Source organism: Camellia sinensis, chromosome 10, assembly GCF_055761805.1.
Source record: "Camellia sinensis isolate YWXY chromosome 10, ASM5576180v1, whole genome shotgun sequence".
Lineage (NCBI taxonomy): Eukaryota > Viridiplantae > Streptophyta > Magnoliopsida > Ericales > Theaceae > Camellia > Camellia sinensis.
In genome coordinates, this window is record NC_138970.1 from 121,110,377 (window position 1) to 121,254,555 (window position 144,179).

At 36.0% G+C, this 144,179-nt stretch overlaps 2 protein-coding genes across 4 annotated transcripts; one reads left to right on the top strand and one right to left on the bottom strand.

The window, feature by feature from the left end:
* The first annotated feature begins 22,472 nt into the window (after window positions 1-22,472).
* LOC114296830 (uncharacterized) lies at window positions 22,473-49,489 on the top strand. 2 transcript variants are annotated; one of them, XM_082892171.1, is made up of 4 exons: window positions 22,473-23,391; window positions 48,513-48,605; window positions 49,016-49,083; window positions 49,174-49,489. In XM_082892171.1, exons 1-4 carry the CDS (start codon window positions 22,633-22,635, stop codon window positions 49,301-49,303), a joined length of 1,050 nt encoding a protein of 349 aa, XP_082748297.1. In that variant the 5' UTR covers window positions 22,473-22,632; the 3' UTR covers window positions 49,304-49,489. The 2 variants fall into 2 exon arrangements, with proteins under 2 accessions (XP_082748297.1, XP_082748298.1); XM_082892172.1 differs by lacking the exons at window positions 48,513-48,605; window positions 49,016-49,083; window positions 49,174-49,489 and adding an exon at window positions 41,385-41,987.
* Window positions 49,490-61,555: 12,066 nt separating this feature from the next.
* Window positions 61,556-83,232, bottom strand: LOC114296826 (G protein alpha subunit 1). Of its 2 annotated transcripts, XM_028241167.2 has the most exons (13): window positions 82,894-83,232; window positions 82,685-82,757; window positions 80,762-80,799; window positions 80,552-80,641; window positions 80,286-80,363; window positions 79,937-80,044; window positions 79,657-79,758; window positions 68,532-68,587; window positions 63,499-63,633; window positions 63,147-63,240; window positions 62,921-62,980; window positions 62,759-62,838; window positions 61,556-62,171 (listed from the first exon to the last, which is right to left on the bottom strand). In XM_028241167.2, the coding sequence occupies exons 1-13, from the start codon at window positions 82,954-82,956 to the stop codon at window positions 61,994-61,996; spliced, it is 1,155 nt and encodes a 384-aa protein (XP_028096968.2). In that variant the 5' UTR covers window positions 82,957-83,232; the 3' UTR covers window positions 61,556-61,993. The 2 variants fall into 2 exon arrangements, with proteins under 2 accessions (XP_028096968.2, XP_082748299.1); XM_082892173.1 differs by lacking the exon at window positions 79,657-79,758 and having other exon boundaries at window positions 82,894-83,228.
* Window positions 83,233-144,179: the final 60,947 nt, after the last annotated feature.

Below are 144,179 nucleotides of genomic sequence, written 5' to 3' on the forward strand. Positions count from 1 at the left end.
CTTATTTAAACCCTTTGGGAAGTAAAATGAAAATGATTAAAAACCCATTGAAAAAGGTAATGAATTATTAAAAGAAAAGTGTATGAATGAAATGAATTATTTATCGAATGTATATGTGAAATGTTTTGTGTAGGTCGTGTGCCAGAGGCAACGCCGCAAGACCAAATGCACTGAGTGTAATAATATTGTAAAGCTATGTTCTAAATTACTTGAGCTATGAAAGATTATTTATTTTGACATTATCTTTTGATCGAAATAAATGGGTTCATGAATGTTATATGACATATGCAATGTGGACCTAAGGTCATTTTGATTAGTATGATATGTTTGGGCCCAAGGCCGTTCTGTACTAAGTGTGGACCCAAGGTCGTTCTATTAATGATATGATGTCATATGGTTGGACCTGAGGTCATTCTAATTAGTTGATAATATGTAGACACGAGGCCGTTCTGTATTAGATATGGGCCTGAGGCCGTTCCGATAAATGTTGGACCTAAGGTCGTTTTGTTAATATGTTGGGCCCAAGGCTGTTCTGTTATGTGATGGGCCTAACGTCATTCTATTTATATGATGGGCCTGAGGCAATTCTGTATCATGTTGGGCCTGAGGCCATTCCGTAATGTGACTATGAATATTGTATGAAACTTATGCTCATTCATTTACACCTCTTTACCGTATAATTACTCATTGAGCTTCACTCACTCTATATTATATACGCATATGTACGTGATCAGCAGCATGGAGCCCAACCCTAGAGTCTACTTCTGGAGTAATTTTGTGAACCTGTTGGTCAAGTCTCCATGATGGAGCTTTTGTTTTTGACTCACATTCTATTATAACTTTTGTTTTGATTTGCTAAATGGTCTTGGAATATGGAAACTATATGTCTGGAGTATATTGTACCTAAGTTTTTGCATGGACATGTAAATGTGTGTGTGATGTGCTATGATATAAGCAATGTATCTTTTCATCATATTGGCATAACTCAATGGACTTCTTTATTTATGATATTCTTCCGCTTATGGCCCCGTTATTGTCATTATTTTGTATCTTTGTAGGAGGCCGTAAGTAATCAAGTGATTGCTGACCAGTTATGATCTAAACCTCTAGGAACGGGTTTGGGTTGTGCTAGATTGACTGCTCGAGCGATCTCCTAAGATAGACAGTTACATTGATATATTGTAGACTTTTTGCCTTGTCAATGCCTCGTGCCTTGTGTGAGTAATAAGTGACAATGATGAATATGAGGAGATGGAATTATAATGTGGCGAATTATTCTTCGTGCCTTATTGTGTTGTAGCATGATTGTTACCTCTACAAATTTTGATTATAGAAATGTTGTGTATATGTTGTGGTATCATGGGAAAAGTGATGGTTATTGTTAGGTGTTGTGTTGGGATTCACCAGGTGAAATGTTGAGAATGATTTAGAAAAATAAAAAATATTTTCCGACTATTATGGCCTTGGATGGCACGGTTAAACCAAAGGTTAAAGATTTAATCTAAGTTGTGTTAATAAGTAGCTTGTTTGATTTAGTGAAAACTGTATATTAAAGAGTCATGATGGTGTGATTGGTTAAGTGTTCTGAGTAACACTTTTTGTTTCCGGAAAATGTAAATGTTTATGAAAATTGTGAGTTTGCAAGAAAAAAGAAGAAAAAAAAAGTGTTTTGGTGGTGAACGGTGTAAGTCGGAACACCTTTTGAGAAAGAAACTATATACACCAATGAATGATTTTCAAGAAAAATTGTATCTTTTTTTTTAACAAAAAGAGATTGTTCATTGTTTCACTTTTGTATAGTGGGGTTGTATAAAGATTTAGTAATGTTTGCTAATTATATATGTATACATATATTGGTATGCCTGATTTCAAAGGAAGTGCAATGCAATTGAGATTGTTGTATTGGGTTGTGTCATTGGACCATGCATTGTTATATGTCTTCTTTTTTTGCCAATGTTGGTTGGGTATTTGTTAAATGGTGGTTTCCTTTCCCTTCATAATCGGGTTTTGATCACTCGTTGGTGGTTGTGCGTGTTGTTGTCAGTTGGGGAGTTAGTGTTGTCTTTGAGGGTGCAAGTGGTTGACGGTGTCCATTGTCTCTTAGACCCCAATGAGTATGTGGGTCGAAAAGGAATTTATGATCTCTTCCTTGTGATTCTTCTTGTTCGGGAGTCTTTGGGGCCCCAAGATGTTGGACCGGGATCCAGGAATCCACTCTAAGTATGAATCTAGGTTTAAGTTAGGGGTGGTGTTTTTGTTGATGTTTGGATTGCTTTTTGTTTTACTTCTTTTCTAATTTCAGGGACGAAATTTCTTATGGTGGGAAGGTTGTAGCACTCCAGAAATTTCTTTTCTTCTCATTGCTCGAGCAACGGATTGATCACTCGAGCAGCCTTGCGAAGCTTCTAGTACTTTTGCTGGTCTGAGTCTTGGGAGTGTGAGTTTTGTGCTTGAGCGAAGGTTTCATCGCTAGTGCAGTGTCGTGTCTCTAACGCTCAAGCGCAAGATTAGTCGCTCGAGCGGTCTGTTTGAGATCAACATCTTTAAAAGCTATTGTTGTTCTACCTTTCTTCATTCTTATCAGGTATTTTCTCTCTTTTCTCTCCCCTTTCATCTATTGTTGAGTTTCAAGCTCACAAAAGCTTGGATTTGATCTCTTTAGAGTAAGATTATCACCCATGTTCCTTATATAAAAACAAAGAGCACGACGAGGGTTTCTTATCAATCTAAGTGGATCATGTTTTCATTGACGTTGGGATTTTAGGGTTTTCATCTTCCTGCTAAAGGTAGGGATTTCTTTGCTTCTCTTCAATATTTTCTTATAGATAGATGAGTGGTATGTTTGTATTGCATAAACACCTCATGTTGAGGGATGTTCTTAAAAAGCAAATAGATAAAGTAAGGGTTCTCCAAATCAAAGGAGTTACCTATATGATTTATGGGATTTAAGGAAGTTTTAGACAATTGGAACATGATTTTGCACCTTAAAGTAAAAAGCTCTAATTTTTATCAAACCCTAGTTATGGATTTTATTTTTAAAACGATGAATTATTTAAATTGGCCTTAAATTCTTGAAATTAAGGTTATGATTAGTGAGTATAAATGATGATAATTAATTGTTGTGAAAATGATTATGGTTTATAAAGGTAATGTTGGAGAAATTGATAATAGAACTTGGGTTAATGAAATTTGGAAGTGTAGGATGTTAATTGGGATTTATAAATTGAAAAAAAAGGAATTGATGTTGAGATGTATGGAATATTGTGGGGAACAAATTATATTGAATGCTAAAAGTGGAGTTTTACTCATTGTCTTGTCAGTTTAATTTATTAATTGAAGCGATGAAAGACTTGATGAATTGATAGATGATGATATTGAGATAACGGTCCGTTTCTTTCCGGCTTGTGACCGGTAAAGCGTGGCGCTTAATAGAGGTTTCACCTTCCTTCTAGAGTAGTGTCCAGAAAAGAGTGTGGTCTGTTGAGATATGTGGAGGTTCCGCATTCCTTTCAGCTTGTATAACATTATTTGCCTATGTATCACTCTTTAGTATTCATGATCGCATATATTAATCGATCTTATTGTTGAGAGTCATTGTGGATCCCTACTGGACATATTTGTTCATCCCACATTATTTTTATCATTTTTAGAAACAGACTCGAAAATACCAGTTTAAAGATTCAGGAAGTCTATTGTCCTTTGTGTCTATTTGTTATATAAAGTGTAGATGAAAGATAAGTTGTGATTTGGAATTGATGAGTGTCTTCTCATGTAATTATTTATTTTGAAATATTTCAATGTAAACCTTGGGCATGTATAATTGTTGTTTTTATTTGAGAGGGAATACTTTCTATTTACTCAAATGTAATTATTATTTCAATACATGTTATGTAACTGAACTTAAATTTAAGGTTTTGGTAATCATCCAAGTAATACAATTTGGGGCGTGACACCTATAATCATTAAGAAAATAATTTGTGAATCCTTTCACTTCATTCAAGTATATATAATTTTAAAATATTCAAATAACAATTTAAAAAGATCGATATTATGAAAGTAACAATGAAACATCAATATAATGTTCAATATTCCTATAAACATAATTATATATATATATATATATATATATATATATAATTCTAATTGTCTACTACGTATACAACAATAAGAAGAAGATGACAAGGTTACTCAATGACAATAAAGAGTGGATGGTTCCAAATTACCTAAATTTTTTGAAGATAATTAAAGAGAAATAAGGATATATGGACATGCATCAAATTCCAACTTCTCAAAATAAATAAATAAATAAATTAGTTGTTGTGGAGTACCCAGCATGTACCCATAGAGTACTCACCGTGTACCCATGGCTTACCTAACTTCCCAATTCGTATACGACATACCTGATACGCATGTAGTCATACCGGTATACGTATCCACATCCGCACCCGCATCCGATAAGTATCTGATACTTGTACAACAATATTTTTAGAATACCTATGTTTCATAGTTTAGAAGTGTGTGAAGTAAGTGTGTAACACGGATTGATGTCATAGCTAGTATTAAAATGGGAAAATGTTTAATACTCATAAAAAAAAAACTTTTTATAATTTAATCTACAATAATATGATAGGATTCATATCAATTTTTAATTAATCATATATTCAATTGCATAAAATCTACCTCCCTTATTATATCATTATAAATAAGTTTAAGAAATCAACTAACATTACTCGAGTCAAATGAAACACATTAGGGTGGTTGTTTGCGTGTGAACCAATTTACAAGTTTGTGGAGTGAGTGAGTCCACGGATTGATGTCACAGTCATAATACAAAGCGACATGTTCAGGTACTCCATTTGTCGTTCATTTACTCCTTGAAAACGTCAAAGTATGACTTTTGTGGAGTGAGTGAATCCACGGATTGATGTCACAGTCATTGTACAAAGCGACATGTGTTGTCGTTCATTTACTCCTTGAAAACGTCAAAGTATTTTTTGTTTTTTTGTTTTTTGGCCAATTGAAAACGTCAAAGTATGAAGACGTCAAAGAATGAGATTTTTTATTTTTTTAATTTTTTGGTGGCAATTGCGTATCCTCGTGGTGCCATCAGTATCAGTGTTTTCGTTCTAGTCATCTCACATTTTGCTTTATACTCTCCTTGTTTTTTAGCTCATTCAATCATTCACTCCATTTTTTTTTTTTTTTTTTTTGATAACCGAGTTTCCGAACTCCAATTGTAGACCTAACTAATCCCGAAGCCCTGAAATTACCGACCGTACCAAAAAGAGTTTCTTGTTCCACTTCACTAAAATGCCTGAATGGGAGTGAAACAATACAACAAAAAATTCAATTATATATAGGCATTACTGAAACATATTATGGCCCCATTCGAGAATCATGATTTTTAGTTAAAGAAATTATTATAATTTATCACTTTTTTTTTTGAATATCTTTTCACAAAAAATTTAAGAAATTAATTAAAATAATTAATTCTCAAATAAGACTTTTTGGTCATGTTTGATTTACAAGACTAATAGTGAAGTATTAATAATCCTATTAAATTAATGTGGTATTCACTATCCAATTAGATTAATATCCATTGGATTAATAATCCTACCCCTACCCCATTACTAATAATCCTACAAATTTGTTGGATTAATTATCCATTGGATTAATAATTCTAAACCAAAATATTAAAACAAACATAAGATAATTGGGCTCACGAATTAATAATCTCAATCTCATGCTCCAATCCTCCCAATCAAACATGCCCTTTACGTACAAATAACCCATTTAAGTTGTAGGCTTATCAGGTGAAAACTAAAAACTCATATACAAACATAATTATACATAAAAAATGACATGTATTTTATTATTAAAAAATAAAAAATCCCATATCATTATGCTAGTGTAGGTAAAAAACAGAAGACATAATATAAATTAGTGGTCCACACATGTAATGCGTATATAATTTGTAAAAAATAAATAAATTTTAAAAATAATAATAATGAGAAATAAATAAATAGTGTGTTGCTCGAGTAGCAAGAATTTTTTATTATTAAACACATGGTTATGAGTTCAAGGCCAATATAGGGCATTTTGGGAGGGGGAAAAAAAAAAAATATATATATATATATATATATATAAGACACATTTTTGAGACGTTTTGGCAACAAGTTAAAAAAGTCAATTTTTTGATTTTTTAGTTTTTTTAGTCAAAAAAGTCAATTTTTTTGGCCAAAGAAGCTATTTTTTTGCCAAAAAAACTAAAAAGTTAAAAAAATAATTTTTTACCAACTTTCCAAAACACACCAACACCACTAGCAATCTTTATATTATAATAATATAAATAAATAAATAAATGGATGATTAACAATAATAAATGCTACAATATACACATCAATTGGTGATCCCACACCACCGGTACAAAAATCAACTGGTGAGGCCCATGTCAGTGGATGTGGACGGAGTGGGAAGTAGTTTAGTTGGAGTCTCTATTATGGGTAATTTTTGTATGTGAGTAGGGTATGTATCATGTGATATTTTTTATTATTACAATTAGTTTTGAGAGTAAAATTTGTTATATTTATGTTGAGTATTTGGGAATTAATAAGAATATATACATTTATGATTGACAAAAAATAATGTCACGTGATATCTTATTAACATACAAAAACTTCTCCCCTACTACGAATTAGCTTACCATCTTCATATTTTTTTTGATAGCACCATCTTCATATTATATTATGTAATTTGGGAAAATTCTAATATACACCTCTTTAAAAAAGGTATATCATATACACCTCTAGTAATGTTATTTCATTCTTTAGTTATAACTAATTTTCTTCTTTAATTATGATATTATTTTTGTTATAGTTATATATCATGATGCGTTTAGGTATAACATTTTTTTCTTTTTTTAGTTATGACTCAGAAAATTAAAATTATGTCATTCATCTTTTTAGTTACAATGTGTATATGCTGCACACCCTTTGAAAAGTGTGCACCATAGTACTTCCCGTGTATTTGACTCACGTTATATATATATATATATATATAGAAGAGAAACCCTTCCTGTTCAAAATTTGGACTAGAATGCACTATTAGACTTGGGGCCTATCATGAGTCATGTTTCGATAATCCGAACTGTTTATTTTATTAGATACTTCGTGTAATTCATCAATTAAAAATTACGTCGATTCAATAACTGTACCTTATTCAATTTATTGTTTTTCTCATAAAAAAATATATGATTTATTTTTAAAAACATAATTATTATCTATTTTTATTAAAAATACAATAAATTAAACAAATTAAATTATCGGATCGATCTAATCACTAGCGACAGGCACATCCAAGTACATCTAATCTATATATTATATAAGAAAAATGGGGTTTCTAACTCACAAACCTTATGGGAACTCCAATATCTCAATCTTAATTTCGTAATTTTTTGATTTAAAAAAAAAAAAAAAAAAAAAAAAAAAAAAAACTCCCGCTGACCATTATGTGGGAACCCGAATATACAAATCAATTAAATAATTAAATAATAATAATTTTACAATCTCAAATATTTTGATGGTGAATCCTAAAGTGCAAATTAAATATTTGGAGGGTCTTTTAATTAATTTTAAACCTAAAATAAATTTATGGTAGAAATCTCTAATTTAGAGGCAAGATTTGCTATTAAAATAAATAATAGTAATAATGTTAAATAATAATAATAAGTGGATTGTTGGTTATGTATATATTGATAACAAAAAAAGAAAAAAAAGAAAAAAAAAAAAACCTTAACTCTCTTATTATTTTCACAACACAACAGCAGTCACTTTAGGTTTCTTAGCAGCCATGAGTCAATGTGAGAGAGAGTGAGAGATAGAAATTTCCAGCATCTTGTGGTTTTACAACTGTAACGTATTGTTCTTCTATAATATATTATATCTATGATTATTGTGTATATATGTTTCGGTGTATTGATTAAAAAAAAAAAAAAAGGCGCAATGGGTTCACTGATTAGGGGTCTGAAGGATTGATCAGGTTAATAAGTGGTGTGGAATAGTGTAATAGATATTGTGGATGTATGAAAAATAAGTATATGGCGGGTTATATTCAATGACCGTTTTTGCTTGTAATGGTGGACCTTGTGAATGAAACGTGGGTTAGATAGGAGTACTTGGCCATCACTGTTTGTGAATATCATAGTTTTTTTATGTAGTTTGAAGAATTAATCGGGTACATAAAGTTGAGAGTGCAATTTATGAGCATGAAATTCTTAACATAGCTACAAAATTTAAAAATCAAGAAACGATATCAAACGAATGAATTTTAAACTGAAATTTTTACAGTAAATTAATTACATATTGAATTGCATATCTGAATTTTCTTATAATTTTTGGGAATCGAAATCTATATTAATTGGTGTGTTCAAATCTGTCCAGAAAACTGGTTTAAAATAGTAAATTCGGAAGTGTCGTTTTCTTTGGGTATAAATCCGAAAATTATCAAATAAGTATCAGTAGAACCGGTTACGAGTCTCGTTTCTTACATTTTTGGCCTTGCGTTGATTGCTCGTGTGTGCTAAGAGAACCATTAATTTCTTTAAAGTGCTGCAGAAAACAATCTGTTTGGATATAATTAGTTGTAAATAATTATTTTGACAAGAAAATTAAGTAAAACCAATTGGGTTTGAAACTTAGGATATATTAGTTGATATCTAGAGGGTTTTGGAATTTTTCGAACAGCGTGGAGCGGGTATTGTAATTTTCAAAGTTAGCGATTAGATTGGGAAAGTTTGTTTAAAATTCTGTTTTATCTTAAAGTTACTTTTAATTAAGTTTCAATTTGAACCCATATCTTGGGTGATTTTAGAACTTAAAAAACATGAGCTTAGGTAATATTTAAGGGTAACGGTGAGTTGGGTTGAGCTGTGTTAGTGCGTTTTAGTGTGGGGTACGTAGTTTATTATTCTCTTTATTAAACTTGGGGCCTATCATGAGTCCTGTTTCGATGAGCCGAACTGTTCATTTTGTTAGGTACTTTGTGTATTTCATCAATTAAAAATTACGTCGATTTAATAACTGTACCTTTTTCAATTTATTGTTTTTGTCATAAAAAATATATGATTTATTTTTAAAAACATAATTATCATCTATTTTTATTAAAAATACGATAAATTAAACAAATTACAATTATCGGATCGATCTAATCACTAGCGACGGGCACACCCAAGTACATCTAATCTATATATTATATAAGAAAAATGGGATTTCTAACACACAAACCTTATGGGAACTCCAATATCTCAATCTTAATTTTGTAATTTTCTGATTTAAAAAAAAAAAAAAAAAACCTCCCGCTGACCGTTCATGTGAGAACCCGAATATACAAATTAAGTAAATAATTAAATAATAATAATTTTACAATCTCAAATATTTTGATGGTGAATCCTAAAGTACAAATTAAATATTTTGAGGGTCTTTTAATTAATTTTAAACCTAAACTAAATTTATGGTAGAAATCTCTAATTTAAAGGCAAGATTTGCTATTAAAATAAATAATAGTAATAATGTTAAATAATAATAATAATAATAATAATAATAATAATAATAGTAAGTGGATTGTTCGTTATGTATATATTGATAACAAAAAAAAAACAAAAAAACCCTAACTCTCTTATTATTTTCATAACATAACAGCAACCACTTTAAGTTTCTTAGCAGCCGTGAGTCATTTAGAGAGAGACAGAGAAATTTCCAGCATCTTGTGGTTTTACAACTTAAGGTATTGTTCTTCTATAATATATTATATCTATGATTATTGTGTATAGATGTTTTGGTGTATTGATTTAAAAAAAAAAAAAAAAAAAAAAAAAAAAAAAAAAAAAAAGGGATAATGGGTTCACTGATTAGGTGTTTGAAGGATTGATCAGGTTAATAGCTAGTGTGGAATAGTGTAATGAGTATTATGGATGTATGAAAAGCAAGTATATGGTGGGTTATATTCAATGACTGTTTTTGCTTGTAATTGTGGACCTTGTGAGTGAAACGTGGGTTAGGTAGGAGTACTTGGCCACCACTGTTTGTGAGTATCATGGTTTGTTTTATGTAGTTTGGGGAATTAATCGGGTACATAAAGTTGTGGGTGCAATTTATGAGCATGAAATTCTGCACATAGGTACAAACTTTAAAAATCAAGAAACCGTATCAAACGAATGAATTTTGAACTAAAATTTTTACAGTAGATTAATTACATATTGAATTGCATATGTGAATTTTCTCATAATTTTTGGGAGTCGAAATCTATATTAACTGGTGCGTTCAAATCTGTCCAGAAAACTAGTTTAAAATAGTAGTTTCGGAAGTGCCGTTCTCTTTGAGTATAAATCTGAAAATTATCAAATAAGTGTCAGTAGAACCGGTTACGAGTCTAGTTTCTTACATTTTTGGCCTTACATTGATTGCTCGTGTGTACTAAGAGAACCATTAGTTTCTTTAAAGTGTTGCAGAAAACAACCTGTTTGGATATAATTAGTTGTAAATAATTATTTTCACAAGCAAATCAAGTAAAACCAATTGGGTTTGAAACTTAGGATATATTAGTTGATATCTGGAGGGTTTTGAAATTTTTCGAACAGCGTGAAGTGGGTTTTGTAATTTTCAAAGTTAGCGATTAGATTGGAAAAATCTGTTTAAAATTCTGTTTTATCTTAAAGTTACTTTTAATTAAGTTTCGATTTGAACCCATGTCTTGGGTGATTTTAGACCTTAAAGAACATGAGCTTAGGTAATATTTACGGGTAACGGTAAGTTGGGTTGAGCTGTGTTAGTGCGCTTTAGTGTAGAGTACTTAGTTTATTATTCTATTTAGTATTTTTTAAATTAGTAGTGACGTGTAGTCTTCATACTTGGTTCAGGGCACTAGTTGGATTTTCATACTCTATTCGAGGATTATATTATTTCGTTTTCAGGTGAGTAGTTGCATTTTACCTGCCCTGAACTGTTGGAAAAATTAAATTGTTATTTCAGGACTAAACTGTTTTGATAATCTATTATATTATCAATGGAATTAAATTATTTCTGAAACATATTTAAACTTTGCATACTGTAAACTATTTGTTTTTGGTCTCATATTTATAATGGTGAACTATCATGTTTTGCGAAACTGATGTGTATTGATTATCGGGACCATTTGTGTATTTTAGTCCACGGAAATTATTCTACTGTGTGTGGTGACTCTGGCCACTAGGGAATAGATTTGGGTTGGGCCGTGATGACTCTAGTGCTCAACGATTGTAAGGAAAAGACCAAGGTTAGGCTAGGTGGCCTTCAATTGGATCGTCTTAGAGAAAAGGCATGGGTTGCCACCATGAGGATGACTCTTAGTTCGGTATTGGATCCAACGAGTTTATTGCCTTGAGAACTGTGTGGCATGTTACTTGTTATTCTTGGTACCCAGAAAATTATTGTTGTTCATGTTATAATATGTTTTAAGTGAAAAATGTCATTTATCATGTTCTTGAGAGACATGAGTATCTTAACTGTTGAACTGTGGAATCTTCTTTTTGAAACAGATTATCTATATCAAAAGTGTATGTCAATCTAGTTTCTGTGATAAATATCTTATTTTGGAATTAATCCCTATTTTCAAAATTGTATATACTATCCATGTTGCTACTCACTGAGCTATCAGCTGACTTAGTTGTTTATCATTTTCAGGTGTTAGAATGACTTAGAGTGGACTCATGGCGTAGTGGGAACTCAATTGTATGGACCTCTAGGACATTTATTTATTTTGTTTTAGATTGTTATGTCAAGTTTTTGCATATTTTTATTTTTATTGGGGTTCATTTATGGTTATTTTGATATGTAGGCTGTTTATATCCCATAAGTTTGGATGGTATTATTACGGTTGGTTTTGCCATTTATACTTGTGGCATGTCACTAGATTGAGTTTGGTTATTTACTACTGGACTTTTGTATAGTTGTTCAATATGATTATGGATTCGTGTTTAGGCTTACGTGTGCCTTGGGCTAAGGCCCTGTGGGCCACAACCGGTTATACTCGGGTTTGGGGTGTGACAATTCAATTACAGCCTTTTTGAAATTTGAAAACCCTATTGTCTCAACCTTCTTGACTTCTCTCATACCTACTGTAGCAGCCTTTTCAACTTTTGCCATACAGCAACACATCATATTACATTAAAAGATAAAATTCTTCACTTATTTTTTATATTGGAAGAACAAACTAGGGCAACGACAAACCAAGATAAAGAGAAAGTTTGGGAGAGAAAGAGAAAGACACACACACACAGAGAGAGAGAGAGAGAGAGAGAGAGAGAGTTGGACAGAATATGGGGAAAAAAGCTGACACCTTCATAGTCGTAATCGTCATTCCAACACAATTTTCAAAGTCTGTAAGTAAACTTTTCATTTATTTTTCAATGATTCTTTTTTATTATTATTATTATTATGAGCAAAACGTGATTGTGGTTTTTCACACACCGTTTTGATGATACGATGATTGTATTTTTAAACTAATTGGGTTTTTTTAACTCACTGTATTTTTTGAAAAAAAAATAATTGTGTTTTTTAAATATCAATTAAAAAACTTTGTAATTAATGTTGTGGTTTTTTGCACTCTATTTTGATGATACAGTGATTGTATCTTTAAATTGATTGGGTTTTTTTTTAACTTACTGTGTTTTGGGTTTACAATCCATTTTTTTTTTCATTTATCTTTTTTTTTTATTATGAGCAAAAACATTATTGTAGTTTTTACTCTCCGTTTTGGTGATACGGTGATTGTATTTTTAAACTGATTGAATTTTTTTAATTCACTGTATATTTTGGAAAAAAAATTAATTGTGTTTTTTAAATGTCAATTAAAAAAGTTTGTAATTAATTTGTGATTGGGTTTTACACTCTGTTTTGATGATACGGTGATTGTACTTTTAATAGATTGGATTTTTTAACTTACTGTGCTTTTTGAAGAAAAAAAAAAATTGATTGTGTTTTTTAAATATCAATTAAAAAAAATTATAATTAACTTGTGATTGAGTTTTTAACTCACTGTATTTGTGATTGTGTTTTTTAACTATTAACTGACTTATTTTTTACACTCCATTTTGATCACATGATGTGAATTTTTTTTATTTTTTTTTTTTGGATTCTTATAATCTTTGTGTTTTTTGAAAAGAAAAATAGATTGTATTCATTATGTTCACATAAAGAATCTATTGATGATGATTAGATTGTATTTTGTCTAGTAAAAAAAATATTATAATTGGGTTTTTTTATCTCACTAAAAAAAAGGATTGTGCTTTTTAAATATCATTTGACTTAATATGTGATTAGGAATGATTGTACTTTATTTTTTAACTCATTGTGTTTTTTGAAAAAAAAAAAAATAGTTATGTTTTTCAACTATCAATTAGCTTAATTTGTGATTTGATTTTTAGCTCACTTTGAATTTTTTTTTTTTTTTTTAAATTTATTTTTTAACTACCAATTGACTTCATTGCTTATTATTATTATTATTATTATTATTATTGAGAGGGGAGTTTTTGCTGTACTAAAACAGTCGAACTGAGATGGATCGAGATTGACCCACCGCTTTGTGGATAGATGGGTCAAACTGAAGATAGACTTGAGTCTGCTAATCGAGCTCCATTATCTCGGCCGGGGTATTCTTCTAGTGACTCGAGTTAAGCCCACCAAGCTGTGATGGGTCGAGCAGAGTTGGGCCATGGTAGAGGGCAAGGGCAGAGCGCTTGCATGCTGTCAACTGAGCTGGTAGCTCGGTCGAGCTTTGAATGGTAGCACGACGCATGACTTGTAGGTGAGGGTCGTGTCATTAACCGGATTAGTGCTACCTCAGTCAAGGGTGGCTCGTGTGGGTGTTTCTTGTGCCCTAACAATTAGTGGGAAACAAACAGTGACCTGTCCAAGTTAGTGCTCCTTCTAACAAGTGCAGACGTGGAAGGGAATAACGGAACAGAATGTCCTTGCCCGAAGACAATGGAGACAATGCGCACTACATGGAGAAGTGAGACGAGTTGTCTATATAAGACCTATGAGTTCATTCTAAAAGGTAAGTGATCTTGAACCAAAGAACTCTCTCATTGACTTGACTGTTGGAGGGGTATTTTGGCTAGACACCCGCCGGTTGGCTCATTCATATTGTGTTTGTAGGAGAGACAACGAAGTTTGGAGTGAGACGGATATGGAGGCAGGAGTATAGAACTGAAGAATATTTACTCTTCATACAATTATTATTATTATTATTATTATGAGCAAATATGTGATTATAGTTTTTTACACTCTATTTTGATCACACGATGATTTTATTTTTTAACTAATTGTGCTTTGTTACACTCCATTTCAATCACATGATAAGAAAGAAAAATTGTTTGGGTTGTGACAATCTCTATTTTTTTGAATAAAATTGGATTGTATTCATTAAATTTACATAAAGTACCCACTATTGATAATGATTAGATTGTATTTTGTCTTGCAAAAAAAAAATATTTGTAATTAGGTCTTTAACTCATTGTGTTTTTTGAATAAAAAATTGATTGTAATTTTAACTATCAATTGACTTAATTTGTGATTGAGTTTTTTGTACACTCTGTTTCGATCACATTGTGAGAAAAAAAAATTGTATGGATTGTGACAATCTCTGTGTTTTTTAAAAACTTATTCAGTCAAGTAATAGACTAGTCTGAAAAAAGTCTATACATTTTAGAAAGTAAAAAATATAAATATAATATGTAAGTATAACATTTTTACTTTATATCATTTTATAAATAGATAATATATGTGTTATTCATCAATAATAATATTAATTATCATGTTGACAATACATGAATAATGCTCACAACTATTTAAATTTTAGTTATAATATATTTTATTTATTCAGTGAATTTTGAACAAATGAAATAAATTTTTAATTTTATTTTTATTACTTCAATTATGAAATGTCAACATTTTCTTTCAAAATTACGTATATTTTATGGTAATAATTTAAAAATATGTTTAATATAATTATAAATAATTTTTTTAACTCTAATCATGTGCATAATATGAGTGATATGCTAATCTTGTGTTAAGGAAACTGGAGTCTAACAAAAAATAAAAATAAAAAAGTCTTCTAAAGCTTAAAATCCCCCATCTATCTATCTATCTATCTATCTATACTATATATTAAGCAAAAGAGAGTTTTTAACCCCAAGCTTTGTGGGAGTTCTAATCTCCCAATCTAAATTTCTTGATTTTTTTTTTTTAAAAAAAAAACCTTAGCATTTATTAAGTTCTCCCAACTCCTAAGTCTTACCCTCATAATAACACTTTAATGCATTAAGAACAAGCATAAAAAAAATTCTTTGAAATCCAACACATATGAATTCCTTGAAAAGTCCCAACAGATATGATTATTATCCCTCATAATAACACTTTAATGCGTTAAGAACAAGCATAAAAAAAATTTCTTAAAAAATCCAACACATATGATTATTATTAAAATATTAAATTTTAATATAATATAATAAAAAAAAGAAGACATTTAATTTCTTGAAAAACCCAACACATATGATTATTATCAAAATATAAAACTTTAATATAATATAAAAAAGGAAAAAAAAAGAAGACATTTAAAAAAAAAAAAAAGACATTTAAAAATCGTAATTCACATATATAGCTAATTGTAAATATATTAAGAAAAATGGGGTTTCTAAACCCCAAGCCTTGTAGGAGCTCCAATCTCTCAATCTTAATTTTCTAAATTTTTGATTAAAAAAAAAAACCTCAGCATTTATTGATTTGGCCAAAATCTCCTGATCAGCATTTATTAATTTTTTTTCAATTCATATGCCTGCATTTATTGATTTGGTCAAAATTCCTAATTAACATTTAAAATCCCCCCATACAAATAATTATAGATACAACCCGTGCATAGTTACTACAGTAGCCTTTTTAATTTCTCCTGTACACTATGATTAATGATAAGATTGTTAAATTATTTTTATAAAAAATCTTAAAAAACATAATTTATATATTAAAAATATTAAAATAAATATAAATATCTATAATTATCTCGTGCATAGCACGGGTGATAGGCTAGTATCTATATATTAAGTAAAAGGGGGTTTTTAACTCCTAAGGCCTGTGGGAGCTTCAATATCCCAATCTGAATTTTCTATATTTTTTATTTTTTATTTAAAAAAAAAAAACTCAGCAATTATTGATTTGGTCAAAATCTCCTTATCAGCATTTAGTAATTTTTTTCAATCCACATGTCTTTCCACATACCTGCATTTATTGATTTGGTCAAAATTTCCTAATCAACATTTAAAATCTCATCATACAAATAATTATAGATACAATCTGTGTATAGTTACTACAATACTCTTTTCAACTTCTCTCATACACTGTGATTAGTGATAAGATTATTAAATTATTTTTATAAAAAATCTTAAAAAACATAATTTATATATTTAAAAAAAATCTAAAACAAATATAAATATCTATAATTATCTCGTGCATAGAGCACGGGTGATAGGCTAATCTATACTATATATTAAGCAAAAGGGGGTTTTAAACCCCAAGCCTTCTGGGAGCTCGAATCTCCCAATCTAAATTTCTTGATTTTTTTATTTAAAAAAAAAAATTTAGCATTTATTAACTACTCCCAACTCCCAAGTCTTACCCTCATAATAATACTTTATTGCATTAAGAGCAAGCATAAAAAAAAGAGTCCGGATCCTTGGCCGCCATTCTCGGCAGCCCTTCCCCGCAGCCCCCAAAACGACGTCATTTTGGGGGCAAATTTTTTTAAAAAAAAAAAAAATGAAGAAGAAGAAGAAGAAGAAACTGAGCAGAGGCAAAGCAAAGAGGGAGGAGAAGGAACTTAAGGAAGAGATCAAACATCAAATATAGATAGAAGAAATTGATCAACCATCCATCTAAAGTAATAACAACAACATAATCATCCAACCCAGATTAGCTATTTGAAACAGGAGAGAAAGTGGTTACAAATTTCTGTTTCTATTTTAAAAATAAAATAAAATAATCTTCAAATAAAGACATCAACCATTCTACCATATCCTCTCTACCCTTGTTCAGACATTTCATCAGTAACCATCAAGATCAAAAAAAATAAACAAAAAAACCCCAGACATAAATTTAAAAAAATTAAATTAAATTAAATTTTCAAATAGAGACATCAATTATCCTATCAAATCCCTCCATACCATTGTTCATGCATATATAAAAAAGCCAACCCAGATCAGGAATTGCAAAAAAAAGCACAAGCGCACAAGCTAGATCCATAAACAGATAGATATACCTTGTTGGGTACAAAGAATCATTGGGGAATAACTGGTTATAATGCTTATACACAAATCCCTCCTTTTTTCCCATGAATTTGGACTGTCCTCTGCCTGATCTTCAAGAAGATTGAAAGTCATTACAGTTAGAGAAACACTCATTTTTTCCCCCCTCTTTATATATATCCCTCAATCTCTACATGGGTATTGATGAATATAGGAAGGAAATGATATAGGATTTCCAAGAAATCACAGGACAAAGTCAAGCAGATGTTTGGTTCGCTTTTGCTTTCTTTCTCAGAAGTTGTACAGGAAATCTGGGGATTCATCAGATTAACATAGCAGGCAAGTTTTTGATCTCTTCCTTAAGTTCCTTCTCCTCCCTCTCTGGTTCGCCTCCTCTTTTCCTCCTTCGTCCAGATTTGTCGCCTCTGTGTCTAGGGTTCAAAAAAGGAAAGGGGAAAGCTTAATCAGAAACAAAGGAAGAAAAAAAAAAAAAAAAAATACAAAACTACGTCGTTTTGTAGTGCTGCTGGAAGGGCCGCAGGAATGTGCGGCCGAAGATCCGAACTCTAAAAAAAAATTTTGAAATCCAACACGTATGAATTCCTTGAAAAGTCCCAACACATATGATTATTATCCATTATAATAACACTTTAATGCATTAAGAACAAGTATAAAAAAACAAAAATGTTAGAGGCCCTAAAAATTCTATCAAAAGTTTTACCAAATGTCTCACATGGGTGTGGACATTTAGTAAAACTTTTGGTAGAATTTTTGGGGCCTCTAGCATTACTCATAAAAAAAATTTCTTGAAAAGTCCAACACATATGATTATTATCAAAATATTAAACTTTAATATAATATAATAATAAAAAAAGACATTTAATTCTTTGAAAAATCCAACACATATAATTATTATCAAAATATTAAACTTTAATATAATATAAAAAAAGAAAAAAAGAAGACATTTAAAAAAAAAAGCATTTAAAGATCACAATTCACATATATAGATAATTGTAAACACAATCCGTGTATAGCACGGGTGATATGCTAGTATTATATAAGGAAAAAGAGAGTTCTAACCCACAAGCTTTGTGGAGCCTCCAATATCCCAATCCTAATTTTCTAATTTTTTGATTTAAAAAAAATAAATAACATCAGCATTTATTGTCTTCTCCCAACTCACAAACATTTTTTTACTTCTCTCATAGTTAGTGTAACACCCTTTTCAACTTCTCTTATACATTATGGTCAGTAATGGGATTGTTAAATTATTTTTATAAAAAACCTAAAAAAAATAATTTGTATATTAAAAAAATATATAAAACAAATATAAATATCTATATCTATATATTATATAAGAAAAGGGGGTTTTTAATCTATTTTTTAATTTATAAAATAGGTTAAAAAGATCTATTGGCTGATTTATTTATTTAATTATTTTAGAAATAATAATGGGAAGATAACAAAAATATTTCATAATCTCTCTCACCAATTTTTTTTTAAAAAAAAATTAAAAGTTGCATTCCTTTTCTCCCATCCAAAAAATCAGATAATATTTTTCATGAAAGTTGTGGGTATCTGTCTATATCTTATATATTATATTATTGCATAACAAAAAAAATTAAAAATTAGATACACAAACAGATAAAATTAATAAATTAAATTTTTATATATTCAGTTAAAATATTTGTTTTGCCTCTCTCAATATCCATTTTTAAATTTTAAAAATCTATAAAGTATATTTAAACAAATCTGATTTGAAAATATCTCCCACTATCATACTTTAAATCAATAAAATTCACATATCTATCACATATTTAACTCGCATCATAACTTACCTAAATAATAATAATTAAAAACAAATAGAAACCATAAATAAATTAAATTTTAAAAAAATTAAAAACCCATAGCTCTATCTAAAATAAATTGAAAAAAAAATAAAAACCACACAAAAATAAAGAAGATAAGAATTTAGATATGGATCTCAAAAAGATATAACAATATCTAAATTTAAATTTTGATTTAATAATATAATTATCTATTTTTTTTGATGTATATCTATCAAAATTTTAAATCACTTAATAGGACAAATTAATCAATTTTTTAAAATTATTGATTTTTCAATTTATAAAATAGATTTAAAAAAAACTATTGGCTGATTTATTTATTTAATTATTTTAGAAATAATAATTATCCTTTAATTTATGAATTTCAAATGGAAAGATAACAAAAATATTTCATAATCTCTCCATCTTAATTTCTCTCATCGATTTTCAAAAAAAATATTAAAACTTGCCTTTCTTCACTCTTCCCCAAAAAATAAGATAATATTTTTCATGAAAGTTGTGAATATCTATTTATATCTTATATATTATATTATAACATAACAAAAAAAAACTAAAAATTAAGTATACAAACCGATAAAATTAATAAATTGATTTTTATTTATTCAGTTAAAATATTTATTTTGCATCTCAATATCCAATTTTAAATTTTAAATTTTTTAAAGTCCTAAATAATAATAATTAAAAACAAATAGAAACCATAAATAAATTAAATTTAAAAAAATTAAAAACCCATAGCTCCATCTAAAATAAATTGAAAATAAAAAATAAAAACCATCCAAAAATAAAGAAGATAAAAATTTAGATATGGATCTCAAAAAGATATAACAATATCTAAATTTGAATTTTGATTTAATAATATAATTATCTATTTTTTTATGTATATCTATCAAAATTTTAAATCACAAAGTGGTGAAACACAACCCGTGTATAGCACGGGTGATATACTAGTATTATATAAGGAAAAGAGGGTTTCTAATCCACAAGCCTTGTTGGACCTCCAATATCTCAATATTAATTTTCTAATTTTTTGATTTTTTTTTTTTTAAAAAAAAACTTCAGCATTTATTGATTTCTCCAAACCCACAAACCTTTTTGACTTCTTCCATACCTACTACTACATCTTTTTCAACTTCTCTCATATACTATGGTTAATGATGTGATTGTTAAATTATTTTTATAAAAAATCTAAAAAAATATAGTACACATTAATGTGTACTATTTGGGCGTTGTTTTTTTTTATATTAAAAAAATATCTAAAACAAATATAAATTCTTATTAAATCTATCTATCTATATATATTATATAAGTAAAAGGAGTTTCTAACCACAAGTCTTAATTAAAAAATTTATCCTAAACTAAAATTTCTAATTTTTTGATTGTACATAATTAAAAAATCTTCTATAATTCTCATTCAAGCTATATATATATATATATATATATATTTAATATCTCTGAATTTATGACTTTTAAATGGAAAGTATATCAAATATATAAAATAAAAAATAGAAAGTATACTAATCCATTTCAAAATTTAAATTTGAGGGGCACTAAATATAGAAAGCATTCCGTTAATTTAAATTTAAAATTATAATGGATTATCCCATAATATATAAGTTTTAAATAATTATCTATTATATGATTTATCTATATATCTATATACTATTATAATTGCAAAATATTGTCATTTCATTAAGTTTGAAAGTTATAATTCTTTTTTCTCATTTTTTTAATATTTTGTTTAATTTTTTGTTAATACGTGGTACAATATGATTGGTCTATAAATTAATTTTATATTCTTAAAATAAAATTTCAAATTTGGATTTTTACGTAAATTATGTTACTATATATAATTGGAATGAGATCAATATTCATTCATTAAATTTTGCATCCTTTATTAAATTATAAAAATAAAATTTCAAATTTAAATTCTTCTTCAAATTATATTACTACAATTAGAATGAGATCAATATTCACATGTGTCATAATAATATTGGTCTAAATATAATTTGTTTTAAATACATGTATTCAAATTATTGATCGCTATTAATTTTTTTTGTCTTTTTTTATTTTAAATTTACAAAAAAAATTATATCCTTCTAAACTATAAGGACTTGAACAATAATATTTATTAATATAATTTGTTTTTTTTGGGGGGAGGACAAAAGAACAAAACATAACTTTTTTAATACTTACAAAATATGGTGAATTTTGTTAGATTTTTTTTTTTTTAATCTCAATTGTCAATTAAAGAAATTAAAATAAAGAATTTAGCTCAAATTGTTAAAAAGTTACTTTTGCTAAAATAAATTAGAAAGAAATGTTAATTTTTTTTTATTAAAAGTGCTATTTTGTGAAACTTTTTTATTTAAAAAAAAAGAGGGTTATAGGTGATAATTTATTGTTCATCTAAAATTGTTTTTAGATTAAATGAAAATATCATATTAAATTTTCTTCTTATCTTTTTTTATTCAAATACTTTTATTTTGTAAGAAAATTGTTTTTATTTTATTTAATATTTTATTGTAATTTTTAAATTAAAAAGAATTTCTAAAAAATCATATTTAAATTATTTATGCCGTTATAAAAACTTAAAATTTTCTAATATCCACTGTATTTTCTAAATATTTTGAAGAAAAATTCTATTAGAAATCTTAAGTATACCGCTTTTTCTTTTGTTTATTAATATTAAATTTTAATTAATTTTATTTAATATTTTAAAAAATAAATTAGCAAATAATTTATATATATAATTTTGTTTTGATTTCTCAAGTTATTTGGTGTTTTTGCCCAAATCCACTCAAATTTAATTTAAATTTTTAAATTTTTGCATAAGTTTTCACTTAATTAAAAATTATGTTATTCAATCTTTAAAAAAATTTAAGCTCAACTCAAGTTGTTTTGGTTGAGCGTACCTACGTTTGCAATTCTAGTAAGGGGGTTGAAAGTTACATGGTTAAATTTGTGAGAAATTAAAAAAATAATAAATAAATTGTGGGACCTAAATTGTAAATTTCAATCTTTTGAGATTTAATAATTTACATATAAAAATTTAATTATTTATATTATTTTGTATAAAAATATATTTTTAATGTTTTTACATGTTGTGCATAGCACGGATTTGGGAAGTTTGGTTTTTGGTTTTTTTTTTATTTTTTTCACTAAAAGACAAATTGGTTACAAAACTAAAAAAAATCAATCCAAACAAAATATCACATCAAACCCATAATCATTTTACTTTTTATCTCACAAACATCACATTCAACCATAAAAAAATCCAACTATCTTCCCAAACACAAAAAAAAAATTCTCCAATAATAACCTATAACTAAAAAAACTTACAAAAAAACTCATTTCCCAAACACTCACTATATATATATTTTTTAAATTCTTAATTTTTAAATCTCAAATCCCACTAGAGTAAACAACTTTGAGGAGGGAGCATTCCGTTGTGATGCACATATGACATCTCAATTGCCCATCCATCCATCCATGATGGACTTGTTTCAGTTTAACTGCAAAAAGTGGTTTGATGATCTCCTCTCAGTGTATCTCTCCATCAAAATTGCGACAACACAATTCATAGAGTTGGGTTTATCCCATACGAATCGATTCCCCTTCATTGTTACAATCGTTGATGCCATGATATCCCTCTACTACCGAACCTGTGGTTTGTCACCATGCACCGTCGACTTAGATGATCACACCACCATGCACTATTGGACCGCCAACCACAGGAAGTTCAACAAACCAGTCCTAGTCTTAATCCATGGCTACGGTAGCACTTCCACATGGCAGTTCATCCGCCAAGTGGGTCAACTCTCAGAAAGCTTCAATTTGTTCATACCAGACCTGTTGTTCTTCGGCAAGTCCTACTCAAAACGGTCGGACCGGGCAGTAGAGTTTCAAGCGGTTTGTGTGGGTCAAGGGTTGAAGAGATTGGGTGTGGAGAGGTTCTCGGTGTATGCTCTTAGTTACGGGGGTTGGGTCGGGTATCAGATGGCTCATATTTATCCAGAGATGGTGGAGAAACTGGTGATCGTCAGTAGTGGAATAGGGTTTACAGAGGCGCAGAAACGAGAACATCGGATTGGGAGAAAATGGACGAACATGCTTTGCCCTGAGAAACCTGACGATATGCGCTTCCTCGCGGCTATGGCAATCCACAAGTACGCTATTTCCAAGTGGGTCCCTGACTTCTTCTTAAGGGAATTTCTCATTGTGAGTCTCTCTCTCACTCTCCCATCCCATTATTACGAATCAAGATCTTCTTTTCGAGCTCTCTCCTTGACTGTCTATTTGCTAGGTTATTGGGTTCATTTTTAAACTTAATTTTAATAATTTAAACTGTTCATATTTTAAGATCTATCAACCATATTATACTTGCAAAAATCACGTTGATCGGATATCATAAAGTATGTATTCGAAAAATTGTTTATTAAGTTTTTTTAAAAAATAATTTTTAGTTTAATGATCCGAATGTATTTTTTAATATCCGATCAACTTAATTTTTTACATATATAATATATTTAATAAGTTTTAAAATATTAACGATATGAATTACGGAAATTGGACCAAAAATAGGTCCAATAACTCAGCAAGTAAAAAGTCAACGAGCAACTCAAGAGAGAGTATAGATTCCATTATTACTCCTTCCTTGCTTGCCTTGGCTGTGTCACTCACTCATCCACATGTAATTCCTTCCACCTAACATTTTCACTAAAATATACTCTGACAGTCCCATTTTATTGATCCACTTTTTTTTTTTATTTAATTTGTTTTAAAATGTTTATTCACTTTCTATTTTGAAATGTTTAAAATTGAAATCGAAGGGCTATGATGGAAAAAAATAATAATAATAATTCAAAATTAAATTAATTTTTTTTTATAGGTTGATTTCAAAAATTGAATTAAAATTTAAGGATTGCATGTCTCCTTAATAAATTAGATTTTTTACAAACAATTTAAGACGGAGAGAGTAATATTTTACATCTTTTTTTGTTATTTGATTTAACAAAAAGTTAAAACATATTTTAAAAAAATATATTTTTCACTTCTCATAATAATAACTTACTTTCACAAGTCAATTTTTAAGAAATTCACTTTGGGCTCTGTTCTTTTAGTAAATTGATCTTTTAAAAAATTAACAAAAAAAAAAAAAAAAGTAACTCTATGTTAGTTTTCTACTCAACATAAATTTTTATTTCAAATGTTAATAAATTTTATTTATCTATTATTTATTTTTATTTTTTTATTGCACAAAATCAATGTACATGAAAACTATTTTTTTGATGTAAAGTCAAAACAGTCGAAGCCTTACTCTCATATGTTTTTTCATCCTAAATTGATTTATCGACAAAAATGAAAATATGAACAAAAATAAAAAGAACAAGATAATTTCACAATAAAACATCAAATAAAGAAGAAATAGAAAAATTAATTATAAATAAATTAGTAGAAGTTTAAGTGAGAACAAATCAGAACCACACATGTTTCACTTATTCATTTGATCATTCTCTAAAATGAGGGAAGTTATTTATTTTTGTTTTATTTTGCACAAGGTAGGATCTGCCAAATTTCACTTTTCTTTTTACAAATTTATGCTATGCTTAGGTTATGGAGTTATGGAGAAAAATAAAAAATAGAGAAAACAATAACAAAAATAAAGTGAAAAAATATTTCTTATTATTTATATTTCAAGTTTATTTTTATTAATAAATCTAAAATATAATATCAAAATTCAAACATAGTGTTAATGCTTATGGTATAAAAAGTCAAAAAACTTTATTCTTTTTTGTTTTGGTAAAATTATATTAAGAATAATGTTGTATACACCAATTAATACACTAATTAGTGTATCAATTGATGATGTGACATAATTTAAGAGACTTTTGGTATTTGTAATTTGTACAATGAGTGGGGTCAATAATAATGTCATAATTAGTATTGATACATTAATTAGTACATGTAACATCACTGTTTTATTAAAGTGGGTTTGACACAAAATAATTACAGATTTATGAAAAAAAAATTATAATTATAATTTTTGATATTTATAAAATTTACTATTTATTTCAAATTATTTTTAAAAGATTGGACAGAATTGTAATTTTTTTCTTTCTTTTTTTGAAAAATTCCATTTTGCCAATCATCATGTTGGGATCGTGGTGTACTCATGTGTCTATTATAGATGTAGAACTTATCGAGAATGATTGTGTATGTGAGAAAAACAAGTATACAGTACAACCTATTAGACAAAATATTTTCTTGAGTTTTTTTTTCAGAAGGGATTTTATTGAGTTTATAATTGGGAAAATTACAATAGACTTTATTTTTTAAACAAAAAAATTACAAATACATTAAAAAAAAAATCTGTTTTTAATTATTAATATGTATAAAATTTATCACTAATTTATAATTATTTCTTTATAAATATCACTGATTTGACATTTTCCTTTTATAATTTAGGCAAAGGCGTTATTATTGGTCAAGTAACAACGAGTTGCAGCATGTAGGATGCATGATAGGAGTTTCCAAATGCAGCAGCTCCCAATCTTGAGTTCTATTTGGGATAATCAAATTGTTTTATTTATTTTTTATTTGGTGAGATATTAATTATAAATATGATAAGTATTATATTAAAGTGAACAATTAAAGTTTAACAATTAGTAGGCTCAATAACTGCCATAATAAATAATTTCAACTTGAGAAGAAAAGAATTACACATATAACTTCATAATGAGGGAGCAATAAACACAATAAAAGATATCAAACCTTTTTTTTTTTTTTATAAAAATTGAATCTGAAATCTCATATTATAAGCGATGCTATACAACCATTAGGTCAAACACCTTCATTTAATCTAGCTTATTATGTAGTAGAAATGTTTGTTGTTTCAAACACATTTATTTAGAAGTATTTAAAATTCAAATTTATGGTGTAGTTTTCAATTTGTTATGATTACAATCACATTTAATTTGATATTTCAAATTTTGAATACTTCTTAATATTTTCCTTTTTATTTTACTAATTACGTGGAAGTTTCTTAATGGGAAATTTTAATATTATTTTTAAAAATTGTATGCTCGATAAATGGTAATTTATCATTTACTTATATTATTTTTAATTTTTGGATTATAAAAATAATTAATATTTTCAGGACTAGCTAGACCTCACCATGGGTTTTTTTAATGGTCAGAAACATTCATTTTGTAGATGAATATCATCCGCAAAAATGAAAAACAAAACAGTTTGATAATCGTAACCTATTTAATGTATCTTGTTTTTTTATTTGATAACTGTAATTCAATTTATTGTGTTTTGTCACACATACACACAAAAAAAAAAAAAAAGGAAAAGAAAAGGAAGGCGGTTTATTCTTAAAAACATATTTGTCATTCATTTTTTTGGACACAAATGTCATATATGGAATATGTTACGATTATCAGATGTATATATATATATATATATTTTGGTGGAGAGTATACACAAATGATCATACAAAATAAATTATTCGGATTATCTAAACGAAATTTGTGATGGATTTTACGAGTCAGAACAACAGTCTCTAATCTAGATGATTCTTCAGAGGAAATCTAACTTTTTTATTTTAATTTTTTAATTTACATTAGGAGAAATTACAGGGGCTTTTCCCAAACTAAGCCCTTTTTGCATGGTATTTCCCAAACTAGGTCACCTTTTGACGGATTTCCCAAACTAAGCTAAAGCGCTATTACAAATCGTACTTTTACTGTTAGGAGGCCAAAATTTGATGAATAGTGAAATCGCTATTCAAAATCGCGATTTTAATTAAGAGAGCGCTGTTTCAAATCGCGCTTTTAACATAAAAAAATTTTGTGAAAAAAATGCTATTTAAAATCGCGCTTTTATTGTGTATATAATTTATTTATTTTTTTAGAAAACGCGAATTCAAATCGCGTTTCTACTGTTGAGCACTCTGACACACACACACCAATGGGGGCACCCACAACACTCAAGCATCATTGAAATAATATAATTTTTATATATAATAATAATTTATAATAATTAATTATATAATTTTTATAATTTTCGCAAATATAAATTATTTTTAGGTTATGAATGGTTTGATTTATAATACGTATGCAAGGATAAAAAATTTTATAATCAAAAATAATTTTTACAATTTTTATAATCAAAAATAATTTATAATACGTATGTATTATTTAAATCTTTACATTTTTTATTTAAAATTTTTTACAATAAACCCATCTTCACATTTTATAATACGTATGTATTATTCAAAAATAATTTATAAAAATTTATAATTAATACGTATGTAAATAATTTAATACGTATCTTCATATTTACATTTACAGTAAACTCATCTTCACATTTACATACGTATGGTTTAAGGGTAAATTTTTTGATAAATGACTTTAATGATAAATCAAGCCATCCATAACCTAAATTTTTTTACCCTTACATATGTATGGTTTAAATAATTTATAAAAATTATTGCCATACGTATGTAAAAATCGATTATAAAAATTACAAAAATTATTTATAAATTATTTAAAAATTATTATCAAAAATTATTTATCAGTACTAAAATTTTTTAATTTTTAGATAGAAATAACTAAGGTGCATCTAAAAAAGTAAAAAAAAAAATGTTTAAAATAAAAACAAAAAAAAAACGAAAATCAAAAAACTCAGTTTTCAAATAAGTAAATCCAAAAAACTCAAACCAAATATACTGAATACTTTTTAAACAATTATGTTGACATTTTGAAAAAATTTGTATTTTATAGAAAAAAATTTTAGTTAACCAAACAATTGTTTTACTTTTTTTTGATAAAAAAATTATATAATAAATATATAAAGTATAGAGTGAGTGAAAAAAAAAAATAGGAGTTGGCGTGGATTGAACCCGCGCCTATACCAAGCCATACGTATGGTTTAAAAATTGCAATTTATAAATAATTTTTGATAATAATTTTTAAATAATTTATAATCAATTTATAAATAATTTTTGCAATTTTTATAATCAATTTTTACATACGTATGACAATAATTTTTATAAATTATTTAAAACATACGTATGTAAGGGTAAAAAAATTTAGGTTATGGATGGTTTGATTTATTATTTAAGTCATTTATCAAAAAATTTACTCTTAAACCATACGTATGTAAATGTGAAGATGAGTTTACTGTAAATGTAAATGTGAAAATACGTATTAAATTATTTACATACGTATTAATTATAAATTTTTATAAATTATTTTTGAATAATACATACGTATTATAAAATGTGAAGATGGGTTTACTGTAAACAATTTTAAATAAAAAATGTAAAGATTTAAATACATACGTATTATAAATTATTACAACAAATTTTATAATACATACGTATTATAAATTATTTTTGATTATAAAAATTGTAAAAATTATTTTTGATTATAAAATTTTTTATCTTTACATACGTATTATAAATCATAACCTAAAAATGATTTATATTTACGAAAATTATAAAAATTATATAATTGATTATTATAAATTATTATTATATATAAAAATTATATTATTTCAATGATGTTTGAGTGTTGTGGGTGCCCCATTGGTGTGTGTGTTAGAGTCCTCAACAGTAGAAACGCGATTTGAATTCGCGTTTTCTAAAAAAAAAAAAAAAAAAAAATTATATACACAGTGAAAGCGCGATTTTAAATAACGTTTTTTTTACAAAATTTTTTTATGTTAAAAGCGCGATTTGAAACAGCGCTCTCTTAATTAAAATCGCGATTTTAAATAGCGATTTCACTATTCATCAAACTTTGGCCTTCTAACAGTAAAAGCACGATTTGTAATAACGCTTTAACTTAGTTTGGAAAATCCGTCAAAAGGTGACCTAGTTTGGGAAATATCATGCAAAAAGGGTTTAGTTTGGGAAAAGCCCCGAAATTACATCGCAATTGATGTCAAACAATTTATTTTGTAAAAAAAATAGTAAATATTATAAATATTAATTATTAAAATTATAAATTTTTCCATTAATGTATAATAACTTTTAAAAATTCATGCGAAGGGTAATTTCCTTTTTTTTTTTATTATTATTATCAACAATGATTCATCCCCCCTTTTCCCCTCACCCCCTTTGACCCCCTCTCTCTCTCATTGGTTACTTTTTCTTTTTCTTTTTCTTTTTTTTCCTGCTCCTCCAATCACCACCCGCCACGTGGCAAAGGGGGTGAGGGGGTGACCCCCAAAAGGGGGTCCCAAGCATTATTCTATTATTATTAGACATGAACACATGTTTGGTGATCCGGAGAAACAGAATAGTTGCTCGAAAATGATATCCATAGACTCAATTTTTATACATCTTTTTACTCGACACAAACAAACATGTGGGCTCATGTGGATTCGGTACCTTGTATTCCAAAAATGTGTATATAGCATTATTTCCAATAAATAATGTGGCCTGTTAGTTGATTGTGGGAACATAATTTTTGAATGACAACACGAGGTCGAGGTGTCACTAAAATGTCAGTCGAGGTGTCACGTGTCCTGCTCATGACGCCAAGATAATCTCGGCTAGTCCGAGGTTATCTGCGAGAAATACCGAAATCCGGGATAAGCGGATAAGGGACAAGAGTCCTAAGATGAGAGAAGATTTCAGTTTAGGTAAAGATAAGACTCTTAGAGAGTTTATCCTAATCGTATTGAAAGTCCAAGATTAGCAGTAATCCTAAGCCCATTGGAGTTAGGCTTCTATTGGGACTAGGATTGTATTGGCTATAAAAAAAAGGCACCCCCATGGGTCTAAGGTATATCTTTTATGCTCTGTCTAGTGAGTTAAGCACGATTGGTTATCTTTGAGAGATATTTTACTGACTTGATCGTCGGAGTGCCCCCGGGTGGACGAACCACCGCGGGATTCTTATCTTTCTGTGACAGGTTGTTCAGGCTTAATCTATTCTGCCGGTGTTCTACAGCTAAGTACTAGTTTGGCAGTGTGGTCAGAAATTGACCCATACAATTTGGCGCCGTCTGTGAGAAAGAAAGGAGAATAGATGGCCAACGATAGACAGAAAGAGAAGGTTGGGGACGACACCCTTACCGAGAGTGGGGAACATATTAACCTTGACGTCGAAGAAGACAACTGTAACAAAGAGACTCGTGATAAGAATCACAGAGAAAAGGACGTCAGCTAGGAGGGCGGCGTACTGAAGAAATCGGACCGGAGCGGGTATTATAACGAGGATGACCTCCAGGTATGGAAAGATAGATGCATACGGAGGGACGACGAGATAAAGGGAATGGTAGACAAATTGGCGAACTTGCAAACGGTCGTCAATTTCATGATGCAGAACAACGTCATGCAGCCAGCGTTCCCGCTACAAGATACGCCGATTCCAGCGGCCAAGAAAGGTGCCCAGAAAGGGGGGCAGAAAACGGTTCCTGCAGTTCCTCAGCATAGCGGGACCAAGGGACATTCTCACCGGCCTTCGCGGGAGATCGAGCATGGAGAATCCTAGAAAGTACGTCAAACAAAAACTTGCACCAAAGAACATCGGGATGTCCAAGGGAAGGAACTCTGTTTCGACATGACCAGTGGAGGGAGGTCCAAAAGGACTCCCGATGACACTAGAAGTAGTGCGCCAAAGAGGCTGAAATCCGGAGATAGCTGAGCCCTTGGACGAACCAAAAAGGATCTAGGAGATCACCTACAGAGAAAGCAACAAGATGCCGAGGTAACCTCCCCGGTCAAACCAAGAACGCCGTTCTCAGAAGAATTAGACAAAGTTGAGGTCCCGAAGAGATTCAGTATGTCGAGGTTTCAGATATACGATGGGAAGTCGGACCCCAACTTTCACATCGGATTATTCCTGAATGCGATAGCGTTATACACTGGGAACGAGTCGTTGCTCTATAAATTGTTCCTCTCATCATTCGGGAAAATTGCATCGGATTGGTTTCAGAAGTTGCCGAAAGGAATTGTGAAAAGCTGGGAAGGCCTGGCCGAGATGTTTGTGGCCAGGTTCGTGACAAATAAACTACAGTCATTGAGGGTAGACGCCCTAATGGCCCTGAAGATCGGCGAGGATGAAAGCCATAGGGCCTATGCCAAAAGGTATTATGAGGTCTTCAACCAAATACCAGGATGCAACCAAGAGGTGGCGGTCATGTCGTTTAAAAACGGCTTGAAAGATGACTGCCTGCTTCGAAAATCACTGGCAAAGACATTGCCGAAAAGCATGGAGGAGCTGATGGCCAGAATAGAAAAGTATGCCAGAGCCAAGGAAGACACGCCGGGGACAAAGGCGTCCAAACAAGATAAGAGAAATGGTTCGCCGAAGCAAAGCTGAGATAATACTGGACACGAGAAGACAAGAGCTAAGCCCAAGTGAGCAGATCCCAAATTCCAGATCTGGAATCCCAGATCCTAGAAGACAAGATCTCAGCTTAGATGATTAAGTCCGAGAATAGAAGAGCTTGGCCTAAGTTAAAGAATTTTTTTCCACAAAGGAGTATGTAGAAGCCATGCAGGAGGCAGATCCCTTGCTTATAGAACATTATCAAGGTCAAAGCCACGTGCCTAATGAGAACCCAAGTGGAACTTAAGTTCACATTAGGGGCACAGGACTGAAGAATGATGCTTGGGAGTTGGAATTTCACAAGCCGAGATTATGTTTAACACTTGTTGAAACTTGAGAAAAGTTTACAAGTTGAAGTTAAACCGAGATGATGTTTAACACTTGTTGAAACTTGAGAAAAGTTTACAAGTTGAAGTTAAACTGAGATCATGTGTTAACACTTGTTGAAACTTGAGAAAAGTTTACAAGTTGAAGTTAACCGAGGTTATATTAAAAGAAGAGTGGTTTAACACTTGTTGAAATTTTGAGAAAAATTTTCAAGTTAAGTCAAGGTTATGTTGAAAGAAATATCTACATACTTGCCGAGATTACCATGTTGCCAAGACTTGGAAGAAATTTGAAAACAGAAGTCTTGCTAAAAGTGAAGTATCAAGTTGTAAATAACACTTGTGAAAGTATTATAAAGTGTTAAGCCGAGGCTGAGGTAAACCGATTAGTGGGTACAACTGAGGTGTTACACCAAGAGGAGATTGCACAGTTAAGGTGTATTTTGAAGACATGCAAATTATTTTAAGTATAGAATCGTACAAGAGTAAAAGGAAGACACATGCAACCATGTTGAAAGAAGAAATTAAAGAATGCATTCAGAAAAGAAAAAAAGACACTTCAACCTAACATTGAAGAATGATTGTTTAGATTACAAAAAGGCCGGTGTGAAGTACGCCGGTGTCAAACGATGGTAGTAAGCAAAGAAGTACAACGAAAGCCTCACTGAAGGGAGAAAGCGAAATTGATTGCAGAAAGCTTCGCAAAAGCAGCAATGAAGGATTTGAGAGAGAAAATTTTGATTTTGATCAAAAAACATGAAAATGGGGGCAAAATGGCAATTATGGTGCCTTGGACGACGTGCTTGACAGACGTTGCGTGTAAAAAATGATGCGACTTGATGGCACGTATCAGATCCGGTCCAATAAGGGAAAGACACATGGTGAAAACAGTTGAAATACTGTGCGTACCAGCTCATACGCATGCTAGCACTCTTGGAGTTCTTGATTCAATGAAGCAAATACCTCGGCTAAGAGGATGATTTCGGTTGAGATATTTGAACGAACTTGGTCGACTAGTTCTAAAGCATTTATGAAAGCAGACTATAGGTCTTGGTCATATTGAGCCGACAAGTTCTGACTTCGGCAACAAATAATGAAGTGAGCTTAGCTGACGTGGTAAAATGGAAGAAATGATATAGGTTCCATCACCTCAGGATGTCGAGGTAATAGAACCTAGGGGGTAGTTATGGGGACATAATTTTTGAATGACAACACGTCGCGGAGGTGTCACCGAAGTGCCAGCCGAGGTGCCACGTGTCTTGGTCATGACGCCGAGATGATCTCGGCAAGGCCGAGGTTATCTGCGAGAAATACCGGAATTCGGGATAAGCGGATAAGGGACAAGAGTCCTAGAATAAGAGAAGACTTCAGTTTGGGTAAAGATAAGACTCTTAGAGAGTTTATCCTAATCCTACTGGGAGTCCAAGATTAGCAGTAATCCTAAGTCCATTAGAGCTTGGCTTCTATTGGGACTAGGATTATGTTGGCTATAAAAGAAAGGCACCCACATGGGTCTAAAGTATGTCTTTTATGCTCTGTCTAGTGAGTTAAGCACTATTGGTTATCTTTGAGAGATATTTTACTGACTTGATCGTCGGAGTGCCCCCAGGTGGACGAACCACCACGGGATTCTTATATTTCTGTGCCAGGTTGTTCAGGCTTAATCTATTATGCTGGTGTTCTACAGCTGAGTACTAGTTTGGCAGTGTAGTCGGAAATTGACCCACACATTGATGATTTGCTCATGTTACATCATTGTTGTACTCATGGTTTATCATCCATGAATCGCTCATGTGGAAAATAGAAAAATAGCAATACAACAATACTACGTAATTCGAATTTGAGTTTGTCCGAATGATCTGTATTTTAGTTTGTCAGTCATTCGATCAGTCGACCGACAACAAGGTGATACCCGCGGTGGACAATGGTAACAACCGCAATAGACAAGTGTTGCACCGATTGTCCGAGTAGTCGTCCAGGCGGTCGATCAGCATGCACAAATTCAGACGATTCAGGCAAACTCAAATTCGAGCTACCAAACTTTTTTGATAGAAAAATTATGTCGTGGTTTTGGAATATGTTTACATGGTGTCTCAACTTGATATTATTAGTTGAAATTATAAGATGCAGTGCCTTTTGCTAGGATTGTGAGAGATAATTTAATAAGTGTCAAATAATAAGCAGTGTGGTGTTGGGGAATTTTCAAATTAAAAGTTGTTTGGGTGTTTTCAAAACCTTTTTTTTTTTTTTTTTTTTGGAAGGTTTCAAAACAAGTTGGAAACTTGTCCTACATTGAAATGAGAGTAAAAGATGGAGCTCTTAATAAAGAGTTACATGAAATATTCCTTTGAATATGGAATTGTAGAATGAATACTAGTGTACATGCACTCACACTGAAAGGATGCACCATCCATGTGGCGTGAACTGTGTGGCATTTTGCACTTGGCCTCACCATGGAGGCCCTTTTCTATTTTCTACAGAAAGGTTGGAGCGATGACGTAGATCCGACGTGGAATAGGTAATGTGGCGTACATCGGTGATGAATCAGGTAACCGATCAGACAAAGTTGCATCGATCATGATTAAGTGTGATCAGTAGTTTGGACATGACCAGACTCGTCCTGCTAATGAAAGTGAGTATCCAGCATCATTTCCACTCTGGGCCAAGCATCTCTTCTGGTACACGACTAATTAGGGAATAAGAGAGCTCCTGGTTCCTGCTGAGAGCTTCAGTCATGCCTTTTCTAGTGGGTGCTTGTTTCAGCTTGAGGAAGAAGCACTGGCAGATGTGTCCCTGGTAGCAGAGTCTTTTGATGCAGCAGGGAGGAGATCGAGGACTTGACTCAATTACGCCCCTAGTTCATTGCTTTGACCTTTTCTTTTTTACTTTTCAGTGTAATAACTTGATTAACATGGAAGTTAGAAATCACATGTTTGCTCCTCTTTTGTTTGAAATCCTATAATTGAAGATGTAGGTATTAAAAAGCTTCCTTTTGGGTCCAAAAGAATGGTTCAGTTTGCAAAACTACTTGAGAAAATTGGTAACTTTTATTAAAAAATAAAAACACATTTTTGCAAATGGTCACTACCTAACATACTTGAAATCAACCCTCAAGATGCACTACCTTTGATCAAACACCTTAGCACAAAATTCACAGCATTCATTTTCACCACTATATCACCACGTGATCTGCCCTACAAATGAAATCGTTACAGAGAAAATAGTAGGACAAACGAACTTGGGCTAAGATAAATCAATCAAACATGGACAAAACAACCGAGTTGAATAGCTTGGGGCTAAATTCGTTGCCTACTTATCCTGTAAAAGGGAATCAAGCCTTACGTAGTTCACAAATAGGGTTCACTCGGATGTTTACTTCCTCTTTTGGTACTCACGAGTTCTCCTTATTTTATTTTCTCTTTTTACATGCTCCAGAGGGGCAGGCATTGGAGAGGCAGGAGGTGGAAGGTTATGCATGTGAACATCCTCCGCATCAACCGGGGCACCACCCTATGGTGGGATCCGGAAGAGACTATGCTGCCATTCTCGTTAGCTGAACTCCAAGATGACAGTGTCGAACTTTTCATCAGGGTCAATCTCAAGACCATTCATCTGGAAGAAGAGAGTGAGAAGGTTGGCAAATGGAAGAGGCCAACTTATATTCTACACGGGTTAAGACCGAACTGCCTCCCCGCAAGAATTTATGTATGTGCCCCCAGATGATGGGCTGAAGATCAACCTGATAGTCGTGTTGGTGGCGATATAAAACCCGCATGAACCCTTTGCGACATTCAGCTTTATGCCCAAGTATAAGGGCATTCTTGTGAAGCACCGAGTCAATAGATAGTAAGCATGCCGGGTGCCTGCTGCGGCGTAAGTAGGAGAAAGAATTATCACCATGGGCTCCTGGAAAAAAACTCTTGAATGAATCGTGGTATGGGGGTGCTATCCTCAATGTCGAGAAATGAGTAGTTGGAAGTTCAAAGCCCTTGGAATCATTGAGGGTATGATTGCAATTTCATGATCATCAATAGTGGAGTAGAGATTTAAAGATGATACCATGGGCTACTCGTACATGTTTTTATAGAAGAGCCTAACCAAACGAGGGTAGGCAGAAGCAGTGACAATGCAAAAACCCAAATGTTGCCAGTCCCATGGTTGCTGAACAGCTCAAGAGGTGAATGGGTCATCTTGAAAATACCGAATGTTGAACCATGTTAGCTTTTAAAGCGGCTGATGAGCCCACTCATCTCTGGATTGCTGACATGGTGGTGGTGGCGAGGGTGGTGGTGACGATGGCGATGGCGATGGCGATGATGGTGCCAATTAGGAACCTTTGGCTTTTTTGGAAGCCCGAGATGGTGCACATCAACTCATGTCCTGCAAACACCAACAACATATACAAAGAATACCCGTGAAACATGAGTGAGAATAAAATATAATGTCAAAGCACATGTTTCTCCATTGATTTCCATAACACACAATTAGAATTCTCCATCCTCTATTTTTTAAGTTTTTATTTAATTTTTTTATGATACAATAAACAATACATTAATAAACAACACATTAGTCTATCATTTTCTTTTGTTACAGTAAAGAAAATTAATAAAATAGTAATGTACAAAACTAAACAATTCGTAAATTATACTACTATACCACAACTCTACTTAAGTAAATTAACTATGATAAACAAGTAAAACAGCTAATTGATTGAAAGATGGGCCAAACGCAGAGAAGTCATCGATGAAGACTTCTAAAAACTTCTCCACCATATCAGAAAATATGGCCATCATGCACCCTTTAAAGGTCGCCGGTGCATTGCATAGCCCAAAAGGCATCCTTCTATAGGCAAAAGAGCTAAAGGGACAAGTAAATGTGGTCTTTTCTTGGTCAGCAAGGTACACAAGAACTTGATTATAACCAAAGTACCCATTAAGAAAGCAATAGTAACCCTGCCCCGGTAACCTCTATAGGATTTGATCAATAAATGGCAAAGGGAAGTGATCTTTCCCAGTCATGAAGTTGAGCTTTCGGTAATCAATACACACTCACCACCCGGTGGTGGTTCTTGTGGGGACAAGCTCTCCTCTCTCTTTTTTTACCACTGTGATACCTGAATTTTTGGGTACCACTTGTGTGGGACTCACCTACTTGCTATCAGATATAGGGTTTATAATAGCCGCATCTAACAACTGCATTACCTCTTTCTTAACCACCTCTTTCATGTTGGGGTTCAACTTCTTTTGCATTTCACAAAAAGGTTTAGCATCCTCCTTAAGATGGATGTGATGCATGCAAACAGAGGGATCGATACCCCTTAAATCAACCACTACCCACCCTATAACACTCTTAGAAGCTAACTCTCTTGACCAACAATCAAGTCAGACGCTATGATAAACAGGAGTGTCTCATTAGGACCCAGAAATACATACTTGAGTGTAGCCGATAATGGCTTCAGCTCAAGCCAGGGTGGTGCCTTAAGTTATGGTAAGGCGGGTTCGCTAGACAATGAAGGTAATGGCTCAAATGAAGCTTGCCAAGGTAGAAAGTCTAGAGTCGATGGAGTGTCAAGTAGAGCATTGACTTCCTTTATTGACCCCTCAATATCAAAATTGTCTATCCCAAAGTGAGGTAGACATGCTTCTAGAGGGGTCCTCAACAAGAATGGAGAGTAAAACCCCTTCCACTATCTTACATACCATATCCACGAATAGGCATTCTTCCCCTTCAAAGGGTTGTTAGGATGATTAAAATATATTAAGTTTCACTTGTATATTCCCAAATGAAAACATCCATAACCCCGATACGACAATTTATGCTAGCATTGGCAATGGTCAAGAAGGGTTGACCTAAGATCGCCGGAATTTGCTTCTTAGTGCTAGCTATCGATTCCATGTCTAAAACTAAGAAGTCAACAGGGAAATAAAACCCATCGACCTTCACTAGAACATCCTCAATTGTACTACGAGCCACCTTGAGTGACTGGCCAGCTAATTGAAATGTGACAATGGTGGTCTTCAACTCGCCAAGCCTGAATTCCTCGTACACAAAGTATAGCAATAAATTAACACTCGTCCCTAATTCTAGCAAAGCCCTATAAATGAATAGGTACCCTATGATGCATGCAATGGTTGGGGCACCTGGGTATTTAAGCTTTAGGAGTGTGTCACTTCACAAGATGGAGCTTACTTGCTTAGTGAGTAGGACCTTTTGGGACACGTGTGTCCTAGATTTACGTTTTTGCATACATAGGTCCTTCAAAGATTTTGTATAGAAGGGTACTTGTTTAATTTTCTCCAACAGATGGAGGTTGATTTTCATTTGTTTAAAAATCTTCATCATCGCCTCCATAGATGTTACCTTTTTATTGAAAGGGGACAATGTATCAAGGCATTGGGGAAAGGGTGCCTTAGGCATGTATGGTGCCTTAGGCTCATTTGAAGTATTAGGGGCCAAGTCATCCCCTTTTGGTGTTTCTTCATCACTTTGCTCTCATCAGGCTTACCACCGTGGTCACCCTTCTTAGCCTTGGTTGTATCAGACGTAATTGGCTGAGGTTCTAACTCCCTTCCACTTTGTAAAGTAATTACCACCTGCACTTGTTCATGGTGCTTTTCACTCACACTCGACCCATCTATCTCATATTGCCTCGTAGGGTTGGCCACAGCCTGACTCGGTAATTTTCTCTCATCTCTCTTATTCATGTTATTGGCCATTTGACCCAATTGGGCCTCAAGCTTGGCAATGAAGTGAGTGTCTTGCTCATGACTTGAGTGAGTGCCCTTTGGCACCACAATTTTTGAAGTTAGTCCAAGAGCATGTGAATGCAGCTCAAGGACTCTCCAGACCGGGTAATGATCCATACTCCGACACATACAACCCGTGATAGAGAAATCACCCTAATCTTTCGTGGAGACCCTCATCACAAGGCACTTCTTACATTCCTCTACCGCTAAGATAAAATTTTAATAATTTTTCTAATCAATCTTCATGCCGCTTGACATTGTGCCCAACCTCATAAACTCATTCTCCTTTTAGGACTCCAATAACAGGTTACCAAACTTGCTAGGCTGTAGAGGCATGGTGAAGAGAATTATCACTCAGGTTTTCAAATAATTACCACGCCTCGGCATCACCCTTTGCCATAAATGTCCCACCATAAGATGAATCCACCATTTGGCGGTAAGGCTCAGTTAAGCCATAATAGAAGGTCTGGACAAGTTGTCAATCAGGTACTTGGTGGTAAGGACACTGTTGAAGAAGGTCACAAAGTCTCTCCCACGTCTCGTGAAATTGCTCACCATTAACATGAGAAAAATTTGTGATGGCTCACTTTAGTTGGTTGGTCTTACCAATAGGAAAATACTTCTTCAAAAACTTCTGCTATAATTGGTTCAAGGTTGTGATAGAATTAGCAGTTAAGGAGTTCAACCAATGTTTGGTCTTATCCTTGATTGAAAATAGGAATAATCTCAACCTAAAGGCCTCATCGGTGAAATTCTGGATCTTCTCTGTAGAGGAAATTTCTAAAAATTCGTGCAAATGCTTGTAAGGGTCATCATGAGCAAGTCCGTGGAATGATGGAAGCATTTGAATAGTGTTGGACATAATCTCATAGTGGGTCGTAGTGGTGTTCAGTAACTGAATGCATGATGGTGAAGTGTATGCAATGGGTATGAAGTAATCCTTGAGGGTCCGGTTTGGCCCATTCAGGATAGCATTTTGTTCATCCATTTCTTCTAGATATGGATATTCAAGCCTAGGTATAGACACTCCATTTTTGACCGTCCTCAAGAATTGGACTTCATCGCTTGTGCACTCGATGATTATGACTGCATGTGCCCATTTTAGTGCTCGTAGTCCTCAGCGGAATGCCCTATCTTTGAGCCTTTAAACCCTATCCATTCTATGCCTTGTTTTTAGACCAAAACCTAGGTGTTTCAAGCCTGAACCTTCTGGTGACCTGTCGGCTACCACCATGGGCTATCGGCCATGTCTCCTAGTTGTCGGCCATTAGTGTAGCCAGTCGGCCACCAATAGTGGCCGACGGCCACTAGTGTATTTTGCAGATATTTTATGCTAGCTGTTTGCACAAATGCATACATCTACACCCACGTGTAGGGCTAGATCTCCTTATATAGAATTCATGTTTTCTATATATAGGGAGTCTCCTTCTCCATTTTTTAGGGTTAGAATTTTTTGAACAAAAATCTCTCTCTCTCTCTCTACATTTCTTTCTTTCTCTCTCTCTCTCTCTCACAAATTTGTGCATATTGGCCTACATACATTACACTTTTGCCTATACCTCCTTAACCAAAGTTGTTCATCTTTGAGCTAAGGTTTCTTGAGGCCTTCTTGGAGCTCTAGAAGGTAGTTTTGGCTTGAATTGTTGCCTAGAATTAGTCTTTGCTTCAAGAGGTATAACACTTCTCCTTTTACCTTTCTTTGTATACTTGTTTTTCTATCTTTTTCCCACTATTTTTGGATTGTTTTGGGGCTATAAAAACTCTATTTTTGTGGGCTGAAATTGGTGATTTTAGGCCATTTAAGGTTAGGGGGTGGTTCACCCTTCTTTATTCCTTGTTTGCAAGGCCTTTCCACCTTTGTTTCCCACTTTCAAACTATCTTTTTTTTGGGCTTTTAAACACTGAATTTTAGAGTTATTTCAGTGGTGAAAATCATGTTTTGAAGTCCAAATTTGGAGGGGTTAGCCTCCCTTCCTTATGTCTTGTTTGCTAGCCTAGTTAGCTCTATGTGTTAGCTTATTTTTCTAGCCCTTTGTAGCTTAATTCCAACATGTTTTAGGCTCTATTTAAGACTGCGTTGCCTCTATTTTTGACTGTTTAGTGCTTTTGAGACTTGCTTTGCATGCTTGTAGTGTAAGTGTCCTCACAAGCTTGGTGTTTTAGGCCTTTAGACACCACTTGTTTGAGTTGATTGCGTTGTTTTAGTGTTTTTCTCACTTAATTTCAGCACTATTAATCTCTGCAACCTCCCTCATTTCTTGACTTTTTCATTTGCTTTGAGGGTTGTTTCAACCTTAGAATTCTGTAAGCTTGAGATTGAGGTCCATGCTTAATGGTTTAATCCTCTTTTAGGGGTTCATTACTAACGGCATGACACCTCTCTCTTGCCTTAAACCACCCCTTGTTTGACACTTCCTTCTCTTTAGAGGATTTGAGTCACCAGTAGACTTAATTTGTTAAGAAATGGTTGGTAATCTAAAATGAGTAACTAAAAGTTGCAACTAAAATGATGCAAGATAAGAAATTGGTTATGTTTTGTTGTGTTTCAAATCGGACGTTAATTTGAACACAAGGAAAATTGGGACATTTCATACTCAAAGTGATGAAATGTGCCAAGTTTCCAAGGTCACCATTGCCCTTGATCATACATGATAGGGTGAAGGCTTTTGGTCTTGTTTGTGCATTTATTGAACTTGTACATATTAGTTCTTTGGCCATCATGCAATGAAATTGCTTGATTGATGGTTTTGAGAGCTAAGTATATAACTCCTTTGAGATGTTTTGATGATAAGGAGGGATGCACAGTACAAACAACCCTTGAGAAATACACTGTCCTGCTCTGTTTACACTCTGTTGCAACAAGGAAGTCCAAATCAGCAGTGGCTGACAGGCCATCATCAGTGGCCGACCGGTCCCCTGTCAGCCACTAGTGAAAATTCTATAGGGTCTTTCTAAGACAGAACAGAGCTGGTCTGGAAGTGGAAATCAGTGTAAGTGTCCTACTGAGCAACAGAGGCATGCAGCAGCAAAACAGTGGCTTTTCAAGTGGAAACCGCGTTCATACATGAGCTCTATATCGATCATTGGGATCCGTGTTGTAATAGATCAATGTTATGCTTAACTAGTGGCTTTTGTGATAATTAGTTAGAATAGCTAATTCGCTTCATGTTGTAATTATAATTGATTAGCTAGAATAGTTAATTAATTCGGTTTGTAATAATTAGTTAGCTAGAATAGTTAGCTAATTAGTTCAATTTGTTGTAATAATTAGCTTAGATTAATTAGTTAGCTAGTTAGTTCATTCAGACTCTCCTTCGTGGGAGCGTAATGTAATAATGTGTATGTCTTCCAATCCCACGTCTTTCTCCTTTTTATTTATCAGCTTTTGATGGTTAGATTAGGGATATCACGTTTCAATTAGCATATCACATGTTTGCATCCATTCATCTTGTATTGCATGCACCAAAACTCGGCGTATCATTCTAACTGCATTGTTGTTTCGATACATTCTTTGAATACGTGCTTAGATCGCATGTTATCAAAATCAATTCATATGTCATATTAATAGTCGAGCCTATTAATTGCATATTGCATGTGTTGCATTAGACATTTGGCATAGTTAAGAATATGCATTTTTCTAACTAGTTTCTTTTTTGGCTTAGAGTACTAGGTGAGTTTTTAGTGCTTTAGCATACTTGCATGAGTGTGAGTGATTGCCATGAGTAGCATGCTTGCCATGAGGCTAAGTGCTTACTTGTTAAACTGCTTGAACACCTGTGGATAAAGGATTATTGATTGAATTGGAACAATTTGGGTAATGTTCATATGCGACCACTTTTTCAAGTGGTACATATTTCGAAACAACTTTCAAAACGAACATGAAATTAAATTGTTTCAATTTGAGCAAACTAGTCTATACCTTGTGTGCGCATATCATATAGTAAATGCTAGCCTAATAAACCGGAACAAGAGCATATAATGTTGATAAAAATCATATCATGATTAGTAGAGGCCGATCCTTGATCGTGTGAGCGGGGGTGCTCAATTTATGACCTTCCCCTCTCGTACCTAAGTTCCCAAGTTGAGACAATCTTGGTGATGACGGACACGTGGCCTTTGGCATGAGTCATGGGTTTCCTAAATTTTTCAAAATAAAATATCTAGGTGGCGACTCTGTATCTGGCAAAGCAGTCTAATTTTGGCATTTTTAATTCAAAATCAATTTTTCAAACGATTTGTCGGATTTGGACTCTTTGGTGTTTATCAATTTCACATTGCACTTGTGAGATTAGATTCAGAACCGCATGAGTCTAAACTGTAGAGCTTCTTTCGAGCTTCCGAAAGGGGGCCGAAAAAGTCGAGCTACACTAGGAACATGGGAAGAGGCTCTAAGGTTTCTAAGAGTCTTCTCTAGTTCAAGGTATAAATTCCAAAGTTCAAGGCGACAAGAATGGTGCCCGTGCATACACCACTCACAAACACACTAAGTTCTGACTCTTATGTGCTATCTACAAAAACAAAAATACTAAAGAAAGAAATACTCATAGTGGTTAACAAAAATGCTTTACTCATCTTGCGGGTGCTTAATGTGTAGGCTGTTGTCTCCAACCTATGCTTGAGCTCTTACTTTTTAGCACTTTGGTGCTTTGTTTGACGTGTTTAGCTCTCACTTTTTTTTTAACATTTATTTTAAGCTTGATTGCGCTTTAGCGATAGCTCTACTAGCAACAAATTTTGCACACTTGGCAACATAAGAATGTAAAATCCTAAACAAAAAATTAAAATAAGAATATAACTTTAAATTAATTAATTTTGCCAGGAGTCCTCGGCAACGGTGCCAAAATTTAATGGGTCATTTGGCACACTAAAAATAAACACTAAACTATACCTAAAATTTCTTAGAATAAGGGCAAGTCTAGTTATCAATCTACAAAGACAATTGTGAAATTAAACTAATTTAATTGCTAGGTTCCTAAATTAGTTTTGATAAAAAGATTAGTGGATAATATGACTAAATAAAAGTCAAAATGAAGTTGAGAAATTGAATTGAAAATTAAAATTAGGGTTTGAGATATTGACTTTGGAAAAATCGCAAAGCAAAAAATTCGCCACTAGTCACATAAATAAGATTTAACATTGGCCATCAATTGCAATTCGTTTTGAACTACCCAATGTGTTACAACTACAAGTTTGAAACATTGATTAAGAGGATTGTTGCATTCAACGTACAGGCACAAATCATCTCAAGTAGCACGAGTCGTTCGCTCTAAACTATGGTAGCAACATGACTTGTCTCTCGTAGCATGACTTGTCCCTTACTTTGAACACAAATGCAAAGAAAACAAATGTATGGAAAGCGTTTGACAATCACAGATAGTAAAATACTTGAAGAAAAGAAAAGAATAGAAATATTATTATATACTTCTAAAACATCAATACATTTATTTAAATCGTTATACAATCAAAGCCTAAAAAAATCTATTTGCATGGCTAGGGTTTCATCAAAACCCTCGAGAATAGAAGACTAGCCACTCATGGAGAAGTGGGAAGTGGAAGAGGGAGAAGCCACCATGGAAGACATCTTTGAAGCTCCAAGCTTTTTCTCTCCAAACACTAGCCTCTCTTTTTCTTTGGAAAAATATCTGAACCCTTTTCAGCTCTTTTTTTTCCTTTTTATACCTTGTAGGCCTGAAAACAAGTTTAGAACGTCACACATGCAAAACGAGGTTAAGCCGCACGTGTGGGAAATGTCGCCGCACGTGCGGGAAAAACCCTCTGCATGTGCGGATTTTTTAGAATGCTTTGAACTTCAAGATGAGAAGCCGCACATACAAGAATGACCCTCTGTACATGTAGGAATGGCTTTTAAGTTAAAATTTCATTTTTTGCTCATTTTGTACTTCAAACACATCCAACCTGATTAACATTAAACAATTGTAAAATGTACTTGATTAAATGTTAGGGTTAAGAAATCTCAATTATCGACCTCAATGATATACAATTCAGCCTTAATCAGATATATAAGTTAATGCAAATGAAAAATATGTTCAACTATATGATCAAATTCTTTATATTCACTATGTTTATAAAAATATTTTGTTAATAATAATAATAATATATTTTAGTGTTGGGAAAAATTAATGTTTTCTAAACTTTTATCGACAATTTTTTCTAGTATTTGTTCCATGTTCTTACACTCGCCTAAGTTACAATTTTGGATTCATTCCTAATCCTATTATATGGCTATTTATGTTGGGCAAATTTCATTTTGCTTGGATAATATATTAGGGCCAGTCCAATAAAATGACCAATCTAGATACCGAGGGTGTGCCTACCTGTAATACCCCTGTTCTATAGGATGCTAATTGGTCCTTAATACGAGTATGATGATGTGTTTAATATGATTTTATGTGTCATTTTGTGAATATATGTGATTTCGAAGTTCTATCTGTTCACTGTAGGAATATCTGTTTGAATAATCTGCTTTGGAAATTAAATTGGAGGCCTTATCGGCCACAAAATTCGAAATCGATTACGCCATTGTGATTAGCATAATTTTTAGAACCTACGGTGAAATTTAATTAGAAATTGATTTGGATCAAAATAATTAGATTCAAAACGATTAATTAGTACCCTATTACCTTATTATTATTATTATAATGCCAATAGTGGGTTTTGTTGGGTAAGGGCACTACACCCTCTATTCTCCGTTCTTGCTTCATTTGACTGATTTGGGACTCAAATTAGAGGAGAGTCGGCTGTAGAGAGGGAGAAAGGAGAGAATTGTGCAAATTGTAGCTTAAAGCTTGGGAACCTTGAAGATAATCCAAGAATTATTATAGATTGTGAGAATCAAAGCTTCTAGGTGAGTAATTCTTGGATTATAGTTTGTAATTTTGTGTGTTCAAGCTAATTGGGTGATCAAGAGTAAGATTGAAATGAAATTGGGTTGGTTTTGTTGAATTAAAGCTTGACATATGCATGCATGTAAGAAATTGTGTTGAAATAGCATGTATAAGCTTGAAATACATGATTCAAGTAGAGTTTTGGTTGAAACTCATGTTTTGATCACCATTTGTGTTGTCTAAGTTAAGAATGTGGCTAATTCATCACATGCATGTACAATTTATGAAGATATGAGCTTGAATGTATGAATTTGTTATGTTAGAATGAGTTTGATGGGAGATTGGGGCATGCATGTGAATTAATTGTGAATTGAGCTCCATTGGGTTGAGATTTAGGGTTTACATCATATTAGTATACTTATACTTGAGAATTGAGCCATAACATGCATGATTTGTTGGTTGAAAATCGAATTGGAGCTCAAGAACTCAATCTGGAAAATCTAGATTTTTGATGTCCGCTCGAGCGGGTTAAGTGCCGCTGGAGTGGAAAAATCATGCTCCCAGCACTTTTTGCAAACATGGTTCCCGCTCGAGCGAGGAAGTTGACGCTCGAGCGGGGAGCTATGCAGACAGGCCATCCGCTCGAGCGGTAGAGTTAATGTCCGAGCGTGATTTTGATATAACCAGTATTTTTGCAGGCCTTAAGTGTCCGCTCGAGCGGGGAAGTCCACGCTCGAGCGGGGACCTTATTTTTTAAAATTCTGAAATTTCATTCTGTGTTCTGTTTTCCGTTCTCTTTCACTTGTAAACACTCTTAGGCATGCATTGAGCATTGTAAATGAGTTAACGAGATAAGAATAAAGCCTAAAGAGGAATATGTGAATTAAAGAACAGATTGAACTGTTAGTGACCCTTTTGTGTTCATGAAATGTGTAGGGTCAAGCTCCAAGACAAATCCACAAGCTGATCACTGTGAGTAATATCGATATTTGAAAGCTTAGCAATGTCCAACTGTTTATTCCCTTATAAGCTTTATGAGTTGCTAATTGGGATTGTAGACAAAAGTCTGACATGAACGAATAAATGGACCGAAGGTCGTTTCGATATGAATAAATGGACCTAAGGTCGTTTTGATAGAAATAAATGGACCTAAGGTCGTTTTGACATAAATGAGTGGGCCGAAGGCCGTTTTGACACGAATGTATAGGCCGAAGGCCGTTTTGACGTAAACGAATGGACCGAAGGTCGTTTTGATAGAAATAAATGGACTTAAGGTCGTTTTGACATAAATGAGTGGGCCGAAGGCCGTTTTGACGTAAACGAATGGACCAAAGGTCGTTTTGACAAAAATGAATGGACCGAAGGTCGTTTTGATAGAAATGAGTGGACCGAAGGTCATTTGGACATATATGAATGGACCTAAGGTCGTTTTGACATGAATGAGTGGGCCGAAGGCCGTTTTGACGTAAACGAATGGGCCGAAGGCCATTTTGACAGAAATGAATAGGCCGAAGACCGTTTTGACATAAATGAATGGGCCAAAGGCCGTTTCGACATGAATGGAAAGCTGAATGGGCCAAAGGCCAGAATGTTTGGAACTACAGTCACTTGATTTGAATTTCGTATAGTTATATATCTGTTAAATAAAAATATGAATTGGGCCCAAGGCCGTTTGGAGCATGTTGTTCTACATTGTTATGCAACTTCTGTATTTGATTTGATATTATTCACTGGGCTTTCGCTCACGCTCATTTATGCGTTTGTAGATGAGCCAAGAGAAGTCCAGACCCAGCCTCAGTGAAGTCTGTATGGAACAACTAAAGTTTTGAGAGAGTCAGCCCTTGTGTCTCATGCACGAGACCCGTCTTCCCCCTTTTGTTAGGTATTTACATTTTGTCAGGTTAACGAAGTTTTAAATACGTCTGTATATAGTTTTCATGGGTTGACTTAGTTTGGATGATCCTGTCTGTATAGAATCTTATGTCATTACACTTTCTGTTGTGAGTTATTAACATATGTACATATGGAATGTTGTGGTGTGCATATAACCACGGCTCTATGGACAAAGTTTTAAATTTGCTTCCGTTTGGCCCCTTTTACTCTGATGAGTCTTGTCTTATTTGGTTTGAGGCCGTAGGTAATCTCGTGATTACTGGCCGGTTATGGCCTTAACCCATAGGGGTGGGTTCGAGTCGTGACACTACCAGTACCAAATTTGAACTAAACCTCTCTAGTTCTAGTTAGAGCACAAGCTTAACCCTTTTGCTTTTATTTTTTCTATGCATAAAATGGCCTCATCAAATTTGTTTACAAATTTGAGATTTAATTGAAATTGAGCTCAATTCGCGTAATCTACAACCGACTTTGAGTTGCTTAAAGTGTTTATCACAATCTTGATGAAGAGTTGTAACAATCAAGTTTGTAGTAGTAAAGACTTTAGCCCAGCTGTAAAGTCTTGAAGATAAGATCTAAGATTTCAAGTTCGAGTCTCCCAAGAGGTCACTGGAGATTTGCCCTATCATTAACTTCAAGGTCTATAGGGATTTGTTCTCGCATGTCCAGGTAGGGGGTAATTTGGACCCAAAGGGCACTCTGGCCATAAGTCAATTTCTTAATCTTTTGGGCTATTAGGACCAAGCTCTAATCCTTTTGGGCCAAAAAGACACAATTTGTCCAAAAGGACAACTATCTTCTGAACTTAACATATCTGTCTATCTCTTGAAATCAGGCAATTTGTCTATCTGTTGAAATTCACAAAGCCTATTTTCTTATATGTTGAAATTTACCAACCTACCTATATGTTGAAATGTGACACATGTCACCCATTTGACACACTATTTGTTGAATATCACACATTTCTATACCTCACCACCACCACTTGCTGCTGCCAGTTACCACCACTGGTGACTTTTCTCGACGCTAATGAATTTTTGGACATGTCTTTATCACCAAATAAGATTTTACTTTGGATCTAATGTCTTATACCATATTTAAATTGGAATTTTCACTAATTTTCTCTATAAAAAAAAATAAAAAGACTCTCACAAGTACTTGTTGGCATTGTGAATTTTCTAGGTGATGTTTAAGAATTACAAGAAAGAGAGACTAGAGCTGGTGGAATACTTACTAGCAAAGAAAGCAGATTCTGATCTCCCCATTCTAACGCAGGTTACTTAATTTTAAATCTCTAGATTACCCTAAGTCTATATATATATATATATATATATATATCATATGACAATTATTCATGTTATGTATCATTTTCAAATTTTTTGTTTTCTCTTTCATTTTCTTTTTTTGTTATTGTTTTATGTTTTCATGAACAAAAATAGTAAAAAGTTCATAATCACCTATTGCTTGCTTTCATTTTTGTGTAAAGTAGTCTTCAAAAATTCAAAAAAATCATGAAAAGGGGTTTATTCAAATTATTATTATTATTATTACAATCAATCTACCGAACAAATATTGCACACCAATTTCCTATTTTTATGTTTTTGAAAAAAAAAAAGAGATTAAACATGCGAAATTCTCAGCTACTTGTTTTTTCACACATGAGATTTTTTACTTGATGATGAAAGGAAACCCTGCTTATTTGGGGAGACAAGGACAATATCTTCCCTCTACGTTTGGGCCATCAATTGCAAAGGTAATCTTTTGGGTCTCCCGTAGATCACATCTTGCATATTCAATACAAAGTATATGATCATTGTTCTATATTGTTGGAATGCATATGCAGGCATTTGGGACCAAAATCAAAGTTAAAGATTATTAAGGACACAGGACATGCAGCAAATGTCGAATCTCCACATTTGTTGAATGATTTAATCAAATCGTTTGTTTTGGGTAGCCCAAAGCTTGATGTCTAAGATCCAAATGCCCAATGAATGTTATATATATATGTGTGTGTGTGTGTATTATAGATCTTAATTGCTACATTGTAAGAGAGAGAGAGAGAGAGCCAATGAATTGTTGTGGTTCTTCATCATCATCAGTCTCATTTTAATTTTGAAACTGCAATTCTAGTAATAATGTACCTCTTTGCAAGCCAAAAAGATTTCATTGAGCCTAGCTTCTACAAATTGCTTAGCTTTGTAACACCATATGAGATAGTGAGTGACTAACCTAATGTAGAGGTCAAATTAATGAAATTGAAATTGTTTTACCTTACGTTCTCTTCCTTCAAAAAATGAAAGGTAAACAAAATTTTATACAGATTGTAGTGACATTTTTTATAATCAAAATCATTATCTTAGTTTCTTTTTTTTTGGATCATAAATAATCATCTTAGTTTGAAAATTGAAAGAATAACAAAAAGTATATATAAATTCAATTTGTATAATGTTGATACTATATCTCACTAAATGGGTGGCTTGTGAACTAGGCTAAACAATGACTTGATAGATTGTTTGGGTTTGATCTTCTACCTCAAGCAACCTGCAAGACAAGCCCTATGGATGCACCAAGGGTTGTCTGCACTAAGGGCCTATTTGATTGCGTAGATTATTAATCTAAGGGATTCACATTCCATTGGTTGGTTGAAATTTGCTATTTGAATTAGATACCACAGACATTTTATCCAACAAAACAGGTAGCTTTTTAATCTTACAAACTAATAATGCAAAATATATATATAATTGAGGTTATATATTTCCATACTTATTGCAAAACAAATGTAGACAAGAGAATAATTTATATTACTAATCTAGTTGGATAACCAATCCTATATGTAGAATTTTTATGTAAAGAAGAGCTAAAGGTGAAAGGCAACGGAACTTGAGAGATTTTTGCATAGTGTGTAACCTTGCATAACGTACCTCCCTTATATAAACATGTGTAGTTTGTATCTTGTGGAAGATCTCTTTGTATGATTTCGGAAGTAATGATATATATATATAGGCACTCTAATCACTCAAACAAAGCTTGGATCTTATCAACCAAAAACAAAGTAAGGTTCAAGCTCAGAAAAATGAAAAGAGGAGAGGAATGACCCATGAGTATGGATTGCCTTTGTGTATAATTTTTATGTTTTCCTCTCTTTAAACATTTATGTTTTCCCAAATCAATTATGAGACTCTTTGATTGTTTTATCATCTTTGATTGATACAAGTGTTTTGGCTTATGCATGTCTTAGCTCACACACTCTGGTTGATATGACCACATTTGTAGAAACCCCATCACGTAATATGCTTATATCTATTTAATTTTGAATGTTAATTATGTGTTTGATGTGTAATTAGTGTATATCTATTCATTTGGTGAATTATCTGTTGTGATTTATGCTTTAAATCTGAAATTGAAAGCCTTAACGACTTCATAAACCAAAATTGGTGAGTTTAATTAGGATGGCATAATTTTTAGGACCTATTGAAAAGTTTGATTAAAATTTGATTCAGTTTAATTAAATTACGTTTTGTTTAGTTAGCCTTAAGCTCTAATTAATCCCTAATTAGTGTATTAAGTTAATCAAACCTATATATATATATGAAGAGACGAGTTGAATTAATCATATTTTGTACTCAAATCTGCTGTAACAAAATTTTAGAGAGAGAGAGAGAGGGAGGGAGCTCAATTTTAGAAGGGCTTAAACTTAGAGATTTTGCTAGAAGATTGAAGATTTGAGAAGAGGAGCTCAAGTTTTTGCTAGACTAAGTGTAATTGAAGGCTCTAGGTAAGTGTTTGATTCTCAATTCATGAATTTAAATCATCTAACTTATGAATTCAAGAAGATTATGAGATTAAACACAAGAATTGAGCTAAAGATGATGAATTTGAAAGCTAGGCATACATGCATACATGATTTTGAGAAGTTTCATCATTTTTAAGCATGATTTTGTTAACTATGTTTGAATTGAGAGTCGAATCGTCCATGCTTCCATAATTCATAGAATTTTAAAGATGAATTTCATGTTTTGGAAATTTAGAATAGAGTTTAAAGCTAATTTATACATGCATAAGAATTTGAGATAATAACCTCAATTGTATAACTCGTGCTCTGATACTACCTTATTACTCTAATGGACTAGCGTGTAAGATAATAACTCGTTCTTTTCTACCACTCTATCATGACCTAAACCCGTCCCTAGAGGTCTAGGTCATGACCAACCAGTAATCCCAGATTACCTTCAGCCTCAAAGACAAAATCAAATCATTATATAAATTATGAGGCTCAGCGAAAGCAATAAAATTAATTAAATGAGTCCACTAAGCGGTACATATATGAAAAACTATCCAAATAAGCAATAGAGTGTCTAGAAAAGATCTAAGTTGCATTCATGTGGTAAATATGTGCTTGAATGCATTAAGAATATGCTAAAGTGATCCGAAATATATGAAATGTTGCCTATTTGTATGTTTGTGCTCTTTCTGTACATGAATATTGTGTATACTTTCTATATGAATTATATTACAAGTCTCATTAGATAATGGTGAGAACAAGAGCCGATGAGCTAGAAGAATCCTCATCTGCTCGTCTAGACCGAATGGAGAAGATGATGCAGAACATGGCAAAAACATTGAGGAAATAACAACAATGGTAACAACCGCCACCTCTACCTTCGATACAACCTGTACAAGATTTGTAAAATGATGACTGAACAATAGCTCTCACTAAAGAATTCAAGAAAAAGAAGCCACCACTGTTTCATGGGAGTGTGGACCCATTGAAGGCCGACGCTTGGGTCCTCAGTATTGAAAAGTTGTTTGAAGTATTCCCATGCGTTGAAACACAGAAAGTACAATTGGCCACCATTACACTGGAGGATGAAGCAAGAAGGTGATGGATGCTAATTCGAGATGATAACAAGGGCATATATAGGGCACGGTTTCTTGCACTCTTTTATGATAAATATTTCCCATAGTGTGTCTGCGATTAAAAGGTGTTTGAATTTAAAGGGCTGAAGTAAGGCAATATGACTGTAGCTGAATATGAGGCCAAGTTCACTAAATTGGCTAGATTTGCTCTGCATATGGTCGACACCGAATATAAAAAGGCGAGAAAGTTTGAGGGTGGTCTCCGCAATGATATTCAAGAGAGAGTGAATGTTCTGAAACTACCTACTTATGTTGATGTGTTAGATCGAGCTTTAATGTCAAAAACTAATATGGCCAATCAGAGTAAACCGCTAGCTGACTGGAAAAGTAAGAGGCAAGGCTTTTTCTCAAAGAAGAGATTGTCGAAAAAGCAAAATACGGGATCCTCAAGTACTTCGAGCTCCACCAAAGATACAGCACCAACATGTAATCAGTGTGGTAAGAAACATTGTGGGGTTTGCTACCGTATTTCCAGGGCTTGTTATAAATGTGGTAAAATGGGACATATAACAAGAGATTGTACCCAAACTGAACAACAAAGAAGTGGAAAATCGGTTGATAGCTCGACCAGGTCAATTCCAATACCAGGGAACACTACAAGACCTGCTACTACCAGAGACACAATGAGGCAAGGGAGAGTCTTTGCACATATCCCAGGCGACACACGAAATGCTGAAGCCGTTGTCTCATGCACTATCTCTATATAACAAATGCCTTCCAATTCACCCCAATACGGCCCTTGTTGAATTTCCATCACTGACCCGCATCACCCTTGAGCTAAAAAGTTGCCAAAGTCACCCTCAATCCATCATAATCAATGCCAAGTATCTCAAAAGTTTTAACCATCAGTTCAAACCATTCATCATCCTTCAGTGGCTCTTTGTGATCACCCACAAACTCATTTGGATTTGACTGGAAAAACTCTCTTGAGAAACGAAGGTCCTGTCTTAGCCACGTGAGCTTGGACTTGATTCTCAACATTGAGAATGTCTATCAACTCCCTCAATGCCCCTGCCATCTCTCGAGCTAAAGCACCCATGGCTTGCCGACCTACTGGCTTGGCCACATTAGCTTGACCAACTTCTTCCTCCTGTGCGAAAATCTCATTCTGAACTAGCCCTTCTAGACGTCGAGGCCTACCACGTTTACCTCCCCCGCGTCTACATCCTAACATCCTAACAAAAGTAACACAAACAATTTAGCACACTCACAAATGTGTCATAACTAAAACACCAAATCCTACTATAGTGGACAACAAAGAAATTCACTCCACATAAGCACCAAGTCACATAATCACAAACGGACTTTTTTTCCCAGATAATAACCGTCCCACGACATTGCCAGAGTTCCTGTTAGAATTAGCAGTGATCAAATACTCTTCTAACGGGACTTTTAGAAATTCACAGACACAATCAACACCTTAAAAACTAAATCCCATACGCACTTGATCATATAAACATGTTATCAAATAGCATACCAGGTAAACATTCACTACCGCCCAACAAGACAACCCATTGTGGCAACAACCACATCCTATAAGCCCAAAGTATTCAAACTCGGTAAACTCTGATACCCAATTGTAACAACCAGAAAATCTAGGGAAAGATTGTGATACAGCGAGCAAAATAAACTAACATCTTATACATTAAAGCTCTTAATGTTTTATAGCCTTAACAAACAAACCCATCTGCATGATACAATCATAGAACTTATAGCATGAGTTTATAGCATCAACACTTAACTATTACATTTTCATGCCTTAATGGCTACAAATTTCCAAGGTCACACTTGGATACAACAAAAGTGGGTCTTAATGCCCAACATATAGAAGCCTGAGGCTACCACAAAATATATTACACAAGAAGAGCATTCAGCTTCAATTTCCTTCCAAGCTATCCCCTTGGTGGAGGCAAACCATCATCACTTGAAATGTTTTTCCACATAGAGTGAGCTAAAAATCAGTAGAAATAAGTTTAATAATCTGTATGATGCTTAACCAAGCCATATGGTGAATGCATATGAAATGACATTATCAAAACCATGCATGTTTCCCTTTCAAAATGATTGCTATGCTAGAGTTTTGAAATCACAAGTTACATGCAAATCAATCTTTTAAAACAGCAAACAGGGCAGTAAATACAGACATTGGAAATCTCTAGGTATGTGTATAAAGAAACAGGCTGTAAAACCACTACCATTTCCAATTTACTAGTATTTCGCCAGTGGGATCAAGAACCATGTAAACGTAGGCTATACAAGTACTATTTTTGCCACTTCATGAGTACGATCTGAAAGGAAGGCATCCTAATCACACGGGTTTCTGGACTTTCACCAAAAACACGCATGCCATCTTAATTAACTACAACCATACACCCCCTATCCAGATTCCACAAGGTATTCATCCATTTTTTCTCAAAACAATCCTTTTCAATACATGAATATGAAACCTTTATTTCGAGGCAATACATGAGTAAGTTCGTTCAATCATCCTAATTCTCATGCACTTTCTACAACAAGCAATGTTATCCTCCACCGACAACCAAAACAGTTATAACTAATCATTCCAACATACCGATAAAATGTCACTTTTCTTTCCTTTCCATCTAATGTCAAAACATTATAACACAATAATTTCTCAACATAGTAAAACATTTTCAATATGAATCAACCGAATGATTTGATTAAACTATTGGGAGTGTTTCATTGAACCTCACTTTTATAATCAATCAAAAAGAGTTTTTAAGAAAACATTAGGAAAACCTCTCTTTTAAGCCTTTGAATATGAGAAATGTTAGGAATCATGAAATTTTTTTCATGAAAATGATCATGAAAGATTTGTGACCCTTAGATTACCTTAATTAATGTGTGGTGCTTTATTCTAAGTGTAATCCAAAGGTCACAAATCTTTCATGATCATTTTCATGAAAGACTTTTCATGATACTTAACATTGCTGTTTGAATATACCTTATTAAAACAAAACCAAAACCAAAACTTTCAATGTGTTAATCTACTCAACTAACACATAACGAGGATAAGAAAGCATGCGAGTCATTAAACAAATCCCTACCTCAAAGCTCAAGGAACAGTTGAAGAACGCCTGAAAACCAACGACGTCAAAAAGATGAAATTTTTAGGTTAAAATGTTGCCCCCGACTTGCTTTACGATAAAGTCCAAGACACTAGGGGTAGGAGATGTGAGGAACTAGATCAAAACCAAGGATTTGTGCTCAAAAAGCTGAAAATGGCGACAGAGAGTGATCTGAAAAAGACAAAGACCAAAACCAGATATTTTTCCACTTTCCTGATATTTGTAAGCAAAGGACACTCACAGGTGCAAACCAAAAGACCACGGCCGCGAATGACACAGTCGTGGGCGCAACCATGAAGACCGCGGGTGAGAAGGCTCAAGCTCGTGGGCGCGACACACCCTTCGCGGGGCATAGAGGGAACGACCTACAAAAGTACTGGGACTTGTTTTTCACCGCGGCCTAGTTGCGGCCCGACTGCGGGCGCGACCTAATTGGCAGAAAGGAATTCTGCCGAACTGCTGTGTACAAGACAGAGCTTCCGGCGCCCACAAAACCCAAAGAAGAGTCAAAACCAATACGAAAATAGACCCCACCTCATTAGCACAGTACAAAAGGATCGAGTCTTAACCTGGGCCGCTATATTTGTGTTCTTGTTCAAACTCTAATGGGTGTTTGGTTGTTACTAAAAGGTGCAAAAAAAAAAAAAAAAGTGAAAGTTACATTTTTGTTATCTTTATTTTGCAATACTTATAAAGAAAAAATTTGGAATGAAAATTTTCTTATCAAAAAGTGCTCAAACCATTTCCAATCCATTCATCAAATCAAGAGATAAAACTTTTTTCATGAGAATTCACCAAATTCTAAATTAAATTAGAATTTGACCATAGCCGCGCATGTTAGGGGCGATGGCGCGGTAGCTGAGAGAGGAGAGACAGAGCATCTGGTGGCGCCACGTGTACCAGAGGTCAGCGAAGCCATGGAGGAATAGAATAGCTGGGCCTGAACCTATCTCTGCTACGTGCATATCTATTCCGTTCAAGAATAGTCAAGACTCGAATGGTCTGACCCTCCTCTCTCTCACTCTGTCTCTCTCTCTTTCTTTCTTTCTTTCTCTTTCTTCTCTATCTCTTTTCTCCATCTTCAGAAAGCAGAAGAAGACCAAGGCAGAGGAGGAGCTATTTCGATTATGAGATTTCGATTACGATTTTGATTTTGATTTTGATTTTGATTTTGATTTTGATTTTAATTTTGATTCTGATTCCTGGTTTAGTTTTGGATTTAATTTAATTTCACATTATGTTTGGTAAACAGAAATTGATTTTGATTTTGAAGAGGAAGAAGAGAAAGAAATAACAGAGGAAGAACGGGGGAGAAGGAAGAAGAGAAGCGGAAGGAAAAAAAAGAAAAAGAAAATCTTGAGAGAGTGATTTGTTCCCCTCTATGTAAAAATTTAATGTATAAAGAGAAAAAGAGAATTGTATTATTGATTGATGTTTGTAATTGATGTGTTGTATTACAAATCAGAGTGGCACTATATAGGAGAGGGTTTGGGTAGTAGGTGTAGTGTAGTGGAGGTGGTAGGTGAAGTGGGTGCTAGTGGAGATGGTAGGTGGAGGAGTAAATTGGTAAATTCTAACAGCCCCCCGCAAACTCAAGGAGGATAGGAACTAACCAACTTGAGTTTGGAGAGAGTTACAAAACAAGAAAAGACATAAAAATAAAAAAAAGATAGGAGACACTGTATGGTCGTGTCAGACCGTTGGTGAAGACACTGAAAGGCGGTGTCATAACGTGGTAGAGGACACTGGATGGTGGTGTCATAACGATGTAGAGGACACTGTATGGTGGTGTCATAACGTTGTAGAGGACACTAGATGGTGGTGTCATAACGTTGTAGAAGACACTGTATGCTAACCGGAATCAATGTCGGGACAGTTTATGGGGTCTTGTCGGACCGTTGAAAAGGCTAACCGGAATCAAATGTCGAGACAGTTTATGGGGTCATGTCGGACCGTTGTAAAAGTTGCACCCTCAAAAGGTGTGCCCAATTTTTCAAAAGGCGTGCCATCAAAAGGCGAGCCCAATTCATCAAAAGACGTGCCGGACATGATGGCGAGGCACATGGGCGCCTTGGCTTGCGCGCCCGTGTTGTCGGCTGGTGGGAAGAGGCGCGCGATGCGCGTGGCGGCCTCGGCTATAAGACAGAGGCTGAGGCTGAGGCAAAAAAACCTGCGAGAGAAATTCTGAGAGAGATTTTGGAGAGAGATTCTGTAACACTCTGTTTTCTGAGAGAGAGTTCTGAGAGAGATACTGTGTAACACTCTGTTGCCTAGAAAATGGCTTCATCGTCTTCCCGCGGGCTGCTCACCCTCTTTCCCGACCTCAACGAGTCAACGAGAGAGAGAACTGGTGCGGTGGCACTGGAAACTCAACCAAGCGCCCCGGAGTTTACTCCGTTGAACTTTCCGATGCGGTCTGTGGAGCAAAGAATGGCAGGGCAGTCGGATGTGGAGGCCAATCAGTATACTCTGAAGGCATGTGTGGAAAGCATGACGGCGGTCACAAACTTGTCGAACCGGCTGCAGAGTAGGACAAATGAGGTGCAGCATTTAAACTCCCAGTTGGCTCTGCTCCAACGCATGTATAAGGATGCGCGAGCAGAGATAAGCGTGCTAAGGGCAGAAAACAAGGAGCTGAAGCGGAAGGCCACCGTGATGTTCCGATTTGGAGGACCGCCATATGCGGCAGTGGAGGAGCAGGGAGTAAATGTGCTCGGTGGCGTGGGAAACACGGAGGCAACACCGTCAAGGGCCGTCCAAGACGGAGGCAAGAAGAAGAGACCTGCAGTAGAGTAGAGAAGGGAAAAGAAAAAATCCCACTGGGGGTGTGGTTGTTTTGTGGGTGTGTCTCATTTTTTTTTTTTTTTTTTTTTTTTTTGTGTTGGATGTAAAATGGTGAACGGGGTGAGCCCCGACATGAATAAAAGGAGCGGTGTTTTTGTGTTATGGTTTGGTTTTGTTTTTTTTTTTTTTTTTTTTTTTTGCCGTTTTTGGGTGAATAAGAAGAAGAATATGAGAAGAATAATAATAGGAAAGAATATATATATATGTTGGTATGTGTTCGGGAAGAGAGAAGCCATGGAAAAGTGGTGGGTTGGAAAGTAGAAAAGGAGAGAGAGAATGAGTGGTGGGATGGTGTCAACATAAGCAATGAGCAGTCCATGGAATAAAAAAAAAGAAAGGCGTGGATGGTGTGAGTGTGGTGTTGGGGTGTGGTAGAATAATAAAAATAAAATAAAATAAAATAAAGGTGAGTGGGTGGATAATCGCAGCTGGGCACCACTGATATCCATTGGGTGCTGTTCTGCATGGGTCAATGGTGCGGGGTGTGTGTGTTTATTCTTTGAAAAAAAAAAAAAAAAAAAACATGCTGGGTGTCCCCCCGAGAGAGAAGAGGATTTTGGGTTTGTCAATGGAGGTGCTGAGTGAGAGAGAGATGCCGAGAGAAAGGAGAAGGGCCGGTGCTGAGTCTCACTGCCTCTCAAACAATGGATATCGAGGAGGATATCCGGGCTCTGCAGCTTGATTTATCTGATGATGTGACGCCGACTCACGAAGTTGAAATACCCGATAAGATGGAAGAAGATTTGAAGGATGAGGTCAATGCAACCACTCAGCCAGTGCCAGTGGAGGCAAAAGGCATCATGGAAGTGAAATCCAAGGATGTCTCTGCTGCTGAAGGTCGATGACTCCGGCAAGGTTCAGAGGCTGAGGAAGGAGTGCCCCAACGCCGAGTGTGGTGCTGGAACCTTCATGGCCAATCACTTCGACCGTCACTACTGTGGCAAGTGTGGCCTCACCTACGTTTACCAGAAGGCCGGCGGTGACTGACTGACTGAAAGGCTCTGCTTCTGAAGGAGGGAGGCCATCAGGGATGGTTTCGAACTGGAATCTGCCATTGGAGAAGAAATTAAGGAAATTTGGGTTTGTCCGGCGGGCGGTCAAGGCGAGGTTGCCGCCCGCCGGTGAAGCGGAATTACTAACTTGTTAACCTTGCTCTGATACCATGTAAAAATTTAATGTATAAAGAGAAAAAGAGAATTGTATTATTGATTGATGTTTGTAATTGATGTGTTGTATTACAAATCAGAGTGGCATTATATAGGAGAGGGTTTGGGTAGTAGGTGTAGTGTAGTGGAGGTGGTAGGTGAAGTGGGTGCTAGTGGAGATGGTAGGTGGAGGAGTAAATTGGTAAATTCTAACACTCTATTTGATTTGTTCAAATTTTGCTTTCTTTCTTTGAATTAATCAAATCCAACAGCTCTGTCTCACATCTTCTCTCTTCCTCCCCTTCTGTTTTTTTTTTCTTCTCTCTTTCTCTCACCTCTATTACTAGTTCCAAATACAAAAGAGAGAGAGAATGAAAGAAAAATAAAATACAGAGTTAAGATTATTCCTAGATTACAAAGATTGGCCAAGAAAGATGATGGCGAAAAACAAGTGAAGTATGAGAGGTTTGGGAGAGAAAGAGGGGAGAGAATCCATTGTCGACTGGTTTTATGAGACCAACAGAGAGACAGAGAGAAAGAGATGGGAAAAGAAGAAAAAAAAGGTAGTTTTGGCACCTCGAGCCACTGGAACCTTAACTATTTTGAGTTACGTAGCAGGACTGATATTTTTATGTATATTAATGTTAATAAATTTTAAAGAAGAATAGAATAGGAAATTCGTATTATTTTAGGGTTCGTTTGGGAATAAATTTTTAGTCTGACTTTTTGACTAATTTAGTCTGGCTATATTAGTTTTGTTTTAGGGATAACTTTTTGACTTTTTTTTTATAAGAAAAAAAATAAAATGATTATAGTTTGGATGTGATATTTTATCTTATTAATTTATTTAGCCTATTTTACCTTTATATATATATATATATTTTATTTTTTTTTTGGTCCCAACCTTTCCAAACCAACTTGACAAACCGCAGCTTGGCAACTCATAAGCAGATTATTTATTACTTTTATATAAATAACGTGGCAATGTTATGTTTAATGTTAGGAAATAACAATAAATAAGTTTACTCTTATTAAAATAAAATGACATTAAAGAATCACACCTTAAAAAAAATATTGTTTAAAAAATAAATAAATACATATCTAAACTATTCAACTCCGGTGATTCTATCTAGTGAAGTTTGTTTCCTTCACTTGTCTTAGTTCCCAAAAAAGAAAAATTATCGGTTAGTTTTGGGACATCACATGATCATGTCTCAGACCAATTACAAATCCTCATGTCCCTTCATATTACATAATCATTTAACATAAAATCATAAATTTCACTCTTTTTACCAGTCATAATGCATGTCGAGTACCACGTGGTGCTACTCCTAGACCAATCAATAACTTCTCCCCAAAAAAGATAATGGTCAATCCATCATTTGACCCTATTTTTAAATATTATGTTTTGTTTTTTTATTTATTTATTTATTTTTTTAGACAACTTTGTTGGTGGGCACAGATTAAGACCGTAAATTAATTGAGTTGTGTATAAGTTCAATCCTTTTTTTTTTTTTTTGAACAGAAGTTCAACTCATTTTGACACAGTAAAATCTTGACTTATCCCAATTCCTTATATGTATGTATATATAAACAAGTCCGAGTTGAATTTTAAAATTCGTTTAATAAACAAGTCAAACTCAAGATAGAATAAACACAATTTATAAAAATAAGATAAATATATTATTTATATATTAAATAATATAAAATATAGTATATGTATATATTTAATGTTGTGTATATTTAATGTATAATAATGTTTAATGAGCCAACTAAGCTTGATTATTGAGCCAATTTTATTTTTTTTTATTATCAAATTTCAAACCCAATTCAAACATGATTAGTATAAATGATTTTAGTCCAACTCGAACTTGAATTTCAAGTTTGATAAATTAACCAGCTAAACTCAATGGAGACCAATGTGATGTCGTTTCGTACTTGCTTAATGTTTAAAAATAGTTCAATCCATGTCCTAGACCATAGGTACCAAGATCGTAATACATTGCCAAGGATAGGGAATATCTTATTTTTTTAGACTCTATTTAGATCATAGATTTAGGAATTCAGAAAGAAAAATGAAAACGCGAGAGAAATGAAAAAAGTATTTAGCTTATATCTCATTCCTATTTCCCTCACCTTTCTTCTTTTTCTTTTCAAATTTCTATCCAAATTCAGAATCCAAACACAACCTTAGAGAGTTTGCATACCCTGAGCTGTTTGCATTCGTAAGTTGTTACAAATTCAGGGGGCAGAAGGAAGCCCAACTGCAGCATTTCGGAGGCTAAAACTACCATAAAGTTTGGCATGAATGTAATAAAAATGCACTGTACACAACGAAAAAGAAAAAAGAAAAGAATATATAAACCATAATGTGTGTTCCATCCCATCCCTGATTAAATTTCCAAAGGCCACAAACAGACAATACAACTGATTTTTGGAAGGCTTCTGGCAGCCTATACTCACCATCCAAGGACAAAATCAACGGTAAAAAAAAATGAAGTTCCTTTTAATGGAGGGCTAGAACCAATGGGACTCCAAAACTTTAAGCCTGTAAAATATGATATATGCTAGTAGTCAACTGATGCAGTGTTCTTCTCACCTCATTGGCGAAAATCCAATATAGCTCTTCAAATATTGACAATCCTTTTTTCAACAAGTATGTCCACGATCATAATAAACCAGCTTCAAAGAGGTTTCTCCTTCTCAAAGTCTCGTCTACCAGTTTGAACGTCTTCTTCACAAGCTTCTGATCAAGGGCATTGGTTCTGTAGATCTTAAAAACCCGGTCCACACGATCAGGGGCAGTACTCTGGAAATACAACTCCTCAAATTTCTTCTTCACAAATCTGAATACAAGGTTCCACAACATAGAAAGGAGAGTTCATGGCCCAATATAAATTATACATATAATGAATGAAAAGACTAATAATTCCATGCTCCAGATGTCAACAAATTCCTAGTTTAGAACCAAAACTTACCAAGGCAGGTTGAAGGCAAGTTTTGGCGAACAGAAATTGATTTTTGCTTCCAACCTTTACCCCCTAGTTCTTATGTCCAGCTTCATAACCCAACAAGTTTCGATTATATTGATCAGTTTCAATGAAAAAAATATATATCTATGGGGTTTTTAAAAATTTTGAACAAAAATGCAACTCCCAAACCCAAAAGTTGATAAATTCTTTTTTAGCAAGCTAGGGAGTTTAATATATAATTCTTTTTGGATTTATCAAAAAAAAAAAACATATATACATATGTATATAATTCTTTTTGGCTATTATCAGATACCCTTCTACCTATTTTCTTCTCTCCTGGGGAGGAGGGGGAGGGGGACTCATGCCCACTATTTCAGTCGCCAAAACTGCCCCAGATATCAGCCTTTTGGTAATCTTTCTGTTCTCAAAATGGATGACGAGGGAAAATATCAATTGCTTACTCATATGCATGCTCTATCTCTTCTTTCCCTGTCGAAACTGGCTGGTAATCTTTGAACCACTCGCATACATTCAGCGGCACCTGCACAAATAGCACATCAAAATCCTGGACATACTATAATTAGCCACCTATGAACAAATATTTCAGTCTTATTTGCTCTTACTTTTAAAACCTTCTTCTCAAATATATCGAATTTGTTTAGGAACAGCATGAAGGATGTTTTCTGCACAAAACAAATGAGCATTAGTAAAAGCAGTTTAAGCTGTCAAAAAACAATTCTCAGCAAAGTTACAATATTAATGTAAAAAAGAGCATGAGCTGTTAAAAAAACTTCACAATTGATAAAGCAAAGGGTTGTAGCATATCTTTAATTAGAAAGAAAAAAGCACCTCAAAACATGGTTGCTTAAGGACCCAATCAAAGAGTTCCTTGGTTTCCATCATCCGGTTCTTGCTTTCATCCTCAAAGAGTGTTTGATCATACCTGGAAACAATAGCGATTACTGTCAAGAACAACGTACCAACGTACCTGGAAACATCACATTTGAAGCTAGAATATCCTAAAGAAGATGCCAGCTACAAAACTTTATTTTCCACTCTCTCTCCATTTCCAGTATATTAGATAATTTTATTAATTTTCCTGCTTATGAATGTTTTGATAGCCAGTTTCAAATTCATAAGTAACAACCTACAAAAGATGTTAAAACTGGAAAAGACAAGAAAAGAAAAAACAAAAACTTACTCACTAATAGAAGCACAAAAAATCACAGCTGTGACCCCTTCAAACAGATGTATCCACTTCCTTCTCTCGTTTCTCTGACCTCCAACATCAAAGAGTCGATACACCTCACCGCTTTTTTTGTTCTCTCCAACTGGGCTGCAATTTATAACTAGTAAGTTGTAGGTCAAATTATCAGGAGAGCATGAACTGAATGTCTTTGCTATTTAGATGTATGTGGTGCTACTACTAACATAAAACACTACATGCTAGACTATGAAGCACGGACATTTCTAAAAGGGGGACATATCCGTATCATATCTGTATCAGATACCAATAGTCCTTGATACTTTTCATTAGTATCGGATACTTCTTAATTAACTTTGAAGTATCAAATACTCTAAGTCATGTATTATTTCTTTTACAAAATTAGAATTGTGGCATTGCTTGCATAACATTATAATGTAACTAATCGCAAGGATAAATACAATAATAATTTTTAATACTTCACTTTGCTCTTTGATAAGGACATGGTGAATTAAAAGTTAAAAGTAATAGAATTTGTCAATTTGATGTATCGTTATTATATCATGCATGTCTCCTATAACTACATAGAAAGTAAGGATTAACAAGAAAATATAACAATAAATTTTTTTTTAAAAATCAATAAAAAAGCAAGTAAACCTGCATACAATTTTTTGACTAGTAAGGGAAAAGCACATGAACAAGTTGTGGATATTAGACTTGATATTAAAATGAAATATTTGTAAAACCTATAAAATAATTAAAAAAAAGTAAACTAGGTACAATCTTACATTAATACCTGATTCTTCAATATTAGTATTTTGCATTATAAAATTACATTATGGTTCTTCAACATTCTTGAGTTTATGTGCAACTCGCTAATTTTTTAATTTTTTTTCCACAAATGTATCCTAGTTGTATCCATATCCTGTTTTTATAGGTTTTATCCATATTATATCATATCCCAAGCTGTGCTTCCTAGATGCTACAAGAAATATTTTGAACAGCTTCACAAGGACATCTTCATTAATTTGATTTTTCTAATTGACATTAAAATCAGGGCATTGAGATAGATGAGTGGCAAGATGTGTGAAAGAAGAAATGACTGCACTCATGAGAGGCTAGAGGCAAGCACCAACTGAAATGAAGTACGGAAAACAGGGCGCTCACTTGTACTTAAGGTGAATCATTACACCTGAAAGGAGTATGCTTCAAGCGGAATAGATGACTTGAAATAACCGAGACTAAGTGGTTTGGAAATTATTTTAGTGCATTTCATACTTGGTTGCAGAACCTAATAAGGACATGCTTTGCCATCTGGTTCAGTGTGTAAATAGTCTAATTGCAAGGAGACAAGATTCTCGTATCCTGTATAAGAAGTTTATAAACTTCTAGAGCACAAACAATTACTTTGTTTAGTTTGAATTTTTTAATTTTTTATTTTTCATGTTTTGTTGTCTCTAGTGAAACTCTTTCATAATTTAGTCAATTTTTATTTTTACTTTTTAGATACACCTAAAAAGTAAAATATTTGTGAAAAATCTACAAAATTCAGTAAATACAAAAAATGCGAAAATGTGCCAAATTTTTATATTTTTTTTTGTATTTGGTAATTTTTTTAGAAGGTTTTTTCACAAATATTTTACTTTTTAAGTAGATCTATATCAAGTGGATCTAAAAGGTATATATATATATAGGGCAAAATTCACTTTACCCCCTTGTGGTTTTACCTAGGAGCGCTTTACCCCCTATAGTTCAAAGATAGGCAAAGATCCCCCTTATGGTTTGAACTAAAGTGCAAAGCTAACTTTGTTAAAAGTAAGGGCAAAATTACCTAAATACCCCTATGGTATATTCTCTTTATCTCTTCGTTAATACATATAATTTCTTATCTTTACAACATATTCAATAAATAAGATTATAGTAACCTAAACACCATAATTTATTACCATAAAATTATCTTAATCTAATTTCTAACCCAATTTCTTATTTAATAACATTTTAAATTAAACATAAAGTTACCATAAATTAAACCATAAGATTAATCTAAACACCTTAATTTATTACTATAAAATTAAATCATAAAATTATCTTAATCTAATTTTTAATTTTTAATCTAATTTCTTATTTAAAAACATTTTTAAATAAACATATATATATATATATATATAACCAACTAAATCAAAAAATAAACTAAACACCCTAATTTATTACCATAAAATTACCTTATTTAATAACATTTTTAATTAAACATATAAATATATATATTTAACAAATTAAATCATAAATTATACTAAACACCCTAATTTATTACTATAAAATCCCCTTATTTAATAACATTTAACAAATTAAATCATAAATTAACCTAAATACCTTAATTAATTACCATAAAAGTAAAATATAAAATTACCTAAATCTAATTTTTAATTTTTAACATTTTAAATTAAACATTTACATATATATAAATATATGTATATATGTCAAATTAAACCCATAAATTAACCTAAATAGTCTAATTTATTACCATAAAATTACCATAATCTACTATTTATTTTTAATCCAATTTCTCATTTAATAAAATTTTAAATTAAATTCAATTATTGATAAAAGATAATGATTAGGGTTAAGATTTAGAGAATAAGATGAATATGATGGTATTATTGACATTTGATACATGATTTTTGCATTGCTCGCTCTCAATTTGGGAGAGTGTGGCACACCTTCCGTTATCTTTAACGGAATCCAAAACCATAAGGGAGTTCTCTACCTATATTTGAACCATAAGGGAGTAAAGTGCTCCAAGGCGAACCCATAAGGGAATAAAGTGAATTCTGCCCATATATATATGTATATATATTTCTTAAAATACAAAAAAAGTTCACTAAAGACAAAAAAATCAAAATCTGTTTTTGAATACTATTAACCAAACATAATGAATGATTCTATTGTTTGGAATGGCAAATTATACTAATAGTCCCTGTATATTGATCCTTGTGTCATTTGGGTCACTGTAATTTCAATACACTCAATTTTGATCCTAAATTTATTACTTTGTATCAATTTAGTCCAATTGAATACAATCGTTAGCATTTTTTAATAAAAAAGCATACATAAGTGGCATGTGTCACGATTTTAAGGGCAAAATTATAAGTTTTCTCAACTCAGTGAGTTAAACCTCAATCAATTCAGTGGTAATTTTCATCAAAAACACTAACAGTATTATCAATTGGATCAAATTGACACAAAATCTAAAATTAAGGGTCAAAATTGAGCCAATTGAAAGTGTAGGGACAAAAATGACACGAGGAAAAATGTTGGGACTGCCGGTGTAATTTGCCCTATTTGGAATAATAGGGTCATCCAAGCTAGCTCATTTCTGTAGTGACAACTGCATGGACTTGAGCATGTGAAGCAGGTTCAAAACCATATGCCAGGATTTAACTAACCCCCACCTATGTGAAGGAAAGTCTAACAAAGTGGTTTAGTACAAGAGAAACCAATAAATGTATTGTTATCTAGGAAGCACGGATACGGATACGGATACGGATACGGGATACGGATACGATACGGATACGGCGATACGACAAAATTTGAAAAACTAGGATACGGGTACGGCGGGGATACGTTCGTAAAAAATATTATTTTAACAATTTTTAGTAATGCAGTATGCATAACAATAAAACCTAAAGCAAAAGACAACTTGATAAAGAAGAAAGATTCCTATAAAACTAAGAGTCTTCAAGGTCAATAGCTTCAACTTGTTCCCCTTTCATCATTGAATATCACAAGACCTTAGCTAAAGCCAAAAAACCATCCTTAAATAAAAATTTCAGCAAATATACTTTTTTAAGTCATCAATGATAGCCTAGGAAGCACGGATACGAATATGGTGATATGGGGATGTGGATATGGCGATATGTCAAAATTTTAAAAAGTACGATACGGGTACAGCGGGGATACATTCATAATTTTTTTTTTATATAATTTTAATAATGTAATATGCATGAAAATAAAACTTAAAGTAAATTAATAAATAAGGAGAGGGATTCCTATTAACCTAAAAGTGCTCAAACATTCATAAAACATCCAAAACTAAAAGCAAAAGCAAATGCAAATGCAAATGCAAATTAAACATCATCCTTACAGGCCAACACCAAAAAAAGAATGAGAGCAGAGAGAAGAAACGTGAGAGAGTGAAAAAGCGAGAGAGAAGTGAGAGAGACAACAAGGATACATCAATTTGACAAATTCTATTACTTTAACTCTCACTATATTCCTCTTATCAAAGAACTAAACAAAATTTTATAAGTAATATATAACTTCGAGTATCCGATACTTCAAAATTAAGTATCCGATACTTCAAAATTAATAAAAAATTAATTAAGAAGTATCTGATACTTTTAAGAAGTATCCGATACGTATCCGCGAGTATCCGAGGAGATCGGTATCCGATAAGTATCCGATACGGATACGTCACCCTTTTTGAAGTATCCGTGCTTCATAGATTGTTATGATATTATTTATTCAAAAATAAAAAATAAAGTTAAAAAACAGCTACTGTTTTAATCAAAGTTTTACTGGACAGAAAAGAAGACCGAAAAGAAAAAAAGAGTTGGAATATTGAGACTAAAAACCGACAAGTTAGCACAAAGTCTAATGGAGGATAAGGCCCTAAACAGTGTTGAACCATTGAATGGCAACAGATGATTCATACAGCGCCAACCAAAATTAAGTAAATAAAAGGCTTTGTCAAATTTAGTTATGTACAATCCAGTGAAATTGAATTGGAGAGATCAAACCCTAGAGATTAATAAGATCAAGTAATTCTTCTCCAAATTGATGAAAATTATGCTAGAACTGATCAGAATAACATGATAACCACTACAGCAACTACCTCATCCAAGTTTCCCTTCTGGTAAGTATTTATCAACTCAGAATAATTCATTCAATTAAAAGATAAAGAACTGATCAGAATAACATGATAGCACCAAAACTGTAGTTAAACTGCAAACTTTGTTGGAAACAGTACTCACCTGAACTGGATTTCTACAACACCAGTTGTACGAACTCTGGCATTGAGAACATCATCCTGCATAACAAAAGACACTAAGAGGCTTGTGGAAAGAGTTATATTTCCACAAAGATAAAATAATTTTGGGGAACTATTGTAGATCTATGCTACATTAATCTATGAAATTATTGACCTTTACAAAGACCCAATATTGTGTCAATCTGAGCATGGTTAATAGAATCACGATCCAGGTCGTAGGATACTAGGATCATACAATTCTACTTTCATCAAACAATCCAGATTGTTTAAGGATTGGCTCTACAGCGGAACTGGTGTGGTATCATGTGCTGGATAACAGGATCGCATAAGATTGCTATCCCGCACAGTACCTTGACCGATTCTGCTTGTATGGTTTGTGTGTTAAATTTGAACACAAAAATGAGAATATGGAGAGTCAAGCCAGCAACAGGAAGCCAAGGACAAGCCATAAACCATTGGGCTACGAACTTCTTATGTTCTATGAAGTGTTTTTTTATTATAATTAAAGAATTCTAATGTTCTTTGTATAAAAGTTTCTCATTATTTATTTGCACAAATAAAACATTAAGACAAGCTTAATCTTTCTTTCTTTCTTTCTTAGTTTTCTTTTTTTTTCTTTTTCTTTATTTTTTTTTTTTGGGTAGGTGATTCGGACTTTGGAAGCTTTGAATTTGTTAAGGAAGTTCATGACACTAGTATTGTAATACTAATGAGAATGAAAATGCATTGGGCTCTGTTCAGTTGTCAGGAATTTTGTGTGAGAAAGTTGTTCCTAGGAAAAGTGGAGTAAAAGAAAAGGAAACTTGTTTTCTCGTGTGTTCATTTGTCAAGAAAATGAAAGCATATTGTTGAGATTCCTGCAAAATCTTGTATTTTTTGCAAGACATGTTTTGAGGAAAAACATATTCTAGTGGGAAAGTTGAAAATATGAGTCCGACAACTTTCTTGCTAAATGAAGATGAAAAAAGTTATCGGAAGTTCATTTTCCTGTACAATACTTTCTTTTCCAAACAACAGAACAGAGCCTGGAGGGATTTTAATGATTTTCCCATGGATGATCTAGGTAGTAGGAGGACATGATGATGAACACCACTTTGAAGAACACATTGAACTCAATAATAAAGAACTTGGCTTAGATGATTGAATGTACTTCATTATGTAATATGTAGTATGACATGGGTTGTAACACCCTAGGTGTTATTGCATGAGCAGCTTTGTTCCATGTTTTAGTTCTTTGAGTTGCATTAGCTTCTTTAATACTTGAAATGCTTCGAAATATGTTTTGGTAGGAACGAAATGAAGTTTTTCGGTTATGAAATCAAAAGAATTCTCTTTTTGAACATACAATGCTTATGCAGACTTTAAAATCCATAATCAAGGTGCTTAAATGAATTGGTCTGATTTACCCAATAACTTTATATACTTTGTGAAAATATAATCGAAATTAGTAATAATTAAGCAGGATTTATTAGGCTTAATCCTGATTAATTAACCCAAGTATAATTAGACCTAACCTAGACTAATTAGTGATAATTGAGATTAATTAAGCTAATCAAGGTAATTAGTGACATGAAGTAGGCACACACCTCACATTTGTGTATGCCACCTCCTCCTTACAATAGATATATATTAGCATATGTGAGCTATGTTACATGGACTCTTCTATTTCCCTCAATGTACCCGTGTCCACCAGATATGACAAGGGTAAGGATCCGACACCCGTATCCAATTTAGACACCTGAATCGTCCAACTGTTTACAATGTTTGCAGAACAAGAAACACACATTTGCTAGGGGGGGGGAAAAAACATTTATAGCCTTTAACATGAATAAAAGATAAAAATTACATATTTTTCCTAAATCCTATTTAATTTCAAATGCATTTCAACATAATTTACAATATCTTATCCAAAAATATTATATAATGTGTCCATAACGAGTCCCCATTCCCATATCCACTTTTTGATACATACCCTAATGTTAAAATCCACTTACTCTCCACCTACTTCACCCACTTAAACCTACTCCACTAAACCTAACCCACTACACCACTACCACCTCACCTACTCCACTAAACCTAACCCACTACACCACTACCACCTCCACTTCACCTACTCCTTACCTACTACACACTCACCCTCTTCTATATATAGGAATCATGAATCATTGTAATATATATCAATAAATCAATCAATATCAATCAATAATACAGTATTTTTAACATGGTATCAGAGCAGGTTTAGAACCTGATATTTTCGCTTCCCCGGCGGGCGGCAACCTCACCTTAGCTGCCCGCCGGACCTCAACCTAGTCCGCTAAGATTTTTCTTACACATACCTTGATCACTCTGCATGTGCCTCCTCCCCAGCTGCTGTCCAAGCACAAAACTCTTCTTCTTCTCTCTCTGGCCGCCTCTCGCAGCCGAAGCTTCCTCTTCCAATCCATCAATGGCGGAAGTCGATAGCTCAAAACCCTGTTGTTGCTGATGAAAGTAGTGGAGATACTAGTGCTGAGGCCACTTCTAATGCAGGGGAAAGTGTCGCTGAATCCACCCAAGCGGCTGCTGAGGAAAACCGTGAAACAGCTGAACAGGATGACTCGGGAGATAAAAGTTGAAGAGACACCAGAGATTAAGATTGAAACAGCACCTTGAACCTTATTTTATTTTATTTTTTTATCTACCTTTTTGACCATTACAACACACCACCAGCACATGTGTTCCCACTTTTGTCTCCACTTTCTTTTTCTTTTTTTATATTTATTTTAAATCCATTTTTTTGACAACAAAACCGCATCACCAGCTTTGCACACCAACCCAATTTCCATCTCACATTCCTTTTTTTAATATATATATATATCTTAAACTAATGCATCATCTTAAACTAATGCATCATCAAACCAAACCCATGTGCACCCACGTTCTTTTCCCTTTTCTTTTATTTAACTATATATATATATTTATTATAATATATTTTCACTACTCCTACTTTTATTTTATTTTATTTTATTTTATTTTATTTATTCTATCTTTCTTTTTCTATCCATTTTCCTTCTTATACAACTCGTGAGCATCATCCTATTTTCCGTAAAAAAAAAAAAAAAAAAAAAAGACGCAGGAAGATCTGCACACCAAACTCATTTTATTCATGTCACGGCTCACCCCGATCACCATGTTTCCACATACAAAAAAAAAAAAAAAAAAAAAAAAAAAAAAAAAAAACAAACAAACAAACAAAACAAAATACAAACAAACAACCACAGGTGGGATTTTTCTTCTCTACTCTGCCGCCGGTCTCTTCTTCTTGCCTCCGTCCTGGGTGGTCCTTGACGGTGTTGCCTCCGTGCTTCCTAGACTACCAAGCAAGTTGCCTCCCCCCTGCTCCTCCACTGCAGCATATGGCGGACCTCCAAATCGCCACATCACGGTGGCCTTCCGCTTTAGCTCCTTATTTTCTGCTTTCAGCACACTTATCTCTGCTCGCGCATCCTTATACATGCGTTGGAGCAGAGCCAGCTGGGAGGTTAACTGCTGCACCTCATTTGTCCTACTCTGCAGCCGGTTCGACAAGTTTGTGACCGCCGTCATGCTTTCCACGCATGCCTTCAAAGTATACTGGTTGGCCTCCACATCTGACTGCACTGCCATTCTTTGCTCCACCGACCGCATCGGAAAGTTCAACGGAGCAAACTCCGGGACGCTTGGTTGAGTTTCCAGTGCCACCGCACCAGTTCTCTCTCTCGTTGACTCGTTGAGGTCGGGAAAGAGGGTGAGCAGCCCGCGGGAAGACGATGAAGCCATTTTCTAGGCACCAGAGTGTTACACAGTATCTCTCTCAGAATTCTCTCTCAGAAAACAGAGTGTTACAGAGTTTCTCTCTCAGCAACGGAAGAATTTTTCAGAGGTTTCTCTCAGTTTTTCTGTCTCAGCTTCTGCCTCAGCCTCAGCCTCCGTCTTGGTTAAATAGCCGAGGCAGCCACGCGTATCGCGCGCCACTTGACGCCAGACGACAAACGGGCGCGCCAGCCAAGGCACTCACGTGCCTCGCCATCATATCTGGCACGCCTTTTTATGGATTGGGCACGCCTTTTGATGGCACGCCTTTTGAAAGATTGGGCACACCTTTTGAGGGTGCGACTTTTTAAGGGTCCGACAAGACTCTGTAAACTGTCCCGACACTGATTCCGGTTAGCTCCTTCAGGGGTCCGACAAGACTCTGTAAACTGTCCCGACATTGATTCCGGTTAGCTCCTTCAAGGGTCCGACAAGACTCAGTAAACTGTCCCGACATTGATTCCGGTTCGCTCCTTCAAAGGGTCCGACAAGACTGTGTAAACTGTCCCGACATTGATTCCGGTTAGTTTCTACAAGGGTCCAGCAAGACTCCGTAAACTGTCACAACAACTGTCACAACAGTGTCTGTTACAACGGTCCGACATGACCCCGTAAACTGTCTTCTACATCGGTCCGACATGACCCCATAAACTGTCTTCTACATTGGTCTGACACGACCACACAGTGTCTGCTACAACGGTCCGACATGACCCCATAAACTGTCTTCTATATCGGTCTGACACCGCCATCCAGTGTCCTCTACACCGTTATGACACCACCATACAGTGTCCTCTACATGGTTATGACACCCCCATACAGTGTCCTCTACAACGTTATGACACCACCATCCAGTGTCTTCACCAATGGTCTGACACGACCATACAGTGTCTCTTATCCTCTTTTATTTTTATGTATTTTCTTGTTTTGTTACTCTCTCCAAACTCAAGTTGGTTAGTTCCTATCCCCCTTGAGTTTGCGGGGGGCTGTTAAAATCCACCTACTCTCCACCTACTTCACCCACTTAAACCTACTCCACTAAACCTAACCCACTACACCACTACCACCTCACCTACTCCACTAAACCTAACCCACTACACCACTACCACCTCCACTTCACCTACTCCTTACCTACTACACACTCACCCTCTTCTATATATAGGAATCATGAATCATTGTAATATATATCAATAAATCAATCAATATCAATCAATAATACAGTATTTTTAACACCTAATATCCTAAGATTAAAGTTTATGAAGGTCTGACATTTGGATACACACCCGTGCCCGATACGCGTACCTGAGTCTGAGTCCATGCAACATAGTATGTGAGACAAGTATCTCCTCTTAAAAATAAATCAAAGAAAAAATAAGAAAAGCGCAAAAGAAACTTGTTAGAAAAGAGAGGAAGAGAAGAGGCAAAAGAAGAAGAAAATAGGAAAAAGCTCAAATTTTTAACCTCGGGTGATTTCTTACTTGGTTTTCAAGAACTTCAAGTGAGTAATGTCTCTTCAAAGTTAGTCCTGAACTACTATTTTGAATACTTTAAGCTTTATTGTTCTAAATTCACTTTTCAAGAAATTGAAATTTTTTGTTTTCCGTATTTTTTCTTTTCACTAAATTTTTTTTAATATTTAAGAAACTTTTTTTAATTTTTAGATGGGAAGTGATTGAGACCCCCTCCAATCACCACCCCCCACACACACGTGGTGGATGGTGATTGGAGGAGAAGGAAAAAAATAAAAAAATAAAAGAAAAACTGGCCAATCAGAGAGAGGGGGGTCAAGGGGGTGGGGGGGGGAAAGGGGGTCCGAATCATTTTTCTTTTTCGATACACCTAACATAAATACACTTAAAAAGTATAATATTTGTGAAAAAAATCTTTAAAAAATTTACTAAATACCAAAAATACAAAATATTTATATACAGATTCAGCACATTTTTTGTATTCTTGTGTATTTATTAATTTTTTAAAATATTGTTTTACAAATATTTTACTTTTTAGATACATCTAAGTAAGGTGCATCTAAAATGTAAAATAATTGCTTAAAATTTTAAAAATATTAACTAAAAACAAAAAAACACACAAAAAAAAAATTTCAATTTCCATAATTGAATCTAGAAAATTGAAACCAAACACAATGATTTGAATTGTTTGACAACAACGGGTATTCTATGCTTATGCTTGGAATAAATATATACATGGCATCATCGGGTGGTCCCAGCTACTACGGGACAGAAAAGATACTAGTAGCAACTGCTTGAGATCTCCATTGCCACATACATGAGGGTTTGTCTAACAGGGAGTCGACCCTAGTTATTCCATTTGTTAGAACCGTCGGATGTACATTATTGTGATTAATTATGACCATTAAACATTGATGGTGAAGATGCATGGTCAAATAATTAATGGATTTATGTATCAGATGTGCTAACCATTGGATATATAAAGGCAGCATCAAGCTCAGCAGTGTAACCAAGTGAAGAGTTGTGGATTTTTCTTATCAATATTATTTTCTATATTTAATTTAAGAGATAGACAAGTTGTAATAGTATTTTTGTGGTGGAACTTTGGACTCATGCACTAGTACATGATTGGTCTGAGTCAATACAACTATCAATTGGATTGTTATATCTTGGGGGAGGCAAAGAGGCCCTTTTTCCGCCATGAATGGCTTGAATCTCCTTAAAGAGAGTGAGATTACCACACCTCAATCTGCACTTGTGTGTATCCATTTATTTGGAGATGTGATGTATCCACTGTTATTCTAGTGATAGTGGATCTTGTGTAGACAGAAGATTTAATATAGTGGAAAAGTAGCGATCCATGGACGTAGGCACAATTTGTCAAACTTAGTGTCTTCTCATGGTGATTATTTTTGCCCAATATTTATTTTGACTTCATTATTTATTTATATTTTGGTTATTACACCAACAATTTCAAGGAGATTCAAAGACGGAGTCAAAACATGAGAAGCCCAAAAAAAAAATGGAGGAAAAAATAGAAGTTTCTAGTAGGTGACAGACTATTCACCACACAAGATTAAAAAATAGAGATTTCTACATAGCCCTACCAGTGCAGCAAGAAGATAGATCTTGATCACATCCTCCTACGAGGAGGAAGCTATAAGGCCAATCTTAATCCATACTACAGGGTGGTATCCATCATTGAGATATAAATTCAATTTTTCTACTAATCTCATTTACCCAATATTATAATTATTATTTTATGTGTCCATTGAAGCCATAAAAATTGAGAAATATTTGTGGTAGACCTCATGGTAGGGAAAACCCAAGATAAATGAAAAAAAAAAAAAAAAAAAAAAAAAAAACATTAAAACCCTTTATAATTATTCTATGGCAAGAGTGGGCATAGTGCTCGATTTTGCATATATCTAAAACATAAGTCTGTCATTAAGGTTAACATACTTAGAAGCCTTTATGGCTATGATTACAAACAATTGGTATAATATGTGGAAGGGTGATGAGTAGATTTTGGTGCTTATAGGCACATTTGCCATAATAAAAACTGGCTCTAAATTTTCATTCGTGTAAGTTGAAAATATTATACTTCGTGACTTGTGGCTGGGAGTAGTGGTGTTAAATTGAGATATATCCTTGGATGTGTACTACTATTCAAAAATCTACCTTGCTCTGTCCTAGATAAATATTTTGAGGTTGAATTTCTATTCAACAAAAAAGAAATTCTGCTTCAAATAGAATTGTGGGTAATAAATATGTAAGAGATGGAATGTGGCCATATCTAATTTTTGAATCAGATGTTGTAAGAAAAAATTCTTTTAAAATTTAAAAATAGTGTCTGAAAAGAAAACAAATACTTTTAAATTTAAAACTACTCCAACAAAACAAAAAATATTTTTGAATTCTAATCCATAATTGTATAGCCTAGTGGGTAATCGGTTTAATTCATTTGGATTCCTTATGACTTTCGAATTTGTGGTTTTCGGAATTTGGAATTGTGGGTTATTCGGTATTTGGTTAAAATATTTGATTATTTGCTTAAATATTGTATGGGATCCAATGACTCGCGGGTTGTTGGAATTAAAATGCTATACGATTTTTGAATTAGTGAGCATTTTCAAGTTTTATGGTGATAGATTTGGTTACACAAACTATTTTATTTGATCTGACATTTGTTATGAAGAAACGTACTTTGCAGGTTTACATGAAAAGCCATATTGTAATTAATGCCTACCCATGGAGGCATAGAATTTTTATTTGGCTAGAAAAGGTTAAAAAATTACGGTTTATTTTTAAAAGGTTATCTTGAATACTTAATTTTTTAGTGATGCCAAGTTCAAATATCATGTCAGGTGATTTCTCTACCATTGATTTTAACGTGTGTTGGGGCTTCTTTCTTTTTTCTATTGATGATAGTTTTTGCAACAATTGAGAGGTGAATTGGTTGAGAGATTTTTGGTAAAATCAAATGCAATTTGGAGAAAAAACCAATTTCACACGTGATTATTGTGAAAAGCACCACATAGGGATATCTATTTTCTCCCATCCCAGCATCCCTTGCCCCACGCAGCACGACTTTTGCCCACCTCATTAGGTGGGGACGGATTTTGCTTCCCCTCCATTAATATTTACTAAATATATTTATATGTATATAATATATATCATTTAATTTTTTTTTAATATGATAAAATTAAAACCCAAAATACTATACATAATATATTATATCATCTATAATTTTTGTTAGCATTTTTTTCAATAATCATGGATTTGTTCACAAAGGGCTTCATTGTTCGAGCATACGTGGCAAACTCAAGGTCCCTGATCTTCCCATTCGTTTGCGGGAGGGTATTTAGTGATGCAGTGATCTTTCACTATGTTAGTCAGTGTAACTATTAGTCCAACTATCACGATTAGTTACACTAATCCTATTAGCTAAAGAATTTAGAGAATGAGCTGCTTATATAAAATCATGCCCTGCATTTGTTAATTGTGGTCAATAAACTGATTTACTTTCTATTCAATATTTTCTCTCTCTAGATCTTCATTTCTGTTATGCTTTTAGTTCAATATGCACAACAACTATTTATGAGGATACCCAACCGATGGACCAGAGATCTTGTAACTCGATTCAATGGGAAGAAGAATTATATGGTGGTCGTAAAAATGCACTATATCTATTTATTGTGTCTATCCCCATGATGTGAGTTCATTTATCCTATAATGCTTGGAGAGTTGAGTTTTTAAACTCCTAACGAAAATTGTAGCTTTTTATGAGTGGGGTGTTAGTATCACAAGAGCACCCTTTGCAGATTTCAAGTATGTGAAAGTGAAAGTAGGGCCGATTTCTATGAGAATTGGGCATATTTCTCAAAAACACTTGCACACATGAAAAGCGGGATCAGTACAAGGCCTTAACATGCTAGTCATTAAAGCTCATGTCAACACCTAAATTATTATGTGTGTAGTGATACTTTATTTTTCCTAATCAGTCATAGTTCAAGTCTGAGACCACTACTGACTTTGGAGTAAAGATCACTATTTCACTAGTAACGGTTTTTTTTTTTTTTTTTGGAACTAACTAGTAAAGGTTCAATGCACACCTTCATGAATCATGATGCATAGGCCCTGTTTGGGAATAGCTTTTTTGTCTAAAATAGCCACACAAAAAAAAAAGCTAAAATAGCCAATAAGATCTTACACATCAATCAATCACTTTTTCTCTCACAACTATCTATTCAACTATAAAAAAATCCACAAGTCATCCCAAACACAACTTTCTTTCATCACATAAAATAGCCAAGTTACCAAACAAGGCCATAATATCGCTCTGTCCCTGTTAATCTCTCTGTGTATTAATATTAAAATGCGCGGGGTAACACTAATTTAATACATTTTAATATTAATATTAAAATATCATATTCAGACTAATTGGATCATGGATAGTGCTAGTTGAGTTATGTATGATGGCATTAGACGGCCAGAATTATTTCTAGCAACAGGAAGAAGCTAATGCAGTAGATTAAAGGCTTTCATTATGACATTTATTTAGGTGGGTAATAAATGGATTATGGTAAATTGAAAAGGTGAGAAACTGCAGAAACTTCAAGGTGAAGGAGATGAACGGAAGGCTCAAGTTCAGTTACTATGGAATGAATGTTGATTAGTTTACGACCATTACACATTGCTGGTGAAGATACTAGGTCAAATAATTAATGGATTTATGTATCAGATGTTCTAACCATTGGATATATAAAGGTAGCTTCAAGCTCAGCAGTGTAACCAAGTGAAGAGCAGTGCATTTGTCTTATCAATATTATTTTTTGCATTTTATTTAACAGAGAGATTTTTAGACAAGTTGTAAGAGTCTTTTTGTGGTGGAACTTTGGACTCACCCACTTTTGCAAGGTTGGTTAGAGTCAATATGACCATCAATCGGACTGTTGTATCCTGAGAGAGATAGGCCAATATGAGATGTTTTGTTGCACCAGTGAGAGGGTTTGCCAGCTGTGAAATGGCTTGAATCTCCTTAAAGAGAACCATATTACTGTGCCTCAGTTTGCACTTGTGTGTGTCCATTTATTTGGACATGTGATGTAGCCTCTATCATTCTAGTGATATTGGATATTATGTAAACACAAGATTTAATATAGTGGATGAGAGAAATGATCCATAGACGTAGGCAAATTTTGCCAAACCACTAAAATTTTGGTGTCTTTACACGGTGATGATTCTTGCCCAATATTTATTTTTGACTCCATTATTTATTTTTTTATTTTTTTTGTTATAACACCAACATAAAACATTGTTCATTTCTAATGCATTGGCAATTTGGTACTTAATATTATTGACTTCTGAGTAATTTTTGTTGAGGAATATATAATATTTCTTCAGTCAATAAAGATGTACAGTGTGGAAGTAGCATTATGTTACATTTATCCCTTTTTTTCTTTTGCTAATTGAAATGATTTTTTAATATACATCATCACTACTCGTGATTTTTCACTGTTTTATCAAAAGTATAATTTGACCATTCCAAATCCCATCCATAAGGCCCTCGCACCGATCCTACGTACAATCACAATTTGTTTATCAAATTTCTATACATCATCATTACTCATGCTTTTTCCACTTTGTGTTTTATCAAAAGTATAATTTGACCATTTCTAATCCCATCCACAAGGCCACCGTCACATTAACCCTACTCTCTCTCTCTCTCTCTCTCTCTCTCTCTAGTTATTAAAGCTAACAAAGGATATAAAAAGAAAGGAAGATATCATGAACTTAAACATCAGATACCTTTGTTGGAACGTAGTTTACATCAGACAATCTTTGCAAATTTTCCATGAAATAATGTGCACAGTCTGGAACTTGGAGTTCGTTACCACGAGAGTAGGTTTCCTACATGTAATAAATACAACTAGAAATTGGAGGATGCATCATCTATAGGAGTCAAAATTCTTGAAGCAAAAACAGCAGTTAAAAAATAAATCACCAAAAAACTGAATTCAATCAACAGGAATATATAGGACCAATGGAGAAGTAGTCAACCAAGCCATTCACATGAAGCAGAACATACCTGAATGGCAGCATCTTTCCAAAGAGCTTCCATCTCCTGTGCAAGCTCTTTTGTCAGGCATGGATAATCCAACCTACCTCCAATTTCAGATAGTTTCTCTCCAATCCCCTGACACAGAATGAAATATTCATTACAAACCAAAAAGTGAATCGTCTGTTGACTTTAGCCAATGTGAAAAGAATAGTTTTACAATAATCACTGGTTTTTTTTTTTTTTTTTTTTTTTGGGGGGGGGGGGGGGGAGAGAAATGTTCGCCTCCAAAGTGGATCCTATGTTAAAACAAACAAGATGGGAAGAACAAAAAAAGTTTAAATGTAATCAATTAGACAACAAAATGAAGAAATCAAACCTCATTTTCAATAGATACAACATACTTCGAGGAATCAGTTTCATTTTGAGCAAATTCCTTTGACCCATCATACAATATCTGTCCAAGCATGTTGAATCCTCATCAAATACAGTCATTACAATCTCAATTCCATTCTAATAATGAATGGATCACAACTCATGTCATGACAAAGAATAAGAATCTTCTTAAGCAACTCAGCTGAGACTATCACTTTTGGATTTTGTTAAAAGGGAAATAACCAACACACCCTTTCAAGTATTGCGTACTTTTATTGTCTGATACACATTGGCATGAATGACTGAGATGTAGCTCTTTAACTCTGCCTCGTCAAATCCAGTTTGAAACAATAATTTTATCTGCACAACAATCATGCACTCTATCCATAAATATGGTTTCTTTAAATGAAATAAAAAAAAAAATTTAAAAAAATAAGTAAAACTTAATGTTTCAGAAAACAGACTAATTTCAAGTCTTGCCTGCTTAAAAATCGTCGACTTCCCCGACTCTCCAGCACCTTAGCAACCAAAGAGTTATTGAAAGCAATATGAGAGCAACCCAAATGAGGATGGAGCATGGTGTTTTAAAAATGATAAAGACATGTAAGCATGTAAAAAAAAGAAAGAGAAGAGAAGCTAGGGACAAGAATTGCACATCAACGTATTGGCATAAAATAACTAAACCAAAATTGTTAGTCTTTGTTGTGCAAACAAGAAAAGTGGCACGTGAGAACACCGCTTCAATTTAGAAGCTGGTCACTTTAAGCCTACAAAAAGACAACAATTAGATCTGCATCCCATCAAACCCACAACCCCCCACCCACACAATGCAAGAAAAAGTTGATAAACGACGGAAGATATAAAGCACTAAACAACAAAGTAAAGGATGATAATCACCCATGATAAGTCCGCATTGAAATCGTACTAACACTTCCACAAAGGAGCCATGCACATCTTGTAGACATGGAACACGGATACTTCTTAGACACTCCCAGACATCCATGACACTTCATGCATGTGTTCGTTATCTAAAAATCAATTTCATAATTTGGACACTTCAACAATACTTCTAAGATGTTCGGTCAACAGTTGACAGGAGCAGTGTCCATTGTCCACCCTTGAAAATAGGACAAATACAACCAAAGTATCTAACCTTTCTAATTATTGGGGAAAAAATAGGGTTTGACTTTGCACATTGATGACACCCAATCATGAAAGAGATTTCATAGAGAGAGAGAGAGAGAGAGAGTCCTAGATTGGGATACAAGAGCTCTCAAGCTCTAAAATATTCAATATCAAAATATCATAAAGTGAATACTATAGGGGCCTACCACCTATTTATAGGATAAAAAACTCAATTAACTCTAACTAACTCTTATGGTACTAAAATACAACAACCATACTAATTCTAACTACATCACATATGGCCAACATAATTCCTACATGCATCAATCAAATTTTATTATAGGAAGGGATGTAATCCTGAAGGAAACAATATACATTTAGCTTATAATATATAAACATATCTACATATTTTTGTTTCCTTCATTTTCCCTCATCCTACTTTCTAAAATATGCCATGTCAATGTCTCCATGTGGTCTCATGTTCATGTTCAACGCATGCATCTCTGATACCTACATCAGCATTCAGCAACTACCCACAGAACCCCATTCTTGACTAATTGAGGCATCAAAGGAAATCTATTTTTGGCAAGCCCGTAAACTAGCACTATAAACAACTATTAACTTTCTATTGCCTCTATCTCTCAGTCAGGAGAAAAAAAAGAAGCCTTACACTGTATTTGGTTGAGGTATCCCTTCCCCTTTCCAAATCCCTCCCCAAATCCTCCAACCAAACATAGCGTTAATAGCACATAAAAATGACAGCCCCAACGCATAAAAGACACGTTTTTCATAAGCATTTCACCGACCAAGGAATGTGATGAGGCAGGGCAATTCATGTCTTAAATACCATTATAAAATATATATATATATAAAAAATAAAAATAAAAAAATAAAAAAGTGGAAAACAGTCTCCAGAAGAATTGTTAATTGATCAAATAGTCAAGATAGAGACAAAAAATAAAGGATCAAATTACAAAACTAAAAAAAAGGAGAAAATTCAACTGCCATTCAAAAATTGACCATGCCTTTCTTAATGAATGCAGAAGTTTAATAAGAATCAGGCAATGTTGTAGCTAAATGGTAATCCATAATCTACACATTAATGAGGACAACAAAACAGATTAATAGGAACTCACTCCTAAACCAATATATTTCCACTTAATAAAAATAAACATAAACATAAACGAGAAAAAATATCTATAAAAAAAAAAAAAATTACAAAAGTGGAATATAATAATAATGATAATAATAAGAAAATGGTATGAGTTTTAAGTGTACCAAGCAATAGAAGTTTCTGAATATGGTTCTCAGCCTTTGTTTCTCGCTCAATCCGCCTTTCTATTTCTTCAGTCTGAAAATAAATGAGAAAATTGAGAAGCAGATGAACGATCCGATACAGAAAATTAGCAAAAGTTAAATTCCAAAAACACAAAACAAACACAGATTTTATATGTTAAATTTTTATTTTTATTTTTATTTTTGGGTACCTGAGCATTTTCTTCAGTATCAGCTTGATTGTAATGATTGTGTCTACTACAGAGTAAGCCCATAGCTCCTATTACTGTACTCTACGCTTGTGAAGAAGAAGAAGAAGAAGAAGAAGAAGAAGAAGAAGGATCTGTCATTTGAGAGATAATTGAGAATCTTGAATAGAGTGATAGCTTGCTTTCTGTATTTATCTGCGCATTGAAATTTTTTGCAATTCCATCGCAACCTGCAAAAGAGTCAACCAGTAGATAGGAATGTTGATCGAGAGCTCCCTCAAAAGAAGAGGGGCAACGAGGCCTTAGGGCAGATCTGGGTTCAGTTTCTCGGCCGGGTTGCCTGTGTGGGTATGGGTTCACTTCTTTTAAAGGAAGATGGGCGGGCTCTACTTTTATTCGGGTTGGGCCCTAGCTAAAAGGGTGAGTTGGGCCCTTTTTTTCATTTTTTTTTTTTTGTGATAATTATAAAAAATCAGCATTTGAACGTTCTAACAAAATAAACTCTGATTTTTAATTTTATCAATTTAAATTTTAATATTTTGATTTGTTTTCTAGCTAAGCCATTCATCTATTTTTATTAAGTAAAACCGACAAAAAAAACAGTGTGTTTAGTTTGAATTTTCTGGATTAAGTTTTTTAAAAGATGAGTTTTTTGTTTTTCGTGTTTTTTTTGTTTTTAGTGAATATTTTTAAATTTTTGAACATTTTTTTAGTTTTTTAGATGTACCTTACTTAGATGTATCTAAAAAATAAAAAATTTGTGAAAAAATATTTTAAAAAGTTAATAAATACATAAAAATACAAAAAATGTATTGAATTCTCGTATTTTTTTTGTATTTTTGGTATTTAGTGAATTTTTAAAAGGTTTTTTTTCACAAATTTTTTACTTTTTAAGTATATTTATGTTAGGTATATCTAAAAATTAAAAAAATTGCTTAAACTATTAAAAAAATTCATAAAAAATAAAAAAACACAAAAAATAAGAAAGTAGAATTTTCTGAAAACTGTTTTCAGAAAAACGAAACCAAACAAGCTTTAGTTATTAAACTCAATGTGAATGTATATAAAATGTCTAAAATTTCATTTTTCATTGATTTTAATGACTAAAATATTAATTTTTCTATCAATTTCACTTAATAAAAATAAACAAATAGTTTAGATTAAAAACAAATCAAAAATGTTTAAATTATTAAAATTAAAAATTAAAATTTTATTTTGTTACCAGAGTTAAACTCGAGTTTTTTTTTAGGGGGATTGGGGGGCCAAAAATTAGGGGATGTAGCAAGGTCCCCCCCTCCCTTTTCTTTTTTTTGTCTAGGTTATGGGTTGTAGAGATTGGATTAAGTTAGGTTGAATGTACAGATGGGTCGAGTTTTGGTTTGTTTATTGGTTGGGTAAGATCAAAACAGGTGAATGCGCTCGTTAAATTTCGTGTTCTCTCATGATGGTCTGTTCACGAGCTGTAGGTGTAACGCGACCACAATGAAAGGGAATTGGTCAACGAGCACTAACGATTGAAGATGGAGGTGATTGGTTGGAGAAGATGTGAGTGTCGGGTCACAACATTGGTCAATGACGATACAAGGATTGGTTCGTAGAGGCACTAACGTTGCAACAGCTATATACGAAGGTTGGAGTGGGTATTAGTTACAACATACAGTAGGCCTTCACAGTGCAATGGCAGAGATTCTTCGAACAATCAAAGTATGGATCTAATATCACTTTAATATGGAACAGAGTAGGGAATGAAAGAGGATTACACACAAGCGATCACAACTTAGTTCTTACAATATATAAATAATATAAATTAAACCCAATATGTATCTATAACCTATATAAAAAGTGCAGAAATTGCATTCTAACGCATCCTAACGCTGATGTTCATGGTCTGTTCTCAGAGCTTCTCATCCATGAGTGAAAAATGTTCTTGAAGCAACTATGGGATCCCTTTTTCCGATAGCTAGGGGCCCGGCCACTCCTTCAACGTCTCAGGTGAACAAGGTGCAATGCGAGATAGAGATGAATGGTCTATACTAGTATATCTGATGAAAATTCACTAATCATACAAAAGTGCTATATATATATATATATATATCAAATATGAGATATGGAGTCACCACCTAATCTTTTGGGAAGACTAGGAAACTCTTACTCGTACCCGAAGGCTATGATCATTCATCACCAAAGTGTCTCAGCTCGAGAGTCTAGGTATGAAGAGGAAATGTCATTTCTATAGCATCCCTACTCACCCAATCAAATATCAACCTCTACTAATTCTTAATATGAGATTCATTATGTAATGCCCCAAATTATTTAACATATGATAATCAAAATTAACCCATCGTTATTACTCAAATCCCCTTAATCATAACCATTAGGTAATAACAATATATAGTATCATCATCTATCACGTACCCTCAAAACTCTATATTTGTATTCATAAATGACTTAAAGATTTGCAAAAGATATATCACATATAATTAATACATTCACTATTTCCAGAACATGAAACTAGAGCATGTGATGAGAGAAAGTAAGAAACCAAAACATAAATAATGCCCTTTGAATTACAAGTTTCAAGGCGTAAGCTCAGTTACAGATAAATGGTTAACTTAACTAGTAGTGGGCAACAATTTATCTGACCCGCACAACTCACCCAAACCGATCCTACCTACGCAAATTCAACCCTACCCTCACGCATAAATAAGGCAGGTGTGAGTCTATTTTTACATACAAAATCGGGTTCGGGTTAGATCCGACCCTGTTTGCACAAATCCGCATTTGTCCCCAAATTATATTTAAAGTAAATAAAAAAAACCCCACTCTCTCGGATTGAACAAAAAAAATCCTCTCTCTTTATCCAGTTATTTATCTCTCTCTCTCTCTCTCTCATCTCGCCTTGTCTTTCTTTATCTCTCTTATCTCACCTACCTCTCTCTTCTCTCTTCCCTATTGTCGTCACCACCACCATCTCTTGCTCTCTTGCTCACTATCTCTTTCCTCTCCTTCCCGCTGCCATCTCTCTTCTCTCATCTACCGTTACTGTCGTCTCTAGCAAATCAGCCCCTGCTTCATTGCCGCTACATCACCTCTCGCACATCAACCCAGGTATGTCGTTGGCTGCTCACTGCTGTCCCCTCCTCTTCTCCCTGTCACCATCACCCAATCGCAAAGATCTGGAAGATGTAGAAACTACAAAAAATAAATAAAAAATATTGTTTCATTGCACAAAGTATGAGTCCCAAAACTAGAATCCCCCATCTTCATTTATTTATGGTTAGCTGATTGTGGGTTTACAGACTTGTTCCTACTCTTTGCTTTGTTTATTTAATAAAAAAAAATGTTTTCATTGTTGATGTGTTAAACTGGGTTGAATAATAATAATTATTATTATTATTATTATTTCTCTTGTTTTTTGTGTCTTTGTTTGTTATATATATATATATATATATATATATTCGAACTATAATTTATGTTTTTTTTTTAATGGCCCAAAAGCATATCTCAGAAATGGGGGAAGGCCCCAAAGCAAAGAATAAAATTTCAAAAAAAAAAAAAATACAAAAAAGTTTAATTTACAAACTGCCCGTACAACCTCATGACCCATCCGTACAACCCGCAACTCGCATTGCGGGGGAACGCGGTTCCATTTTTTCCAAGCCCGCACCTGTAGACACCCCATTTTTTCCTCCCGCAAGACTTGGGCGCTTTGTCCTATGCACTAGATAATGAAAGTTACATTGTGTATGATTCGAATTCTCAACGGAGGAATTTAAGCTCAAGTTCTGAAACAATACCAAAACCTTCATATTTACACTATTCTTACCTCAAAGGTCCCTTTGTGAACATTATGCCACCCTACATTAAGCCTTAAGCAGAGGAACAATGGAGCACATTGGGGCCTGGTCGTGTCTTATTGGGGGCCGGGCGTGGCCAGTTGGGGCCGGCCATGCCTTTTTTGGCAAAAAACACTGTTCTGAGTGGGAATCAACTAGCTATCTATTTTTGAAAATATTTGTGACCTATTTTGCTCAAATTCTTTAAATACGAACTGATCCCACTGTGTTGAGGGTTAGAAAAATTTCAAAGAAGCAAAAACTCCTTTGAGAGCTCCTTATTCCTTTGCAAGTCAGCTTTGAAATATTATATCATCCTTGAACTATATCTATACATCATATAAACCCTTAGGCCTCGTTTGGGAACAGGCTATTTTAGTAACTTTTTGGCTTTTTACAAAAAGATGTGCAGAAAAGTAGAGAGGTGATGTGACAACTTTTAGTAACTTTTTGGCTTTTTGACTAAAATAGCCACTCCCCAAACGATCAAGTGTTAGAACTTGGGATTGAATAGCTACCAAAGGTAAAGAGGGTTAACACCCTTTCTTGCACCTTACTGCATAGCTCATCTCCTTAGTTTTATCACTATTTTTCTTGACTTTCAAACTGATTTTCAGAGTTTAAAAGGGCTGAAAAACATGGTTTAGAAGTTCCAAAAATTGAGAGGTTAGCCACATCTCCTTACTTTTGCTTACTAGTCATGTGATTCCTTGTTACTTCCTATCTTTTTTTGCTCTTTCACATAAATTTTCGCCACTGTTTTTTACATATTAGGGGCAGTTTAGTATTGTTTTACTTCATTTAATTAGTTTATGCCTTGATTACTTTGCTTGTTGCATTGTACGTCCTCATGGCTTTAGTTGTTGAGGCCTTAGACACCGAGTCATTTGAGTTGGCAGCTTTCTTTACTTAGTTTTCATATCAAGAGTTTCATTTTAATAATCAACTTCGCATAATCATTTTTGCACCCTCCATCCTTTCTTCTTTTCTTTTGTTTGGGGCTATTTCAAATGATTGATTGTTATTCAAGACATGAGAAAGAAACCTATGCTCAATGGCTTAATCTCTACGAAGGTTCATTGCCCGTAGTCTTTCTTTCATGCTATGGATCACTTCTTATTTGACATGTCTTCTCATTTAGTGGACTTAACTCTCATCATTGGACAAATTGATTAAGTAATGGAAATGACTAATAAAAATTGGCTTAAAATCAATGAAACCAACATAAAAAATGTTTAGAATTGGTTAGATTCGGCCGGACGTTATACAGAGTCCATCGCTTCAAGAATTATCACTTATCAATCCATGATATTTTGATGAAACTTGAGGCATGTCTGTCTCCCTCTTTGATTCTCCATAATGAAAGGGAAGGGTGGTCGTCTTCATTGCATTTATTAATTGTTTTGTCAAAATTGTGTTCGAAATCATCAAGCCATCAACTTGTGCCAATTGATGGTTTCAAACTCGAATTCACTCTTCTCTTGAGTTTCATTATAGAAGAGAGTAGAAGGGACAAAAATGGTTTAAAGTTGCTCTGTTTGCACTGTTTTCACCCCGGAGCACAAAAATAGATTTTTGCAAGAAATTAAGGCACGACCAGCCTTATTTGGACCCGACCAGGCCTTATTAGGTGCCAGCAGGGCTCCAATGTCTGGTAAACAGAGCATTTTGGCAGAAACAAAGGGCGGTGACTAAGAGTGAAACAGAGCAAATCTGGGTAAACAGAGTAGCTTCTGCAGACTATCCGTATAAGAACGCATCCGATTCTTGTGCATTATTAATGATGTACATATTCTTGTTGTGATTTCATTGTTATCATTATTGTTGTTGTAATTATTATTATCGTAATGTCTTTGGTGTAATAAGGTAGATAGCTAGTTGTTTATTTCTTATTACTCATTCGTAGGAATGGCAACGGGAAGGGGCGGGGCCGGGGACCACCCTCGTCCCCGATCCCCGAAAGTTAAAAAATCCCTGTCCCCGTCCCTGGTCCCCGGCGGGGGGACCTATCACCCCCCGTCACCGTCCCTTAACGGGGATTGGGTTTCCCCGACCCCGAAAAATCCCCGAGTTTTTTTTAAAATTTTTGTTCAAGAACTACAAATCAGTATAACAGATCAAACCTAAGTACCAACAATCATCATCAACAGATTTAAATTAAAAAAATAATCTGAAAAAAAAAATATATATATATATATATATGTTTTCATCATCAACAACAGATTTAAATTTAAAAAAAAAAATTTGAAAAAATATATATATATATATGTTTTCATCATCAATAACATATTTAAATTTAAAAAAATAATCTGAAAAAAAAATGTTTTCATCATCACCAACAAGATCAGATCACAAAGAGAGAGAAAGAGAGATAACAGATCTGATCGACGCCGACGGTGGCTGTGACGAGATCGACGGTGGCACTGAGAGTGCGAGAGAGAGAAGAACGAGAGGCGACTGTGAGAGTGAGAGTGAGTGAGAGAGTTGAGAGAGAGAGAGAGAAGAATGAACGAGAAAGTGAGAGTGAAGAGAGTGAGAGACCAGTGCACAAGTTATTATATATACATATATATATATAAGAGGTATAAAAATAATTTTATTTCAGGGAAATTTGGGGATGGGGCCAGGGCCGGGGCTTAAACACTGATCACCGTCCTCGGCCTGAAATAGATCGAGCATTGATTTTCAAATACCGTCTTCTCCCCGTCGGGGGTATTTTTCGAGAAAAAATCGCTCAAATCGGGGTCGGGGATCCCCGTCGAGTCGGTTTCAAATTGTCATCCTTACTCATTCGAATTTGTAATAGTTAGTTTAATTCGAACATTTGGACACTCATTCAAACCCTCTTACACGAGTGCAAATTATAATAATTGTGTATGTCTTCCAACCCCATTTCTCCCTGCCTTTTATTTATCCAATTACAATGGTAGCATAGGGCATTATGCTTCCTTAGCATTATTCCATGACTTGTTTTCACTCATTTTGCATACATAAAGGTGTAGCTCGGCTTTTTCGCGTCCCTTTTTGGGAGTTTGAAAAGAAAGCCCTACAATTCGGACTCCCGCGGTTCTAAATCTAATCTCACAAGTGCAATGTGAAATTGATAAACACTAAAGAGTTCAAATCTGGCAAATCATTTTGGAAAATTGATTTTGGAATCGAAAATGCCAAAATTGGACTACTTTGCCAGATACAAAGGCGTTACCTAAATATTTTATTTTGGAAAAATTTAACCCACGTGTCCGTCATTACCAAAGTTGCCTCGGCTCAGGAACTTGGGTATGAGAGGGGAAGGTCATAAATTGAGCACCCCTCCTCGCCCGATCAAAGATCGGCCTCTACTAATCATGATATGATTTTTATTAACATTATGTGTTCCTATTCCGATTATTAGGCTAGCTTTACCATGTGATGCGCACAAGCAAGTATAGTTTAGTTTGCTCGAATTGGAACAATTCAATTTTATATTTGTTTTGTGAAAAGGGTTTGATTTTCCCACCACAAGTGGGCTTAAAGTTTACGAATTTGCCACTCAACAAGTGGGCTTAAAGCTGTGAATTTGCCACTAGATGTAGTGGGCTTAAATGTACATATGTTGAATCGTTCCAATTCAAGAAATAAACCTTCATCCACAAGCATTCAAATAGTTCATCACTTAAGCATTTAGCCGCATGGCAAGTATGCTAGTCATGGCAATCACTTACACTCATGCAGGTATGCTAAAGCACTAAAAACTCACCTAGTACTACAAGTTAAGAAGATATGAGTTAGAAAAATATGCATAATTCCTAACTATGCCAAATGTCTAATGCAACACATGCAATATGTAATTATAGGCTCGGCTACTTAACATGTTATTTGCAACAATTTGAGAGCATGCGTTTTAAACAAGTATTCATCGAAGTATTGAAACGACAATGCAGTTTGAATGATGCATCGAGCCTCGGTGCATGCAATATAAATGAATGGATGCAAGCATAAAGCATAAGGTATGGTAATTGAAACATGTCCCTAATCTAACCATCAAAAGCGGGTAAATAAAAGGGAGAAAGATGTGGGGTTAGAAGACATACACATTATTACATTACGCTCTCACGAAGAAGAGTCTGAATGAATAAACTAGCTAACCAAGCTTAAACTAAGCTAATTAAGCTAATTATTACAAAACTTGCATAAATAGCAAAACTAATTAACTAATTATTATAACACTTGAAATGAATAATTAACCAACTATCTAAGCTAATTAATTAAAAGAAATTAACTGGGCTAAGCTAATTAAATATTACAACACCAACTAATTAGCTACAACTAATTAGGCTAATTAAATATTACAACACAATTTATTCACAATTATGATAATAATACTAATGAAATAATCAATTGCATTTGATAAGAACATAATGGAAGATGGATGAAGGTTGCATGCGCATCGCTTGAAAGCTACTCTGTTTGCCCAAGCTATCTCTGTTTCACCTTCAGCAACTGCCTCTGTTTTTGCAAAATTGCACTGCTGGCCATACACCAAGGGCTAGTCGTGCATCACTGATGGCCGGCCGGGTATACAGATAGCCGATCATGCATCAATTTGGTGTAAAGCTCTGTTTCTATGCTCTGAGGTGAAATCAGTGCAAATAGAGCATTTTCAAGCTTTGTTTGTCCTTCCTTCCTTCTCTATCATGGGAAATCCTCGAGAGCAAGTTAAAATTGATTCCAAAACCGTCAATGAGCAATATGATTGCTTAATGATCTCGGATTCAATTTTGGACAAAAGTCGATAAAATGCAAAGAATGAGACCACCCCTCCCTCTTGCCATAATATGAACTCAAAAAAAGAAGTTGCAATGCTTCAAGAATCATCAAAATGCTATGAATTAACATGCGACGACTCTTAACACAAGTAACTTGGCATAACGTCTGACCAAGTTGAAGCAATTTTAAGCCTTTTTCTTTAAATGTGTTGATCTAAGTTTTAAGCCAATTTTATTAGGCCTTGCCATTCTTTAGTTCATTTGTCCATGGTGATTAAGACCTCTAAACGGAGAAAAGCGTCAAATGGGGAGTAATTCTCAACATGAAAGAGAGATTATACCGTTGACAATGAATCTCCATAGAAATTAAGCCATTAAGCGCAAAACTCTAGTTCATATGTTGAATAACCATCAACCGTTTGAAACAACTCTCAAATGAAAGAACTAAATGGCAAGTTGATTATTAAAGTGAGACTTTTAAATAAGGAAATTACTTAAAGAAAAGTTAGAACAAACATGCAATGAGCTATGTATATGAACATATGAGACAACAAGCAAACTAATCAAAGCATAAGCTATTTAAACAAATTAAAACAGTCCCTAATAGGTGAAAAACAGTAGCTAAAAGCAAGAGAAAGTAAGTAAAAAGAGTAGAGAAAAAACTATGGAACAAAGCCTAAGGAAGGGTGGCTAATCCTTCCACTTTTTGCAATTTTAAATCACATGTTTCAGCCTCAAAATAGTCCAAATATAGTCCAAAAATAGCCCAAAAACAGTGGCTAAAAATGTGTTTAAAGAGCACAAAAAGATAGACAAAAGTAAGAGATATAAAGCTAGTAAGCAAAATCAAGGAAATATGACTAACCCCTCAACTTTTGAGACTTTTAAATCATGTTTTTCAGCCTTTACAAACTTTGAAAATCAATATATAAAGACAAGAAAAATAGAGGAAAAGAGTAGAAGAAGATGAAAGAAGAAAGTGCAAAATTATACCTTTAAAAGAGAGGTAAGCTCTTAGTTAGTAAACTTGATTCCAACGCCCTCAAGTTTATGAAACTTAGTTTGAAATCTTAAAAAAGCTTCAAGAACAAGCTCCAATGGTGTATGCATTGTATATGTATAGCTAAAAGAGGTTTGAAGGTGAAAGGAGGAAGGAACAGGGAGGAGGTCCTTTTTGTTTTTCAAAGTCTTTCAGAAATTTTTCTAACCTTGAATTCTGAAGGAAGAGGCTCTATTTATAAAATTTGAGCCAAAAATATCATAAATATCTTCAAACAAAGATATTTGTTCAAATCCCGCCAGCTATCTATCTGGCGCCACCGAGACCCGGCTGGCCTTCACTGATCCACAGCTGGCCCTCAAAATCTGTATTCAAGTGCAACTTCAAACGGGCATCTCTCACTTATCCGGACTTAATTTTAGATGATTCTTGAGTCTAAAGTGAAGCCCCAGAAGTCTACTTTCGAATGGCGGTGGCCTCATAACTAAATTTTAAGTGTACAAAGAGATAGGCCTGATTTAGTGAAGGCTACTCAGTTTCTCTCTCGACGATTTCACGCTCAACCATTTCCTCAACTAGTTTTCTTCCCTCTCCTCTAATTTTCTTCAACTCCAAACCTATATATAAGAGGTTTTAAAGATTTTTTAAAGAGTTCACATATCTTCCATTTATCTACACTTTGTTCTTGCTCGATTTACTGAAAAGTGCAATGTTTTAAACGAAATGCGAGCCTCAAAACATCATAGAAACATTTGGAAAAATATTTTGAAAAAGAGGGTTTTAAGATCTAAAATAGTTTGACCGAAATGGGGTGCAAGGTTTGAGATTGGAGCTTGAATCCCAAATTTCTTCGCCAAGATTTTAAAAGATTACACAGTGTAACTTTCATCATCAGGTGTTTTGAATAAAGCACCCAAGTCTTAAGGGCGATCAAAAATGGGGTGTCTACAAAGGGTTCGACTCATCATTCTAACCAATGTCAAGATCAAATTCTTTACTCGAATACATGCTTTATCCCATGTCTTGAATTGAATCAAATGTCATGCTAGTAGCCGAACTTGTTATTTCCATGATTGTATGTGTCACATTAGTCATATTACATTATTTAGGAGCATGCATATTTTCTAATTATTTTGCTTCGTTTGGCTTGGAGTACTAGGTGAGCACTTATTGCTTTAGCATGTTGCATTGTGTGTGATTGTTGCCATATCAATCATGTTCCATGAGGCTAAGTACTTAATTGATATACTTGTTTGAATGCCTGTGGATGAAGGCTAATTGCTCAAATTGGGATGATTTGATTAATGTACGTATGAGATCACTTTTCCAAGTGGTACATATTCAAATACCTTTCAAAACAAACATGAAAATCAAAATGTTCCAACTTTTTCCAAATTAGCCTATATTTGTGTGCAACACATAGTAAAGATAGCCTAATAATCAGAATAAGAGCATATAGTGTAGATAAGAATCTCATCATGATTAGTAGAGGCCAATCTTTGATCGAGTGAGTGGGGTGCTCAATTCATGACCTTCCCCTCTCGTACCTAAGTTCTCGAGCTGAGACACTTTGGTGATGACGGATAAGTAGCCTTTGGCACGAGTCTCAGGTTTCTTAAATTTCTCAAAAATATTTAGGTGTCGACTCTGTAATCTGCCAAAGTAGTCTATTTTTTGATATTTTGATTCAAAATCGATTTTCCAAAAGAATTGTCGAATTTGGACTCATTTGTGTTTATCTATTTCATATTGCACTTGTGGAATCAGATTCAGAACCACTTGAATCCGAACTGTAAGGCTATCATACCCGAAAGGAGCATGAAAAGCAAGCTACAACACCCAATCGGGCGAGTCCAACCCGCCACCCGAACCGCGCAGAACCGATCCGTGAGCACCCCTAATCTTAACCCACAAATATTAGCCCTTGGCTTGACAAAAATAAAATACAAGTAACTGAGCCTCATGCTTCAAAAAGTCCTCTATATCCTTATTTTAGCGAGATCACAACATTTTTACCTGCAAGCTGTTCCACTAGAGGTGAGCATAAAGTCCAATTGGGAAATCTTATCAAAGCATATACATTTTATGCAATTTCATGATTGTTACCCAAAAGACAACCTAAGAGGGGAGGTGAATTAGGTTTTTACAATTAAAAATTAATAATTCCCTAATAACAATTATGACTAACACAATAGATAAATATAGTTAATGAAATAAAAATAATTAAAAACAAATGTTCTAACAACTATGTCAGTTAATGATTTTAGCACAGTGAAAATGTGAAACATAGCTACAGTAATTTAAATAAAATAAAGAGATAAGAAAGAGAGAGAGGCAAACAAATTTATAGTGGTTCGGCTTCAACTCGGCTTACGTCCACTCCTCAAGCTTCACTTGTGATTTTCTACTATGCTCTAGCTTCACGGGGGTGCTAGCAACCTCTTTACAAATGGAGCAATCCTCTACGGATTTTACACAGACTTTTTAAGTCAAGAACACTGAGTGTACTACACTCTTACAAGGTTGAAAAGAAGATGTTTTTGCTTTCACAGAAAGCTACAAGAATTATCTCTCAAAGATAGATATAAAAATGAAGCTCTGGTTTTTCTGTAAACCTCACACAGGAAAGATAGGCTTAAAGCTATACGTCTCTCAGTGTATAATTTCTGAAAGAGAATATAAACAAAAATTGAAGAACACTTCTCAGAGAATTTTTCAGAGAATATATGTGAGTGATTATAGATCAAAAAATATTTTTTGATTTTTTTTGTAACTTGTTTACATTAGAGATTTTGATATATATAATGAAACTTATAGCCGTTTATAGCCATTGTATTCATTTGAATTTATAGTCGTTTATAGCCGTTGTATTCATTTTAATATCTTCCACTCCATCATTATTAATTTGAATATCTTCCACTTGAACCTTTTGGCCTGCTACTGTGCTGGGTTGTTTGAACCTTTTGGTCTGCTGCTGTGCTGGGCTGTTTGAACCTTTTGGCCTGCTGCTGTACTAGGCTGTTTGAACCTTTGTTTTGGACTGTTTAAACCTCTTGTTTGGGCATTATTTTTGGGTTGAAATGAATTCCTGATTTAAGCAAATATTAAATATATTCAAATAATATTTAGGATAAAAGTTTAGGTGAGAAATAATAGGACAAAATAAATTTTGATTCAATTTTTCTCTTTCAAATATTAAAACATAATTAAATAAATCATCAAAATAAATTTTGAATTCTATTTTTTTTTTCAAATAAATTAAAATATAATTAAATAAATCATTAAAATAAATTTTGGATTCTATTTTTCTCTTTCAAATAAATTAAAATATAATTAAATAAACGATCAAAATAAATAAATCTAACAATGATATTAATTCAAATGCCATGCCATGCTAAAAAATGTAAGTTTTTTTCATTTGAAAACCTCATGCAAGATGCTTGTTTGAAAACATAATCAATCCAATGATTTTAATATGTAATCAAGGGGTGGTAAATACGACTTAAGTAATCCTAGGCTAGTGTCTGTAAGTAGGCATAATAAGCACTACCAATGCCACTTTACCGGCTCTTAATCGGAAGCGTATTGGAACCTACTTTGTGCATGTTTCTGGACTTTCACCAAGGACTTCAAGCCATCTTAACATAACCAAACTACATCCTCTAATCTGACTAACCAAACATATTTATCCCAAAACAATTCAAAACGATATTTTGTTTCACAAACAATTCTTTTTCAAAGTGTAACCTCAACAATGCCAATTCAAAAAGCAATGAGGATGAAATGAAATGAAATGACTATGCAATTTATCAATATATTATTAATTTTTCCCCCCACAATTTCCCAATGATTCCTAATCTCCACAACACAATCCTCAATTGTAATTAAATATAACATTTCTATCCAACATATATATATATATATATATATTACATGGATTAACAATAACATATCATTATTTCCATTCTCTCAACACTAGCATATTAACTTGCCAATCCAATCAATTTCTCAACAACAACATTTCCACTTCATGGATATTCAACAATAACAATGACATGCCAAAATTCTTTATCATTTCTCAACAATGAATCTCCACAACACATGATTTCACATTATCTCCACTTTTCTCCAAATTTCCCAAAAATCTAGGATTTTGACAAAACTAGGGTTTCTAATTTTTTAAATGATTTTTTCTGCATAAAACTTGCAACCATCAACATAATTAAAAATCTCAAAGATTTGGAGAAAACATTTGAGAAACCTTCTTTGAACTATATAAAAATCTCATAAATCAAACCCAAACTCAATATATACAAAGCATCATCAAAACAACCATAGATTTGCTAGTATATGTATATGTATATGTAACTCAAAAAATATCTCTACCTCAAGCTCTTGGATGAAGAAGAAAAGAAAACCCAAAATTTGATGGTGTCGAAAATTGCTCTCCACCACACACAATGAAGTCCTCGATGTGCTTTCCAAAAAGGGCTAAGAACAAGGGTCAAAATCTCAACGAATCTTGGCGATTGGAAGGATTTATGGTGGTTAGTGGGTTTTCTAAAGAGAAAGATGAGAGAAAAGAGAGGAAAGCAAATATATATATATATATATATAGAGAGAGAGAGAGAAGTGAAAAAGTAAAGAGAAAAGAGAGATGTATTAACTTTTAAGTGATTGGACACACTTTTCGAAACTGACTCCAGACATACCGCTCGAGCGAAGAATCTTGCGCTCAAGCAAAGAGTTCAAATAGACTACTCGAGCTTTGAAAGTTATGCTCAAACGTAGAAACAGCCCTTTCCAATGTCTCTCACCTTTGCTGAACAGACTGCTCTAGCAATGGGTTTTTCACTCAAGTATGAAACACACCCCTCTTAGTATCTCAGACTTGGAAAACAGAACTGGGAGGCCATGAAGACCACTAAGCGTTGGAAGTTGCGCTCAAGTGAACCCAAGGATAAAACAAGGCCAACTCAACTTCAAGGTGTTTCCCAAACTTTCTCAACTCGTACACACACTCCCGATTTCAAGTCCTGACACAAGGGCACCCGCACACTGGAACGATAACAGTACCGAAGGAGTACAAGGCCATAAGAGAATTAAGAGGCTCTTTACATAAGAATAGTTCTATCATAACTTTTGGTTTCCGAATTAACATCACTAATCATGGGTTTAAAAGACCCAGAACATCACACATTAACACAATATGGACATGTAACCCAATTACTAATGCAACAGTACCATGTGAAGCAAACAAGTATAGACTAAACCACTTTGGAACGTTTCAATCCCCTATGTTTTGAAAGAGTTTTTGATGCGACTAACTATAAGATCTCCCGGATGGATGTCCGAGTGCGCCCGACAGTTCACACCACTAATCTGGTTTCACGAGTGCAACGTAAAATAGAGTGAGAGTTCAAATCTGGCAAATCTATAAAAAAATCCACTAATCACATAAAATGCCAAAAATGGACTATATCACCATACTCAGAGTTGCCACCTAATCTTTTGGGAAAACTAAGAAACCCATGACTCGTATCAAATGAAAGCCATTGTCTGTCACAACCAAAATGTCTTGGCTTAGGAACTTAGGTATGAGAGCAGAAGGTCATGAATGAGCACCCCCACTTACCCAATCAAATATCGACCTTTACTAATTCATAATATGAGATTTATAACAAAAATATGCCCATGTTCCAATTATTAATGCTAAAATTACTATTTGAAGCAAGCAAGTATAGACTAAATCACTTACTTTGGAATGCATGCACTTAAATCAAAGGAAAGATAAGTCTACATGCATAGAAATCAAAATGTGCAACTCAAAGAAAAGATGAGTCCACATGCATAGAAATCAAAATCATCCTAACTTAAGCAAAATAACCTCCATCTACCAGCATTCAAACATGTATCTCAAGTAAGCATGTAGTCTCATGGAAGGATGCTAGACATAGTATGGAAAACACAGACGACCCGGATACAAAAGATGAAAGAAGCTCATCTAGTACTCATCTGCACCAAGTCCAGCGTAGAAGGGTTAGAAAAATATGCATGATCATATATACAAAAATACTAATGCAATACATACACTAGAATGCAACTAAAGACTTGGCTACTAACATATGATATATAAACCATCTCAAAACATGTGATTGCACACATAATCGCATAAGGGATAAAGAAAGAGATAGATAGAATGAGCCAAGTTTTATACATGAAAAATGGATGCAAAACATGGGAAACTAATGAGTAAAGAAAATATGATGCCAAAATATGGAAAGTCCCAAATAAAAAGGATAGTGAAGAAATATAAGAGAAAGATGAATACACATGCATCTAGGGGTGTGCATAATACTGCCGAAACCGCCGAAACCGCCAAAACCGCACCGAGCCGCACCGCCAAGGCAAATTCGTTATTATTTGCCAATCGAACCGCCGGTTTTTGGTAAGAAAAATGGCAAATTCTAGTGACACTTTTATCAATCCGCCGGTTTCTATTTTTCTTCCAAACCGCACCGACCCGCACCGCTATTAAATCATGTTTTATAATATTCTAAAAATTCTTTTTTACTTAAGTTTGCTTGTTATTCTATACCTTAGAATATAGTATTACACTATTGCTCGAAGGGAATTCAAGATGTCAGTAATCCAAAATAAAGTTGGATTCCAATTCACTTTTCAATCTTTTTTTTTTTTCTGGCCATGTTGCAAACTTGCATCAGCTCACTTTTCAATCTAAATACTTTTCAACAGTAAACATTTTCAATATATTGTAAACCCTGAATAATATTAATTTTATGTATTGTGTTTGATCATTGTAGCTTCCACAGATGCTTGTAATGAACTAATGGCATAGTCGTTGATATTATCATGTTATTGCTACACTTGCTACATCAGAAGAAAGCTTCGCAAGATGCTTAACATCACGGTATCTCTCGCCTTTTTTTTACTCTTTGATTTAAGTTTTGTAATTTGAATTATATTTTTTATAAACCGCCAATCCGCCCGAACCGCCAAGGCAAATCCACCATTATTTGCCAACCGAACCGCCGGTTTTTGATAAGGAAAATGGCAAATTCTAGTGACACTTTTATCAATCCGCCACCCGCCATACGGTTTCCATTTTTCTCTCAAACCGCACCGACCCGCACCGCGCACACCCCTACATGCATCTAAACTAGTGAGGTAAACTAGAAAGAATGATGGAAGCTAAATACACTAACAAAGCTACCAAATGAAAAAGAAGAAGCTACAAAGCAAAAGAAACTAAGAAATAAGATAACAGGAAAAAAAAAAAAAATGAGCCAAAGTTCTTCTCAAACATAGGAATGCATGAGAGAAGTACTAATTCTCTTGGAATGTCATTAGAAGCTAGACATGATAAATTTATCCTCAATCATCATGAACAATGAGAGAATTTAATCCATCTAAGCCATGAAAGCTTCACAATGAACATGATACATAATCTCAATCTCAATCACCACAAGATGAGAGAAAGAGTAGAAAATAATAAAAAGAGATATAACTCATCCCTCCTAATCATGAGAATGATCATAAAAGAGATAAGTTGGTCCCTCGATCATTAAGCAATATGAAACACTATTTAATGATTATAGAAGCAATCAAGTAATGAAAATGAAGAATTAAAGCAAGCAAAATCCACCATTCTCATTATGGAAAAGATCATGAGATGATGGACTTCCTTGATCACTAATGGATATAGAAAACCACATGATGATCATAAGAGCAAAATAAGGAAATAAATTAAGATAAGAACTACCATACTCATCATAGAAGAGATGATGAGATGATAGACTTCTTTGATCATCAATGATATAGAAAATCAATGATAATCATAGAAATAGCTCACAAAATGGAATCAAACAAGAAGCAAATCAAGGAAATGAGTAAGAATCTATATCATCTCTCATAAAAAAGAGCAAATAGATGCTTGTTAAGAGTGGGTGAGAGAATAGATTACAAATCATTTCTAGGTAGAAACCATGTTTGGCTCCCAAGAAAGTAGAGAGAAAACAAGAGAAAGTAAGAGAAAATGAAGACAAAAAACTCTCTAATAACCCAATTGAACTCATGGATCACCCAATTAACCCCACAAAACAATCAAAATGATACATTAACATGTGAACAAGGATTGAATTATGAGAATTAGACTTGTTTAGATGATGAGAAAATAGGTGAGAAAACGAGAGAAAACAAAAGTAAATGAAAGCAAACAAGAGAATTATGGAACTAAATCATAGGATAGGACTAGATGTGACGCCCCCAACCAGCATATTATTTTATTGAGAATATTTGCATGATTATGTGTTTTATCTTGTGTTATCTATTCATTTATGGAATATCTGTTTGAATGCGTACTTTGAATTTGAAATTGAAAACCCAAACGATAATTCTTGTAGATAATCCATGTAGATGTTGAATTCATCATGTATCATTTGCCTGTAATTGTAACGGAATGGCTAAAATCACTTTGAATTTAGTAAAAATGTGTTAAATTGGGACATACTACATAAATCATCCTTCTTTAACTTGATTCTCTACAAAATCTTTACATATATGAAGTTATACTTGTTAGTTTGAAGAGTCTTCATAATTTCACACTCACCATCTCATATATTCATGTTTTGGAAGGAAAATAATTGAATTCATACATGCATGGTGAAATCATGAAGTTTTTGGGAATTGTTTTGAAAATTGAAAGAGATTTTGAAGCTATGGTTTGAAAATGATCACGTGTCTAAGAGTTATTATGTGTTTCTTTATGTTTTGGCTAGCCACGCAAGCCTTAGGATATGAAACTTGTGTTTTGGAACTCAAGATTCAATTATGGAAAACCTATAATTCGACCACTTTGCTCGAGCTATGAATCCATCGCTCGAGCGCACTTTGCATGCTTCTAGTATTTTTGCAGAACTTTGCAGTTGACTAGAGCGACCAAGTGTGTGCTCAAGTGAACTCAACATTGCATACCACTTGGCTCGAGTGACCAAGTTATGGCGTAAGCCCACTTTAGTACCATCCAGTATTTTTATAGTCAGACCACAACACTCGAGCGACCAAATGTGCGCTTGAGCGAACACTTTGTTTTCAACAACTTTTGAAAAATATTCTCAAGTGCATATGTACATCCTCATGTTCTTTTAGGCAACTTGGAGCATTGTTTAGGCATCCTTAACAATGAATAAGCTAGAAACACATGTAAAAGAATCGAATTAGGATACAATACTTGTATGCATGTATTTCAATGTGTGTCTTTGATATGTGTTCTGTGTAGGTGGTCACTCGAAGCATAATACATGTATTAGCCCACTGTGAGTAGTATCTTTATAGAGATATGTTTGAAAGTATTTTAATTTGTTACTTGAATGATATTTTGAAATGCTATTTTATATGAATGAATGAATGCCCATTTTGTAAAAGTATTCGTGACATCCTTAGTGAGGCCCTCGCTTGGGGAAAACAATACCATGGCCCTTCGATATTTGAATTACAGATATCTCTGATAGATGATCCTTGTGGTCCCTTTGCTAGACCATTGTGGCCCCTTTGTATAGGCCCTTGTGGTCCATTTGCTTGACCTTATGGTTCCTTTAATTAGGCCATCGGGCCCCTTTGTTACACTAATGGATGTATCATATATGACATTTGCTTACTGTGTTTGATACAATGCATGTTCGATTTGATTTTTTTATTCGATATTTGAAAATGCAAAGTAAGATTTATAATGTTTAGGACTTCATTCATTTAACCCCTTTATTATGATATTACTCACTAGGCATTAGCACACCCCTCTCTTTTATATATATGTAGGTGAGCAACTGGAACGCCAAGTTTAGAGATAGCTCGAGAGTCCACCCTCTTATGAAGCCGTTTTTGAAGTGCCTCCGTGATAGGACGTTGTCACGGCCCAAACCCGCCCCTATAGGTTTAGCGTCGTAATCGGCCAGTAATCTTGGGATTACCAAAGGCCTCTGAACAGATCAACACATAATAAGGGATTGAGGAAACAGATATGTAAAACATACATAGTCCATTGAGTTGTGCAGACATACATGGGACAAAAATTTAAATCTTAATTTCCATAATTAAGATGTCATGCCTGCATCACCATTCATACATATAGACCAACAAAAGACTTGTTCAACTTAACAAAAGAAATACAAAATATTTTAACATGATTCACAAAATCTTGACCACTGCAAAAAAGGAACCTCCTCGGGAGGTACTGTGGCTAGCTGACAAAAAAGAACTACAGGTCATTAACTCTAAACCTAGTCACGTGCCCGGTCACCTACATACATACATAATAATAAGGTGAGCTAGGGCCTAATGAATAATAACAGAGAAAAGATTTTAATGAATGATGTCCATAATAGATTCAGAAATCATATTTCAAATCCCTTAACAATCAGAAAGATAATCACGTTCGTATTCGTATCAGAAACAGAGTCAAATACATATTCATACTCAAATCATGTGTGGTACATCCATTAGCATTAACAAATCACATTGGTCATTCATATCAAGTCCCATAACAGAACCTCCGGTACCGGGTGTCATATAACATACATAGGCCACAGTATTGTTTCCTCCGGGTGAGGGCCTTATGCCACGGTATTGTTTTCCCCGGACGAGGGCTTTATGCCACGGTATTGTTTTCCCCAGGCGAGGGCCTTATGCCACTACATTATTTCCCCCAAGCGAGGGCCTTATGACCATAAGCCATAGTATTATCTCCCTTGGGCCCACCTTTGCTAAGGATACCACAAATACATTTCAAAGAATTGGGCCATCATTCATGTAATCTCAAAATAGCATTTTGTACCATTCGTTTCAAAAACAGATCATATCGTATCATAATGTTCAGAAAGTATTCCATATTGAACATAGCTTACAGAGTTATTACTCACATGTAACTACGATAGCAGAACAAATGAATCAAACAGCTCACGGCGCGTGACCTGTACAAACACATAACAGATACACATTGAAACACATGCTTGAAAAGCACTTAACTTATTTCGTTTCGTTCTTAGTGTGTTTCTAGCCTTTACCCTCGTTATTATGTCTTAATTAGGGCTTAGGAATGCCTAAGATGTGATGAGGATGCCAAAATGTACTTCAAAACACTTAACAAAATTTTTAAAACAGGGCAGTTCACTCGAGCGCAACTTCCATTGCTCGAGCGATCTGTAAAGTCTACAAAAGTATTGGTTGTTTGAATTTTCCGCTCGACGGTTGCTCGAGCACAAGGCTGAGTAAAAAAGGTATCCGCTCGAACGCAACTTCGGTCACTCGAGCAGTCTGTAAAAATCTGTAAAACTTTTAGGAGCTCTCATTTTACGTTCGAGCGTAACTTTAGTCGCTCAAGCGAAGGGTCAAAAACAGGGGTGGTTGCTCGAGCACAGGTTTTTCCATTTGAGCCAACCCCCAAACTCTGCAAAAGTATTGAAAGCTCGCATTCTCCGCTCGAGCGCAGACTCCACCGTTCGAGCGGAGGGTGCAAATTCTGGAATTTCCAGATTGATGTTCAAGCTTTACAACTCAAATTCAAACCAACAAAACACATCCTTTTGGGCCCAAAACTTGAGGAAACATATGTAAACTTGTAAAATATTGTGAATTCAAATTCATGTCACAAAATCAAAGCCCAAAAGTATGCCAATTGTACAAAATCATACTTGAAACTCATGATATAAACATGCATGTAATTTCTTCAAACTTAAACCTTTCAAATCATGCTCAAACAAGGCAAATTGATGGAAAACATGATGAAGTCTCATAATTAAGTTAAAAACATGACATGCATGAAAGAATTGCTTGAAATCAACTTCAAAAATACCATGAAATGCACATGCATGCTCCAATCTTCTTCTTCCTACTTCATTAGTTCATTTCATGCATTAATCCTTCATTATCTTTTCAATTCACGAATTAGGTGAGCCAACTACATAACTTAAGGTTAGATTTCTTACCTACAAGTCTCAACTTTTTGACTACTAGAGTAATCCCTTCCAAATTCTCAAGTTAAGCTAGAATCCAAGCTAATTCCTCTTAATTCTCCTTCTTCTAGTTAACAACTTGAATCTAACCTCTCTCACTCTCGCTCTCCACGTTTGGTCTTCAAAAGACGAGGAAATGAAGGTGTAAAGTGTATAGAAGGTGTTAGAAGTGGCCTTATATAGGCTCATTGGGGAGCTTAATTAAGCTAGGCTTAAGTTAACTAAGTTGCATTATTTAATTCTAATTATTTGGTTCCAAATCGAATTTCAATTAAACCTACCATAATTTTCCAAAAATTCCCAATAACACATAACCCAAGTCAATTTTGTGATCAGATGCCAATAAGGCCTTCAATTCGCATACCGAATCGGAAATACAGGCATATATTCCTACCATGAACAGATATAAATGCAAATAACATATAACACATGCAATTAACACAGAATTTCCTCTTAATTACTTGTTAGACATTCTTAAGGCACTCTTAATCATGGTTTAATACACAGGTCGAGGTTGTTACAGACGTGCTTGGACTCAAATGGAGCTAAGCTTTGTCTACCCTTTTTTTTTCTTCTTTTGTTCGATTTTATTTTGTTATTTGGAGTTTTTGTTTAAATTGTGGGAGTTGTACAATGTTTAAGTTTGTTGGTTGTGTACCTATGTATAAAGAGTGAAGTTTTAAATATTTATGAAATTTGCCATGTATGCACCGCTCAATGGATTTATTTTTATTTTAATATTACTTCTGCTAAGCCCCGTTTATTATATTATGATTTGATTTTGTCTTTGAAACCGGCGGTAATCTAGGACTACTAGTTGGTCATGACCTAAACCTCTAGGGGCGGGTTCGAGTCGTGACACTAGAACCCTATATACAGTTCATATTTAATCTAAATAAGCAAGAAAAATTGAGAAAATAAAGTGTATGGCAGATGAGAAAATAAGAAAGAAAATAAAGGAAAACTAGAATTCGATCAATTCCAACAAATCCTACGGAAGGGTGGCTAATCCCCACCACTATCCAAAAGGCCCAATCACATCTTAAACAATATAAATCAGAAGTATGGAGTGTTTGGCAAGAGAGAAAAGAAAAGAAAAGAAAATAGAAAAGAAAGTGATGAGAAAGTTCTTGAGTTTACTTCAAATAAAGAGGAAAAGCTCCTTGATTAGAAAACTCCACTCTAAGCACCCTCAAGCTTCTGAAATCTTCCTTAAATCTCTAGCAATAAAAGCTTCAATTCATGGCTCCAATGGAGGTATATGTATAGGTGTACGTATAGAGAGAGAGAGAGAGAGAGAGAGAGAGAGAGAGAGAGAGAGAGAGAGAGAGAAATTGAATGCCTAAAAGCTTTGAGATCAAAATGGGTGTCTCTATGCTTTTGTAAACTTTCCAACCCTTCCCACCTTTTTTTCTCTGGAAAGAGGGATATGTTTATAGGCTAAGAGGTTGCTTGCTCTGTAATTTTCCCAAGAATTGCGAAAGTGGCACCTCCATATGCATAGGGGATCATCTTTTAGAAACTACTCTGTTTCTCGACAAAGTTGTCCAGCCAAACAAAAGTTGTTCGGCCATCACTTTTTTGTATGGCCAACACTAAAGTGTACAACCATACATAAAAATTGTCCAACTAAGCAAGTTTTGTATGGCTATGGAAAGAAATGAGAAAAATGAAATGAAACTAGGATTTTTCTAGAGAATTCTCCTCCTTTCCATCCATTTTCACTTTGTCTTTGCTCAGTTACCGAAAAGTACAGTGTTTTGATTGAAAAGTGAGCTTGAACATTATAGAAATGATTAGATTCTACAAAGCTAAAAACATTTGAAACAAAATGGATGCAAGGTTGGGATTCACTTTCAGATATGGCTTTTTGCTAGAGAAATCAAAGTATTGCGCTTTTTAGTTTTCATCATCTGGTGCCTAAAATGAAGCACTCAAGTCTTAGGGTTAGTCAAAATAGGGTGTCTACATTATCCTATAAAAAGGGGTAAAATAACTCATAAACGGGAAAATCTGAACTATTCCAACTTAGGTGATAAAGCCTTCCTCGACTGATCAAACACGGAGTTTATATCATATAAGCACATAGCCTCATGGTAGTATAATAGACATGATGAAGAAGAAATCACACATATAGGATGCACAAGAATAGAAGGCGGCTTACCTAGTACTTCTCTACATCATGCCAAGTGCATAAAGGGTTAGAAATCAATGCATGATCTTAAATACGAGTCTAAGTGATAAGAAATGGTGAGAATACTTATCAAGTACTCTAGCCAAGTGTAACAAAAGATAAACAGTTAGAAAACATGCATGATCCTAAATGCAAGTTTATACCAAATGCAATATTCACACATAAAATGAATCCTACAAGCTTGATTGTTACTAAGATGACATATGATACAATGAATTTGTACACGCCACATAATAAAGCAATCTAATGGAACATGATAATTCTGGCTCGAATGCATGATCTAAGGCTAAACATGTGAATGTCATGATGACAGCATGAAAAATCAAAGGAAAACGAAGATAAGCTAGAATGAACGACCAAAGAAAGTAAGGGTAAGGAGAAGAGAAACTCATCCCAATGCACACGACAAATATATGAGCTAATATTTCTACAATAATCAGGACTCTAGTGAGGATAGGAAGGTCCTAACCCTCACTCTCATAGAAACAATTATGAACTACCTGAATCAATGGAAAAGAATTTTGGAGGATAGGTCTAACCTATCATGCTGAGAAAACCGTGCTTGGGTTTCTATAGCAATGATAATCAACAAGAGAAACAATAATTAATGAAATAAAGAAGTAAAGAAGGTTCCAACGATGATAAAGGGGTTCTTTCCCTCAAACACATGAAAAAGGGTTTAGGCTACTTGAGTTCACGCCACGAAGTGTCGAGAGAGGAGATTCGGTCTATTCTCATGGAAAAAACCCTGCCTGGGCTTTTATATCATTAAAAAAATAACAAAATAACGAAATAAGGGAAACTCTAATGAGAATGGGGAGATTCTTACCCTCTAACACATGAATGAGGGTGTAAACTACCCAAATTCATGAAAACACAGTAAAGAGAGGGGAGAATCTAATGATTCTCATAGAGAAAGCCATGAAAGGGCTTTTAACCCATAATGAAATCAAGAAAAAACAATTCGGACTAGGCCAAAGTCAATATATAGGCCTCCACTAGCTACAGAAAGGAGGAGAAGAAGAGAGAATCCAACTAAGTTAACAACAACAACAACAAGCAGCAAAGCAATTCAAACTCGGCCAAAGTCACTAAATAGGCCTCAACTAGCTACAAAAATGAGGAAAATAAGAGAGAATCTAACTAAGTTATCAACAACTCAGCAATCAATTTGAGAATCTCAAAACAATAAAGGAAAATAAGTATAAATGTAGAGAAAGGGGAGTTGAGATATGTGACAACCCTCACTACTGATTAGTGCTAATATATGATTAGGCATGTTAACTGATTGACTGACTGAATTACTAAACTGATTAATTGTCTGTATCTGTTTTAGTACATTTCTATTTGTTCGACTGTCAAATTATCTGTTCATGTTTTATGTTTTAAACTGCAAATTGAATGCCATATCGACGGCCGAACCAGAAATTGATTAGCGTTATGTGCTAATTAGAATTTATGGGATTTTATGGTATATTTACTTGAAATGTGATTTGGTATAATTAAATTAGATTAAATAGCATTGAAGCACAAAAGTCTAAGTATTTACCATAATGCCATGTTAGTGGACCACTTAGGCAACACATATTGAAGCCCTATTACTGTCACACCCCAAACTTGCCCCTAAAAGTTTGGGCATGACCACCTTAGAAACGGACATAAAACCTGGTGAATATAACCTATGGGGCCTAAACGGAAGCATTTCATATCATATAATAGCGTAATATAATATCCGTTGAGCTACCACTACTATGCCAGGATCGCAAACAAAACATAATACAGATAAATATACAGTGACGTGCATCTGTAGATAGCTATGTACATATACATATATAGACCAGCCCTCAAGGTCGGGCGTATAACGAAAACATGAGAAGGTAAACGGATTACATACACATCAATCTTAACAGACATTTAGGATACAAATCAAAAACTTAGCAAAACTCCATAACATGAGCGGCAATCATCTAAGAGCTTAGATACTCAGGGATTGACAACTGGGTAACGGAAGCCACAGGTTAAGGCTGACCTCCAAATTGAGTGCCTACAGAAATAGACATAAAATAAAGTGAGCCAAGCTCCGTGAATAATAGCACATAACAATTCAATGCTCAACGTGGATTATAGTACATATCCGTGCATTTATAAATAAAGAGAACATATGGTTAATTTGTTTCTGTATCAATTTTAGAACGGCCTTGGCCCAATCTTAAACAGAATGGCTTTAAGCCCTTAACAGAGTGGCATGAAATCCGTAACAGAATGGCATGAAGCCCTTAACAAAATGGCATGAAGCCCTTAACAAATGGCATAAAGCCCTTATCAGAATGGCATAAAGCCCTTGTCAGAATGGCATAAAGCCCTTGTCTTACATGTATGAACTCAAGAGGTGGCTCGTACGAATTCTACATGTAACTCGCATTGCAGCACTTAGTTCCGTACAGCACTTTGTTCCATACCAGAATTTCATAGGTCTTAAAGACCGAATCATCATATCATGTCATATAATCTCAGTTTTCTTAGAATACCATTATGCAATAATGCACATAAGTTTCCCATGGCTTGGTTACAAATTAAGACAGGTGTCTCGTGTGCAACTGAATAATAATAATAATAACAACTATTAACTGAGGCCACATATATCATTACCATATGCTTAATAAGGACAGAATAACCCACATTCTAATGTGAGTCACATAATGATGTTAAACATTTGCCTGCATGTCATAGGTTCTTAACGACCTCGGGTCCATATGTAATAGAATAAAATAATCTCAGTTTTATACAGATACCTTGGTTTAAAGATGAACATAATTCCATTTATTCGTTAAGAAACGGCATAGTTTGCTTATAGATAATAGAGGATTATTATTCGTTATTGACAGAATAGAGTCATTTCAAAGTCATACCGATGTATGCCAATCTTTCAACGTTCACATTGATTTTCAATCATCATAAATGTTCGTGTAACACTTACGAGAAACAGGGTGTTAATGATAATAATTATCAATGGTAAATAAAATGTACATTTTCGTACTATTACTCACAGTGTGCTGGTGGAGCATTTATTCCTCCTGAAGAGTGTCCTACACACATACGAAGTCACACATTAATTCTCTAAATCATTTCTCCTAATTTCCTTTCTCATTTTAACATGATTCATAATGCTTATAACAAAGTTCATTTGCAGACTTTTAACATTATTTCGAAACATCTCAAAAATCCAATTAAACCTGTACACGTATAATTCAACCCACCAATTCCATGATTCTATTTTCAATTTGGGCAAAATCATTATTTATCATCACAAATTAACCTAGGGTTTTTAAGAAAAATAAAGTTTTCCATAAAAATTCAAACTTCTCACACCATTACCTTACATCCCAATTTTCTCCTTCATTATACATCTAAGGGTCCTACTCCATCACCTTAACCCATCAATTGAACCCTCCATGCTTCAAACCCTAAATTCTCAAATCTCATAATTTACTCTATATGCTCAAAAATGAAAATTTGTACATTTATACAATGACAATACCACAAATCTATCTATTAATGTAAATATTGAAGAACACTAGAACCCTTACCTCAATAATCAAGCAAAGGAGCAAGCTTTGAGAAGAAGCCTTCGCAAATCCGAGTTCCAATCGGGTGAAAACGTTGACCTTCTCTTGTTCTCCATCCTTGATGCAAAAACCATGGTGGATTGTTGATCAAAGTAGAGGAAATCAAGGTTTTGGGGGCTAGGGTTTCGGACTTAGAATGAGAGGAAAGAAGAGGGGAAAAGAAAAATGAGAGAAAAGATCCAAAAATCCCGTTTTTACGTTGCTGTACTCGCAAAACCCGCTCGAGTGGTGCTCCTGATCTAGCCTCGCAAGCTTCTCGATTTGACTTTGTTGCTGCTAATTCACGGGCTGCTCTGGATCCGGCCACACAGGCTTTATATTGTAGTTGACCTTTGAACTTTCTGAATTCTAGTCCAAGGTTTGAAAACGAGGAGTCGAGTCCCGAGGCTGAGAGCGATCCTAAGCTGCACAATCTCAAGAGCGATCCTAAGCTGCACAATCTCAAGAGCGATCCTAAGCTACACAATCTCAAGAACGATTCCACACAGGTCTTCGCAGGACCGCGTAAAACATTTTTTTTTTTTTTGAAATCTTTTAAGAAAGCGACTAGTTGCTCGCGCTGAAGACGGTGTGGGACCAATCTGGATCAAGCCAGGATCCTTCTCAGTACTCACATTAACAAGCATGATCTCATTCATTAAGGGCTTAGCACGCCTCTCTTTCTCTCAGTTGATCAAATTTTTGCAAATCCCGAGGAATTCCTTCCTCTTTGTTTTCACCACAATGTTAGAAAAAGTTTTGAAAAGCTTAAGTTAATACAACGATTCAAGGCACAGAAGAGCAGGCAAAAGGTACTGCTGTTTCATTCAAACTTTCTGGCACAACTGGCGCAAGGCAGAAGCAAACACAAGAGTGTGAAAATCACTGCTGTTTCATTCAAATCTGTTGGCACAACTGGCTCCCCGGCAGAAACAGACTCAAAAGAAAACAAAAGGACAAACACAAAACAAAATAGTGATATCCGAAGTAACACCCCCGGAATCACCCGACTCTAACAAAGCAGGACTAACTCGATACAGCAAGACAGACCTTTAATCAAAAAGACCGACTCAAAACAAAGAGACAGACTCAAAACAAAACCACAGAATTGACTCAACACCCAAGTCAGAAGCTATAAAAACTAGTATTCACAAATGCTCAAAACAGTGCGTGCCACACGCCACATCTAGAGTAAACTGAATGCCACCCGCAGGTGGTTCATCCCTTGATCACATCACATTATCCCCCACAAGTTCACTAATCAAGTGCCGATAGACTTTGCTGAGCTGGTGCGGCGATGACCTTGTTATCAAACAGATCTTGTACATCGTGGCGAAGACGAAAGCAACTGTCAGTGTCATGACCGGTTTGTTGATGGTACGCACAGTATTTAGTCTGGTCATGCTTTGGAGGGAGAGGATCGGGTAGAGGCCGTTGTTCCAATGGTTTCAGATATCCCTTTTGGATCAAGACCTCTAGAGCCTTTGACAAAGGCATATAAAGTGGGGTAAAAATCCTCTTGACTCGACGTGGCTATTTGTTTTTTTGTGAGCTACTTCCGGACGCACCGGTGAATGGGGTAGCTGTTTTTGATGCGGTGGTGGTAACCATGCCCACTTCAGAAGATCTTGCAGCTGTATCGCCACTAGTGGTCGCATTCGAACTGCGAAAAAACGCCCTCCTGGGCCGCTCCTTCTCCTGGTCAAGAAGGCCCTGCTTCATAGCGTCCTCGATCTGTACTCCCATCTCATGTAAGTCTGAAAAGGTGGGGAAGGGGAGAACGATCATTTTCTGCATAAGCTTGGGCTGGAGATTGCGCACAATCATCTGAATTTGATCTTTGTCAGTGGGCCTAAGGGTCATCATCAAGGCCTTGGCCCTCCAGCGGGCTACGAAATCAGAAAAACCCTCCTTAGGCTCTTGCCTTGTTGTCTCAAGATCACGGGTTGTGACCTCGATTTGCGTGTTATAGGAGTACTGCGCAACGAAGGCCTCGACCATCTCATCCCAGTTCCGTTTGACATCGTCTTCTAATTTTGCATACCAGATAGCGGCCACACCCGACAGGGTCCGGCCAAATAATGAAAGTTTCTGCAACCTGGTGAGGCCCATCGGCCTTAGTATGTCCGAAAACAACTGGAGGTGCACTATGGGATCGCCAGATCCATCAAATCGGTCGATGTGTGGCATCTTAAATCTGTCCGGCAACGTCACAGCTACGTCGGTATACCCGTCTTCAATGTCCGGAATGGATTTTACTCCCTGAGATTTCTTGAACATCTTTTCCAGCTTGCTCACCTTCAGCGCTGTAGGGTCTAACTCGAACTCAAAGGGTGAATCTGGCAGGTTGATCGGTGCTTTAGACAGCTGGGGTAAGATTGGGGGCGGAGCCGGTCCTGTCGGAATGTTCGTATCTCCTTGGACATTTGGTGCCTCCTCGGGTGCTGGAACTCCTAGTGGGGGAGGGGCTTGGTGCGAAGCAGATGCTCCATTTTGCTGTTGCAGCCTGATGATTAGCTCAGCCTGTTGGGCCATGATCGTAGCCTGCTGTTTGGCAAATTCTGTCTGCCGGGCAGCGTCTTGCTGCATGAGTTTCATACTTTCTTGGAGTTGACGTATCATTTCCTCTATCCCTGCCATGTTCTGCTGTTCCGGCTGACTGACTGGTGAGGTGACTAAAAACTGATAAAAACTGAGGCCTCAGCCTGACTATTCACTAGTAGGGTGGATAAGGGCTACCGATCTGGTAACTGCTGAACTGGTGATTTGTGCCTGACTGGCCCTTTTACCCTGCCTCTGGCAAAGGAACACTGATTGCCTTTGAACTGAATCTCCGACCTGACAAAGTCTATCAGCACAAGCCCGATGAACCTCGGGGGATATTGGAGCCTTCTGAAGCTATGGTTCCAAGACTACCCTGGCAACAGAGAAAACAGACAGCATCTCAGCCTGATTTCACCTGAACAGATACGAGCATAGTTGAATGAGTGTGCTCTCTACTGAATTCTGCCCAAAATTCTACCGATGAACTGATACCCTCAGGTAAAACTGATTCCCAGATACTGATGCCCGCAGGCCTGATACTCAGACTTGCAAACTGATACACACAACCTGTAGAGACACACTCTGATAGCACATAGCAAGCAAGTAAGAGCCAAAACACCCCTATGTTGGGGTAAGGTTTCCCTGTCCTATTTTGTCAGGAGCTAGGGTTTCACTACGCACGCAGCGGTTTCAAACAACCTATAAACAGGTAAGCAACATGTCCTAGTTTGGAATGGTCACTATGGATTCCGAATATGCACTAGGTCGAATGGTCAAAAGGGTGCCCCGGTAAAAACCGGGGTTTGTGTTCCCATACTATTAGAGCCCATAACCGGTCAGCCTTATGGTCATGCCTTGACAAGACAAGCCTCCGGCAAACCGTTCAGGAATGGCAGATGGCAAACACGGTGTCCTAGGCACACCAATGCAAATACAATGCAAAGAGACACATAAATGAAATCAAAACAGAAAAACACGAGTTCGAGTCAAGCTCTCTAAATCCCCAGCAGAGTCGCCAGAAACTGTAGACACGCCTGTGGGCCTCACTACAGTTTGGACTCAATTTGTGTCACGGTTCTTAATCTGAACCAAAGAGTCCAAATTCGGCAAATCGTTTTGAGAAACAGATTTTTGAAAAGAAGTGCCAAACATGGACTGCTTTGCCAGATACAGAGTCGCCACCTAAATATTTTTATGGGGGAATTTAGGAAACCCTGACTCGATGCCAAAGGCCACGTGTCCGTCATCACCAAAGTTGCCTCGGCTCGGGAGCTTGGGTACAATTGGGGAAGGTCAGCTATGAGCGCCCCCTCTCGCCCGATCCGAAGATCGGCCTCTACTAACCGTGATATCCGTTTTTGAAAACGTTATGTGTTCTTATTCCGGTTATTAGCCTAGAATTACTATGTTATGCGCACAGCAAACAAGTATAGACCAAATCGCGTAAATTGGAACAAAACATTTCATGCTTGTTTTGAAAATGGTTTGCTACTCGCAAGTAGGCTAAAATGCAGGTTTTGCCACCCTCGAGCGAGCTTTTAGAAAAGATGGTTTTGCCACTATCTAGTGGGCTTAAAACTCATAGTTTTAATGCGTTATCCCAATTCAGGTAATTCAACCTCCATCCACAGGCATTCAAGTAGTTATATCACATAAGCAGCTAGCCTCATGGTAATCATGCTGTTATGGCAACACTCACACACATGCGGTATGCTAAAGCATAAATGCTTACCGAGTACTCCGAGCCAAAACAAAAACTAGTTAGTAATCATATGCATGATCCTAGTTTATGTTAAGATGGCTAATGCAACACATGCAAAATGCAACTAAGATAGGCTCGGCTAATCTACAATGACATGTGAAATGCTACAACTAACACGTATTCAATTTGGAATTGAAATACAAATGCAGTTAGAATGGTGCGCCGAGCCCGGTGCATGCAAGACAAATGTATGAATGCACGCGTGCATAGCATAAGGTATGCTAATTTAAATATGCCCTAGTCTGCCATCATAAGCGGGTAAATAAAAGGGAAAAAAGACGTGGGGTTAGAAGACATACACACACTCACGCACACTTATTACACAATTGCCCTCGCTCGGAGGGTCCAAATAAATATTACAATCCGAATACTAAATTAATTATTACAGAATTTCTAATTAATTAACAAATTAAACGTAGGATTAAAGTGGCCACAGCCCCTGCCTCGAAATGCGTGGATGATGCATGCTTGACTCGCCTTGCTCGGAAATTCGCTGCCATAGCACTGTTGCCTCTGTTTACACTGCTCTGCTCCTCTGAAAATTGTGTGACTCCCAAGGTGCACTCTCTGGACACTGGGGAACATCACCAACCAAGTGGGATCACCACCGGCCGGAGGGGATGATCACCGGCCACTGAATAATCTATCGGCCAAACATGTTTTGCCGGTCAGTACCCAACACTGCCGGCCGGCCAATTCTTCCTGCCGAAACCTGCAGCTGGCAGTAGCAGAGGGCAAGCAGTGTATGGTATGGAATTTTCAAACAAATGTGAGCATGGACACACTCCTTATCATGCAATGGACTCAAGGGAGCATGGCCCTTGACCCCCGGGCCACCAATTGCGCATTTCGATGCATGATGGCCGAAGAGTCAAGTATGCATTTCAATGTCAAATGCAATACACACAAAACATACAAGGGACCCAACCTCAATCATGGTTGATCAAGAGGCGAGGCAATGCACAACGATGCACATGCGACCTAAGCATGCAAGCAAACATACAAACATGCAATGCAACTATATAGCACACACAATGCTAATAACATAACATGCACAACGCATTGAAACATGGCATACACAATGCATAATGGACTTACACTAACATGAGTGGACCTCAGCCACACTCACATCAGTAGCCATGAGATGAAAAATGAGACTCCCGAAATACGTGCACGCATGCACGCAAACCGAAGACCAAGCCTAAGGCATCAAATGCCACTCTACCCAATGCATGGCAAGGCATAGAATATGGTATGTAAACATGCAAATTTCAGCACTGAAATGTGATACAAAACAGCCCCGAAACATGAAAACATGGCACCCGATACATGGAATGAACCCCGAAATTCGAACTAGGCACATGGAATGACTTACAGCTATACAAAGCATGCATTATTTGATCATGAAGCATGAAGACAGATGCAAGACAGTCCCAAAACATGCATATTTCCAATTTATAACAAGCCTCAAAAATGAACACAAATAGGGCTACTCTATCATGCAAAAATGGCCCTAAAAGAGAGATTAAACACAAAGGGACAGAAGCTGGCCCCAAATGGCAAAAATCCCTTCAACAAAGTTGAAGAGGGGATCAACACAAGGCACTTTACAGTTTACATCAAACCATGAAAATAATCACAAATAAGGCCAAACTATCATGCAAGAAAAGGCCTAAAAGAGGGGTAAAGAGACAAGTGGTGGCTTCTGTTCTCAAACAGAGGAGATCCCTTCAACAATGTTGAAGAGGTGCTCAAAACAAGATATTTCACAGTTTATGGTAAAGTCCAAAACAACTCACAAATAGGCCTAAAATACTATGCAAAAATTGGCCTAAAAGAGAGATAAAGAAGCAAGTGATAGTAGGAGACCTCAAACAGAGAAAGACCCTTAATCAAACATGGAGATGAGCACAAAATATGACTATTTACAGTTTGGGTCAGAGCCCAAAAATTCTAGCAAGTATGGCTTAGATACAAAGCAAAATAAGGCAAAAAAGAGGAAAAAATGGACTCACCCTTGTAGACCAATGGACCAGCAGCTCTTGGACCAAGTTTGGGAGCTCTTCACCTCTGGAAAGCAGCCTCAAGTTACTGGCATGGAGGATGGAGGCCTTGTGCTATGAGGTGTAGGGTAGATGGTGTAGGACTAAAGAGGTTTTGGTGCTTAAAGTAGAGAGAGAGAGGGATTGAATGCAAGAGCCTTAAACCGATTTTTGTAACCCTCTAAAATGCAGCTGGGGGTGCTGGTTATATAGGCAAAGGAGAGGGAAAAAAGGGGGGGAAAACCAATTCAAATTTCCCCCCCAAAAGAGCAGACCCTCGGGCAGGGGTTTTGGTGCAAAACAGCTGGCACAGCTGGCATCCACTAAATCTGTAGAATACTCTGGAAGGTCGTCGGCTAGCAAAATTGGTTGGTCGGCTACTTTAACTGGTCGGTTGGCCATCTATTTGGCCGGTTAGCCATCTTTTCTGGTCGATCGGCAGAATGTTTGGTCGGCCGGCAGGAAAAATCTGCTCTGCAGGTTCAATTTCAAACGGGCATAACTCCTTCATATAAACTCCTTTTCAGGTCATTCTTGTGTCCAAATTGAAGCCCCGGAAGTAAGATTTCCAATGGAACCAGCCTTGCATCAAAATTTCTACTATGAAAAAAGTTATGCTTATTTTGGTGAAGGTTGCTCAGTTTCGGTCCAACCGGGATGATGCCCAACTTCAACCAATCATATCTCCCCCATCCGGACTCGGCCTTAGGAGATTCTTGAGTGCAAAACGAAGCCCCAGAAGTCTTCTTTCCAATGGTGGTGGCCTCATAGATTAACTTAGAGTGCATAGACAGATAAACCTGATTTAGCGAGAATTGCTCCTCTCTCTCTTAGCGATTCTTGTCTATCTTCTTCTCTAACTTGGTTTCTTCTCTCTTCCCCTTCTTTCTTCAACTTCAAACCCCTAAGCAAGGTGTTTTGAAAGATTTTTCAAGGATGTCATCTCTCTTTTATTCATTTCCACTTTGTCCTTACTCGGTTTATCTAAAAACACATCATTTGACAAAATGTGAGCCTCGGAACATTGTAAAAACTTTATTTCAAAAATGTTTTGAAAAAGAGGGTTCTAAGGTCTAAAAACCCTCCAAAATAACTTTGGTCCAAAATGGGGTGTGAAGTTGAGATTTGTCTCTCTTCTTGCCGAAGAAACTGAACCTTTGCCCTACACACCTTTCTCCACCAAGTAAACCATCAGTAACGCCCAAGTCTTGAGGGCGGTCAAAAATGGGGTGTCTACAGTTGTCCTTCTTTGACAGAACTCGGAAGTCAAGAAGTGACGTGAGTGAATGTCAAAGCCTAGAGACGACCCATTTTTGACAAGGCCGAAGACTTGGACAAGCAAACAAAATACCGATAAATAAATGGTTGTGCCCGCAGGCTGCCTACGTATCCCTTTGCAAGGAATCAATCCAGCGTAGTTCAAGGGCAGGATGCAAATGATATGCAGGAAGACTTTGATAATTGGACTTATACGCTACGCGAAGCTGGTTTGAAAATTGTGAAATCTTCACGAACATGTGCGATAGATATACAGAGTAAGCATGTGCGATAGATACACTAAGTGAGCATAGTGTGATAGATACACAAAGCGAGCGTGTGATAGATACACAAAGCAAGTAAAGTGTGATAGATACACAAAAGTGAGCACGTGTGATAGATACTCAAAGTAAGTATAGTGTGATAGATACACAAGGTGAACAAAGTGTAATAGATGCATTAGGTAAGCGTGTGATAGATACACAAGGGTGAACGCAAAGTGTACTAGACGCACTAAGCGAACAAAGTGTGATGGATACACAAAAGATGATGAAGTGTGATTGATACACTAAACATGGACACAAAGTGTGATAGATGCACCAAGTGAACAAAGTATGATTGATATACTAAATGTGAACACGAAGCGTGATAGATGCACTTAGTGAACAAAGTATGATAGATATACTAAAGGTGAACATGAAGTGTGATAAATGCACTTAGTGAACAAGTATGATGGATATACTAAAGGTGAACACAAAGTGTGATAGATGCACTTAGTGAACAAAGTATGACTGATATACTAAAGGTGAACACAAAGTGTGATAGATGCACTTAGTGAACAGAGTATGATAGATATACTAAAGGTGAACACAAAGTGTGATAGATGCACTTAGTGAACAAGTATGATGGATATACTAAATGAATGAAGTGTGATTGATACACTAAATGTGAACACGAAGTGTGATAGATGCACTTAGTGAAAGGAGTATGATAGATATACTGAAAATGAACACAAAGTGTGATAGATGCACTTAGTGAACAAGTATGATGGATATACTGAATGCATGAAGTGTGATTGATACACTAAATGTGAACACGAAGTGTGATAGATGCAGTTAGTGAACAGAGTATGATAGATATACTGAAAATGAACACAAAGTGTGATAGATGCACTTAGTGAACAAAGTATGATTGATATACTAAATGAATGAAGTGTGATTGATACACTAAATGTGAACACGAAGTGTGATAGATGCACTTAGTGAACAGAGTATGATAGATATACTGAAAATGAACACAAAGTGTGCTAGATGTACTTAGTGAACAAAGTATGATTGATATACTGAAAATGAACACAAAGTGTATTAGATGCACTATGTGAACAGAGTATGATTGATATACTAAATGTGAACACGAAGTGTGATAGATGCACTATGTGAACAGAGCATGATTGATATACTAAATGTGAACACGAAGTGTGATAGATGCACTTAGTGAACAGAGCATGATTGATATATTAAATGTGAACACGAAGTGTGATAGATGCACTTAGTGAACAGAGTATGATTGATATACTGAAAATGAACACAAAGTGTGATAGATGCACTATGTGAACAGAGTATGATTGATATACTAAATGAATGAAGTGTGATTGATACACTAAATGAATGAAGTGTGATTGATACACTAAACGAGAATGTATGTGATAGATACACAAAATGAAAGAAGTGTGATCGATACACTAAATGAATGAAGTGTGATTGATACACTAAACGAGAATGTATGTGATAGATACACAAAATAAAAGAAGTGTGATTGATACACTAAATGAATGAAGTGTGATTGATACACTAAACGAGAATGTATGTGATAGATACGCTAAAGTGAATATGTGCATGGTAGATACACAAACTAAGAATGTGTGTGATAGATACACAAAATGAAAGAAGTGTGATTGATACACTAAATGAATGAAGTGTGATTAATACAGTAAACGAGAATGTATGTGATAGATACGCTAAAGTGAATATGTGCATGGTAGATACATAAAATGAGAATGTGTGTGATAGATACACAAAAGTGAAAGAAGTGTGATTGATACACTAAATGAATGAAGTGTGATTGATATAGTAAACGAGAATGTATGTGATAGATACGCTAAAGTGAATATGTGCATGGTAGATACACAAAATGAGAATGTGTGTGATAGATACACAAAAGTGAAAGAAGTGTGATTGATACACTAAATGAATGAAGTGTGATTGATACAGTAAACGAGAATGTATGTGATAGATACGCTAAAGTGAATATGTGCATGGTAGATACACAAAATGAGAATGTGTGTGATAGATACACAAAAGTGAAAGTGAATGAAGTGTGATTGATACACTAAGTGAATGAAGTGAAGTGTGATTGATACACAAAACGAGAATGTATGTGATAGATACACAAAATGAAAGAAGTGTGATTGATACACTAAGTGAAGAGAGTGTGATTGATGCACTAAAGAAATGAAGTGTGATTGATACACTAACTGAATGAAGTGTGACTGATACACTTAAATAAAGGATCTCAAACAGAACTTCTTTGAATGAACCGTACATACAATATCGTGCATGAATGAGAAGGAAACTTGATAGGTACAATGCAATACAATGCATGATGTTTAAGGAACGCAATAAACAAGCGTAGCGGCGCTTTAGAAAGCACCTCATGGGGTGAGTGGCGATGAACCGCTCTACTCTGACGGCGATCTCCCTTCGTGCTCTTCGAACACTTGCCTTCAACTTATAGTACAAAAGCTCTGAAATACTGACAAGGGTTCTTCACGTAGAACACTTTGGATGCCGCCTTTCTTCCTGATCATATTCACAACTTTTCCTATTCTCCAACGGGGTGACAGACTAGGTTGGTTCAGTATCCAGAATTGAGGTGCATACACGCTATCTCAACCTACGGGGCTTCCATACAGATTTCAGCCGGGGACACGCCCTTGGGTATTTAAACCAGACTTTAGTCCTGGAAATCCCGAACCTTTACGTTCTAGGCATCAGCCATTCGAACTCTAGTTTCCACCTTCGCAGTTGGTCTCCTAGGAACTCATTGCGAACACAGCCAAGATGCCCCTGGCAGGGAATGGTACTCAGGGAGAGCACTTTTGATCGCCATTCTGGATTGAAGCAGACTTGATCTTGAGCTTGAGGTAGAGGCACACTCGTACTTCAGAGCAATGGCAAGACCCGAAGAGGTACACACGGAATGTAGTCTCGGAACTTACTGAAGTTGAAACAAACTCAGATACCCGACATTTCCTCTTTTCTTTTACTTTGCAGTCTGGAACCCATATAGCTTCAGATAGGCCCTGGTTTTACTGTTCTGACATGACCTGGGTTAAACCCTGCGGTTTTATGAAAGAACGAATCTTGTTTTGCACAGATGTGGAGAACGGCATGGCACTCGGAGCGCAAAACGATTTTATTTTGAAATTGATAAATGAGTTCTCGACCGGGTATTGAGCCTATAACTGAACACAACGCACTACAACTTAACAATGGAAAACAAAAGGTAAACAACCTAAACACAAACACAGACACTGAAAAATGACTCAAGACAAGAATCGAGGTAAAACAAAAAGACACGACACTCAGACGTTCACAGGGAGCCTGTTTTTCTGGGTATTGTTTCCCACCCTTTCTCATTTGTGATTCTCACATCACTCGGCCTTCAAGCTCGGTTTTTCTCACAAAACCCTTTTCTCACTTTTCTCTCATCGTACATCTCTCTATTCTTTATTCTCTCATTTTTATCCCTCCCAAGGTGGTTGATGGATAAACAAAAAGTTGTGGGCTCTTGCCCCTAGCACTCAGCTAGATTCTTCTTTTTCTGCGCGCAGCTAGTGAGTTCCTCCCACAGAGGGGTTGTGCTGCAACTAAGCGTGTAGCGAATCTGCAGCTGACATCGGCGGTCGATGCTCTGCCGGGGAGTTTGGACGTGGTTAGATCTGTCCAGATGAGGGAGTGGGATATCTTGATCCATTCCAGTTCGTTCTTCGCACTTGGCTTGATACCTCATTGCTTGGAGGATGAGAGAGCTTTCAGCTCTTTTGTTGACAGTTTCAGTTGTGCCTTTTCTGGCAGGGAGAGTGCCCTTCTTGGCAAGTATGGTGCCCTTTCTGGCAAAGGCATTGGCAACAGGGAAAAGACAGGAAGCCTGACTCAACTGTGCCCCTAGTTCATCATTTTGACCAATTTTTTTGTTTTGGTTTTCGACTAAAACAATTTTGACCAACATGAGAGTTAGATTAACATGCTTGTTCGATTTTCTGATTTGAAATCATGCAAGTTAGGTTATGAGCACTGAAAATTTTTCTTTTTGGGTCCAAGAAATGGTCCAATTTTGGAAAAATGGAATAATTTTTTGAGAAAATTAGTCAACCTTAGTAAAAATTCTCAAAAACTGTTTTTGCAGATGGTCACTGCTCAACGAGCACAGAACCTATTCTTGAGATGCACAACTTCAGATCCGAAGGAAAATTGTCCCTTGCTTGAAGGGAGCTACATGGCAACGGAAAGTTGCCCCTTGTTTGAACGGCACTGCAGCGCATTGAATGGCAACGGAAAGTTACCCCTTGTTTGAACGACACCACAGCACATTGTAGTCAGTCCTCAAAGTGACGAACACAACCAAGTTCTCGGATACAGAGAAGGCGAAGATGGTCAAAACCATTACATGGGCACAATCAATTTGAAGTGTTTTACGGCTGGACTTTAGAATGAAGTTATCTACGTATCCCAAAGATGGGAATCAAGCCTTACGTAGTTCGGGGTTTAAGGTACACTCGGGTATTTAACCTCTCCTTTTGCGCTTTAACTTTTGCCAGGGCCGCCCTTTGCGGGTTTTCAACCTTGCGAGCTATGTTTTTCTTCTTTTCAATTTTTGTGTTCTTTTCTTTTCTTTTCATTTCTTTTTTGATTTTCTTTTTTTGTTCTTTTCTTTGCATCTTTCTTTTTTGTTCTTTTGTTCTTTTCTCTTTTTTGTTCTTTTTCTTCTTTTCTTGCTCTAACTTTTGCCTGGGCTACCCTTCCGGGTTTTCGACCCAGCGAGCCTCTCAAGGGTAAAAGTATTGCTTTGTCCATGTCAAATGGTTTTGAGATCCCGAAGTCATCTGAATCCAGGAGAATGGCTGTTGTTCGCTGTCGATGCAAGAGTCCATCCAATGGAGGGTGAATTTGCCCCTAGTGTTTATGGATAGGAACTCGGTTGTCCTTTAACTGGTCAGTCGGCCATCTATTTGGCCGATTAGCCATCTTTTTTGGTCGGTCGGCCATCTATTTGGTCGGTCGGCAGAATGTTTGGTCGGCCGGCAAGAAAAATATGCTCTGCAGGTCCAATTTCAAACGGGTATAACTCCTTCATATGAACTCCTTTTCAGGTCATTCTTGTGTCCAAATTGAAGCCCCGGAAGTAAGATTTCCAATGGCACTAGCCTTGCATCAAAATTCCAACTATGCAAAAAGTTATGCTTATTTTGGTGAAGATTGCTCAGTTTCGGTCCAACCGGGATGATGCCCAACTTCAACCAATCATATCTCCCCCATCCAGACTCGGCCTTAGGAGATTCTTAAGTGCAAAACGAAGCCCCAGAAGTCTTCTTTCCAATGGTGGTGGCCTCATAGCTTAACTTAGAGTGCATAGACAGATAAACCTGATTTAGCGAGAATTGCTCATCTCTCTCTCTTAGCGATTCGTGTCTATCTTCTTCTCCAACTTGGTTTCTTCTCTCTTCCCCTTCTTTCTTCAACTTCAAACCCCTAAGCAAGGTGTTTTGAAAGATTTTTCAAGGATTTCATCTCTCTTTTATTCATTTCCACTTTGTCCTTACTTGGTTTATCGAAAAGCGCATCATTTGACAAAATGTGAGCCTCGGAACATTGTAGAAACTTTATTTCAAAAATGTTTTGAAAGAGAGGGTTCTAAGGTCTAAAAACCCTCCAAAATAACTTTGGTCCAAAATGGGGTGTGAAGTTGAGATTTGTCTCTCTTCTTGCCGAAGAAACTGAACCTTTGCCCTACACACCTTTCTCCACCAAGTAAACCATCAGTAACGCCCAAGTCTTGAGGGCGGTCAAAAATGGGGTGTCTACAGCATAATTGAATCAGATCTTAGAACCTACCAAATAAGGTTCTACCTAAGAGGCACGATACATTCCATTCAACAGTCACCAATACAGTGACAAGCTCGAAGTCATATTCCATTTCTGAAAACATATCAAAATCATATCATTATGTGGATTCAAAACCATATATACTAATTCTTGACAAGATCTAAACGATGGGGAGAAGAATCCCCATTATAAACACCTGATCATACTGTCATAAGTTCGCATCTGAATAATAAATACAACTATCAAAAACAAGACCAGAAATTGAATTCAAAATCATACTTGACTAATCAATCATAACCGTAAGGTATAACATTTTCCTTTACTAGCACTTTTCTTATTCAGACGATTCTTCCTTTTCTTACTGGAAGACACAAGGTCAATCACAGGGTTTCGTATTCACAACTTGTAATTATAGTGGGTCAGCAAACGGTCATACAGAAATTAGAGACCAGTCATCTGGCTCAATCAGTTAACATAAATAGAGTTTCCAGTTATTCCTTGTACGTAGATTCTACCAGGTCCGTTCATAGGATTATAAATCTCATTAAGTATACAGTAACCATAAGAATCACATCCTTCCAGATTCCATAATATCAAACAACATATGCTATAGTATAACAAAGGAGTAATTTGATTTCGTAACCTCAAGGTTCGTAATTCTTGGTAATTCTTGGTAAGACGTAATTCTTGGTAAGATTAATTCAATGTGGTAGTAAATCAATTTGTAATAACAAAGTTGTCTAAACATGCAAGAGAAGGTAAATGCCCAATACGTATCGCTAACCCATTAGCAAAATGGAATATTCCTATGTCCATTTGTTTTCTAACATTTGCATAGTTACACAAAAATATTTCACAAGAATGATTTCTCAATCTTAAGTCACTTAATATACAAAGACAGGATTTGAATTCTTGAGGTAGCTTATCTGTTTACCAATCATTTAGTTTGACTTCGAAGTAGTCAATAGCTGCCTCTCTTTTTTCTTTTCTTTTTTTTCAAATCTCATGTAAGTACACACATGATGTGGGTGAGGTCCTTCATATCATTCAATCATTTCTTACAAGAAATCCTGATCGCAAATTACAAAATACACGTAAACAAAACAGATTACAGACTTCAGATCATAGATCACAGATTCCATAAACAAATCCCGATTACACATAAACTGAACTCATTCGACACTATCAATTATTCCCTTGGTTCTCCCATCAGAAGTTGTCAATAATTTTCTCAATTCACAAAACCATATTAATTATATACTATTCCACGATCATTAGTCAATTCCCTTATCCATTTTAACAATCAGTAAGAACACAATTACATTCAATTAACCACTTACACAATTCTAAGCGCGTCACTGTATACATAACTTTCTCTTGTAGCCGGTCATACGTAACATGATTCAACTATTATACAAAACACAACTTATCAAAGTACGTATCACAATAACTTTTCAAAATCATAGGTCAAAACAGTACCATGACAAGGAAGACATAACTATATCATAATTAAATATTCCATACTTAGTGTTTAAGCAATTCATCTAAATAAATGATAGGTAACTATAAGTTCAAAAATAACAACCAAAAATTGCATGTACATTACTTACCAATCATTTTCTCTTTTCATTTTGTCTAACCAACCCGAGGTAATCCTCTAACCTTATTCCCGCCATGCTCTACACAACAATCAATCACAATATATACACAAGGAATATACAATAAACATGGATCATAATCGTTAGCGTGAACAAATTACATTTAACATTGCTATCAGTCTTTTCGTATGCACTAAGGATGTCATGCATGAGGCCTAAGTCTTTTCTGGACATCCTACAGCTCAATGGATTCGTGTGTGAGATAGCAACTCATGCTCTGATACCACTTGTCACACCCCAAACTTGCCCCTAAAAGTTTGGGCATGACCACCTCAGAAACAGACATAAAACCTGGTGAATATAACCTATGGGGCCTGAACGGAAGCATTTCATATCATATAATAGCGTACAATAATATCCATTGAGCTACCACTACTATGCCAGGATCGCAAACAGAAAATAATGCAGATAAATATACAGTGACGCGCATCTGTAGATAGTTATGTACATATACATATATAGACCAGCCCTCAAGGTCGGGCGTATAACGAAAACATGGGAAGGTAAACAGATTACATACACATCAATCTTAACAGACATTTAGGATACAAATCAAAAACTTAGCAAAACTCCATAACATGAGCGGTCATCATCTAAGAGCTTAGATACTCAGGGATTGACAACTGGGTAATGGAAGCCACAGGTTAAGGCTGACCTCCAAATTGAGTGCCTACAGAAACAGACATAAAATAAAGTGAGCCAAGCTCCGTGAATAATAGCACATAATAATTCAATGCTCAACGTGGATTATAGTACACATCCGTGCATTTATAAATAAAGAGAACATGTGGTTAATTTGTTTCTGTACCAATTTTAGAACGGCCTTGGGCCCAATCTTAAACAGAGTGGCATGAAATCCGTAATAGAATGGCATGAAGCCCTTAACAAAATGGCATGAAGCCCTTAACAAATGGCATAAAGCCCTTGTCAGAATGGCATAAAGCCCTTGTCTTACATGTATGAACTCAAGAGGTGGCTCGTACGGATTCTAGAGGTGACTCGCATTGCAGCACTTAGTTCCATACCAAAATTTCATAGGTCTTAAAGACCGAATCATCATATCATGTCATATAATCTCAGTTTTCTTAGAATACCATTATGCAATAATGCATATAAGTTTCCCATGACTTGGTTACAAATTAAGACAGGTGTCTCGCGTACAACTGAATAATAATAATAATAATAACAATTATTAACTGAGGCCATATATATCATTACCATATGCTTAATAAGGACAGAATAACCCACATTCTAATGTGAGTCACATAATGATGTTAAACATTTGCATACATGTCATAGATTCTTAACGACCTCGGGTCCATATGTAATACAGTAAAATAATCTCAATTTTATACAGATACCTTGGTTTAAAGATGAACATAATTCCATTTATTCGTTAAGAAACGGCGTAGTTTGCTTATAGATAATAGAGGATTATTATTCGTTATTGACAGAACAGAGTCATTTCAAAGTCATACCGATGTATGCCAATCTTTCAAAGTTCACATTGATTTTCAATCATCATAAATGTTCGTGTAACACTTACGAGAAACAGAGTGTTAATGATAATAATTATCAATGGTAAATAAAATGTACATTTCCGTACTATTACTCACAGTGTGCTGGTGGAGCATTTATTCCTCCTGAAGAGTGTCCTACACGCATACGAAGTCACACATTAATTCTCTAAATCATTTCCCCTAATTTCCTTTCTCATTTTAACATGATTCATAATGCTCATAACAAAGTTCATTCGCAGACTTTTAACATTATTTCGAAACATCTCAAAAATCCAATTAAACTTGTACACGTATAATTCAACCCACCAATTCCATGATTCTATTTTCAATTTGGGCAAAATCATTATTTATCATCACAAATTAACCTAGGGTTTTCAAGAAAAATAAAGTTTTTCATAAAAATTCAAACTTCTCACACCATTACCTTACATCCCAATTTTCTCCTTCATTATACATCTAAGGGTCCTACTCCATCACCTTAACCCATCAATTGAACCCTCCATGCTTCAAACCCTAAATTCTCAAATCTCATAATTTACTCTATATGCTCAAAAATGAAAATTTGTACATTTATACAATGACAATACCACAAATCTATCTATTGATGTAAATATTGAAGAACACTAGAACCCCTACCTCAATAATCAAGCAAAGGAGCAAGCTTTGAGAAGAAGCCTTCGCAAATCCGAGTTCCAATCGGGTGAAAACGTTGATCTTCTCTTGTTCTCCATCCTTGATGCAAAAACCATGGTGGATTGTTGATCAAAGTAGAGGAAATCAAGGTTTTAGGGGCTAGGGTTTCGGACTTAGAATGAGAGGAAAGAAGTGGGGAAAAGAAAAATGAGAGAAAAGATCCAAAAATCCCGTTTTTACGTTGCTGTACTCACAAAACCCGCTCGAGCGTACCTGCTCCCAGCACAGATTCCAAAACTTCAAACATGCGTAACTCTCTCATCCGGACTCCGTTTTAGGTCGTTCTTGTGTCCAAATCGAAGCCCCAGAAATAAGCTTCCCAATAGTTCTAACCTCACATCCAAATTCAAAGTGTGGAAAAAGAAAAGGGCAAAAGAGTGACTGCTGAACGTAAACGAATTGCTCGAATTAAAGTTTTTGGTCCAATCTTACTTTACCATCATATTATCACCTCAATCAATACTCCAAAATAAAATAAGAAGGTTGCAAATACACTACTACAATGTCAAGGGCAATCTTACTTTTCATGCTCGAGTGTCACTTCCCACGCTCGAGCGTGCACAACCCAATAAGGCAGTCCGCTCGCGCGTCAACTCCCCCGCTCGAGCGGAGATTCACAACCCTCAGAATCTCAGGTCGTCTGCAAAATTGCTGAGAACCCCAAATGTCCACTCGAGCGTCAACTCCTCCGCTTGAGCGGAGGGAAAAATTCTGGATCATCACAATTACATTCAAACAAAACATTTGTTCAGCCATTCTTGAGCCCTCAACCGACTAAGAGAGAGAGAGAGTGAGAGAATTGAGTTGTTCTTGAGAGTTTTAGCTTAGAATTTGAAGAATCATAGAAGAGATTGCCTACTTGAGCTTCTGGTGTTATAATTGGAGACTTAAGGTAGAGTTTATACCTTCTTGTTCATGAATTCAAGTCATTTTGTTGCATGGCATAGAAGTCTAGAGATTAAAGACATGAATTAGCTTCATATGTTGAATTAGGAGCTTAATCCATGCATGCATGTTTGCATTCTTGAGTTTTGAAGTTAATGTCCATGGAATTCCACATGCATGTTCATATTATAGTTCTAGTTCATGATTCCTCATGATTTTGAAAGGATTGGCTCATGTGTTCTTGTAATAAAAGTCTTGAGGTTGATTAAATCCATGCATGTTATGTTTTACATCATGTTCATGAAATTTGACTCAAAATTGTGTTTAATTGAACTACCTTTGGGATTTGATTTCTGAAATTGATCTTTGAAACATGTTATATTATGAATTTTGAAGTGTTTTCCAGAAAATTAGCCCAAAAGGATCGAATTTGGTACATTGAAACTTGTTTTTGAGCTTGAGGTTCAAATCTGGAAATTCCCGATTTTGGACTCACGCTCGAGCGGGGTGACTGGCGCTCGAGCGTAAAATTCGTGCATCCAGCACTTTACACTGTTTTACAGTCCACTCGAGCGGGGTATTGGACGCTCGAGCGAGGACTTGTGTCACACGCTCAAGCGGGTATCGAGCGCCCAATCGAGCGTGATTTCCACACATCCAGTACTTTTGGCATGTTTTACAGTCCGCTCGAGCAGGGTACCTCGCGCTTGAGCGGAGTATTTTGTTTGCCTGCACGCTCGAGCGGGTAAACCCATGCTCGAGAGGGACCCTTGTTTTCTGAAAATTTGTTAAGTGTTTTAAAAGGGCATCTTTGCATCCTCATTTCATCCTAGGCTTTCTTAGGCCTAGTTTAAGGCATCTTAATGAGGATATTGATGTAGAACCACACTGAGCCAAAGTAGGGACTAAGTCTTTGATTCCCGAATATGTAACTTAGTGTGTGTTCGTTCTGTCACTGTATAAGGTTGGCTTTCGGAGACGCGCTCTAGCTGCTTATAGCACAGAACTCTGTGAGTAACAATGTTATAAAGATATGTTCGAAAATGAATATTTTCTGACTGATCAACTGAACTGTTTTCTAAACTGCTTACTATTAACTGAATAAATGTTCGTCCTCTATTCTGAAGTGTATTGTGGCATCCTTAGCAACTACTGTTACTATTACTGCTACTGTTACAGAGATCTCTGTCAGTTCCTATCTTGGAACTTCTGTTTATTGTTACGATGACCATCATTGACTGTTCGGTCTTTTAAGACCTACTGTTTACTGTACTGTTCTGCTAATGGATGTACCACATATGACTATTATGACTGAATGACTGATATACTGATTCAATGAATTGTTTTCGTTACTGTAAGGACATTCATTCTTAACCTCTTTACACATTATGTTATTCACTGGGCTTTAGCTCACCGTTTATATACATATATAGGTGTTCAGGCACCAGACCGAAGCCAGGAGCGTGGGTTGGACTCCCTTTTGTCAAAGCCAACCACTGTGCCTCACTGTGAGGTTCCAAGTCCTTCAAGCTAGGGCTTTTGGGGTGTTTTAGTTTCCCCATTTTTGTATCTATCTTGTAATTACTGTATAGACTGAATGGTGTTGTACTGTCCTGTTCTAATAGAGATTAAGTCCCTGTCCTGAATGATTGTATATATTGTACATACTCTTTTGGTACTGATTGTATATATATATATGAAAAGTCTTTTTGCATACAGACTGTCACAGCTCATTGGACATCTTTTAATTACTGTTTTGGCTTCCGCCAGCCCCTGTACTCTGTATTACTGTATTACTATTAAGTAGGCCTTCGGTAATCTCGGATTACAGGCCGGTTACGGTGCTAAACCCATAGGGGCGGGTTTGGGTCGTGACAAGATACTAGAGATAAAGATTTAGAACTATCTAGTGGTTGAGAAGATATAGAATCAGACTTTTAGCAAACTCTGACTCGAGCTCCTTGTAGGCACCTTATTTTTTACCAGTCTTAAGACTTGGGTGCTCTTTCTTGGGTACCAAATGTCAATCCTATGAATCCCTCAGCAAGAAGTCTAAGATGCAAGCTTTAAACTATCCAAACACCTATTTTGGTCAAAATGCTTTTCGACCAAATGATACTCTATTTCAAAATGAGTTTGGTTGTGCAGTTCCAAACATTACCAATATGTCCCGAGGCTCATTGTTTCTCAAACTAAAGTAGCACATATTTTCAACAAACAGAGCAACGGATACAGTGGGAATGGGCCCAATATCGAACAGAACAGGACTCGTTCCTCCCCGGGGCGTTCGGGGGACGTCTACAGTTTCTGGCGACTCTGCTAGGGAGTTTGGAGAACTTGACTCAAACTCATGATATCTTGTTTTTGACTACACTTATGTGTTTCTTTGCATTGCATTTGCATTGGTACGCCTAGGACACCGTGTTTGCCATCTGCTATTCCTGAACGGTTTGCTGGAGACTTGTCTTGTCAAGGCATGACCATAAGGCTGACCGGTTGTGGGCTCTGCCAGTATGGGAACACAAACCCCAGTTTTACCGGGGCACCTTTTTTTGACCATTCGACCTAGTGCATATTTGGATCCATAGTAACCATTCCAAACTAGGACAGGTTGCTTACCCGTTTATAGGTTGTTTGAAACCGCTGCGTGCGTAGTGAAACCCTAGCTCCTGACAAAATAGGACAGGGAAAACCCTACCCCAACATAAGGGTGTTTTGGCTCTCACTTATCTGCTATGTGCTTTTAGAGTGCGTCTCTACAAGGAAATGCATGTATCAGTTTATGAGTTTGGGGCATCAGGCCTGCGGGCATCAGTCAGTATTTGAGAATCAGTTATCTGCGGGTATCAGAGATTCAGTTTTGGAGACAGTGATTTAGGGATAATGATCAGTGTTTGAGGACAGTGTGTATTTTGCTTATCGACCGTGTGTTGTTATGCCCGGCTGTGTGTCATGCATTTACTTTAAGCTGTTATGCTGTCCGCTTATCTGTTTATTTCTTTCCTTATTGCTTTATTTATCTTTTTACTAGGGACAGTTCTAGCACAATTGCTTCCGACCCAGTAGATATTCCCCAAGCACTTTGGACAAGAGGTCGTCGGCTCAATCGATCCGAGGATCTAGTTAACGGACAGCCAGTGTTTCATTCTCTACCCCCAATTGTCAGAAGAAGGCCGAGAAGACGCAGTGTGTCTGAGCAGAGGTTACCAGAACAGTGGTCTACCCTAGCAGTGAACAGTCGGGCTGAGGTTTTAGTTTCTGCCATAGAGATACACATACCAGTCAGTCAGCAAGATCAGCAGAATACTGCCAGGATGGAAGAAATGATGCGCCAGCTCCAAGAGAGCATGAAACAAATGCAGGAGGATGCTGTCCGCCAAGCGGAATTCTCTAAGCAGCAGGCCGCAATCATGGCCCAACAAGCGGAGATAATTACCCGACTCCAGCAGCAAGCCGGAGCGTTAGCCTCACATCCAGTTCCTCCCCCACCAGGGATCCCGTTACCAGAGCAGACACTAACTGTCCAGAATGCCCTGCCAAACACCCAGAACACCTTACCTAATGTCCAGAACATCCAAGAGGACACAGACCTTCCAACGGGGCCAGCTCCGCCCCCGCTTCCGCCTCAACTGTCCAAGACCCATACACCCAACCACCCGGACTCTCCCTTCGAGTTCGAAATAGACCATACAGCTCTGAAACTGAGCAAGCTCGAGAAGCTTTTCAAGAAATCACAAGGGGTAAAGGTTATTCCGGATATCGAGAACGGATATACCGATGTGGCTGTAACGTTGCTAGATAGATTCAAGATGCCGCAGATTGATCGTTTCGACGGATCCGAGGATCCCATGGTCCACCTCCGGTTATTCTCAGATATACTGCGGCCAATGGGCCTAACCCGACCACAAAAGCTTTCGCTGTTCGGCTGAACCCTGTCGGGTGTAGCCGCTATCTGGTACACGAAGTTGGAAGACGAGGTAAAAAGAAGTTGGGATGAAATGGCCGAAGCCTTTGTCGCACAGTACTCATACAATACCCAGATCGAGATTACAACTCGTGATCTCGAAACAACGAGGTAGGAGCCCAAAGAGACTTTCTCAGATTTCGTAACTCGGTGGAGGGCGAAGGCATCGATGATGACTTTGAGGCCCACTGCTAAGGACCAAATCAGGATGATTGTGCGCAACCTCCAACCAAAATTGATGCAGAAGATGATTGTACTCCCCTTCCCCACCTTTTCAGATCTACATGAGATGGGGGTACAAATCGAGGATGCGATGAAGCAAGGTCTGATTGACCAGGACAGGGAGCAACCCGGAGAACATTTAACCACAACAATAACGCAGGCCCGAGTGGCGCTGCAACCGCAAGAGCTTCGGAGGTCAGCATGGTTGCCACCATTCCCCCTCCCCTTCCAAGGCCCATGGCAGCCACACCCTTCTCCGGTGCATCCAGAAGTAATACCCAAACCACTAAATACCAGCCCAGAGGCCAAAGAACCTTCACCCCACTGTACATGCCTTTGTCTAAGGCTCGGGGGGTCTTAATCAGAAAGGGGCATCTAAAACCCTAGAGCCGAGGCCATTACCAAATCCACTTCCACTCTCTCATAATCCAGCCAAGTACTGTGCATATCACCAGCAGCACGGTCATGATACTGACCAATGTTTCAGGCTGCGTCACGAGATTCAAGACCTCGTTGACAAAAATGTAATTCTACCTCCAGAGAAACCCAACGTCACAACCAATCCACTCCCTACACACAACCAAGCTCCACCTCCTAAAAGAGTCAATCTTATCCAGACTGGGGTCGTGTCTTGCAATCCTAGCATCTATATTACTCCTACCCATCTACCTAAGCCGAAGGTGCTCCTTCCCGACTGTGCTGACTTCTTGTGCATATTGGACATCTCTACAACCCAACCTGAGCCAGTGGTGGCGACTGTGGAAGACAACGCAACAGAGGTTGCAGAAGAGGATGGAATGGTTGAGACAGGGTTTGAGCAGTCTGGAAACTTTGCTGGGGAAACCTACGACCCAAATGAGTACATCCTGTCAGTGGGCCAATCTGAGCTAAGTGTAGGGCTGCCAGAAAAAGCAGAACTATGTGTGATTCAGGGGGACAGATTTGAACGAGGAACGGACAATCTGACGGCTGTAGAAGAGGGCCTTGCCAACCTCCAGTTCTTCAGTGACCAAGAATTAGGGGATGCGGTAGTCAACTGGTTTGAATATGAGGAGCCGGCAGAAGTTACCGGATGGTTAGATGATCAACCAGACATTGTAGAATTTCAACCAGAACAAGGCCAATCAGGGGCGAGAGTACCAGTGATGGCCGGAAGGGCCGAAAGTCAGAGTGCATTGCCAGAGAGCGCCGATACAAAGAATTTCGCTTAGGACAGAAGCATTGCGAATGCAGGGAAAGTTGAACAACAAACTGCACTGACGCAGGTAGAACAACAGGGTTCTAAGAGAACCGGGAAAACCAAAATCCATAAGGGGATCGGAAGTGCTGTGGGCACAAGAACAGAGGATGCTGTGAGCATGCAAGCTGAAAGTGCTGTGAGTACAAGCATGCCCGAGCCAGACAGGAATGTGGTGGGAAGACGATGACTTATGTCTTGCCCACACAGATGAAGGCTGGGGAAACAATCAACCAGACGACACCTGGTACCTCGATGAGGTTGATCACATGACAAGAAGCGGGCGGTACTTCAAGCCCCCGCACCTAGACTAACCCGAGGCATCTGGGAAGGACAAAGAAGCCGAGAGACAGAAAGAGAAGCAGATCGAAGAGGAAGCTATACTGAAACAGCTGAAGAAGATACAAGCAGACATCTCCATCTAGGGACTGCTTATGGCGTCGCGAGTACACAGACAGGCTATCTTATCTGCCATGGACAAGGCCAAACTCTCTATAGATACTACACCAGAACAGCTGGTTGGGTTGGTTTTTTCGGGAGGAGGTTCCCCGGCATTAACCTTTTCAGACAAAGAACTGCCACCTGAGGGCACAAATCACAACAAACCCCTCTACGTTTCCATGGAATGTAGAGACAAGTGGATACCGGTGGTACTTGTTGATACCGGGTCCGCCATCAATGTCTGCCCAGCCAGAACAGTGTATGCAATCGAGTTGAAGCCCGCAGACTTCGTGCCGACTACTCAAGTGATCAGAGCCTATGATAACACTAGCAGGGAAGTGATGGGGACTGTCAAAATTCAGACCCAGGTTGGTCCCGGACAACACAACATTGAATTCCATGTCTTGGACGTTCCCGCAACCTTCAATATACTCTTGGGGCGGCCGTGGTTGCACCAAGTAAAAGCAGTCTCTTCCACTTTACATCAGATATTGAAGTACCCTCACGGGAAGGGGATGGCTATTGTCTTCGGGAATTCGTCAATCCATCTGCCACCGGAAGTGTCCACACCAGTCTTGGAAATCAAGCATGGCATTGTGGATGTGTTCTTATCAGGGTTCACTTTGGCTGAGGCTCGAGTGGTGCAGAATATTATGGCTGTGAATGAGGGGGTGTACGTCAGTGCTCAATCCGTCTACCTCATGAACAAGTTGCAACACATCCCCGGGATGGGATTAGGAAGGAGCGGCCGGAAGGGCGTCGCAGCATTGGCCGAAGTGCCACACAACCCTCATACCTTTGGCTTGGGTTATATGCCCACCAAAGAGGACTGGGTAAGGAAGGGTAAGGAAATAGCTGGGAGAGCCAAAGCAAAGAAGGCAGGAAAGCGTTTCGAGTTGATGCATGGGCCCATTCAGGGTACCCTAAACGGACGCTTCGTCCGGGAAGGGGAGGACTTTCCATTTTGTGGCTTCCCAGAGCCATGGCTGAACGCGGAGAAGAAGCACGTGCCAGGTTTCAAGATCTTTTTCGACCTGCAACTACCCGGGGATGATATTACCGAAGAGCAGACAGACCCATCAGCTGAGATTGGGCAGTGTAAGGCAGTGGATTCCGAAGGCACCGAACTTGAGATGGGGGTAGCGCTGGCATGTCTATTTTCAGATCCTTCGATCGACTAAAAGTGCTTGGGGGATAACTTCTCGGTTTCCATGATTGGGGATGAAACGGTTGCGGGCCTACCAGCAACTATTTTGGATGCATCTATCGCACCCTCTCTCACTTGGCAATACGATGAGGGGTTTTTGTCCAGCAACGCAGGGTCAGGTAGTGAGCCGGAATCTGATTCCACCGAGTCCTGTGAGTCGGAATCAGGTTCCAGCTCGACTGAGTTTGAGTCTGGTAATCCTGGGGATGATAACCCGGATGCCATAGTTATGTCCAGGTCGTCTTTTTCTTTCTCGTTTGAGTCTATTGTTACCGAGAATTCGAACGATTTGGATGTGCTTAATGAGAATCAAGTAACTATGGTTTCTGAGTACTTTTCTGTGCCCTTAATTTATTGCATAAACTCAGACTTTCAAAATTTTGATGAAAACGACGAGGAAGAAATTCCCCCGGTTTTGCAACATTTAGTTGAGTAAGAGCAGGAGAGATTTGTCAAACCCTTAACGGATGAAATCATTACCATGAATATTGGTACTGAGGAGGACCCGCGGCTGGTGCAGATCGGGTCCACGTTGTCTTCGGAGGAACGCGAGTGCTTAGTCTCCTTATTAAAAGATTTCAAAGATGTTTTCGCGTGGTCCTACGAAGACATGCCTGGAATCGATCCTGAGATTGTACAGCACCGGATCCCCCTTGACCCCGAGGCCCGACCTGTCAAACAGAAACTCAGAAGGATCCGCCCGGACTGGGCTCTCAAGATCAAAGAAGAGGTCACCAAGCAAATCGATGCAGGCTTCCTGCTGGTGTCCGAATACCCGACTTGGTTGGCCAACATCGTTCCAGTGCCGAAGAAGGATGGTAGGATCCGGGTGTGCGTGGATTTCAGGGATTTAAACAGAGCTAATCCGAAGGACGACTTTCCCTTGCCGCATATTGATGAGTTGGTGGATTTCACAGCAGGGCATGCTTTGCTCTCATTCATGGATGGCTTTTCAGGGTACAATCAGATAGTAATGGCACCAGAAGACAAAGAAAAGACTGCATTCACCACCCCGTGGGGGATATACTGCTACAGAGTAATGTCGTTTGGGTTGAAGAATGCCAGAGCTACTTATCAACGGGGCGCGACCACAATATTGCACGACATGATCCACAAAGAGGTTGAGGTGTACGTGGACGACATGATTGTTAAGTCCAAAGAAAGAGTGGGCCACTACACCGCCTTACAGAAGTTCTTCCAAAGGATCAGGGAATTCCGGTTGCGGCTGAATCCTCAGAAATGTACGTTCGGTGTTACAGCAGGAAAAATGATGGGAATTCTGATTACACAAAGGGGCATCGAGGTCGACCCTTCAAAAATCAAGGCCATCTTAGAAATGCCACCACCAAGGACTGAAAAGGAGGTGCGAGGCTTTCTGGGTAAAGTGCAATTCATAAGACGATTTATCTCAAAATTAACCTTGACTTGTGAACCACTTTTTGGTCTCCTGAAGAAAGGCAAGAAATTCTAATGGGACGGCCGGTGCCAATCCGCTTTCGAACAGATCAAGGAGTATTTACACAACCCGCCCGTGTTGTCACCACCAAAGTCGGGGAAACCGTTGATATTGTACCTTTCAGTGACTGAGACTACAATGGGCTGCATGCTCGCACAAGAATCAGAGGATAAGGTGGAGAGGGCCATCTACTATCTGAGCAAGAAGATGTTGGATTACGAGACCCGCTACACTCCGCTGGAGAAGGCTTGCTTAGCTTTGGTATGGGTTACCAGGAAGCTGTGGCACTACTTGTTAGCTCACTCCGTAATGTTGGTTTCACGACTAGATCCCATCAAATACCTTTTCAAGAAACCGGCACTTACGGGTAGGCTAGCTCGTTGATTGTTGTTGCTCTCTGAATTCGACCTGAAATATGTGACACGTAAGTCAGTCAAGGGAAGAGCAGTAGCAGAGTTCTTAGCCGATCATCCAGTCGAAGGAGGTGAAACAGTTGAGTACTTATTCCCAGATGAAGCCATTTTGCACATCGACGACGAATATTGGACGATGTACTTTGACGGAGCGTCAAATCAATACAGGTATGGGATAGGAGTGTTGCTGATAGCACCCGACAATTCCCATATCCCTCTAGCCTTCAAACTCCAGTTCAAAGTCTCGAACAACGAAACAGAATATGAGGCATGCATTGCCGGTCTAGAAGCAGCCCCGGAATTAGGAGCAAGACGGTTGGACGTCATCGGGGATTCAAACCTTGTTGTGTCTCAAGCAAAAGGAGACTGGAAGGTCAAAGAAGAAAAGATGATGATGTACCACCAGACCTTGGACTTGTTAATTCCTCGGTTTGAAAAGCTAAACTTTGCTCATCTTCCAAGAGAGAACAACAGGTTCGCAGATTCTTTAGCAACTCTATCTTCCATGATAGACATCCCGTTTGGAATCCAGATGCGTCCAATCATCATTGACCAGAAATTTGCGCCAGCCTACGAGTCGATCGCTGCTATAGATGAGGTTCAAGATGAAAACCCCTGGTATTATGACATTTGGAATTTCTTGGAAAATGAAGCATACCCGCCAGGGGTAAATGTCAAGGATAAAAGGGCAATCAGAAGAATGGCCGTTCAGTTCATCATCTGTGGGGGTAAGCTGTATAAGAGAGGTCATCTGGGAATGCATAAGCTGTGTGTTGAAGCCGAGGAATCGAAGGGCCTGAGGAGGCCATCCATGGAGGAGAATGTGGTGCGCATATGAATGGAGTAATGCTAGCACGGAAGATCCTCAGACAGGGTTACTACTGGTCCACCATGGAGGAGGATTGTATCGGTTTTGTTCGGCGATGCCACAAATGTCAGATCCATGCAAACCGCATGAATAACCCGCCGTCGAAGCTGTACAACATGACTTCGCCATGGCCATTTTCAGTTTGGGGAATCGATGTGATCGGGGCTGTCACTCCGAAGGGGTCGAATGGGCATGAGTTCATCCTGGTCGCGATAGATTATTTCACAAAGTGGGTCAAGGCCCAATCGTATGCGGTGTTGAAGGCATCGCACGTTGCAAAGTTTATCAGAAACAACATCATCTGTCGCTATGGGGTCCCAAACGAGGTCATTTCAGATAATGGTTCCCACTTTAAGAAGGAAGTGATTGACTTGTTAGAGAAATACAACATGGCTTTCCATAAGTCATCCACATACCGGCCGCAAACCAACGGAGCAGTCGAGGCCGCCAACAAGAATATCAAACACATACTGCAGAAGATGGTGGAAACCTACCGGGATTGGCCAGATAAGTTGCCATTTGCTCTGTGGGGCTACAGGACTTCAATTAGAACTTCTACCGGAGCAACTCCGTATTCATTGGTTTATGGGATGGAGGCTGTTCTACCTATCGAGATTGAAGTTTCGTCATTACGAGTATTAGCTGAGTGTCAAATAGCCGAAGCAGATTGGCAGCAAAGCAGGTTTGAGGAACTCATGCTTTTTGACGAGAGAAGACTGAAAGCACTGTACCATGTTCAAGGTTATCAGCGCAGAATTGCCCGGGCTTTCAACAAGAAAGTTAAGTCCAGGAATCTAAAGGAAGGAGATTTGGTGCTCAAGGACAACCGAGCTCCCATCCACGACCCAAGGGGCAAGTTCAGACCTAATTGGACTGGTCCCTATATCATCAAAGCTATCTGGCCAGGTGGAGCTGTGGTTCTGATGGACCTAGATGGCCTGGAATTTTCCCAACCGATCAACACAGACAAGTTGAAGAAATATTACCCCTGAGAGGCTCGCTAAGCCGAAAACCCGAAAGGGCGACCTAGGCAAAAGTTAGAGCACAAAAAAAATGGAAAATATAAAGACAGAGCTCGCAAGGTTGAAAACCTGCAAAGGGCGACCTTGGCAAAAGTTAGAGCGTAAAAGGAGAGTGAAAATACTCGAGTGAACCTAAGCCTGAACTACGTAAGGCTTGATTCCCATCTTTGGGATACGTAGGCAACTTCATCCTGAAATTCAGCCATAAACTTTTCCCCGATCAACTTTGTCCATTCTGACCATCTCAGTCATCTTTATCCATCAGCATTTATCGCAATCTCCGGTGCAGTGCTATTCAGACTAAGGGCAACTTTCCGTTGCTATGTAGTGCCGCGGTACTCTTCAAACTAGGGGCAACTTTCCAGTTGTAGGGATCCGGGGTTGTGCATCTTAGTGACAGATCTTAGGCGTGTCCAGTTCTAATCCATATCGAAAATGGTTTTGAAAAGTTTTAATAAAAGTTAACTTTGTTCAAATTAATCTCTTTACAACTAAGACCATTTTTGGACCAAAGCGGAAAATTTTCAGTACCACAACCTTCAATTTCATTGATTTCAAAACAGAGTTCTCCTGCTCTTGCATACAATCGAAGTTGCTTTTTATTACATTCATAAAGAAAACTTGAAAGTACTAATAAAGCAATAAATCCGGGGCATAGTCGAGTCAAGTATCCCTGCGCCCCCTCCCAGAGCTGGTCGAAGCCTCTGATGCCAAGCTAGGCCCAATCTGTGCCTCCTCATTGAGCCAATCCAAACACTCGTCAGACAAAGTACAACTGAAAGTGGAAGCAGGGGCTAGGAGCTCTCTAGTCCTCCATGTTGTGGCATATCGGGCAAGCTGTGCACCTCGGACCGGGAAAGCAGTCGGGTACTCAATCCCCTCTAGCGGGCAAATCTGATCATGACCAAACTGGCGCAAGAACCGGAACGGAAAGTAGAACACACAGTGGGTCAGACCAATCAGTTGGATCCCGATCAGCCGGGACATGCTATAGCTCATTGCCGGGAGATTGAGCCAAGGACAACGCCAAGCAATGCGACCTGCATACAAATTGCACATCCAGTCAAACCACCACCTTTCATCAGGGGCATCGACTAGGCACTGTCGAAAGAAATAGCCTCGAGCTGAGTAGGCTGGGCAAGAGTCCACAACCTGCAATTTGTCCATCAACCATATCTGGGGAGGGATGAAAAATGAGAGAATAAAGAATAAAGAGATGTACGATGAGAGAAAAGTGAGAAAAGGATTTTTGTGAGAAAAATCGAACCTGAGGGCCGAGTGATGTGAGCAAATACATATGTAAGATTGGGTGGGAAACATTAATTGCAGCAGCAGTGGACTCCCAGCAAATCTAGTCGTCTCCCAGCGATAGATAGCATCCAAGCCCATCAGTGTGAATGCCTGTGGGTGAAGGTTGGGTTATTTGGATTGGAACAATTCATCAATTGTGAGTTTTAAGCCCACTAGATAGTGGCAAAATCATATTTTCTAAGCCCACCCAAGGGTGGCAAATCCACGTCTTAGCCTACTTGCAGGTAGCACCATCAAACCATTTTCAAACAAACAAACATGAAATGTTTTGTTCCAATTCAGGCGATCCAGTCTATACTTGTATGCTGTGCGCATCACATAGTAATCTAGGCTAATAACCGGAATAAGAACACATAATGTTTTCAAAACTAGATATCATGGTTAGTAGAGGCCGATCTTTGATCGGGCGAGCGGGGGTGCTCACGAAGTGACCTTCCCCAATCGTACCCAAGTTCCCGAGCCGAGGCAACTTTGGTGATGACGGACACGTGGCCTTAGGCAACGAGTTAGGGTTTCCTAAATTTCCCCCAAAATAAAATATTTAGGTGGCGACTCTATATCTGGCAAAGCAGTCCATGTTTGGCACTTCTTTTAAAATTTGTTTTCTCAAAACGATTTGTCGGATTTGGACTCTTTGGTTCAGATTTAGAACCGTGACAATTTGAGAGTCCGAACTGTAGTGGGCCCAATATCGAACGGAACGGGACTCGTTCCTCCCCGGGGCGTTCGGGGGACGTCTACACTACCACTTTCACCTTCTAGCACTAGAACTCCATTGAAGCTTAAACCTAAGCTCCTTGTTGAGGTACTTGGACATTTTAAAACATATATAAAAGGACTTGAGGGGACCAATAGATAGTTTGGTAAACAAAGGAACTTACTATCTTCAAGAGGTGAAATTATTTTAAATTTCATTACTTTTCTTCCTCTTTTTCTTCATTTCTAACTCTAATCTTGTTCTATAATTGCTTTAAATATGTAATAAGTCCTCATGGATGTGAAATGAGTAGAAATTAGCCACACATCCATTGAGTTGATAGTCTTTCTTTTCTTTCTTACTTTCCCTAACTAAAGCCTTTTGTTGTTTCATATTTTGGAACCTTGTGAATGTGATTGGGAGTAGAAATTAGCCATCCACTCACAAGTTTAACATATAGAGTAGTTTTCTCATTGTTACACACTTTCTCTTCATATATCGTATCTTCTAAGCACTTCGATCCATGTGTCTCAACTCTTCATTCAATGTCAATGAGTGCTAGGAGTTGTCTCATAGGATTGCTTGGATGATTCTTGGAATTTGACGGTGAGAAAAAGTTATGTTATTCCCTTTTATTGAGTATTTTGGAAGCAAAGTAAGAGATTTTATGTCAAATGCATTAAGCTCTCTCTTCTCAATCATTTGTGAACATGTAAAGTGATGGAAACACACTTGTTCCATGAATAAAAGAAGAGTTTTCATGGGATTTTTGATGAATCCCTTATTTTCAAAGAAAAGCTTCCACTAAGAAATGATATGCATTAATCTACTCTCTCCAATTAATTGCATAGATTTGGGTATTAACATACCCTTATTCACAAAGAGATAATATAGGTCCCTATTTATTTCTTAGGCTTGAATTTGTTTTTGCTTTGATCCTCTTAATTTGTCAATTTGTTGCAAAATATATATTGTATATCTGTTTATGCTATTGTTAAGGGTTGAGGGCCATCTATCTTTTCCCTAAGTGACTCCTGTGAGTGAAGGAGGTAGAAGGGGTGAGAACCCTCAGAAGAAGTTTTTAGCTTATGTTCTAAATTCTTTGCAATGACCTAAATCTCGACCGGAAAAAGAGTTCGATCGGCCCTTTTGTGTCTGGCCAGATGATTCTCCCAAGAACAGAGCAAACAACATCTAGGGAGTGCTTTCCTGAGTGGTTTTAGAACTGCTAGATGGTTTATTTGCCTTGTTTAGTATGATTTATTAAATTTGGCAGTAGTTTGGTTAGATCGATTCAATTTTGTAATAATTTCTTCAATCCCCCTTCTTGTCTTTTATTATTTATTCGAATTATTGTAATAATATCTCTCTCTCTTTCTCTCTCTCCTTTCTTATTCGAATTGTTGTAATAATCTTCCAACCCTACGTCTTTCTAACTCTTTTATTTATGCATCTTCTGTATAGCATCATGACTTATTTATCACGCTTATATATTGCATCTATTTTTCATGTATTTAGGTCTGGCTCATTTGTATTTGTGGAGTTTATCATTTCTAAGTTGAATATGTGCACCATCCCATGCCTTGAGATAATATCCACACCATATCTTAGTATCCAGACCTATAGGTACATATTGTGTATGTGTTGTGTTAGCCCTAAGGTTATTCAAATTTAAATTCTTATTGATTTTGATTATTAGCAAATATTTTGAATGCATTTGTTATTTAAAGTTTTCAAAATAATAGTATACAAATTGTGCTTCAATTGTTCTAGAAGTTATATGATTCTAAAGTATTATTTTTCAATGATTTTTGGCCCTTCAAAACATAAGATTAGCACTTGTATGCAAAATTCTATTTATACTTGAAACAGGTCCAAGAGTCGACACCAGAGTGAAGCTCAAAATGTCTAAGTGTTCCAGAAGCAAGGGTCGACACTAAATTTCAATGTGCAATCCAGCAACAAGGGTCGACACCAAGAACAACAAGGGTCGACACTGAATTTCAGAATGCAATCCAGCAGTAAGGGTCGACATCAAAAATGATAAAGGTCAACACCAAGAACACCTAGAACTCAACTCAGAGAAGAGAAGAAAGCAAAGGGTTGACACCCAATCTGCAGGGGTCGGTACCTATAAATCTGGGTTTAAAAATCGCATTTGCCAAATCAGATCTAAACTGACACTGATCATTTCTCAGCCACTTTTTCGGATCCATGTGCAGAATATGATATCATCTCTGATCTCTGAGCAGAATTTTCTATCACCATATCTTCTATCAAGAGTTGACTTATGAAGGAGAGCATTAAATGAAAAGCTTGTGCATTTAATGATCCTTTTCTTCCCAAGACCTGTCCACAGCCTGTATACAATATGCCCTGATCAAACACAGCTGGGAGATATCTTCCATGATCTGTTCCAATGGCTAGAAGATTCAAATCTCCTTTTTTCAACAGTTAGAAGCCATTAATGCTATAAAGATGAAACTCTCCTTGTTCAATGATACACTTCTTCAATAC

Bases quoted from the DNA above. Each gene is read 5' to 3' on its own strand.
- LOC114296830 (XM_082892171.1), top strand. From the start codon at position 22,633: ATGACATCTCAATTGCCCATCCATCCATCCATGATGGACTTGTTTCAG. The intron at 23,392-48,512 runs GTGAGTCTCTCT...TGAATTTTCTAG, and splicing joins TCTTAAGGGAATTTCTCATT to GTGATGTTTAAGAATTACAA. The intron at 49,084-49,173 runs GTAATCTTTTGG...ATGCATATGCAG, and splicing joins TTGGGCCATCAATTGCAAAG to GCATTTGGGACCAAAATCAA.
- LOC114296826 (XM_028241167.2), bottom strand. From the start codon at position 82,956: ATGGGCTTACTCTGTAGTAGACACAATCATTACAATCAAGCTGATACT. The intron at 63,634-68,531 runs GTGAGTACTGTT...TATAAATTGCAG, and splicing joins GTTGTAGAAATCCAGTTCAG to CCCAGTTGGAGAGAACAAAA. The intron at 63,241-63,498 runs GTAAGTTTTTGT...TATTGTTTCCAG, and splicing joins TTTTGTGCTTCTATTAGTGA to GTATGATCAAACACTCTTTG.